Here is a 144179-nt window from a genome sequence, read left to right as displayed (position 1 = left end):
AAACCTCGTGTCAAATTTGGGGGCAACACATTAGAACATGACATGCTTGTAGAGTATGGTATACATGGACAAAATAGATATTGTGTTCCTCAACATAAATCTATACCAAGTGGTCCATATACGCAGCATCACTATAGACCTCCTCCATATGAACATGTGTATGATCAATATCATCCATATATGCAACATGCTCCTCCTCCAATTGGTGCCTCAAGCATGGGGTATGATCCAAAAAGTCAATCTCCATCTAAGAGCAATTTGGAGCAACAAATCAAGGACTAACAAAAGAAAATGGAGGACATAAATACACCAAAGCCAACATACACAATGAGAGACATATGTCCATATCCATTTGACAAGAGCATTCCAATGTCTCCATTTCCTACACACTTTGTGATGCCTAAGTTTGATAAGTATAGAGGAAAAAGGGATCCTAAGGCACACATAAGACAGTTTTCACAGCTTACATTGAGGTAGCAGCAGAAGAGACATATTTGATGAGATTATTCCCACAAAGCTTAGGTGATCAAGCTATGGAGTGTTTCTTCCAACTTCCACCTGGAATTAAGTCATGGGGTGATCTAGCAGAGGCATTTATTCAACATTTCTCCTACAACATAGAGACAAACATATCAGTCACTACTTTGTGCAACACCAAGCAAAAAGAGGGAGAGTCTTTTGCATCATTTTTACAAAGATGGAGGAATCTAGCTAGCAGATGCTCTTGTGAAATTCCACAAAAACAAATGGTAGAAATGTTCACCCAAAATGTTAACAAAGACATTGGCTATGATCTAAGGAAAGCTTGTTTGTCCACCTTTAAGGACGTCATTGAAAAAGGCTTAGTGATAGAAAAGGTCCTAATTGAACAAGGAGTCATTAAGATATTCAAGGAAAACAAACATGACTTTAAAGGAAAAGACAAGCCAAGATTTTGGAATAGAAACAAGAACCCAGTCAGTGATGGTGTTGTTGACGCCAACATAGTGCGACCCAAATTCATTTTTTTCGGATCAATCTCTACAAACAATTAGGTGAATACTCAAACAACTTCTAAATCACGAAGGAAGTACACTCCATTGGGAGAACCACTTGAGTCAGTTTTCAAGAAGCTTGTGGTAAACAAGGTAATCACAGTTCCAGATTTTCCTCCATATGAACCAAAGGTTAAACCAAATTGGTGGAATGATGATGAGTATTGTAAATTTCATAAGAGCACGGGTCACAAGACAGGAAATTGCCATCGACTGAAGAACATCATACAAGATCTCATTGATAGAGGTGACATTGAGATTGAGGGACACTCATCCAATCAAGAACATGAAATGTTTAAGGAACCATTCCCAAAGCATGACAAGGGAAAAGCTAAAGCCACAGATGACCAAACCAACTATACCAGAGCAACCTATAACTATGATTCAACTATTAATCACATTTTGATGGACAATTACGTCTCTACCATTATCATCAAGGACAAAAACCCTGAGAATTCTACCCAGAGACCCAAGATTGTCTTAAAAGGCGTTGGATCTTCTTCCGAACCTACCTCTGAATGTCATGTTACAACCCGTCGAGGTAAAATCACTTTGCAAGGTGCTCCAACCAAGAACACCGCTTCCTCATCTACCAAACCTGAGTATGACCTTGTAGAACAAATAGGGAAGACACCCACGCTCATCTCCATTCTTGAGCTCCTACACATATCCCCCACACATAAAGCCATTCTTGATAAAATCTTGAGAGACACTGTTGTCCCCACTGATCTGAATGTGGACCAGTTTCAAGCCATGGTGGGATACTTTTCCATTCCACACTCCCTTACATTCATAGAAGCTGATGACGCCTCCGTAAGTCAGCCACATAATGCACCATTACACATTGAAGTCTTCATACACAAACATAGAATCAAACGAGTCTTGATAGATGGAGGAGCAGGTCTAAACATTTGTACATTGAACACTATTAAACAATTGGGATATTCCGACAAAGCTGTGAATTCTACAAACAAAATTACTATCAAAGCATATGATGATGAAGAGCATTCATCCAAGGGTACAGTCACCTTACCTCTCAGAGTTGGGCCAGTTACAAAGGATGTGGTGTGTCAAGTCCTAGACCTGGATCTCACATACAACATATTGCTAGGACGTCCTTGGATTCATGAGACGAGCGCAGTACCATCTACATATCATTGATGTATCAAGTTTCCACACAATGGAGTTGAAGTGACCATCAAAGCGGATCCAAATCCATTCATATATTGCAACAATCTACGATCTAGATCAGAAATAACAATCCCAGTCAATCGAGAAGCTATTCCTTCATCATCATATGTAGATCCAGAATCATTGAAAGCTTCTACATGAAAACAAGCAGAGCTAAAAGAAAAATTCAAGATTAAAGACATGGGATGTGGTGAGTATATCTTTCATGTTGATCAATTCCCACTATCTCCTAAGACATTCAGTCAATAGGAACAATCTACAAGCAACTTCCAATACCAAGGAATTGGGTGTGAACCACCTAGTGTTGTGGCTACTAAGTGGTGCAAGCAACTCTTGATATCAATAGTCCTAAGCGTGGTTCCAATAAAGAATCTATTGAGCATATCACCAGCCCTCTTGAGAACTCACGTAGCCTTACTATTTCATCCCCTCCTTCCATTTCCACTCCTCCCCCAGACTTGGATCAACAAGAATTACAAAAGCCCTTACTCATTGGGGATCAAGAATTAAGCTTTGAAAATAAAAATAAAGAAAAGTCCTTCAGTCCAAATCAAAATCAACATCTATTGGACTCCACAAAAATCAAAGTCAAGGATAAAAATCCTATGAAGAAAAAAGAACAAGAGTTGATCTCCCCTAATATCAAAATAACTGGGGGCAAAAGTTCTAAAATTTCAAGTCAAAAAGCATACTTGTTGATCCTAAGTCTCCATCATGTTATCCTACTTTCACTTATTTTCACAATCACAAGCCTTCATTACTCATCCACATGTTCCACACATCTATTCCCTTTTGGTGATACATCATGGACCTTTAATGGAGCTTCCTCAAGGGACTTTGTTATCAAGGATGCCCAAACTTCTTCAGGTGACATGCATATGGGCCTGTGTAGTTCACACACTAGTAATTCTATCTCAATTATTTTATCAAGGAAGACAGACACTCAAGCTACACATCATTCAGTTAAGGAACAATGCACCTACAATCACAAAGTCAAGCCTTGCACATTTGAGGTAGGTGATTTGGTTCTTAGAGAAAATCCTAAAAATCAGCAAGACAGAGAGAAGAAGGGCAAGTTCAAACCAAACTGGCTTGGTCCTTACATCATTACAACAGCATATGGATCTGGTTCATATCAGCTCTCAACTACAGAAGATGAACCTTTGGAGGATCCTATCAACAACATGCACCTTCGTAGGTTCTACACATAGCTCTTTGAAATATCCTAATTCAAAAATACAAAAAAATCAAAAATTTCAACAATACAAAAAAAAACAAAAAATTCAAAAATACAAAAAAAATTATAAAACAAAAAAAATCGTTACTTGGTGAAAACCTGGCAAACAGGTGCCTTGTGACACAAAAAAACATTGAAAAATCGAAAAAAGTAAAGAGAAATAATTTCGTCCAACGGTGAAAACCACTTCGGTGGCGCCCTAGGCAAGTACCATGGTGAAAACTAGGTCACCAGCGCCATGTGTAGAGACATTGCTCCTCCCTCTTTCGGGATTCTCTTTCATCACTTCACTTTGCACACACTCATGACCAATTCATCCATAATAAACTTACCCATTCCCATCATGGCTTGTTATTGATCTACCCAAGATTGGTTAGCTATTCATAATAAACCTCCCTTTTCACCTCCCTTTCCATCCATAATAAATCAGCTCCTATCTGTGGCTAAGGCAAATCCTACGTCTAGTGATGGGTGTGGAACTCAGAACATCACATGTTTCGAGGAGTACAGTTTCTTCCAGCTTTCTTCAGTCTATCCGCGCACAATCCGCAATAACGTAACATTTGCATCACAGATCCGCAATAAAGTTTCATTTTCTCTGCAATAAAGTATCAGTTTCATGGATTCAGTCAGTTCCAGATGAGACACAGTAGCAAAAATGGGCTTCAACAAATCAAATCTTTCAACAGACTCAGACAACGTATGGTTCAGTGCTATCTATCCTTTCTGTGAAAGTAAACATTGTGACCACAATCAAATAAGACTTATACAAGTGACAAGGGACACTAAACTTGACGGCTACAGTGGATGTTGGTGTCGAGTCTTGGTTTTCTTTTGATTTCATCTTTTTTGGTGACATGTCTTTTAGCTTTTCCAGGATGTCTCTGAATAGAGATTTTATCTCTAGGATGTCTTTGACTAGAAAGGCGAGGATGGGGTATCGTCACCTATTTTTCTTTTGTTGTCTGTGGATTGTCTCTTAGTAATGCTATGACTTGTCCTAGGATATGAGGACACTATGAGTCTAGTATGAACTGGGGCATTCCTTGTTTGTGACTGTCTTATCTCCATGCAAACAGGTATAATGACTTTTTGGGTCGAACATATGCCTCGATTGTCATAACCTACTTGCCATAATAAAGCTCAATGATGATAACGCACAAGAAGCTCTTTCACTTTTATATCTTATGTCTTCCATCCCCCTTTCTTGATTGACTTCCATCATCCTTCTCGAGTCTGTGTAGCCTACTATCACATGACTGAGTATAATGACACACCAAAAACATTTGTATTTCATGTAGTTGCACCTGCATTACCACATATAAGCATTTCATACATACATATAGATATCACAACTGCATCACATCCTGCACACAACACCTGTTAGCACAATTTACATATGCATTATCATATTCATTTGCATTACATACATTCACATTTGCATCATGCATACACATATAAAACATTAAAAAACAAAAAATATATATTGCATTGCATCATATACATATTTGCATCCATATCATAAGCATCACATAAGAACATCTCATCACATAGGTATGCATGCATATAGCTACCGCAAAGATGAATCATCTCATATATATATATATATATATATATATATATATATATATATATATATATATATATATATATATATATATATATATATATATAAAGTGTCATGATACAATGATGTCAAAATCATATGGCTACAATCACCCGCAGGTGTCTACATCATCATACAAAAATGGTACAATACTAATACATAGGGAGCCCTCTACGGCTATGATGAAATCTCTCCCTCAGATCCGGCTGGAGCCCTAGAAGGACCCACCCCAAGATCATCTCTCCTGCCCCCTGTGTCCTCTATAGCCACCCCTCGTGTCACCCTATCTGGACAGAGGAACCCACTGATAACTCCTGCCAACACTATTGGTAGTGCTAATCCTGTCCATGTCATGGTATCCCATGCCACATGTCCCACCCTCATCTCCAGTCCCGGATCCTAGAACACTTGTCTAAGGGCATCCATGTCTCTGTATCAATCGTATGGAATCAGCTCCCCATCGATCGGTATCTGCAGAATCTTGTATACATCCTCCAGGGTGACTATCATCTCCCCCATGGGCAAATGAAAAGTGCAAGTCTCAGAGTGCCACCTCTCCGTCAGTGCAGTCAGCAATCCCATGTTCGCCCGAAATGCAGGCACATACATAATGTATCTCAGATCCATAGCCTCAATCGCAGCTCAGTCCTCGGCTGTCAACTCAGGTCGCAACCTCTGAGTCAAAGGGAATCTCTCTTGTGACTCCAGCATAGGCAAGTACTCCTGCAGTCAAACAAATCAATCATCTCAGTCCTAGTGACACTCACTATTCATCACAAAGTGTTGCTTCTATCCTAGTGGTACTCCCCGTTCATCACAAAGTACTATGTGTTTGGCACTCCCTGTTCATCACAAAGTGCTGCTCACATTTGCACTCACTGTTCATCACAAAGTGCTGCTCATATTTTAGTACTCCTTGTTCATCACAAAGTACTATATCTTGGTACTCACTGTTCATCACAAAGTGCCTTGATCTATCCTATCCTAGGGCCTCTGCTTGAGTGAATCCTCTTGAGAAGTTTCCCAATTGGCAATGTATGTTCTATCACAGAAATGTCAATCCTAGCCCTATTTGTTATCCTAGTCTTCCTTAGAGGACTTGCTTGAGTGTATCCTCTCAACAGCTTATCCAATTGACAGAACTGTCGATTTGACCTAGAAGACACAAATTCACATTTTTGGACACAAACGTGCTTTCATGACATAAACGCTCTTTTAGACCGCATAAATGCGCCTGGCACCAACGCTGACGTGCCTACACGTTTTTGACATTTTTTGGACCCTATTCTAAGCGCATTTATTACTCTACCTAGCATGCATTAATGACAACAATAAATGCATCAAAGTACGAGGAGGTTTTGTGGTACTTACTGGCTCTCCTGCCTCTGCTGGCCTCTGAAATTGGCGAATGCTGTCGAATCTGTGAACAAAGGCCATCGCTACTGACTGCTGCTGCTCTATTCTCGCTCTGCACTCTGATCTCTTGGATGTGTGGATGACAATGAGGATGTATTTCCCTCGTGGTCTATCTTATAGACTGCCCTAGCCCTTGTTTCCTGAGTCGGTCTTCATTATCCCGTGACTCTATCACTTTATCCAGTTAGTCCATTCTATCATGTCTTTCTTATCAAGAGATTGTCTACAATCTTTTTAGACATTTTCATCCAATCTCTCAAGGGGGCATATCATTCTCATCTTGGGGCAACTCTGTATCAGTTCATATTATCTTCTTTGAAACAACGCGACAAGCCACATTGTCTCAAAGAGGGGCAAAATGTAGACACCTAAAATTGTCATGTCTAATTAAATAAATATTTTATTTATTTAATTATCTTTAGCCTATTTCCTCTATTAATTAAATAAATCTTTATTTATTTAATTAATTCATTTATCCTCTTCTAGCCTTATTTCTCATTTAAATAAATTCATTTTTTTATTTAAATTATCATTTTCCTAAATTAAATAAATATCTTATTTATTTAATTGATCCCACTTCTTCTATTAATTAAATAAATCTTTATTTATTTAATTAATTCATTAACCTTTTCTACCCATGACACATGTCATTCATCTCTTAATTCATACATTACCTACCCCTTTCATTAATTTATTATTTCTTTTACCTACCCTCTAATCATAGCCGACCTCCTTTTACACCTCTCAATTTTATCCCTCCATTTCATACTGTGTCTTCTATATAAGGAGATGTTTCCTTCATTATCAAACCCTGGCTAATCAATTTATGCACTTGACTACACTACGTTTTTGAGCATATGCGATTGCAACCACATTCCATTCTTTGTTGAGCTCTTGTGCACATAAAATCTGAGAGCAAATATATCAAGCAAGATCAATGGAGATAGGAAGAATGGAGATCCAAACCCTATTGGACATGTGATAGTATAATCTTTGTGATTTCATTTGATTTGCATTGCCTTAAGTAATTTTCATATGTTATGGTGGATCTTTGTTGTTGTTAGGCTAGGGTTTTGTGGTTGAATTAATTTAGCCTTTCAATATCGTTATTATTGTTTATCCATTTTCAGCATATACATCTACCATATCTCTTATGTAGTGATAAGGGATCTCAATATGTTTGGATCGATTGTGAAAAACTAGATTTACTGAGAGCTTGATACAACTCTGATTATCACGGTGAATTATTGTTGAATTTAGAGTTTTTCCAAATAATCCAAATAATAACTTTCTTAGCCATACCGCTTCACAAGCTCCCATGGAGGTTGCCATATATTCTGCTTCGGTGGAGCTTTGTGCAACTGCTAACTATTTTCTATTGAACCAAGATATCATAGCAGAACCAAGACTGAAGCAACACCCTGTAATACTTTTACGGTCAGTGGTACTTCCGGCCCAATCAAAATCAGAATATCCTTCAAGTTGAATCTCAACATTTTCATACTTTAAGCCAAGTCCGATTGTGCCTTGTAAATATCTTAGAATGTGTTTAGCAGCCATTAGATGTATCTTCTTAGGTTCACACATGAAGTGACTTAATGCATTTGTAGCATAGCAGATATCAAGATGAGTATTTACCAAATACATGAGTGAACCGACAATTTGTCTGTAGAGTGTGGGATCTGTAGGTCATTTGTAGCATAGCAAATATCAGGATGAGTATTTACCAAATATATGAGTGAACCGACAATTTGTCTGTAGAGTGTGGGATCTGTAGGTTCTGAATCTTCTACCTCAATTTTCAGCTTTTGCAAATTAGTTTCCATTGGTGTAGCTAATGGCTTACACTCCATCATCTCAAATCTAGTTAGAATATATGTGGTGTACTTTCCTTGATTTAGGAAGATGTAGTTTTTCTTCTACCATACTTCTAATCCCAAAAAATAATATAGAAGACCTAGATCCTTCATATCAAATTCTGCTACCAGATCTTGCTTACATTTCTCAATGAGATTATCCTCTCTTGTTATCAAAAGATCATCCACGTAAAGGACCAATATAATCATATTTCCATTTGAAGCCTTGAAGTAGATGTTGGGATCTGCTAGGTTCTTGGAGTACCCTAGTTTGGAGAGATAGTTGTCTATCCTTGCATACCAGGCCCTATGTGCTTGTTTTAACCCATAGAGAGCTTTCTTTAGTTTACAAACATAGCAATTTTTATCACATATGGTGAATCCTTCTAGTTGTTCTATATATACTTCTTCTTCAATTGAACCATTTGGGAAGGCAGTCTTTACGTCCATTTGGTGAATTTTCCATCCTTTGGATGTTGCAATTGTAATGATTGTTCTTACTGACGTATACCGGGCAACTGGGGCAAATGTCTCTTCATAATCAATTCCTGCTTTCTGAGAGAATTCCTTGGCCACAAAGCGAGCTTTATGTTTTTCAATACTACCATCAGATGCATATTTGATCTTGAATAACCACTTGGATGAGACAACTGATTTGTCTTTTGGTCTAGGCACTATATCCCAAACATCATTCTTTAGTATAGATTGATATTCTTCAACCATAGCATCTTTCCAACCCTGTTTTGATAAGGCTTCTCTGACATTTGTTGGTTTAGAATTTGTGAGTTTGGTTAGAAGTGTAGTATAACATTTTAGAGTTCTTGTTCTCTTATTTTCTTTGGAAATTTCATTTGGTTCTACATTATTCTCTTCAATCATTTTCCTTGCCCATAGAGGTCTTTTCTTGTTATTGACTGTTTCAATATTTTCATCAACAAGAGGTTCAGAAGCTCTTATGATGTCCTCCCTCTTAGTGTCTGAAGGTTTGGAATTTTCTATGATATTCTCCCTCTCAATCTCAGTTATGTGATCTTCTTCTTTAGTAATGTTATCATCCTCGGGTTCTTTGAGTGTAGTGTTTTCTTCAAACTTTACATCTCTACTTATCTCAACAGATTTTTTCCCTGGAATGTAAATGCGATATCCTTTAGTATTTTCACTATAGCTAGTGAAGATACCTCTTATTCTGGATGGTTCTAGTTTTGTCCTCTTTTCTTTAGGAACATGTATATATACGGGACAGCCAAATATCCTTAAATGACTTAAGTCTGGTTTGTTCCCTGTAAAAGCTTCTTCAAGAGTTATGTTTTCTAGAACTAAGTGCGGACATCTGTTTTGAATGTAGACTGTTGTATTTGAAGCTTCTGCCCAGAATGAAGTGTGTAAGTTTTGGTCATGCATCATGGCTTTTGCTGCTTCAATTATGGTTCTGTTCTTTCCTTCTGCTACTCCATTCTGTTGTGGATTATATGGTACAATATACTCCCTCTTAATCCCAACAAAATTACAAAAGTCTTTGAAGTTGTCAGATGTATATTCTCCCCCATTGTCAGATCTTAACACCTTAATTTTCTTCCCTGATTGGTTTTCTACTAGTGCCTTGAATTCTTTGAACTTAGATAGTACTTCATTTGAGTCTTTGCACTTTAGAAAATATATCCATGTTTTTCGAGAGTAGTCATCAACAAAGATTATGTAGTATACGGATCCAGTTAGAGATGGTGTTGCCATGGGACCGCATAGGTCTGAGTGAATTAGTTCTAAAATAACTTTTGATTTGTGCTCGCTTGAGGGAAAAGAAACTTTCACATTCTTTCCCAAGGCACGTCCTTTGCAAATGCCTGTGTGTTTAGATTTTAGTTGGGGTAGTCCTGAAGTAATCTTCTTTATGTTGGATAGAGAACTATATCTTAGGTGTCCTAATCTTTTGTGCCATAATTCATTATTATTTGAAACTTCAAGATTTAGTGCTTCCTTTTGATCACTACATAGTTTGTATAGGCTACCATCTCTTGAACCTACTGTTATGGCATTTTTTATATTTGTATTTTTAGGCCAGAGTAGAACTTTATCTTCATTGAAGGTAACCCGATATCCTTGATCAGCTAGGCCTGAGATTGAGACTAGATTTCTTTTTATTCCAAGTACAAACAGAACACCCTTTAATTGTAGAGATACTCCATTTCTTAGTTTGATAGTACAGGTCCCAATTCCTTTCACAAGATATGTGGAGTTATCTCCAATAGTAACCTCTTCACTTGAGTGCCCATTAAGTGTTTCAAACTGATTTTTGAATCTAGTTATATGCCTTGATGCTCCACTGTCTACGATCCAAATGTTTTTATTTGTATTTATTTCACTTGATAGGGCTAAGAAGAAAAGTGAGTTTTCTCCTTTGACTTTGGCTAGACTAGCTTGTATTTTCTTCCTTTCTGGACAATTCCTGTGAGTGTGCCCATATTTGTCGCATTTGTAACACTAAATTTTAGACATATCTCTTTTCTGATGGTTTTTATTTCCTCTCTTCCATTTGGAGAACTTTTTCTTTTTGTTGAAGGTATTTGTATTAAGTGCTTGGATTTCTCCTTCTTTATTTGTCCCTAATCCTCTTGAGATTAGTCGAGATTCCTCTTGAATGCACTCATTCTTAAGTTGTTCAAATTTGGGTAAGGGGGGTGTTTTGCTAATACATTGAATGTAGGATTCCCATGAAATTGGTAATCCTCTTAGGGCTATGAGAGAGATTTCTTGATCATCTACCTCATTTCCAATAGTTTGTAATTGGTCTTTTACTTCAGATATCCTTGAAAAGTATGTAGATATTGTATCATCTTTATTCATCTTTATGTTTAAATGTTGTTGTTTCAAGGTTAACATTCTGCTCACATTGTTAACTTCATATGTATTTTTAATGGTTTTAAATACTTCATATGCTTTAGGCAGTCTGGCTATAGATGGAAGAATGTGATCTTTGACTGAGTCAATAATTATTTTCTTTGCTTTATTATTACGCCTTTTCCAGGTAGATTTCTCTAGTTCATCATTTGGCATGTCTAGATTTTCTTCTATGTAAGACTCTAATTCTAGTTCTTCAAGAATGGCAATGATTCATATCTTCCAAGAAACGAAGTTGGAGGCTCCTTCGAGTCTATCTTCCACTCTCATATTACTTGACATTTTGAATATTTTCTTAGTTGGATATATCCTCTGCGTATATAGCCTTTGCGTTGATTTGTTATTTACTTCCGATAAATGCTTATGAGTAATATGGCTATCTAATTTATTCTCTTAATATGTTGGCTCTGATACCATGTTGTGAAATATGGATCAAAGAATAATGACAGCGATTCTGGAAGATTGATTGTCGTGAGTTATTGATCATCTCCATCATTGAATCCGGTTTAAATACAAGAGGAAAGGTTGCCTACGTAGGGACATGTCCATACGTGGTAGTTGCCACGTATGGACATGTCCCTACGGAGGCAACCATTCATAACAATTAGTTTGTTTATGTTTAATTTCCAAACTGTAGGCTATGTTAATATATCACTCTCCAGATAATAACTTATTTACCATTAGTTAGATTCATGAGGGCTATATCTTAACATCTATAAGTCTAGCGGTTGTATCGGGCATTAACAGGTCGATCTTTTGGTGCAATGACAACCACACTTGTAACAAGTGGTATCAGAGCTTGGTCACAGGTTTAAACCCGTCGATTGCTCTAGGGGGATTGTTGCAAGGTGTGCACCCTTGGTCTCCTTGTGTTGTGTAGCGCAACGCTTGAGTTTGTGACATGGCTTAATTTCCTCCTATGGATTCTATAAGTCTAGTGGTTGTATCAAGCATTAACAGGTCGATCTTTTGGTGCAATGGCAACCACACTTGTAACACATATGTTATTGAGTGATGTTGTACTATGAACAACAGTTTTGTTGGGTGTATTGGATGATGTTCAACCTTGAGTTACATCGTTATGGGGCCTTGAGGACGATTGCTAGTTTTTAATTGTGTATCATTAATTATCTTGTTTTAAGTATCTCTATGCATGAGTAATGTAATCTTTAAAATAAAAAATCGCATTTTCATTGCTTTTATTGTTTTAGTCCTCTTGGCCTCATAACAGGGCATGACAAATACTGAAGAGATATTCCATTATCATTTTCAAATTTATTTTCCTTAGGAAGCTACGATGTAGAGGAAATTGTCAAGAATATGATGTTACCTTAATTTCTAGCTTTTAAATTCAAATTTGGTTGTCAAATATAGTTTTGTTTTGGCATGTCACTTTTTCTTTTGTGAGTTTCTTGGATGTTTATTAATTTTTTTTCCCTCTATTAATACTTACAAGAAAGTTTTCACTATTAAGGTTTTCTATTAATGCCTTGTTGCTAAAGCCATGACACATTGCCTTAGTCTTGATAGCATACCCACAAATAACTAGCTTAAATTTGTGGCATCTGCTCAATTATTTGTTTGCTTTTTGAAGGAATGAAATTGAAGAATTTAGTCATTTTTTTGTCTTCTATTATACCAAAAATATATGTTCAATTTTTTTTATTTATATATAGCAAGGAAACCAATTTTGTAATGTTTAGCACTTCATATGTAAAATAAGGGAATATAAGGGGATGTCCCTGTAGCACAATGACTGTTGTGAAGCCATGTGGATAGGATGATCCTTGGTTTGAGTCCCTGCTTTCCCATGCTCTTGGTTGGTGATGCGACATGCGTACGGTCTACAGTCAGAAGTGTTGGTCAAAGGGTTGTTGATGCCCGATAAAGTATGTAGACACAATGGAGGTGGCCTCGACTTTGGTCACAGTCAGTCGAGCAATACGGTGGAGAAGCTAACAAAGAACCAACATGGAGAGATAAGGAGACTTACGAAGAGATAAGGTGGCCCGAGCTTCACAGATGGAGAGATAAGGTGGTGTCGCGATTGATGGAGTGATAAGAAGTTCTCACTCATGGGCAACAATGTGGAGAGGTAAGCCGCAAGAGTCAAATCTAGGAGGTTTTAATACCTCGACAATGTAACCACGGGGATGGGATCCCCCAATGCGATCCCACTAGTTCAAATCTCTAGTCAAAAGTGTAAGAGACCCAATTACCGATTGAAAAAAATAAATAAGGGAAGATAAGAAAGAGATGGTCTATTAAAGAAATTCAATACCGTATTTGTGATATATGGTTTTTGAACGTGGAGGGATGCACTCAATACTATTTATGCTATCCAAATGAGCGATAAGATTTTAGCTACTTTTTTTGGGTAGCAATATGGAATTGTTGAGTTCTTTTTCATAATTTTCCTAATGATTTTTCCTCACCATATTGCCAACTGTATGGAGTACAAGTTCCAAATTAGTGTGGGGTCCCATGTAAGTTGTAATGCTTCTATTTTAATTCATAAGGCATTCCCATGTAAACCATTTGTTAGAGTTGTACAAATAAATATAATTTCCATCAACTAAATTAAGTACCAATCTTTTTTACTAGACTTTTAGTGGGTGCAAGAGCTACAAGTTCTTATACTAGTTAAAAATATTTTTGTTAGAGGGTGGCTTAGTATTGGTAAAATTCCTTTAAAAGTTTAATTTGATATAAGTTCTTTCAATATAAGATTTTGTAAACACAAATGTCAAATGCAAGCAAGTTCCCTTACATAAGACCAAATTATTATTTTTTCCGACCTGTGCAGTGCAACAAACCTTCCCACTACATGCAAAAAAAACTAGAGTAGAAATTACCTATAGAAAATGCTAAGGAAAAGAAAAAAGATCAAAAAATTGAACATTATATATAGGCATTTAAACCGTAATAAAATAATTTTGCAGCTTATAGGTTAAGATATTTTACACCTTAAAAATTCTAAATTCTTTAAATCATATATAATTTATAACTTAGTCTCACCGCCTGCCCCTCCTTTCAAGCCCAAGTGTTTGGGTGTCCCATTACATATCATCTCTACCATGTATCCTCATATTCATGCAACCTAAGAAACATTTATAAAGGTGGTGTAAGATGAGTTATAAGGTCAAGTAATATTTTTCTCAAGGAAGAGAACTAAATGCTACTTTAAAAGTTGAATTTTACGAGATTGTTGACATATTTGTTTAGAGATAAGTAATCCCATGATAACCTTGCTAATTGGTTGTTATTAAAGTTATGGGTGTGGCGTATGACCAGTTAAATGAATATTCTTAATAGTAAATTTTTTATTTTATTTTATTTTTTGGAAAAAAGGGGTAAAGATTTATTCAGAAATCAAAGAAATACAAAGTGCAGGCCTTAGGCCCACCAAGACAGCAACAAAAAATAAAATGATCTTTAAAAAACCACCAACACCACTACTACAAAGACTAGTGACCATAGCATTAGATCCGACCGTCGGATTTCCAATGATAGTACCTTTTTGAAAAACCTTCAAAAAGATGACACAATTACACCAAAAATCAGGTTCATCTAGAGCCTCAAAGGGCCTCAAAAATGACAATGAAAAGGAAGCAAACATAAAAGGGAAATTGATCCTACACCACTTGGTGCTCTTGCATCATCCTGTCTTCTAGCATTAACCTGTCTAAGTTTCAAGATAATTAGGAGGTAGACCATCCCTTCCACTAAAATCCAACCATCAACATGCTCTAAAGCCCACTTGGCCAAACAATCAGCCACTCTATTCCACTCCCTGGGAATATGACAAAAGGAGATAAATTCCAATGTATTAGACAATTGTAAAATCTATCTGACCACATAAGCTAATTGCCAACTCACATCATTCAAATTTTGTTTGTTCAACATGTCCACAACAATATGAGAATCCGACTCACAAATAATCTTCCTCCATCCTAAAGAACAACCTTGCTCAACAATAATCTTAATAGCTAGGGTCTCCATAAGATTGTTAGAGTGTTGCCTAATATAAATAGAGAAGAAAAAAACTACACAACCATCATCACCTCTACCTATACCTCCAATACCTACATGTCCACGATTCCCACGAGAAGAGCCATCTGTATTAATTTTTAAGATTTGCATAGGAGGGGGAATCCACCTTCCATCTCTACTTATCCGCTGCTTCACATGTCGAGATCTATTTCCAGCAGCACAGTCCATTTTAATGTTTTCCGATTGCAGATTCCTTACAATAGCATAATCACCCGGATCAACATTTTTAGACAAATTGCACTTAGCCGAGATTGTCTCCTGAAGCCTATTAACTATCTTATGCCACAGTTGATGACTCCCTACATGTGAATCACAAAAGACCCTTCGATTATTTTCCAACCACAGATTCCAGATAATAAGGGCTGGCCCAATGACCTAGGCCACTTGAAGAAAAGAGGTCTTCGTTGGGGGTCTGCCCAAGCTATCCCAAAAGTCAATTATGGAGGTAGCATGAAAACAAGCATGTTGTCAAGCCTCCCACCACTTGTGCCAAATTTCCCTAGAGAAAGGGCATATAAAAAACAAGTGGGAACAATCTTCCTCATTATACATACAAAGATAATAGATAGATGGTCCTTGGAAGCCTCTCTTACGAAGATTATCCCACATGAGGCATTTCCTCTGAGCAACCAACCATAATAAAATATTACATTTTGGCCAAGAGAAGCTATTCCAAACCTTCTTCCACTAGGGAACATCCATCGAGCCATGCAATTGCCTATCAAGATGAGCATAACCTTCAGCAACAGAAAAATTGCCTTTTGGGTTAGGACCCTAAGCCAAAATATCTCTCTCCTTGAGGGAACTACATAACCTACCCTCCAAGATATTAACCAACACCACACAATCTTCATCTGAGCCACCCAAGGGCCATTCAAGAGGATCCTTCTAGGAAGTCAGCTCAACCTATCTAATACACCTAACTGTTTTAAAATTCTCCACCTTAAACCATCCAGCATTAGTGAAAATTTTGCAAAGAGACTGAAGCTATGGATAACTAGACAGAGTCTTGCCAAAAACGAGCTTCAGAGCCTCTATTACAAATCGAGAAAAGACCATCTTTAATAATGTGGGAACCTTTTTTGAGAGTATCCCAGATACAAAAGCCCCTGCCCACTAAACTAAGATGAGGAACCTCATGATCATTAGCACCAGGGAGATACTCATGGGTTAAAATATTGGCCCAATCCTGATCCTAACTGTTACACCACCTCCAATACAACTTAGTCCCAAGGCCTTGCTAACCAAAGCAAAAATCTGAGGCCAAGACCCCCAGCATGTCTCGGTCTAGAAACAGAGTCCCATTTAACTAAACTCCATTTAGAAGAAAGAAAACTACCAGACCAAAGAAATTGACAGGAAAGAGCATCAAACTCTCTCACAAAGCTGGAGGGGGGAGCCTGCACAAAACACCTATAAATGGAAAGCGCTTGCACCACAATCTTCAGAAGAATCACTCTTCCAACAGAGGATAACCACCTATAAGTCCAATGATTAACCTTGCAACAAAATTTATCCAAAATTCCTTGCCAAAAATCTCTGCATTGAACCCCCCAATCTAAAGGAATATCGAGGTACAACAAAGGAGTGAACCCCTTCTGAAATCTGAGGATCCTGGCAGTCCTATTCTGAATAAGCCGAGGAGTATTATAGAAATATATGGATGATTTATCATCATTAATTTTTTTATCAGAGGCTTTGCAACAGATATCCAAAACTCTCTTCAAATTCACTGCCTCATCGATTTTGGCCCTACCCATCAAACTTGTGTCATCCACAAACTGAAGATGAGATTAGGGAGGTAGAGCATTGCTCCAACTCCAGCCCTAAATAAGACCATGTCTCACCTGGGAAGTGAGAAATGTGCCAAGACCTTCAACCATGAGAATATATAAAAAGAAAGATAAAGGGTCCCCTTGCCGAAGCCCCCGCGAAGCGCTAAACAATGTCAAGGGTTCCCCATTAATAATAACTGAGAAGGAGGTAGAAGTCACACAACTAACAAAACCCAATTCACCCACTCTTCTCCAAAACTAAAAGCCAAAAGGATCTTCTGTAAGAAATCCCAACTCATCCTATCATAAGCTTTGGCCATGTCAAGTTTATAAAACGTAGCCTTCTCCTTAGAGGAAGCCATCAAATGAATATCCTTCATTGCTATCACAACTCCATCAAGGGCCTGTCTTCCATCAATGAAACCACCTTGCTCCTTAGAAACCAAAGTGCAGAGGATAGATTTGAGTCGTTCCACAATCCATTTAGAGATTATCTTGTAGATAACATTACATAAAGCAATAGGCATGTATTGATCCAAACCATTATCCCCCTCCTTCTTAGGAATGAGATCCAAGAAGGTAGAATTCATAGATTTGAGCATTTGTTTATTCCTATGAGATTCCTGAACCACACCTAGAAGATCATACTTTATAATCTCCCAAAATTCCTTAAAAAACTCAATAGGAAACCCGTCAAGGCCAGGAGCCTTGCCTTTTTCCATTTGAAACACAACCCCCTCAAGTTCAGACAACAAAATGGGGTGCAAGAGAGCATCATTCATTTCAACAGAGACAAGAGGGGGAATACAGTTCAAGATGATCCTCTCTTCCACCATAGCTTCGAGATCCTCTTTGGTAAACAAATTAGAAAAATAACTAATATCTTCCCTAGCAATTTCTTCTTTAGATGAAAGATGAAACCCTTCTGAAGATATGAGAGAGGTAATAGAGTTACCATACCTCCGAGCCTTAAGAAAATTATGAAAAAAAGTTGTGTTTCTATCATCTTCTAGGAGCCAATCCACGTGAGACTTTTGTTTCCATAAAACCTCCTCACGCAACTCCCACTCTTCTAAGTCCTTAAGAGCAAGGGACTTGACCATACTGAGCTCCACAGTCATCCCTTGATCCCTAATTTGATGCGTAACCTCATCCAGCTTGGATTGAGCTACCATCTTGTGTCTATGCAGATTCCCAAAACATCTTTTATTCCACCTCTTCAGCTTGTATTTCACATGTTGTAATCTCTTCCCAAAGGTGTACATAGCCCGCATGTGGGTAGGCACCCCTTCATACCACCAATCAACCATAATATCCTTCAATGACTGATCACGAAGCCACATCAATTGGAATTTGAAAGAGGCATTTTTGGAGGTTCTAAAAGATGTAATAGAAAGATTAATAGGACAATGATCAGAACCCCTCCAATCAAGAATTTTTGCACTGGTGGACCACCTATCATGCACCCAATAGCAGGAAACCAAAAATCTATCAAGCCTTTTAGATTTAGTCTCAACACCACTCCTCCTATTATTCCATGTAAAGACACCATTAATTGGCTTCGCATAAATGAGATTCAAGAGACCAATATTATCCCTAAGTAAATTTGAGGAAGGATCAAGCTTGAATAACCCACCTCACTTTTCCTCCAAACTAGTAACAACATTAAAATCTCAGCCAAAATCCAATGGAGAAAAGGATCTTGAGCCCGAACAATATTGATGTGAGCCCAAATATGTGGCTTACCCACAAGATTAGTAGGATCATAAATATTAGAGAAGAGGTATCTTTCTCCAGTCTCAAAGCTAGAAGCGACCATAGAAATGGAAGACCTGCTAGAAAACCACCACAAAGGGGAAACTTTTCTTGGGTTCCAGAAACAAGCGAACCCCCATGAATTGCCATGAGAGCCCACTCCCTGCTAAAGGCCCTGGGGCCAGACATGCAAAGCACAACTGGCCAAACCATCCACTGAAAGCTTGGTTTCCTAAATAAAAACAACATTAGGAGACTTAGAGTCGATTAATCTGCAAACAACCTTCTATCTAGGGATGTTGTTCAACCTCCTTACATTCCATGAGAGCACAATCATTTATGTGGTTGAGAGAAGTGGGACTCAATGGGCTTCATAGACCTCGATTCGACCAAAGTACCACCAATAAGCTTAACCTTTTTCTTGATCCGTTTTTCGTCCACTCCTTAAAGGTTTATCTAAAGAACTATTTTTGAGGGTCTTCTGCTACAAGCCTAAAATAGGTGGGGCTTTGTTACTATTGATAGAATCTAAGGCCACTATAGTGGAAGGAGGAGTAGACGCCATGACCACTACACATCCAAAGACCTGTGACCCACTAAGATCTCTGTTGTCCTGAACATGGGAAGGCAAATCCATAACCATTTGAACATCCTATTGATTCTCCAAAGATAAGGCTTGACCCTCTTTCTTGAAATCCCCATCCAACACCTCATGCTGAAATTGGGCACCCAAGGACATTTCAACTGGAACTCCTTCCTCTTGGACCAAATCATCTAGAACATCAAACCTATTTAGGGTGACATCATTTTGCTTATCCAACTAGGTTCTCTTCTTTCCTTTGCCTTTATTCTGAGGTTTGACAAGAATGAAGCCATCTTTATCAACAGGACTTTAGGCATAGGGGCTTTCCCCTTATCTTCCCCCAGAATAAGAGTGAGGAGGATCTGAAATGACCAATTTAGAAGATTTATTTATGGGACATCTCCACTGTAAATGATCGTATTCATGACAAATTTTGCATCTAAATGGTAGGGTCTCATAGTCTAGCTATTGGATCCACGAAGATGTCCCCAAACAAATTTCCATAGAGTCTGGCAAAGGATTATTTAAATCAACTTCTACGCATATACGAGCATAGGAAATTACCTTTCGATCTTGAGTTTGTGAAGCCAAACCCACAAGTTTACCAAGAGGCAATGAGATTGAGTCAAGAATATCTTCTCTCCAGAATTCTAACGGAAGCTTCAGTAATCGGATCCACATGGGCACATGAGAGGGAAACTCCTTAGCAAAATTAAAGCCAATATTCCAAGGTTTGATAAACAGTCCCACCTGCTTGAAAAAATAAGGGCTACCCTCAAAAGCCTTGTTCCTGTCTGCCAAGTTGGAAAAAATAACCAGAAAATAGTTATTGGCTGCCATAAGTAGCTCCATATCTCCTTCAAGATTCCAAACATGGCGTGCCCAAGACTCTAAAATAGGCATAGAGAGGCGAAAACCGATAAATTTGCATATGAGAGCATGATTACACCAATATTCAACATCCTCTGAAATTTGCTCAGGTTGAATAACTAGAACTGGGTGATCTTGGGATCTCTCTAAACAACCATTCACCTTTTTCATATGAAAAGGCTCTTTCGAAGAAGAGACGTCTACCTCTGATTGGGAATTACTAATGTGTTCCTTTCCAGATGCATGCATCAAATGAGACGGATCTATCATATTGAGATCTCCAGAGATCATATGAGAAGAGGATAATCCTCTATTCTCCATGGACCTAGAGAAAATACCAAAAAAAAGAAAAAGATGAGGGGTGGAAAACCCAACCCCACACACCCCACACACCCCCAACAGCAACCTAGAGTAGAAGAAACAGAAAAAGGATTGCAAAAAAAACCCTGCAGTAGCCCAGAAAACCCGACCACAGGCAAGCAAAAATTGACCCCCAGCAAGCAAGAAACCCACCCCCCCCAGAACAAAGCAAGCAGAGCACATGACACAGGCTAGGGTACATTGGCCCTAGCACAACACCCACACAAACACAAATCCATCCTCCATTTATATCCCATTCTTAATAGTAAATATTAACGTGCAATCTAATAGCCTTTACAAAGCTAGTTTGAAAATTATTTTGTATGGCATAGTTTTAGTTCACATGCAACCTTCCATTACAATAACAATTAATGTTTTACTTTCTCTTAAATGTGTATTTATGCACGTGTATTAACTCTTAGCCAATGTTACTGCACTTTTTCTTAACAATGATATTTTCTTTAATATGAACAAATATTTTATTTTTGACAAAAGGCAGGGACTCTAACTGCATCTCTACTCTTGTTAAGATTCATTTTATGATTGAAATACTAAAGGAAAGTACAAAATACAACATCATAGCATTTAATTATTCAAGAATGTTTATTCTCTATACACCTTCCTTGATAAAATATGTACACCAGAATATAGTACAACTTATAAAGGAATGGTAGAACATTCAAAAATCAAAATCAATTTAAAATATAGATAATTATAAAAAAAATGTTTGACAAGTAGAGTCAATCATCAAATTATTTATACAAATATTATTTTATTTAAACCAAAATTTTAAATAAAAAAGTTACATTTTGTATAAAAAACCACATTTGAATTTATAATAAATATATTTATTTTATTATTAAAAAATAGTTTATAAGATTATCAAACAATAAATATACATTATCTTATAGTTTTGGGGAGGAGAATATTATGAATAAATACAAATAATTAATACTTAACTAAAATAAAAGAATTGGTTTACTTAATCAACGGAAAAGTTATAGTATATAAGTAAATATAAACTAGTATACCTATTTTTAGAGAAATATAGGTAAAGTACATCGAAGATATCATATTTTCCCATTATTCCACTTAAAAATTATTATATTATTATATTATTATTAACATTAAATTATTATCATATTATGATATTGTAATCAATATTAAATTGTTATTAAGATATTACTATATTTTTCTATTTTTATTATTTAATATTTCTATAGAACTCTTCACCAAAGCAAAAAAATCTATTAAGACTAATTATTATTATTATATTATCGTATCTTAATATTATTATTATAATATTAGATTGACATAATTATGAAGTTAACTATTAGTATGATTTAGAGTGAGTGGCAATTGAAAGGAAAAAATAAATAGGATATTTTTTTGCTTTTCATGCATTTTAAGTGTCACAAACACGTCAAATTTAATGATTCTAGTTTTTATTAACACATAATTGTGCATCCATTATGTGAGTGTAATAACCTTCGATGTAATTATTTTATATATATTCAATTAAACAAGGATATAAATCTTTATGGTATAAAGGAATAACTATCAAACCTAGAGCCTATTCTTTCTGTTGGAACGATGCCATCCTTCCTAAGGTAGGAGCATTCACATGGTTGGCTCTTAACAACAAAATCCTAACCAATTCAAGGCTTAGCCAACTTGGCAAAGTTCAAGACTTTAATTGTGTTCTATATAATCAACATATTAAAACTATAGAATGTATCCTTCTTGATTGCCCCGTCTCTCAAGCGTGTTGGCAATGGTTACAGAATAAATTAAATTGGTTAGCACCCCAAACCAACTCCATTCATGCTTTAGTGGAAGCATGGTTCCTTCTTCACTGGGATTCTTTAGATGCACTCTTATGGAGAGTGTCCCCTTCAATATTAATGTGGAGCTTGTGGTGGGAGAGAAACAAGCGTATTTTTAGAAATCAGAAATAACCTCTTGAAAGAGTTATAGAACATATTGAAACTTCAATTTTAGAAAACACATTAGAGTCTATACAACCAGACACAAATCTTTATCTTCTCTTTTCACATCAGCAAATTCATAAATATTGAAAATGTGGCCTCAAAAAACCTTACCCTTTAAGGGTAGCCTCTTATTGAATGCTCCTACAAAACCTCCAAAAGAAGATATAAAGTGGGATCCTCCTTACAGTAGTTTCTACAAAATGAACTTTGATGGTTCCTCAAGAGTGAACCCAAGTGAAACAGGAGCAAGATGTGTAATTAGAGATCACAAAGGCAAGTTCATTATAGGATTGGCTTCTAGACTACTAACAAGTACAAATAATTTGGCCGAAGCTCAAGCACTCCTTAAGGGCATTAGATTGGTATTGGTTCACAAGATTAAAAACTTACACATTGAAGGGGACTCGCAATTGACCATCAACTCTTTAATCTCATGAAAGGTATCCAATTGAAAATTGAATTATGTTTTCTCAGAACACTGGAACCTTCTCTTAAAATTTTCAAAATATAAATTGGGTCACTATTATAGAGAGCAAAATCAGTTGGTTGATAGATTGTCTAACATTGCAGTTGATCTCCAGCAAGAAGAGAAACTTTTCTCACTATCAGAATTTTTCAAATATTCGAAAGTAATCAATGAGCTCAATAGCTCCTCCAAATCCCAAATAGCACAAGAATTGTCAATGGCACAAGGGGATAACTTAGTTGAAGCTAAGTAAAACTATTGTTTTTGCTAATGTTTGTGTTTTTGTAGGATTTCATGTTCATACTTGTAAGGTATTCATTATAACTCAAAAGATCGAGTCAATTCACATAAATGGGTTAAAGTATTAATTCTCACACATATTGCCCTTAGAATATGATGTCAGACATCATTCTAAATTGCCTGGATCTTAAATGCTTGCACTGGAATTCGTACTCTCTCCTCCATGATGGCCCTCCAATAGTTCAATCTACATCTTTATTACCTACTTCAAACTTGGCCAAAATGGTATTAGAGAATAGGTGATCCATAACATCAACCATTCACAGGCAATCCAAGTCTTCAACCATTCAAAAATTATAGAAGCATTGGAGATAGTGCAAATAAAACAAATAGATCATTGTAATGTACCAAGAGACATCAATGTTAATGCAAAGAAACTATGACTAAATTTTGTTAATTATGGCAACTTCCATAACCCTTTACTTACCGACAATAGTGTATATGAAGCAAATAGATGCAAAGAAAATTTTGTTTCGTCAAATTTTTTATGTTATATCAATTTTGGGGGATGGGGATGGCAAGGGATGGGTAAACCCATTCCAAGGGTTTGGGGATGGTGGTGGATGACAACAGGGGGTTATTGAAACAAAAATTATATATTAGAATATGAAAATATTAATAAGGCATTCGTTGTATACATTATTTATTCTTAATGCATAATATTAAAGTCAAATTAAGTGTTCACAGATCTAACAAATTAACAAAATTTAATTGTTTTCATAAATCATTGTCAATGTGCACATGATATATACTTTATGTAATGTATGAAAATATGAGCTCACAAGTTTAGCTACATAAACTAGGAATTAGACCTATTTCACACATATTACATTGAAAGGAGACTAAACCCAATAGATTCAACCTCAATTTTATTAGGAAAGGGGTTGAATGCAAATTGAATTTTGTTCCCTTTTGATTGAGTTGATGATGCAATTAAAAGGATGTAATTTGGATGTTAGGTCTAGATGACAAAAATCAACATTTACAAGAAATCTTAGATCATATATGAAGCCATAGATGCAAACATAAAACCAAGATGTAAAAGGGAACCTATAACCAAAGTTGGGACAAGGTTGAAGAGGACCAAGAGGCATTTAGCATCCTAGTCCTCTCTAGGCATCTTGGTCCTCTACAAAAAAGCTAGGTCTATTTGCATTTAACTCCTCTACCTCATTCTTTGTATGTAGCTCCTAGATCTATCACCTACACACAAAAAGAAGGAAATTTGTGTTGTGGATAGGAGTTTGCCTAAGCTAAACCCCAAGTTTGGAATTAATCATATAATTGAATTGAAAATGCTTGATTAAAATCATTGACTAAATTGATTATACCTTTAATTGATAATGCAATATCCCTAGGATAATTCCTCCATGTATTGATGCACAATAACATGATAAGTCACATAAAATCCATCATGAAATAATAATTGAAACATAAATGAAGATGCTTTGAGTAAGATTTTCTCTTGGAGTGTTACTCTTGAATGAAACTTGTAGATGGTGGAATTTGACAATGATAGATTGATATGAATTGAGAGGGATGCCTTATAAAGGGATTTCATAATAAAATTGCCTTTAGCCTGAAAAAGAATCAACATATTTTTGCACAAAGCTAGATTTGAATAAGATAGGACCACCTTATTATCCTTCCAAAATTTGGGGCGAAAAGCATAGGATCATTCCAACATTTAGCAACCTGGTTCTGACAAATTCAGCCCAAAATTTTTAGGAATGTAGGATAATAGGCTTCTAATGCCGAAATTATGTTTCTATAAAAATATATAATGTTTAGGTAGGGGAAATATGTTTTGGGATTTAAAATAGGGTAGGATATATGATAAATAAGGATAATTAAAAGATAAAGGACATACCTAAAATTAAGGGACTAAATGAAAGTGTGATGAGGTATTAAAGGGGAATAAGACTCATAATATTGAATTAAGTATTAATTAATTACAATAAAGGTCATTTTTAATCGATAAAATATGATTTGTATTATTAATAAAAATAAAGGATTACATACTATATTCAAAATCATATCTAGTCCAAGAACCACCATGACTATAACAGAAAACCACCCTACATACCCACCACCCACCAAGACACCCTTGACCCATATCCATTTTAACAATTACATTGTACACAAATAGAGTTATTCACCAAATTCGCCATTAACACCTGACCTTGGAACAAAATGGTCTTTGTATACCAAAAAAAATCAATACACTACCCCTCGAACCTCCCTTCCAAGAAAATATCATGTATTCTTAAAAACTCTACATACATTACAAAATTTAGGCCTAATAAAACCAAGGACAAACAAAAAATATACCAACTTCATCTGCAATTTGGCGCCATTCACCAAGAACCCTCCATCTTTGGCTTACTTGGGTCATTATCCTAGTAATATTTAGGGTTGAATTTCGGGCCATGGTGACCCTATTTGTTTTTCTCCTCCTGAGCCATCTGCCTTTTAATGTACATCCTCCCACTACTCTTCTCTATTCTCACCATCCCTCCATAGAATGAAAGGCCTGAATTCTGCACTTTCTTCACTCACATTTTGTCATAAGCCTTTCCTTGGGATTGCTCTCATGAGAAAAGATTTCAACCCAAGAGATAAACCTTTGGTACACAAGCTCAGAGAACCCACTCCATCTACTCCTTAGTGCCCAAATCTAGACCCCATGCAGTCACCATCAACACTATAGCTACATTGGTGTGGAACATGAATTATAATTTCATAAAATCTTCCCCAAACAATACGTCCAAAATTTGGATAAAAATAGGATCCTCATGCTTGAAAATACCTCACAGCCTCTTCTTAAAAAATTTACCCATAAAGGCCAATTGTTTTTTTATGATGAGAGTGAAAATTAACCTCCATCCTCTTCACTCTGCACCAAGTCTCCAACTCTTTCATTTTTTCACTCAATATTTTCACCTTGCTTTGAAATACTTGATCCAATGCAAGGCGTCCTTTTAATTACTCGCTACCCACTGTGGCCAATGCATTTCATCATCCCTCCTTAAACATCTGTGTACTCTCATCTTCATACACCATCTCAATCCCTCAACAATCCTCCCATATATCTTCTCCTCACATAAAATTTATGATATCCATGCCTTGGAAAGAGTGTCTGCAATGGTATTACCCTCCCACAGGGTGTGTGAAATTTGAAAATTCTTTAATTTCCTTTAATATTATTTTTGTAAATTTATCTCATCTCCATGAGTTTGCATCTCCCTTAATTAAGGCATTAACAATTATTAACGAATACTCTTCAAGATGCAACTTAGGAACTGCTAGTCGTTTGGCCATCCTCACTCCCTGTAGTGTAGCTTGGACCTTGACTTCATTATTTGTCCCTGTTGGAAGCCATCTCGTGCCAAGGGCAAGAATAACACCCTTCCAATTACAAGCCACATATCCAACCCCTAATGGACCTGGATTCCCTTTTGATGTACCATCAAAAGTACTTTTGATCCATCCTCAGTCTAGTTTCCTCCACTCCATTTTGACCATGTCCTAACACTTCGGATCAACCTAATGAAGGCCATTAATGGGTCTATAATAAAGGTCCTGCAATGCATAGAGGAATGAGAAATACTAAAATGGGCATTAGGAGAGTGTGTAATTAGACACCCTAATTAACAGTGTACAATTTACGACAATACACTTTATAAATTTAAAAAACACAAGAAAAGTGCTCAAAGGTTATGAGTTTCAAACATAGAAAACATATTGTTTCCTCTAAGCTTGCAAAGAACGTGTTCATTCAATGAGACTTTTTTTATTTATTTTTCAGTTGAAAGGAAGCTATACTAAAATCATTGCTATTTGAAACTATTGTTGTTGGTTTATTCCCTTTCAGAATGTATTGTTTCATCTCTATTTCTTGAATATTGGTGTACTTCAAATTGATATCAATTAAGGATATTCAAACACTATTTGGAATGAAATTTCACCATTTGGCAATGGTATTGCATTTTGATGAGAATGGTGCCTCTATTTATTTTATACTAAACTTTGATCCCCCTAAAATCTAATTAAAAACTTGGTCTCTTAGGACCAAACTAGCACCCTTTTATGATTGAAATTGATATTTTCCCATTAAAATCTTAATTATTTTATCACTAAAAATTGTTGCCTCATGCTAACAAAAATAAGTTGATTTCTAGATATGTAGAGATCATAAAAGGGAGTTTAAAATGTACATATGAGAATTTGAATATCTATCGTCCTATGATTATAAACTTTGACTTCATACATTACAAACTTATAATTTTGTGATAAAAAAAACAACTACATATTGTTGTTTTTAGTGTTACAAAGCCACCATCTTGAGATTGAAAACAAAACCTTAAGAGGTACAAATGGAACTTTGGGCATTGTTTGCATGATTTTACCTTGAAAACTCTGTTATTTTACTAATTGAAATGATTGAAAATTGCTTTTAAATCTTGTAATAATAACATGTGACTATCATACACCATAAAAGGAGCTTGAAAATATATTGTTTTGTATCTTGACATCACTTATTTAGGGCTGATTGTAGTGTGGGGGCCCACAAAAGAAAACAATAAAATAAATTTTAATTGATTTTTGGTCTTTAATAAAAAATTGACTGTAGTCGCATTTGTCCTTGGGATGATTGATGCCTATAGCCATCTTTGAGATGGTCAACCATCCCCTTGAAGTCCCCATGTTTTTGAGATGTCTTTGGGACATTAGGGACAACATTAAATGATTGAGGATGGCAATGGGACATTTCTAAGGTGTCCCTAGTCAAAATGAGTTGCCCTTAAAAAGTAGGGATTTTTTAGTTTTGCAAACCTAAATTATTTTGATTTCAAGAGAGGAGAGTTTAGAAATACTTTTATTTCTTTTGACTACCTAGCCAATAGTGATCACTCTTGTTGTTTACAAGTGAGATATTTTCAATTCTCTAGAGGTATATGTTTTAGTGTTAGTACGCAACAATAACATGAAATCAAAGTTTTCCGAGCATAATATTGCATGTGTATTTTTGTGAGAAGAGGAATAAAGAGTTTTGGTATTAATTATTTTTAATATTATTTATTTATTTATTTTCTACATTAGAGGTTATAGTTAAAAAAACTATATAAGAAGAATTGTGTGATTTTCGAAATTTACAATGCAATCACTTATGACAATGGTTAGTGAAACCTTAACTAGGAAAGGCACATGGATAGAATGGTATAAAAAAAAGTAAAAAAAAACATGATTATTTTCAATGACTTGTGTAATAACTTTGATGGATACGCCTAAACTATAACATCAATTGCTCTTAAAGAAAGAGAAGCATCATAATATAAGAATTCTAAAACTGAAGCTTTGATAAATGTTTAAATATCAACTAAGATGTATCTCAACACAAATAAAATTGTAAATTGGCTTGGGATTCCCTTAAAAAATTATGAAGATTCCATTTAGGATTGGATTTCACTCAATTATAATTGAAGTTATTCAACTTGAATTGAAGAATGGTGATGTCATGCATTTGGATTTTGAAATTCTAACCATAAAACAAGATATTAATATTGCTTGTGGAATAGTTGTGCTCTATCTTACAACCTTCAAAAGGTCCTTCTTCCACCTCATTCAACTTATTTGGAGTCTTTGTAGGCAAGTAATAAGTTGAAGACCACCACTTTTGATCAATTGGTTGAAAATTTGGTAGAAAGTGAGAAGGCTTCTAGGAGAAACTTAATGGCACTGATGAAAATATTTGTTTTGCTCAACAAAAAGGTAAGCCTTCAAATAAGAACTTCTATTCTATGGGCGGTCATAGTGATTTATGAAGAGATAGAGTAAAATGGAAGAATAGAGGAAGAGAAGGTATTAATTAAAAATGACACTTTTAACGTGACAATCAAAATGATAGACAACACCTGTATTCTAAACAATGTTGTAAAAAAGGTACTTATAAAGCTCATGAATGCAAAATCTTATGGGATAAGAGAATTTTTTTTTTCAAATAAAAGATACAACATATTCTAATGATATATCATCAAGAGTGGCCCAACTTTCATGTGGCAGTGCTCACGATGATTTTGTGTTTTTAGTATCAAATTTTCTCTATTATATATCATTTAATGCATGATGACATGATTACTTACTGTTACATACTAGAACCACACAACACCTAAGATTTTTATGTGGTTATTTTGAAGAGTTTCATGAATAGGTTCGTGGTCCTATCTATTTGGTAGATAAAACAAGTCTCAAGCTTGTTAGAAAAGGAAGCATCTATCTAAGTTGCATAGCCTTCTAGATTTTGCACTTCTTGATCTATCTTCTTCAATTGCGATGTAGATGGTTGTCACTAGTGTTGATTTGGCAACTCCATTTTTTTTAGAAGATGGACAAGTCATAATTAAAAATAAGCTAGATGATCTAATCACATTTTTCAGTTGTGAAGATAGAAATTTATTAAAACTCAAAGGTGCTTCAAAAATTTCTATATGTTTTTCTAACCTTAATGAAGAAGGTAATATTTTATTTGTCTTTTATGACATGCAAGATTTGAGAATGTTGATTATGAAAGCATTCAAATCATGTAAAAATTGTGGTGGAGGTTTTCTCAATTTTCCCATGAAAATTGGAAAATGTAAAGCTTGTATTATACAAAAAACTTAGAGATAATTTCCCTTATTCAACTTTATTTTATGTTGTTCATTAATGATCATAACCAACTACGTTTGCTTTTTTTCTTGCAAATAAAATTTATTGCCTTTGAAAACTTTTAGAATGTTTTCATTTTGATTGAAAATGAATTTTTATCTTGAACTAGTTCTCCCCGAATAGATAGCGATGGAGAGTTTACATAAAAAAAACAAAAAGCAATTAGTTCCGTCAAAATGGGATTCAACATTATTTTACTATTTTAGGTACTTCCCAACAAAACAATGTCATTGAAAGAATAAATAGAATTACCATAAAAAATGATCTAATCAATGTTATAATTCAAAGGAATACAATCACATATTTTTTTAGAAGCAATAAATGGTGATAAATTTTGTGAGGTTGTGGAAGTAATGGCAGCTAGTGAAGATGGAATCTATAAAATTAAGGTGCTAACAATGTGCACAAAAAGGATAAGGGCAGTTTCTTGTGTTGCCATTTTGCTAAACAATCACTAAATCTTCAATTTTTCCTTTTAACCTAATATCTTCGTTGGAATTTTAATATTTTACATTGCTTATTCATCTCTTTCAAAATATGCAATGAAAGGGAAATAAAATATATCCTTTTAAATACACATGGGATGAAGGGATAGCAGATATAATATATGGTAAAAAATGAATGACAAAATTTAATGTAGGGTAAAAATGAAGAATATGATTTTAATGTGTGTTTATTATATATATAGGGTAAAAATGAATGAGGATTAAGATTAAGCTTAAGGGTAATTAATTAGGGTTAAGATTAAATTTAAGGGTAAAAATAATTAGAAAATATTTATACTTTTTAAAATAATTATGATTGAGAATTAGATTTAAGATTAAATTTATTATTATAATTGTAATGTATGGAAATGGGGTATTCACTAGTTTAGCTATGTAAACAATGAATGAGCCTATTTCCATAACTAATGACATCAAGAGAGGTGAATTCATTAGGTTCAACCTCAAAGAGTGAATGTTGATTGAATTTTGTTTGTCCCTTTGTTTGAGTTCAAAATGAGCTATGGAAAGATGTAAATTAAATGCTAGATCTAGGGCTAAAGGTGTAAAATGGACATAAATCAACATGAACAAGTGGTTTTATATTTGATGTGCAGACATGTGTATAGATCTAGAATAAGGAAATTGAGAAGAACCTGTGTCTATAATCTAGGCCAGAAAGTACAAGACAATGGTACTCTAGGCAACCTTGTCCTAGAAATGAAATGCAGACAACAAATGTCTTTTCAGAATCAAAATGCAATCCTCAATGTTCTCCTAAAGTTTTGCCAGAAAGTTGTCAAACATAGATGTGCGGGGCGACCTTGTCCTCCACTTTTCATCTCTATAAAAGCTAGATCTAATTGCCCCTGTCTAATTTGTTTGATTTTGTAATTGTATCTTTTGAACATGTCACCTACACATATAGTAATAGAAATTGTGTTGTTGATAGGGGTTTGCCTAGGTCAATCCAAGGTTTAGAATTAACCCTTGAATTGAATTGAAAATGTTGAAGTAAAATGTTGAATATTATACCTCAAGCTTGTTAAAGTTGATGATGTAATTCTCCTTAAATGTGATCACACGTGTTGATGCAATAACATGACATGACATGACAAAATAGAAATGGCTCAAACATAAACACATGATTGCATAAAGATTGATGTAATTTTTTGTTCTATAATGTCTAGATCTTGAAGAATGCTTGAAAGATGTGGTGGGATGAAATATTGCCTTGATGCTCAATGAATGCTTGCAGATGATAACGAATATGAATGATGGATGTCAAAATGAACTATAAGAATGCTCTTATATAGGATTTTCAAGGGATTTCACCAATTAGGTTGACCTCCAATGATCAAATTGAGGTATCATAATCGGGAATCGACTAGCAAGAAGCAAGTGTTAGACCGATTTGTCATTGATGTCACACTGAAAAATGCAGTTGTCAAACGAAAAGGTTTTATCCCATGTAAACTATGAGTTTATCAAATTAAATATATAATATCAAATTTCTTTTTAGTGATAGTATATATTGTTTCTCTCAAAATGTTTTGGATGTCAATTCAAGCATACACCTATATCAAGGGAACAAAGCAAAATATATGTTACTTGGCAGGTAACTATATTAATTAAAAATATGATAAGGATATTCCTCCTTATTTACAACCTATTTGAAATCATTTGCTTGTGTCAAAATTTCAAGATGCATCCTTGCAGATATATTGTTTCCAAATCTGAAAGGCTTTATCGTGCATATTGTTTGTATTATATGAAGACATAAACTTATAGGTTCAGTTTTGATCAGTTCAAGATTATATTGATTGGCAAATATTTTTTAGTTGATAGTCGATAATAATTGGAAGTAGTTATCAATTATGGGAGATAATTCAAACCAACTTAAAACTAAACAAATAATAGAGAAATTCTTTTAAAAATATAGAATGAAGGACATTTGGAAAGACTTGAAGATAATTAAAAAAAAAACTCATGAAGCAAAAAAGTTTGCTATAAACTTATATGATGGATGTGTATATGGTGAATGCTTATATCAATCAATGAGTGCATATGAAAACATTACAATTTGATTTTGAAGAATGTCAAGTGTGTGCTTCATTAGTGTATTAAATTGAAGAATTTTGTATTACAAATAAAAGGTCATTGATAGAGACAAGTGGCGCGGGTGATTGGGTATTGTAGATTGTGCTTTGTTTCAGATATTCACATATCATAGAACAATAAAAATTATTTTTGTAAACTTATTTTTATGATTGATATCCTCAAAATATTATATAGAGAGTTATATGTTCATCAGTAACACTTTAACAATGACAATTTTTTAAGTTTAACTTTTACAGCATAGCATGTAACAAATAGTAGTAGTGGGAGAAGTTGTTTGTAGATCTTTATCTATTTTCATATATACATAAACACATTGGTTTTTTAGTATTGGTTTCAGTGGATCATTCTGCAGTTTTACAAGGACATTTGACATCAAGACTTATTATATAATTTTAGTACATTTATTTTCTATCTTAATGTTTCAGATTGTTGGAATTGACTTGTATAATTGATCTATAAATGAGCATACTATGTAAATAAATTGATTCTAGAGTTGGTGCTTCAAGGTTCTTGAGTTGGTGCTCAAGTCATTGTATTATGTATTTGGAGGGTTGGTTCTCTCTAAAGGATATTGGTTGAGTTAGTACTCAAAAGATTGTAAGTGGATTTACTGTGAGACTGGATTAGGATGGTAGATCCTACTAGCATTTCTCACTGTGGTTTTCCCAAATTGGGTTTCCACATAAATTATTGTGTATTATCTCTTGTGTGGTTGGGTTGATATTATTTTCCTTACTATTTTCTTTTGAATATTAGGTTTATGGTTAATAACACCCCCCTCTCAGTAGTAGTTTGTGTTCTACAATGGGCTCCATTATATTCAAATTTGGGCCTGAATTTGGGGGACAAGGACGTCCTAGGTGCCCTTGTCTAGGACAAGATCATCCCAAGTGCTCTTGTCGACCCAAAACAAGGTGAACAAGATGATAATGGGGTGCAAGTCTACCATGCAAACAAATGACATCAATTTCGAGGTAAATATATTGAAAATGGGCTTGGCTAAGAGCTAAGATGGGATGTACTAAGGTAGGGGCACAAAAAGTGGTGTAAATTGTACAAGGTTACAAATTACAACGCTACATTTAGTCCCCACTTTAACAAGAGTATAAGCCTACATGCATACTCACCGTAAACTAAAAGTAGAGGAGATGGATATGAGCAACTAGGGGCAAGATTACAAAGAGATAAGACATCACTAATTTTGAGGGAACAAGCCCCCAAGCTTTTGATCCTAACTCACACAATCACATTCAAGGACACACAAAATAAGACAAAAATAAACAAAATGAAAAAATACAAACAAATACAAAAGGCACACAAAAGGAGGTTGGTACTAAAAACAAAGACTCCAAGTCAACTAGTTGAAGAGAGTTTGATAATCAAAATGTCTCAACTGCTACTATCATCTTCAAAATGTTATTGCAATATCACAAATGGTCATATGGAAAGAGAAAGAGCATACATCAAGTGATGAACCATGATCCAATGACTAGCAAGGCATGTTAATTTATGGGTTCATGGGAAGGAGAGAGGAAACATGGATTCCATTGGCTAGAAAGCTATGTTATGCTAGGTGATCCATGAGAGAGAGAGAGAGAGAAGTAACATGGATTTTGTTAGCACATAATTTTTTGAAATTATTTATGCTATTGAGATGCTATTTGCTTATACTTTTCAATAACTATTTTTTATCATGAGAATAGTTACTATTGAAGTTTTATGTGCAAGAATGACCCTACAACATCAATTCCCATCCATCTATGATTTGTCTCTAGAGAGTCAACCATTAGCCGGGAAATTAGGGGGTGGCACTGAGTAAGATAAGGCTTTCACTTTAACAAATTTAGCCAAAGAAGCAAGATCTATGTAATATCTCAAAGAAGCTTTTGTGAGGTTTTGTTCAATTTATATAAAAATCATAAACATGTGTATCTCATTGAGGGGAGCACATTTTGTAGAGAAAAGTAGATTAAAACCATCGGTGTAGCTTACCCCGAAGAAAGCACCTTAGCAAAGCCAAAGGTCATCGGGAAGTGATTAATTATCGCAAGAAGGGGATAGGAGTTATCTCAATACCTGATGGACACATTAGGAGGATATACACCAACTTAGTAATTACTAAAGTATCATCGGTGTAGTTTTCACTATCGGAACATGTGAATTACTGTTTTGTTGATAGTCGATAAGGCTATCGGTAAAACTTACACTGATAGGAAGAGAGACATCAATCTACTCAATTGTAAGCATTTGGTTCTTAATTTGCCTCATATGAGCCATCAATATACTCAATTGTAAGCATTGAATACAGGATGATTTGGTTTCAGTTTTGAATTGCATCTGTACCGGCTCATCGATATATGCTTTCCCGATGAATTACTCCCTTGGCACCATCAACAATGTTTCATTTCTTAAGTTACTTTGTTGTTTATCGGCGTGTGTCTTCCCGATGCCTCCATCGAGTATCGGCATAACCTTGAATAGCTTCTGTCGATAGTCATTTTTTCTTCGATGAACCTCTTGCTTTATTACTTCCATCAAGGATCGAGATAGTTTGAAATGATACATCTCGATCTCTTTAAGTTATGTCGATGACTAATGTCTCTCTTCCTATTAGTGTAATTTTTACTGATAGCCTTATCGGCTATCGACAAAACAATAATTTGCATGTTTCAATAGTGAAAGCTACACCGATGATACTTTGGTAATTGCTAAGTCAATGTATATCCTCCCAATGTGTCCATCGGATATCAAGATAACTCATATCCCCTTCTTGCGATAATTAATCACTTCCCGATGACCTTTGGCTTTGCTAAGGTGCTTTCTTTGGGGTAAGCTACATTGATGGTTTTAATATGCTTTTCTCTACAAAATGTGCTCCCCTCAATGAGATACACATGTTTATGATTTTTATATAAACTGAACAAAACCTCACAAAAGCTCAATCTTTGAGATATTACATAGATCTTGCTTCTTTGGCTAAATTTGTTTAAGTGAGAGCCTTATCTTACTCAGTGCCACCCCCTAATTGCCCAGCTGATGGTTGACTCTCTAGAGACAGATCATGGATGGATGGGAATTGATGTTGTAGGGTCATTCTTGCACATAAAACTTCAGCAGTAACTATTCTCGTGATAAAAATTACTTATTGAAAATCATAAGCAAATAGCATCTCAATAGCATAACTAATTTTAAAAAATTATGTACTAACAAATTCCACAGGATAGGAAGTTGTGTTATGCTAGATGATCAATGGGAGCATGGATTCTTGTAGAACAACAAGTTGTGTTATTTTGTGTGATCCATGTGGAAAGGAAGAGTCAAAATACTCTAGCAAGTTGTGTTATGCTAGTTCCACTCATCCTACAAAGGGATTCCAAGCAATTTTTTCTTATTGCAAGGTGACTAATCCGTACAAATTGAGAGGAAAGCTTTTTCAAAGAAAAGTTTTCTTATCACAAGGAAAACAACTTCAAAGAATGTGTTATTGGGATACTGCAACAAAGATAACCAAACAAAGCATGTTGTTTGTGAGGAAATCCTCCAACAAGGATAACCAAACAAAGTACATTATTTGTGAGAAAATATTACAAAATTAAATTGAAAATAAGAAACAAGGAGGCCACATATATGCCCCACCTTAAGATGTCAACATAGCCTTATATGTAGCCTCCTTGTTGCTTATTTTCAATTTACGGTCCCAAGGAGTTGGGAAAATTTATTGGTCAAAGCCACAGTTGCTTCTATGACACAATGATTTTGGCTTTTTGAATTTAGAGCTCGTTACAAGACTATTGATATTATAGGTGGGGATAGGGTTAGAGTTGAGCCCAACTCTTACTCTGAATTCAAATACAATGAGATTATGTAGCACATATGCTATGAGGGTGGGATTTTTAATTATACTGTGATCATGAATGGATCAATGAAATCTTATCCATCTAATTTCCTACTTCCTAGGAAAACCATCGAGTGAAAGTTGGAGGTATCTCCTTTGAAGTTAATGAGGACATGATTCCCAAAGCCACTGGTCTTCCTGCTAAGGAGAGTAATTGGAGAAAACAAAGCCACATCATGGACAATGAAAGCTTGGCCCTATTCTTCAAGGATGGGGAAAAACATTTCAAACTACACAGTGGCTTCAACCAAGAAATGCTCTCGACCATTTGGGACCATGTATTCCTCATTATCATGAATTTTTTACCCTTTAAGGTAGGTTTAAAGTTTACTATTATTACCATCTTCCTCTATTGAACCACTTCCACCATAATGCCCTAATTTGCTTTTTGTTCTTCCTACTCAATTCCCTTGAGAATTCTATCAAAGATGCTATGGAGCTTGCTAAGAACTTTGATAAGAAACCCATCTTGCTTCACCAAGGTCTTATCTTTATACTTTACCAGTTTCACCTTGGTTTATGCTCTCCTAAAGCCATCTCTATTATGAAAGTCCTTGTGCACTTCGAATGACCTCTGGCTATGACTATCCTTGATTCGTCTAATAAAAGAAACAAGAAATGACTAAGAATCCTAGATGCTTGCAAAGCCATCAGTAAGCCTCCTTTCTCCACCCTGACCTCCATCCCGACCACCCCTTACAATACCAAAGCCACTCCTTCTTCTTCTAGCCTCCACTTTGTGGCCTCTAGAGCCCCAAATTAGTTGGCCACCTCACCTTCTCCTAGTAAAAAAGGTAAAGGGTCAATTTCTACTAAAAAAGTGAAGCTCCAACCCCAGATTGAAGAAATTGAGAGCAAAGGGGAGGATAGAGGTGGGGGAAATACCAATCCTCATAGATCCAATAAGTTGGCGGGTATGTCCAAGGGTAAATCCAAGGATGATATGGACAATAATGACTCAATTGAAGACCTTGATGTGGTTGAAGTGATGGATGAGGATGTGGATGAAAGTTTTGGAAATACTTCTACCTCTAAGAGTCCCCTAGACTTGATTGAAGCTACACATTTATCTAAGGATGAGATCTCAGATGAAAATATTCCCTGGATAAAGAAGGTCACAACTGCATCAAATATGTTGCCACTATGGAGGAACTAGCTAAGCTATATGTGAAAGTGATGGATGTTGAGAAGAAATCGGTTACCATCACAAGGTTCAATTCCAAAGTTATGCATGTCTTCGAAACGACTCTGTGTTTTCTACAAAACAAGGTCTTGGGTGATGATGTTTCTAATGAGGGAAACTACAAGGAGCTCTTTAAATTCATTATTGAAAACTAGGGCAAATTGTTTTCTTAATTTCCCATTGTTGTTGTTTTTTATGGTTTTAGTCATAGTCTTTTAAACTCTAATATTGCTTTAAACTTGATTTGCTATAAGGTTACAATATGTTTTGATATGGGTTATAGATTAGGGTGTTGTTAATGTGTTGTTAATAGCCTATTTATGCCGCCTATGGGCTATCTATTTTAATAGGGTCAACGCCCTTGTTTTGTTGCATAATATATTAAAATATAGCCCTATGTTGATGTCTTAAGGTAGAAAGAAAAGACAAGGATATACACCTTGAACATCAAGGAGGTATCCTTCAAGAAACAATGTACATCACTTCAAGATAAATATGCATAACTCTTTTGAAGCAAGGAAGAGATAGTTGTAAAATAAATATTTGATGAATCCAAGACACGATTGAGAGGAGGGGTGAATCAGTCCAAACAAATACTTGTTGTAGCACATAAACAATTAATAAACAACACATAACCAACACATGAACACCAATATTTTCTACATGGAAAACACAAACAACAAAAATCCATGGTGCGCACTTGCCCACAAAAATATATCCCCTATGAATATCAAAGTACAAAGAAAAGAGCTAACTGCTTTGGACTTGTTATCCAAGGCTAACTGTTGATGGAGAAAGATACAAAAGGGGACTTGCAAAACTTGAAGCTAACTGCACTTAGGGCAAGATGCAGAAAAATGATATCAAAAGAAGGATCTCCTAATCATGAAGTTGTCCTTCAACTCTGCATCAAGCAACCAACATTAGCACACAAATCGGACTTTAAATGTCAACACTCTGTCTCATAACTCTACTACAATCTCAACACAAGTTGCATATCATTCAAACACAACTCTTCTTTACTGTTCACATTTCCTTTGATCTTCACTCTTCACCGCATCATCTACACTCTCTCACATCTCACCACTTACAACTCAAACACACATATGACTTATGTAGTCACACAAATCTGTCCATTTTAATTAAATGAATATTTTGTATTTATTTGATTAAAAATCCACTAGCCATCAGTTAATTAAATTAATATTTAATTAATTCATCTCCAAACATTCTTCTATTAATTGAATAAATTATTCAATTTATTTTAATTAATTCATTAAATCAAATTCCATTCAATTAAATAAATAAAATCAATTTATTTAATTAAATCCCCCTTTTCCTCTTTTAAATAAATTAACATTTATTTAAATCATTTTAAAACCCCCCCCCACTTGCATTTTCCTACAAATGCAACTTGCACACATTTATTGAAATAAATGAATTTTTATTTTAATAAAATCCTATTTTCCCTCACCCACCAAATCCACTTGCAAATCTAATCCTCTTCTAGATTCTTCTAATCGCTTCTAATTAGCCTAAACCATCTTCTAAACTTTGTCACATTCCTAAGCAAATGAGAGGTCACTTCTCAAACCTCAAAGTATTTGATGACCATTAAAGGCTTTCAACCTTCAACCACTTAATTCCTCAAAGTCTCCAATAACCATTAAAAGCTTCAAACCTCCAACCACTTAAATCCCCAAAGTCTCCAATAACCATTAATGGTTAACTCAAACCCTCTTACATGGTTAAAACATTTGTTTTAACTCAACTTTCACCCAACCCAAGGGTCTCATCAAGCCTTTAATGCTTTGACCATGATTATCTCTTAATCATTTGCACAAAGGTTTATCCTTGGATTAACTCTTAATCCAGTGGGTAATCCTAATTTAGGCTTGACCCTTACCTTCTAGATAACCATGAGGTCTCCTCAAGCATTTAATGCCTCCAACCCCTTCTCTCAACCCAACCCTATGTTGACACTTGTCACCATTTCATTGGTGTCAATTGCAAACATGGATCCCCAACTTTCAAACTCAACCCTTGATTGAATCTTTCAATCCTGACCATCCATTGCTCCATTTTTCCTATAAATAGAGCCCATTTCTTCATAATCCAGATCTTGAAAACTTGTATGCATTTAAGCTATATGCATTTTAAGAGAGCATTTTAGCATAGCAATCTAATATCTTGTTATTTTAGTTAAAATATATCATTTTAGCATCAATAGCATAGTATTAGCTTTTCATTTTACATTTAGAGCTATACTACAATCTCAATCCTCCATAAGCATCCATAGTGCAAAAAGCTACTAAGAGCTACACTATTTTGGAACTTGGAGAGGAGAGGAACAAGGGAGAAAGAAACTAAGAGCATGTTAGGAGGCATTTGGAGATGCCTCATCATGTTTGCTTTGATAGTTAAATATGCTTGCATGTTTTTAGTGTCTCTCTTGGTATGCCTTTTTAGATTAGTTTTTGATTGACTAACACTAACGGTTTCATGTCTTTTGTGTTATTTATCATTTGCTAACCTTGTGCCATTTAGGAGGGCATCAACTTATATACAAGATAGATCATAAAAGCTTGAACCAAGTTATCCTAAACTAAAATATATCTTTCAAACCAAGAACACACATGATGATCCGCTTTAGGAGAAAAAGAGGACCAAACACAGATCTTCCAATAATCAATTCACCAATCTGCAATCACTGGAACCTAACCAACAACATATCTACATGCCACATATTCATATTCATATAAGCAATTATCAATCAAAACATACTCTCCAATGCAAACAACTCAAATCTGAACCTCCACACACTACAGTGAGATCCATACATATCAACTAAGCTTCGACAAATCATATCTGAACCTAAAGATAGGTCAAACATAGAATACCACAATCATCAACAATTAATGCCACAACACCCGAAGAACACAAAGATGTTTTTAGACCATATAACTATCATATCCATGATACCAAAACTATAACCAAAGACAATAGCAATAATACTCAACACCAATAACACTTTATGGAGCCGAACACTTCCAAAACAACTACATTAGCAATAGAACAAGATAACTTTGCACCACATATATTTCGGACCATTCTAAAACAACAAGTTTGACATTAATAAAAAGCATAGCAACACATCAACATATACTTCCAACAATCCAACCCTTTGTCATTGATGACAACACTTGAAAACACCTACATCTAACAAAAACTCAATATGCAACCAAAACAATAGTACTCAATATCTCTCCCAACAACTCAAAATAAAACTACTCAAACTCTCCCCCGAAACACTTCTCAATATCTCTCCCTTGAAATATCACAAGAAACACTGCTCTTGATCTCTCCCCCTTTGTCATCGAGGACAAAGGCCTCAGCACCACTGCACACTACACACCATTGCTCCCCCTGAGAGCAGCCACACCATTAATCCAGGAAAAGAAATAGGCATGAAAGCTCCCCTTGGAAAGATGCATCCTTATAATGCATCTAGCTAGAATAAGGAGAGGCAATGACCCCAAGCTTCTCCCAAAGAAACTCAAATGTATCCTTCACCAATGCCTCAATGAAAATGTTTGTAACCCACTCTTTTGTAGAAATATTCTACAATCTAATTTCCTTCTCAACATCTTTCTCCCTTAAATAATGATATTTGATTGAAATGTGTTTTGTTCTTGAATGCATAACATGATTCTTTGAAATGTTTAATGCACTTATATTGTCACACAAAATAGGAATTGCTTCATCATGTGTTACCTCAATGTCCTTAAGAGTTTGTCTCATCCACATCACCTAAGTACAACAAAATGCTACTACAATATACTCTGCTTTAGTTGTAGATAAGGAATTTGAGTCTTGTTTCTTACTGAACCAGGATCTGTCTCCTAAAAAAAAGCTCCATCACTAGTACTCTTCCGGTCATCAACACTTCCAACCCAATCCGCATTAGTATAATCTCTCAACATGAAATCTCCACTTGTCTTGTACCAAATCTCAAAGTCCACAATACCTTTCAAATATCTAAAAATTCTTTTCACAACTTTCTCACGTGTCACCTTCATATTAGCCTGAAATATAGCTACCAGAAAAACTACCTGCATGATATTTGGTCTAGACACAATCAAATACAACAATCCACCAATCATCAACCTATACTTATTCTTTTGAACTTTCGGAGACTCGGCATCTTTTCTTTACATGCATCCAACGGTTAGAGGGGTAGTAACTGGTTTGCAATCATCAAAACCAAACTTCTTCAACATTTCCTTCACATACATTCTCTGATAGATATAAATTCCATCTTCTAATTGAATAACTTGCAACCTAAGAAAGAAAGATAATTCACCAATCATTGAAATCTCAAATTCATTATGCATCTCCTTAGCAAATTCTTTACACAAGCTATCATTTCCTCCAAATATAATGTCATCAACATAAACTATAATAAAAAACAACTAATCTCCATCAATCTTAAAATAAAGATTATTGTATGTTGTACCTTTCCTGAAATTATATTGAAACAAATACTTGTTTAACCTCGCATAGTAGGATCTAGGTGCCTGTTTGAGTTCATACAATGCTTTCTTCAATTTGCATACCATATCTAGATCTTTTGTTAGTCTGAATCCATCTGGTTGCTCAATGTAAACTTCTTCTTTTAGATCTCCATTCAAGAGTGTTCATTTAAAATTCATTGTATAAACTTTAAAGTTCTTGTAAGCAGAAAATGCAAGAAATATGCGTATAGCTTCCATCCTTGCTACATGAGCAAAAGTTTCTTCAAAGTCTATACCTTCTAGTTGAGAATATCCTTTACATACCAGTCTTTCTTTATTCCTTGTCACTTGTCCTTGCTCATTCAACTTGTTTCCAAATACCCACTTAGTTCCTATCACATTCTTGTCTATCGGTCTAGGTACTATCTCCCAAGTCTTATTTTTTTTAAAATCTAATTTAGTTATTCTTCCATTACTTTTACCTAGCTTTCGTCTTTGCTTGCTTCCTCATACGTCTTGGGCTCAACCATAAAAAAAAAAAAAGTATTTGGCTTGATTTTGAGCTTCTGCAATCTTCCTTTTCGTTTGAACACCTTTTTCTTTGTATCCAATTATCTAATTTTCTGAATGATGCTTACGAACATACTTAGAAGGAACTTTCACTGAATCTTCCTCTTCTTCTTCATCTTCATTCGATTCTTTCTCTTTGCATTCTTCCGAATCACTTTTCTTCTCAAAAATTATCAAAATAATATCAATATCGGTCTCCATATCAAGTTTAGTCTAATTCTATTCTTCACATACCTTTACATTTTACTTTCCACTATCTTGTTCAGTGTTTTATTGAAACACTAGTAAGCCTTACTATTTGTAGCATATCCCAAAAAGATCCCTTCATCTGCTCTGGAGTAAAACTTCCCAAGATTGTCCTTATCTCTTCCAATATAACATTTACTTCCAAAGATCTTAAAATATTTCATAGTAGGCAGTCCTCCATTCCACAACTCATAGGGTGTTTTGGTATAATTTACTCTGATCTGCACCCTGTTAAGAAGATATAGTATAGTCCAATACACACTTTCCAGATCAACATCTTTTAAGAAAGTTCTAACCATATCAATAGCAATCATATTCTTTCCCTCCACAAAACCATTCTAATGAGGAGTCCTTGAAGTAGAAATGTGCCTTCTAATCCCATGAATTTAATAAAAAATATCAAATTCCCATGAGGTGAATTCTCCGCCTCTATCTAATCTTAAGCACTTAATCTTAGCATCTACTTGATTCTCAACCATGGATTGGAAAACTTTAAATCTATCAAAAGCCTTAGATTTATCATTTATAAATGTAACCCAAGTCATTCTATAATGGTCATCAATGTGTAACATGAAATACCATTCTCAATTCAATCCTCTTGTCCTTATAGGTCCACACAAATTTGTATGAATCAGGTCTAGTGGTAGAATACTCATTATTCTTGAATCTTCTCTTTGTTTGCTTTCCCAATTGACTTTCTCAGCACACAACAACAATAGGCTTCACAAGTATAGGTAAATCTCTAATTGCTTTAGATCTGCAAATCTTAATCATCTTATCAAAATTGATATGTCCCATTCTTTTGTGCCACAACCAGAATTCATTACACTAAGTTAGAAAACATTAACTCTCCTTTTTACTCTTAATGTAGCATACATTTCCACCTATTTTGACTCCTTTTGCAACTCTTTTATTAGTCATTTCCTTTCTAATCACACATCCGGTGCTACTAAACAAAACTTCATAGCATTTTCTACACATTTGACTAACACTTAACAAACTATGTCTTAATCCTTCAACATAATAAAAAGCATTAGTTTTATGCTTACCATCAATTAAAACTCTTTCAATACCTCGAATAGCTGCACCATCTTCTTCAACAAACTTCATAGATCCTCCATCATATTTCTTGAGATTAATAAACTTGTCTTTATCACCGATCATATGATTTGAACATCCAAAGTCTATAATCCATGTATTCGGTTCTATCTTAGTATGTAATGCAAGCTTAACAACTTTCTCATCTTTAGGTTTCTTCAAAGCATTCTTTTTATCTTCAATTGCTAGAAACAAATATTCATCATTCAATCCATAATCAACTTCATCTTTAGATGCATGTTCTTCAATAAAACATAAGCCCTTCTTCTCCTTTTGGTTGAAATTGTGTCTTCTAAACTTGTTCTTCTTTTCATCATCACTTGGTCTCTTATATTATTCCTTGTAAGTGTAATTAGAAGCATAATATCCAATTTTACCACAAGAAAAATATTTTAGAGGTAACTTACCTTTGTATTTCCCAGTGCCTCACTACAATCTTCTCAAAAAAAATATTCAGCTTCATCTAGGTCTCCATTGCATTCTAAATCATCAAGTCTTGAAACATTAAATGCTGCTTCTTTTTTTCTCTTTTCTCTTCCTCCATTTTTGAAATCTCATAGGCTATTAAGGTACCAATAAGTTGATCAATAGTATACTTAATCAAATCATTTCTCTCATGTATAACACATCTTTGTGGCTTGTAGGATTTAGACAAAGTCAACAAGATCTTATGCACAACATCAAATCCCTCCAAATATCCTTTGACAACTCTAAAGTCATCAACAAGATCAGTCACTCTGTGAATATAGTTCTCAACACTTTCATCTTCAAGCATTCTCATGTACTCATATTTTTGCTTCATGTTCATCAGCCTAGCCTACTTTGTCTTCAAATCTCCTTCACATGCCAAACATAACTTATTGTACACAGCTTTAGCTTCTTTCAACCCTTTTACTCTTCCAAACACAAAAGATAACTTATGCAGTTGAGAATTATAGCTCTAGCCTTTGCATTAGCTTCCTTCAACTTTATCTCATCCGAAGTCCAAGCACCACCCCATGGAGGTGTATATCTGGTCTAAATGATTTCCTAAATTCCATTTTGCAAAGTCTCCAAATGCAACTCCATTCTCTCTTTCTAGTATAAAATTTTTGTACCATCAAAGATCGAAACCTTGTAATGAACATACTATGCCATACCATATCTACCTCAAGTGATCAAGCTTACTCAAGAGGAACCTTACTTTGATACCAATTGTTAAACCCAAGACAAGACTGGGGGAGGGGGGGGGGGGGGTGAATCAATCCAAACAAATGGGAGAGGGAGTCACATTTTTTGGATCTAGACTCTCCAATGGGAGAGGGAGTCATATTTTAATGGATTACACCTTTTTCATTTGTAACTTTTCGAGAGAAGTCGACAAGGTGATACAACAATTAAGGGTAGACATTGACTTTAAAATTTAAATTTGGAGCCTAATTAGGAAAACACTAGCATTGGGTGCTAATGACCAGCCCAACTATGTTGCATAAAAGTCAAGACACATGCATAGGTGATCCACATTGTAGTTTTAGTCCAAGGCCAGACACAATCAAACAAGTTCAATCACAACCACCAAGATAGGTGCTAAAACTGGTGTGAAATTTTCAAGGGCATACAATTTACTATACTATACTATGTTGGCTTCCAATCATCACAATATTTGCCTACAACAATCTATTGCCAATGTTGAGAACTCTCTTCACAAAATGACTACCTATATAGGCCAAGCTACTCAAGTGTAAGCCCAAATCCAATGCCTTAAGGATGGAGATCATGGGACAAACATTTTATTTCAATATCTCCAACATAAGTACAAAATGGAACAAAGTTCTACTATTAATTTTGCAAATGGAACTTTACAAACCAACCATGTTGACATTACCAAACCTTATATGAGCACTTTAAAATTCTTTTTATTCATAATAAACAAAGGATTCCCTTATTTGAATTATTGAAGAAAGTTTTGCTAAATTTGCATCCCCCCCCAAAAAAACCTTGAGTACAACAAATACGTAAGCCACCTTCTTTCCATTGAATAGATTGGTGAAGCCTTATAGTAATATATGGCCTTTGAAAAAATCCTAGAAATTGATAGTTTACTAGTTGATTCCTATAAAGCTTTCTAGCCTCATATTTGAGAGGATTTTTATAATGTCTCCCTTGAGGGAATTGAAACTATTTGTTTAGGTGTAGTTGTATACCAAGGATTAACTAAAATTATTCCCAAAGGTAAAAAAATGAAAACACTATTAGTGGTTAGAGACCTATTACCCTCCTCAATGCATCATGTATAAAATCATTGATAAAGCATGAAGATTAAGAAGAAGAATCAAACCCATCACACAAGAAATTGTTCATAAAAAAAAAGTGATTTCTTGGGAGGAATATTTATTTTATAAAATTTGGTCATTGCTTGGGAAACAACTAAATGGGTACATAATAAGGCTAGGATGCTTTAATTATCAAACTTGGTTTTTATAAAGCCTATGATTTTAATAGTTGACCCTTCATTTTTAATATGTTAAACTTGCTTGAATTTGGACCCAAAATTTTATATCAAATTAGTATGTTTTTTATAAATGCTAATGCCAAGATTGTTGTAACCGGAATCTCCTCACCTCAACTCTCCTTACAAAAATCCATTTTTTGAGGCTACCCCCTTGTGTCATTCCATAATGTGATTGCAGTTGATGCTCTTGGATATCTTTTTTAGTATTTTCTATCTAATAAGCTTATCCAAGGTATCTTTGTTCTTAATGAAGTCGTAATCCAGAGGGTCGTCAAAGAGAATAGTCCAAATCATGTAGAAAGAGTAACACAACATAAGCAACAACAAAACATAAAGAAAATGTTGATTCAAACATCCACAATATCATAGATTCACCATAAACCAACTGAAAACATTTGTGTACATACATGCTAACAGGCCTAGAACAACTTACATTCCAGATTACAATCCATTCGAACCTCCAAGGGGTATCCAAATTACCTAATATGAAATTATTCTCATACAATATTTAGTTGCCCTTTAAGGATCAATTACAACAATATAAATAGCATCCAAAACACATTTGGGTCGACCACAAAAGATCGCTTTCTCCAAAGACAAGAAAATGAAACGTGTAAGATAGGTCGAACCCCAAAGCATGAAGATCACCTCCGCCAAAGAAAATAATGAAGTGCAGACCACCAAGGAAGGTCAGCCAAGGGCCTAGAAACATTGTATGTGGTACAAATTAGATATGCAAGTTGATAAATTGCTCTGCAAGAGAATAAATCTCCAACTAGCCGTTAAGCTCAAAACTGCCCCGAAACCAAGAAACAACCAATCCGGAAGCAATAAATTGTCAGAAAATAGTCCAAATGAACTGGAAATCTAGAACAAGGAATAAGAACACGTCTAGAAGCTAAGAATCTGATCCACAACAAAGAATGAACAACTACCAAAGAACTCCAGAAGTAACACGAAACAAGAACAACTGAAAAGCAAATATATTGTTGGTTGATGCAAGATTGCTCAACGATCGAGGATGCTCTTGCATCAGTTCTTTTATAAAAAAATGTTTTTCATCTATAAAACAATTGATGAAGTGACTTGCGCTATTGACATATTGGAATTTTTTTGTTCTATTTCTGGCTCTGAGTTGGTCATGCATAAAACTAAGTTTTATCCCTTGACCACCTTGGGTTCCTAGTGAACAACGTGAAGCTAGGGATGAAATTATATCTAGATACCTTGGTATTCCCTTTGGTATATGAGCTTCTCTCTTTCTCAAAAAATAATTGATTCTTGTCTAAAATCAAGTATAAACTATTAAATTGGACCAATTGATTTTAATCTTTGGCTAGACAAATACAAATTGCCAACAAAATCCTCTTGGAAAACCATGTGTACATCTCTTTATAACGGATTCCTTCTTAAAAGTGTTACAATGAATTTACATATTTTATTAGGAGTTTCATTTACCACCTACTTCTTCATGCATTCAACCAAAAGATAGAGTGGTTGGGAATCATTTATTATTTTACTCGAGGAAATTTTCATACTAGTAAATGGTAGATGGGGATGCTCCTTGGAAACATTTGGTTCATAATCATATACAAACTACTTTAGTTGGTCACTCTTGGGACTTGGTTAAATGGAAGTACAAGATTCTTCTAGCATCTTTTTCCAAGGCTCATGGTTCTTCCCCATTTAACTCTATTTGTATTAAGATCACTTTCAAAAGATTACATTAGTATGATCGATCTATGAGTTATGGCCTAAGCTTTGCATCATCTTCCATTTAATGGAATCGGTTTTGTTCAAAAAGATAATATTTATCTCATTGAGATCAATACCTTAAAGGAAGACACCTTTTTAAAAAAAAGGCACCCAAGTTTTTTGTGATTTACAAGAACCCAATAATTTTGATTGGAAGTCTTGGCAACATCTCAAAGCACAATACAAACTTTTTCCCTGCTAACAAGGTTTCCATTATGAAAATCTAGCAACTTGTTACCTCTATGTCACCATGTACGTTGTCCATAACTTATGATAATTTCTCAAAGATTGGAAATGACCCTGTGATGGTGTGAAAATGTAAATATAAATAAAACGAACAATGCAATACAAGATCCAAATTCACAATCATACTCACTTACTAAAGTCTACGATCTATGCATAAAATTAAATGATAGACAATAATACCACAACAAAGACTTTAGATTGCTCCATTGTTTACTTAATACTTTCTCAAATGCTTGATGTAGATTACTCTCATATTTTTAGCATACTCTTGATATTGACATGATAAGGTGAAGACTTGATGCTTGATGCTTGATAGATGCTTGATAGGCGCTTGATAATGCTAGTGTTAGGATATGAAAGTGCTCTTGACAATAACGCTACCTAGGTAAAATGAATGAATGAAGGTCTTATTTATATGCCTCACATAACATTTGATCAATGGTAGAGATTAATCAAAAGATCAATGGATGAGAAAATTTGAAAGAGGGTAGGAACTATAATTAACACATGGATTGATGAGGTGGAAGGATAGAAATGGTGCAATGGATAGAAGAAATAAATAAAATATAAATTTTATTTATGCAAAGTGGGAAATTAAATAAATGAATCAATTAATTTTGAAGAAGAGATAATTAAATAATTTTTTTAAGTTATTTAATTAATAGTGGAAGAAAATGATGAATTAATTAAATGATTAAAAATTATTCAATTAATACTAGAAGGAAAATATAATCAATTAAATAATTAAAACATATTTAGCTAACAGAGAAAATGTCAGCTTGATCAAATAATTAAAAAAATATTTAATTAATATGGATGAATTAATGAGAAGGTAGAGACATGATGAGATGAAAACACATTAGTCATTTATAGATTTTATATTTTGCCCCTCTTTGAGACAATGCTTTTTACGGTGTTGTTTCAAAGAAATCGACACTGGTGATATGCCTCAAAAGTAGGATGGAAGGAAGGATGGATGCCCTTCTTGAGAGATTGGCTAGAAAAATATACTTCAAGTCAAAACTGTTGACGAGAAGGATAGGCTAGGTCGAAGGACATGATATGTGATTGTGTGTGCAAGAGACATGTGAAATGAACTATATGCAAATTAGCCCATTGATCAAATGTAGTGTATAAAAAGGTAATAGAATGGATGGGAAACATGTGAAAAATGGATGGGGTATGATAGGATATGAAAGATGGATGGATATGCCTTCTATTTTGTTGTTATGCTTTACATCATCATTGAGCATCTTATGAAGCAAACAACACACACGAAAACAATAATCAAGATCAAGGTTAAGGATAAAATGATAAAGTTATGACTATGCCTTGTTCCTCACTCTCACCATGATAATCAAGCTCAAGGATTCCACGAGCTTCCTTGAAATACATGAAAAATAAAAGGATCCAAAAATATGTACATAAGAAAATATCACGCTCCATTCTTCACTCTCCACCATGATACCAAGATCAAAGAATCCGCGAGCTTCCTCATAATAGGTAAAATAAAAATATAAAGAAAGATACCAAGAAAAATACCAAATGATAAACAAGTCAACAACTATAATATGTCTTTCTAAAAGGATAAGCACAATGTAGATAAATAGCACATAATATAGGAAAGATAAATTTGCCACGGTGTAGATAGCTAGATAAAGGCTTGATATAGGAAGGATACATTTGTCAAGGAACAAATAGTTGTATAGATGGACATGAGATATATTAGGAAAGAATTATACAAGAAGCCGACTTAGTTCAACATTAGTCTCTTGCTTATGGTTTTCATGAAAGTTCAATGCCTTGTCTCATGAAGTGCAAAGGTTTATCTTTGTTGTATTTTTTGCTCAAGTATCAAGTGGATTATTTTTTTATCAAGATAATTATGTATATTCACTCACATAAATAGGTCAAGGAGATGCCCTCGGTTAGGTATGTGGTATGTTGTGATAGGAAAGACAGACAAAGCTTTACTGTGGTTTGACTGAATCTTAAATCAAGCTTGTTGATTCCTTAGTTTGAACTTATGGGTTTTGATCTTCTTGTTGTAACTATAATGATGATAGTTTTGGTAAGCCTGTAAATGGTAGCTAGATATGAATGCTAAGAGATAAAACAAGATCAAAGGTGGGATTAGAAGAATTAGATAGAATGAAGAATATATGATCTAGGATATGGATAGGATAATCAAGGTCAGATAAATGAAGGTAAAATGCATTTGGATAAGATGAGGGATGCATAATGTGTTTTTTTGGTTAGAGATGGATGAGACTTTTGGATGAACAAGTTTGGATGGTTTATATGTATTTCTTGGATAGGTGTAAATGAATCATGAAATAGATTAGGCAAGATGTTAGGATCTTGAGATGGAGATGGAGGAACACTTTGATCTTGATTTGGAAGTGGATCATTGGATGATATAAATGGTATAATTTTTTCTAGAAGATTTATGGTGCATTCACATGGAAAGACAAAATAATTGGCATTGTTGAAGGGGCTACCCGTGTTAGAGGCACCTTCTTTTCTAGGTTTAGGAAGTGGGTCCTTAAATGTATTGATATCATTTTTAATGTAGGAGTGTCTTAAATAATAATATCATCGTTGTCTATAAGATCTTAGACAAGACATTTTAATTTAACACAATATGAAGTTTTTTGTCCTTTTATTATACTATACTCACAAAATTGTTGTCTTCATAACATGGGGGTTTCACCATTAGTTCTTGATTTCTAGCTTTAGGTAATGCGATCATCTTAGCTTGAACAAGGTTTTGGAAGGTTGTTTCAATTGTTTCTTCTATAGGAGAAAATTTTCTTCTTGGAGTGTTCCTTTTTCTAAAGGTTTTGTTTTGTTTAGAAAGGGTGGAACCTTGTGTGTTTGTTAATACGTTGGATGGAGTTTGAATAGATTTTTATTCTACTACACCATCATTGACAAAATTCTTGTTCTTAGCCCAAAGTAAAGGTTTATCACTAGATGTAGAAGGTGTATCCTTATTGTCTTTATAAATCTTCACAAGACCTTTAGCAAAAAGGGCCTCTTCATGATTGAGACACCTTTGTCTATGATTTCATCAAATGTATCAGGACATTAGATTTTCAAGTGTAAGGACATTTTTTATTTTACATTTTTAAACAAATACATTGACAAGTTATTCTTAGGGAGATGATAAGTATATTTACTTGTTATTTTTCTCCATTGGTGTAAGAAGGAAGAAAATGTCTCAACGTTGTTCTATTTTGTGTTGTATAGGTCATTCATAGAAACTTCATGTACAATGTAAAAAAAGTGTGAAATTATTTTTTCATCAACTCATGAAAGGTTTTGATCCATGAGGTAAATGTGAAAACCCCTTAATATCTTGACCTCCTAAGATAAATTGAAAAAACATATGAGATAAATATCATTATAAGCAAACTCCATACAAGCTAGGTGAAATTCCCTTGCACGTTCAATGGATCACTTTTTCCTTTGTACTTGCCAAACTTAGGGATCTCAAAGTTTCAAGGAAAAATGTATCATAGGTATGGATCTATCAAAAGGATAAGGGAATATGTCCTCAAGGGTAGAGCTCTTCTTAGTAGCTCCCATTTGCATATTCATCATTTATTGCTTAAAGCTTTAAATTTTGGATGCCAAGTCACTTATGGGTGTCCAAGGAGGTAGATTGGCAGAGTGGAAACAAGGGGTTGAATTTATGGAATGTATGTGGAAAATAAAGGTTGAATTTGTGGGATGTATGTGGATATGTGAGGTTGTCTAGGTGGGGTTTATGTGGATATAAGTGGGTTGCTTGGTGGAATGTAACTTTTGGATTAGGTACATATACATGAGATGACATTGATTGAATTCATTTATAGGCATAGGCATGAGATGCCATTGGTTGGGTCTATTGGTGAGTGGAGATGCTTTGGGATGTTGTTTGATGTGGGTGGATAAGGAATGAAGTAGGGATGCTACATGGCTTGCTTGAGAAAGATTTGGTGGAGAAGACATGTTTGACACACTATTCATAGGGATATGAGTTGCAATGAGAAAAGATGGATCAGGAGTGAATTGATCACGATGTATTTGAATGCCATTGAATCATGGAGGTGCAATATGGTGCATTCAATATGTTAGATAGTGATATGCTTGGGATGGACACACGTTATTGATATGTTTGGGTAAATGTAGTAAAACATTGAAATCTTGTTCCTTATGGATAGGGATGGTAACACCCAAAGGTAGCTTGACACCCTTAGTAAGTAGCAATTGAAGTTAGTATTTAGGATCCAAATCAAATACCATTTCTATTACTTGCATCCCTTTAGGATCTTGTTCAAATTTTCATGTGTCTTCCAATGTAGAAGCTCGATGAAGATATTTTATTAACACATTTGAAGATGAAGGTGGAATGTTTTGAATTTTCCCTAGAGAGGGTAAATGTGAAGGAATTCCATATTTAAATTTCTCTTGAATTGGCTCCAAGTTTTTCTTATGTTGATCGTGTGGTTTCCATGTGTATGTTTCAAGTTTTCTTTTAGTGTTGTTTCGGGTTTGGGTTGATTGGAGGTTTCCTCTTTTATAGGTGTGAAGATATTATTATGTGTTTTATTTGAATATTTTTTATAAATATTGACTATGAACAAAAGTGTAGCAAGATTGTATCGAAGCAAAAAGATAGTGCCAAAGCATAGTCTCATGTTGTATATGCACAATAGAATTGGATAGAGGTGTAGTTTCAAGTTTCAAGTGAAAGATAAACAATAGGAAGTTGCAAAGCACAACAACATTTTATAGTAGCATAATAGGATTAAAGAAAAGCACAATATAATTGGACAAAAGCACAACATAATTTTATAGTAGCACAATAGGATGAAAGAAGTATATCTTTACTCAATGTTCTTAATTTTGGGTAAACGATATTTGTTTGGAAAGAGATTCAATCCATAAATGACTAAGTTTCCATGCATGAACAAAAATCTTTAATGTATGCAATTTTTTTTATATCTAGGAATGCAAATAAAATTTTGCTTGTTTTGACGTGTTTATGATTTTTAAATGATTTTTTGATTAAATATGCAAGCACACAAAAAAAAAATGAATGCATAAGACACAATTTCCCTATGGCTCAATTTGGATTTTTGCCCCCCTTTTGGTTTCAAGTAGGAAGGATAATCTAAACACTCAAAAACACTAGGGACATGAACAAGCCTACTCAACTTGTGGGTGTATCAAGTCTTGTAGACACAAGGTACCATAAAAGAAGACAGTCAAAAAGTTTTAACTAGGTTGTATATGATTTACTAAGGTTATCCTCGATATACTACAAGGGTATGTTGAGTCTTAATTTTGTAGGTGAAAGGGAACACTTACAAAAATTGGGAGGAGAGGGTTACCCACTTTCCACCTTCACTTCTTTAAGGTATAAAGTTTTTAAAATCTTAGCCCAAATTGCTAATATTCCACTTTCAAGAGGAGTGTCTTTCAATTCACCCTATCTCTTTATACTCCATGAGAACACAAGAGTTGAGGTCATCCCTTAGAGTGATCAATTCTCTATGCATGCCTCCTAAAAAATAAAAGCAAGATCACTTATTTATAGTCCTCAATATCAATTTAGGATGCGTGAGGAGAGCATACGTAAGTAGATCTTGGGGATTAAAATATAACGATTCATTTTAGATCCCAAATCTAAATGTGGAAGGTTTATTATAAGCCTCATTTAAATGTGAGGAGGACACACAAAGACAAATAGTCTAAAGAAAATAATGATTCTATGATGAATAGAAGAAACTATGATAATTTGAAATATAAAAGAGAGGAATTTAAAACAAGTGCACCCAAATTTAATGCTTCCAACTCTATTTGCAAACCCTTTGATCCAATATGAAGAGCTCTAAGCTTGAATCTCAAAATAAGATACCCACACACACATAAAGAGAGTCACCAAGAGAGCTTTAGAAAGATAATGCTAATTCAGGTTAGAGGGTTAGATTCAACTAAAAAATATTAAGGTTTTGTATCAAATTTTTCAATATTTGCAAATTAAAAATCGAATGAAAGTAACATCTAAATGCCTCATAATCCTCCAGCCAAAAGTGTACCTATAAGATGTAGTAGCACATAAACAATGTGCAAAAGCGTTGATACATGATGCAAAAGCATCAATCCAAAGTGTAAAAGCACCAACCAAAGCATTGGTTTAGAGTGTAAAAACATTGTTTCAAGAGACAAAAATGGCATTTTATGATGCAAAAGTATTATTTCATAACTGTGGATGAATTGTTTTAAGATACAAAAGTGTTGCTTCACAATTGCATAAGTGTTGTTTGGGGATGTAAAAACATTGTTTTATAGATGTAGAAGCATTTTTTTCAGGATGCAAAAGTGTTGTTTCACAAATGTAGAAGTCTTTTTTCAAGATGAAAAAAAATCTACTTTAGGACAAAAGCATTGTTTCGAAGTAAAATTGTTGTTTCAAGATAAACATGTCGTTTCAAGACAAAAGTGCAGCTTCAGGATGCAAAGGCATTGAATCACAAAACAAAAGCATCAAAACATAATGTAAAAGCACAAAATCTAAGTGCAAATGCACATGAATAAGTTGCAAAAGCACAAGTATGGCATACAAATGAGCATAATCTCAATGCAAAAGCACAAAAACAGAACATCAACTCACCACGTAAGTGCATCAGATCATTTAATAAATATGAAAGTCGATAAACAAAAGTGCCAAATTGGAACAAATGCACATAATCAATGAACAATAGCATAGAAACTAGACATATACACCAAATCATAACACAAATGCAAGAAATTGAAATGATTGTGCAGATCTAAAAAAGGCTTTGAAAACTAAATATTTGAAAAATGAGTGACGAATGTACTTATATACCAAATGCATTGAATGTCAACCCAAAATCATTGAAAGTTGGCTCAAGGGTACCTTTTTAACCTACAACTTCTTAAAAACACAATTTTCTTGCAAAATATTATTAAGATCAAGGATGTGGGTCCTACCAAGTGTGTCAAAATGTGCTGGTATGAACATGTGAATCTAAATAAACTTAAATAATGCAAATGCAAGATCTGAATTCACACTTATGCTCACTTAATAGAGGCTAAGATCTATGCATAAAATTAAATGATGAACAATAATATCACAACAAACACCTTAGATTGCTCCATTGTTTACTTGTTACTTGCTTAAATGTTTGATGTGGATTGATCACTCTCAGATTTTTAGCATAACCTTGATATCAACATGATAAGATGAAGGCTTGATACTTGATGTTTGATAATGACAATGTTATGATATGAAACTACTCTCGATAATAATGCTAGATAGGGAAAATGGACTAGTGAAGGTCTTATTTATTTGTTTCACATAACATTCGATCAATGATGGAGATTAATTAAAAAGATCAATAGATAAATTTTTTTGAGATAGGGTAGAACCCATAATTAACACATAAATTGATGAGATGAAAAAACAAAAAAAAATAATACATAAAAAAAAATAATAAAAAGAAAAATAAAAAAAATAGATAAATTATTTAATATATATATTAGTATTTTTTTTCCATATCTACAAACTTTTTTAATTGAAAACCAAACATAACATTATATGCTTTCCTCTCAACACTACCTATTAAATCCTTCCTCCTTACTCCCTACATAACCCTAAATGGAAATACAATTTTAAACAATCTTATTTGAAATTGTAACTACAAATGTCCAAGAAGAAGTACCCTAACCTATTCTTATCTATTTTAGCCAACAATTTTTCTTCTATTCTTATCTATTTTAGCCAACAATTTTTCTTGTTGGAAACCATAACCTACTCGTTCCTAGTTGACGCAGCGTCGATGATGAACGCCATGTTATGCCCTAAACTATTTGTTGTTGCCGCAGCTTACATGAGCTCCATTTTTGCCCTGACCTAATTGCTTTTGCAGTGGCTCCTATGAATCCCAATTTATTCTGCAAACTTGGATCTTATTCACAAGAGTGGCGCTGTTAAAGAAAGCAAAACGTTCCAGTTAATTACATGGAGGCCCAGGTTTGGCAGAAATCAAATCCATCAGTGACTTCGACCTTCCTCAACAAAATTTGAACATTTTGCTTTCTTTGTCAGCGCCAATCTTGTCGATCTCAGGTTTGGCAGAAAATCAAATCCTTCAATGACTTCGGCCTTCCTCTTTTGACGATATCGACGGCGGAAGAGGCAAGGTTTGTTAGCTAGATTATAAAAGGGCATTCTGAATCTCTAATACCCCCAACCGCACAAAGAGCTCAACAAAATTCTATTTTTGAATGGAGAAAGTGAGAGGACTCAAAAATCACAAAAAAATTATTGATTGAGTCTGTGCCAGAAGGCAGGCAAGCGCTGCCCATCTAGTAGCTCTTCAATCAAGGTATGCATAAATTTTTTAAGCGAGCTAATTGCTATCGCCGCGGCCATTAGGTGTGATAGAATTGGTGAATATTTAATACATAGAAGTTTTGTTACATCTGAAAGTCATCTCAGAAAGTTTATTGTTATGTGCCAAATTTATTAAGTTAGCTAATTGCTAGTGCTAGGAGTGAACAATTATACATAATATTCAGAGGACAAGTTTTCCAGCTTTAAATGTTTGCAGAATCTGTAATTATGGGTTTGATGTCGCACCATTTAGATTACCGGAGTAGGATCTTAAAAAATATATGAAATTGGTAAACCAAAACAGTAGGCTTTTTCATTTACAGTGGAAGTTCATCAACAATAACATCACAAAATATTATTAGTTCGAAGCCAGTTACTAAACGGTAAACGGTTTAAAGCAGATTTTGGGGCCGAGCCTGACCAGGTCAATTTGAGTCTCTGGCACGACAAATTAAAAAATTTGCATCTCCAGAGAATTAGATTTTTATTGTTTCCAATTCATAATAAAATCAACGACATGTATTTAAAGTGTAACTCCTCTCAATGTAAACTTTGATGAACAGGTTGTTCTGTTACACGTAGCAGATACCCAATTGGAGAAATTGCTAATGTTTCAATGAGCTCGAGGTAATTTATAAACTAAACAATTTTCTGAGGGTTCAAAAATTTGTAGAAGCCACTGCTAAATAAACGGATGCTGGAAATAACGATGAGTGTTTTAAGTTTTAGTATCCTGTTCAGGATTTTTAATAATGTTTTTGATTGATCGAGTGTCAGACAATTTATGCCAAAAACACAAAAATGTAGAAAACTATGCAGGTTTCTGTCAAAATTAGTGAGTTGACTGAGTGAAGGCAGCAAAGCTTGCTGGTGGTGGCTCAGCTCGGGTCTTTGCACGTCTATCACAGATGCACGGTCTCTCAAAATTACGTTTTTAACAGTGTTACTCTAGTTTAGGGGACAGGCCGATGGATTTTTGGAGGTGAATATTTTTTCCAAACTTTGTGGATGGCATAAAAAATAATATACTAGCAATTGCACCTTGGTGTGCAATGGATATGCTGAAGAGGTGTGTGCTAAGGTCAATTAAGAAAAAAATTGGTCTATTTTTTTTTTCATAAATTTGAGTATTACATTAGGTCAAGTGTTAGGCCATGATGTTTTTTGTGCAACAAAGGTCTCAATGGAGTGATAGATTGAAATTAGCTATGCATCCACTTACAAGGATCCAATCATAACTGAAATAAAACCTTTAAATTGAGAAGATTATCAGGTTTCATTACCAACAGGCTCATGCAGGCTTATGTTATGTTCGAGTGAGAGAGAGAGAGATGGGTAAAGAGATAGAGAAGAAGATATCGATATAGATAGAGATGGAGAATGAGTAGATGAAGATGGAAAGGAGAGAGATATGTAGATATAAAGTGCGAGGAGAAAGGAATAGATAGAGATGGAAGATAAAAACAAATATAGGGAGAGAGATGGAAAGATAGAAAGATAAAAGTAGAGATATGAAGTTATATATAGAGATAGGGAGGATATAGTGGTAGAGAGATAGAGATAACTAGATAGATATAGAGGGATAGATGAAAGAAGTGATAGGAAGAGATTTATATGGGGAGGAAAATAGGTAGATATTGAGGTCTAAAAAGAGGGAGAAAGAGATGGATGGATAGAAGAAGGCATGTCTAGAGGTATAGGGGAAAGAGGAAGATATGGGTAGAGATGAAGATCGGGCGAGAGAGGAGGTATAGGGGGAAAGAGGAAGATATAGGTAGAGATGAAGATCGAGCGAGAGAGGAAGAGGGGAAAATAGATAGATAGATAGATAGAGAGAGGTAGAGGGAGAGATAAAGATGGAAAGATAGGAGGATAGAGAGGGAGAGATACTGGAAGAGATTTAGAGATCTATAAAGGAAGAGGGAGAGATAGAGATATAAATATATAGTGAGATAGAGATACAAAAAGGGGGAGAGGGGGAGAAATAAAGAGAATTGGAGGTAGCCACATAGAGATGGAGAGAAGGTGAGAGAAATAGGGGGAGATACACATTGGAAGAGGAAGAGACAGATATAGAGAAATAAATAAATATAAATATATATATATATATATATATAGAGAGAGAGAGAGAGAGAGAGAGAGAGAGAGAGAGAGAGAGAGCACTGATACATATAGTGAGGGAGAAACAAGGAGTGTGTATATACATTAGGGAGAATAGAAGTAGAGAGATATTAAAAGAGGGAGGGAGAGAGGGATACATACAGATAGAAAGAGCTAGAGATAGGGATATAAAAGAAAAAGTGTAGATATAATGTAAAATATAAAAGGGGTAATAGAGAGGTAGAGATGGAAGGAGAGAGAAAGGTGGAGAGGGAGAAACATAGATAGAAAGAGACTGACAATAAGAGGGGGGGAGAGAGAAAAATAGAGATAGAAAGATAAAGATATAGGAAGTGATATATGGAGAGAGGAGAGATGAAGAAAGATGAGTGTATAAGATCTAGAGATAAAGATAGGGAGGGAGAAATAGGGAGTGTGTTTGTGTGAGGGATATATATAGAGAGAGAGAGATAAGGAAGGAGAAATAGGGAATATGTGTGTGAGTGAAAGATCTATGGAGACAGATATAAAGAGGGAAAAAGATTTATAAATAGATATAGGGGGAGAGAGAGGGAGAGATAGATATAGTGAGAAGGATAGAGGGAAAAGAGAGAGATATAGAGATAGATAGGGGAGAGATATGTTGAAATTACCTAGCTAGCTTGGATTATATTAGCTCGGATTATCAAACTTTAATGTTGCTAAAAGCAATTAAAGTTTGATCATTATCTATGCGTTTAAACTCATTAGGACTGAGCCCAAAATAATTGTAATTAAACTGTGATAGGTCTGGACCTATTCTGGGTGGTAAAAGAAAGTCTTGTAATTAATCATGCCCTATATGTAACTTGTGGGGTTTTGGCGCCAAGTTATGGATAAAATTAAGATTATACGTGCTAGCCGACTTAGGTGAATTAAGGAGGCCAAATCTCCTATATATATGCAAGTATCATTCATTGTATCTGCACATCTTCAACGAACTTCTCCATTCAGCAATTTTAATCTTTTATCAGCGAAACACTCCTAGCATCAGTGAATCTCCTTCTAGCATCATCGAACTATTGGAGAAAGTAAACAAACCCTATCCAAAGTCAGCAGACTGTCTGTCTAGGGCAGCAAATTGATTTGCAGGTGTAGTGAAGCTCATCTACAAGACAACAGAGGCAGCGAAATCTTTCCCAGGCACAACGAACATATCCTCAAGTCTGCAATTTGGTGATTAGTGAACTCCTTTGGCATAGCGAACCTCTTCTTACAGTCAACAAACCATCTTGCAGGGTCAGCACACATACCTTCAGGTCTGCAATTTATCAGTGATCAGCAAACTCCATTTGTGGACTGCAGATAAGTTACATGCTTGTTCTATTTGCTGACCTAATACTACTATGTTAAATACTTAATGTGCTGAAGCTAATTGTAAAGAGACCTACTGATCGTTGATTAATAAGATCTGAGAAATTTGGCTGGGTTTTCACCTTCAAGAGGGAGGTTTTCCCAGGATAATTGTTTGTGTTGACATGCTACCTTCAGTATATGTGTGTGTGATCAAGGACACATAATACCCTAAAATTATTGGCATGAAATGAGTGATCAAAAGCTAGTCATTTCTCTCTTGCTCTCTTGCTCTAAAAGTTTAATTTAAGTTTTAAGTTGAAATTTATTTTATTATGTAAATTAAAATATAATTTTTGTAAAATAAATAAAATATTAATAAGACAAAAATACAAATTAAATTAATTCTAATGTCTTTTACTTTTTATTTGTAATTTTGTAAAAAGACATAAATAATTAAAATAACATTTTAACTTAATAAAAATTAATCCTTAAAAGAAGAATTAGAATACATTAAAAAACAAGATAGAATATCTAATTAAAGAAGGTAGCATTAAAAGTATTCTTATCTAAAGAAATTAATTCAAAATATAATTATTCTACAATGATTAAATTTTAATAAGACGACCAATTAGAAATTAAATTAATTTAAGTAATTTTTAATTATTATTTGGAATTTCATGAAAAGATATCAATAATTAAAATAAATATTGAACTTAAAAAAAAATCCTTAAAAAGAAGAAGAAGAAGAATTATTAGAATAAAGCTTATTCTTTCTTTTTTAATAATTTTTTCTTTTTTATTTTTTTAGAAATTTAATAAACAAGATAATAAAAGAAATAACATGAAAATATATTCTTATCAAAAGAATATAGTAAAAGATAGATTTTTCCTTTTATGAATATTCTTTTTCTAATTTATAATATTAAAATATATATTTTTTATTTTTTTATCATTAAAGATTTCTTTTTTAAAATTAATATAAAATTAAGCGTATGGTTGAGATTAGTTTTATAGTCTTGCACCCTTCTCCTCAATTTCAAACCATTGCTTTCAAAAAGTAGGTGGTTCACTTCATATAGGGAATGCCTTTTACGTAAACAATATGAATAAAAGAAGCTGAAATTTGTACAAAGTTGTACTACCATACAAAATTTTGTATCAGAAACAACAAATCTTATTGTGTCTTTACCTCTATCTTTAGCGTCTTGAGTGAAAATTATACCATTAACCAAGACATTTAAGATCGCCACATCTCAGATGTCTTGCATTGGACAATGATCCTGTGATGTCTCGGCCTAAATGGCTGGAACCCACCCTTTGATCAGTCAGCCATGTTTCCACAAGGGAGCCCACCTTTAGGCTCTTTGGTGGGACAAAACCCCCCCTCGTAATGCAGGTGGGTGCCATTCACTATTAGGTATGGCTTTTGGCTTGGTTGTTGTTGTTTGGTATTAGAGCCCGAATCTTGCTAGCCTGTGAATCATCAAAAGTTTATTAGTTTATGGTAGGTTATTTCCATTTCATGTCATTCTTCTATATTTCCATACCAAAATTTAATGTTTGCAGGCCAAGAAGATGAAGACAATGCAAGAATCCATATGAGAAATGTTAGAAAAATTACAGAAATTGCATGAATATCAGAATTTTTATTGCAAGGATGGAGTAGTATTGAGAGGCAAAAATAATGTTTTTGAAGGAAGAAAAATCAGTTTTGAATGAGATGGCTAAGGGAGTAACAAAGATGCAAGAAGAACAACCTATACTCTCACAACAAGAGGATGAATTGGCGAGATACCATGCTGAATATATTGTCCTGAATCTTTTCATCCGTTGTTACATGTCTTTTGAGGAATATTATGATATGAAAATAAGAAATGAGCAGAGGATGAGAAGGTGCAGAGAGTAGGAGCCAAAATAATCATCCTTGAAAGAAGTTGGGATAGTGGAGCAAGAAGAAAAATCGAAATTACAAGCCATCATAAAGCAAGAACAAGAAAAACCCTATAAGCAAGTTGAGGGTGAAGGTTCCTTGTTGATTTCTAATGATTGTGCATACCAACAAAGATTGATGAAGTAAAGGTGGGAAAGATTCTATTTGTGGTGTGCATAGAATTTGAGCTGAAGGAAGAGGTGTCAATAATTTCAAGCAATGTCGAAGCAACACCCACCTAAGCTTCAGGTATGGAAAATGAACTGTAATGATGATTTGCAAGATAGTAGTTATGGTAATTACAAAGGACCTTATTGGTATTATTATCAGTCTAGGGAAGATGGATATTATTCCTATTGGTCCAAGTGCTTGGAGATTGGGATCCAAGATCTTATGGCTGAAATGCCAAAGGTTCTAATGGTGATTTTGGCAGGGGTCTTGGCGGAGATTTAAGGCTTGTCTATGTTTATCCTCCCCCTCCAGCTACCAGTGGACCTTTTGCTTTTAGGCCTTTTTATCCAGGCAATCAGTTTTGACACATTGATGAGTACCCAATGCGGTTTGTACCTGTGATCTATGGATCAAGGTTAGATCCTTTTGAAACACAGTAGGCAAAATCCTCCCATTGTGGGTGTCCGAATCATGTGTGCCAACTTGAGACAAGGGCTATGAAGGGGACTGAAAAGGAAGAGCTAAAGGATGGCAATACTGAAAGGATGTGAAAATGAAAAACATGGAATATATAGGAATTGGTTGGGCCTGTTGTGTATTTTAATCCTTCAGAATGGCATGGCAAAACTCTTGATAATATAAATAGAAATGAAGGGAAAGCGGAGCATCGTATTTACTGGGTTCCTATGAATTGGAAGAGGAATGAGGGAAAATTGCATCCTTTTCTTGTCCTTGAGATTCTTGAAGAGGGTTTAAAGCTAGCAAGCTCTCAAGAAGGGATGACAAATGGATGTCTTGAAAATAGGCTCTCAATTGTGTAGAGATTTGGGGAGGCAAGCAAGGAAACGAAGGCAGGAGATGCTCTTGTGGAATGGATAGGAGAAGGGAATACAAATATGCTGAACCCTGAGGAAGGAACTAAGAATGGAGGTTCTGAAAAAGAATGGGAATCAGGTGCTAGACCTGTAAAATGTAATTATGTAGGAGGTAGGGAAAGTGAATGAAAAACGAAGTCCTGAGGAGGCTAGAAATGAAACCGTTTATAGACAAGCTATGGGAAATGATTCTGAAGATGAAGAGTAACGAACATCGTTGGAATTGATTGAACTCAAGAATCAGTATGAACTGCAGGAGCTCCATCCAAATGTGTCATGTTGTTTAAGAGTTACAGCTGGTGAAGGATTGATTTTATTAGTATCTGGAAATAGAGGGTGTGAAGGAAAAGGTAGATCGGTTAATGGACCTGGCAAACACTTGCAGTAGAAAGGTCCTTGTTCTCAAGTCTTATGATATTCATTTTTCAGTGTGGGAAATTTGCCAACAAAACATTCCTCCAGCACAGAAGTTGGGTGCGATGTACATAATATTGTGGAGATAGATGACTCTCGTAATGCTTTGCAAGGCTCACATTTGAGAACAAACAAACCATCCAAAAAAATTCCTAGAATTCTAAAGAGCAGTATATAGGATTGAGGAGCAACATTGACTTGAAGTGGAGCAAGCTTTTGGAGCTGACATTGCTAGAGGACAAGCAAAATCTGGGAGGTGAGGACTGTCATGTCCCCTCCAGGACAGCTGACCAGGGCATTTCTAATTAATAAATTACAATGTTTATTAACCCTCTCTCTCTCTCTCTCTATATATATATATATATATATATATAAAATTTTTGTAAATAATATAACAAGATTAATATTATAAATATTATTTATATAATAATTTAAAATTAAAATTTGAAATTTTTTCCTTCTTTTTGAGGCTGACCTGTCTTTGTTAATAAGACATTTTAGTATAAAACTATCTTAGGTGCCTTTTGGAGACAGCTTATGAAGAATTTACCTAGTGGATTTGATTCCTATTAGCAATCTGGGATGAAAACCCTAGATTGCAACCTTTCAAGGTAGGACAAAAACCCTCCTTCAACCTTCCTTCCATGCAACTTTCCTTGCATTCAATCTCATTCCTTGGGCGGTTTGCTGGTTTAACTGGCTAATTCACTCGCTTCAATGGTAGTGAACCAATTCAGAGACAACTTGTGGCATTATTAATCACTGGTCACCAATAATGGGGTTCATCTCTCATCTGAGTGCCATGTGGAGGGATTTTATTATCATTCAAAGTACATTCATTGGAGTGTGATTAGGGTGGTTGGTTGGACAGCCATTTCTAGGACAGTGCTTAGGGTTTGCAGGATTCAATTGTACAGGACAGAAAATATTCTTCAAAAAGAGGAAACAAACTTCCAGGAGCCAACATTGGACCCCAGGTCAACATTTACTCTTACACCATCACACACCCTTACTGCCAGGTCCTACAGACTATAGTGGGATGCTATGCTAGGAAAATAGGTCACAAACAATCAGGATGATCACACAGGTCCCATATTGTTGACTCAGTCATATGTGGATTTTATATTGTTGAAATTAAGAGTGTTGATGCCATGCATATCCGTTCTGCATTTGTACTTGTGCATTTTATATTCACTTTTCATGTTTACCAGTAATAAAAGAAAAGGGTACTTCACAGTGTAAGGTGGGTTATTTGACCTTGTAGTTTGGTTGATTAATGCGTGTAAAGTGGGCTGTTGGACCTTGTAGTTTGGTTGACTAATGCAAGATTTATAATATTGCTGCTCATTTGACCTGTTTATAGTTTGTAGCTCAAAATTTAAGCAAGGCAAGCACTACGTCAGAAGCTCAGATTGATAGTGAATTGCACCCACCAGTGTTAAGAGTGGGGTTTTCGTCCCACCAGAGAGCCTGGAGGTGGGCCCCATCGTGGAAACGTGGCTGCCCAATCATGGGTGTGTCCCAAATCTGGTACATGTCCAGCAGGAATCTGCACCACAATGGCATTTGGCTTGGGACATCACAGCTCACCATGCTCCAGAGGGCTCAACCTCAAGACCTCAGTTTTGATACTAGGCAAGGCAACCACTATGTCAAAAGTCCAGACTGATAGTGAATGGTGTCTATCAGCATTAAGAGTAGGATTTTTGTACCACCAGAGAGCTTGTTAGTGGGTTCCCCTGTTTAAATGTCGCTGCCCAATCATGGGTGGGTTCTAGCAGGAATCTACACCACTGCAGCATTTAAGCCAGGACATCAGAAACCCACAAACCCCAGGGATGCAAAATGCTACAATTTTCATAGTTAATGCCTCTTTTAATATACTGATCATGCAATCTACTGCCACGTTTTTATGTCATGTGGGATTCGGCCAACTCCCCTTTGGCCTTTGGCAGTCTCACATCCACCTAACAGTGAAAGCCATTTTCATTTTCTGCTACTGAGTAGTTCTTTACATTTTCAAACACATTGTCTAATCACATTTACTTTTTTTGACTTCTTGTTTATGTCTTACCATCATCAAGGAGTGTAGATATATTTAATCAATCAACACAACAAAAAATAAACTGGTATACTTGAATATGGACATATTAATGCAAAATAAATAGAAACATGCAAAATGGATGTCAGCGCCCAAAAATGGACTTTGTAGTAGCTTACTGTAAGTGTTGAACATGAACTTCTATGCATGTTGTCAACAAAGCTTTGGAAAATATCTTCCTATTAAAGCAATTGATCTAAAATTCAGAGTCACTAAGGAAATTCCTACCTTAAAATGTATCTATAAGCATGGCAACCTTCACAAGTTTCCAAAAGAAAGAAAGAAAGAAGTGCCCGTGGCTTTCCACAAGATTATAATTATGGAGGAGTTGCTTTACCATAACATGATAATGTGGAATCAATGTCTTGAGGAATAGTTTTAGAGAACCGGAGAGAGAAAATGATGTAGCCCTCTGACATTAATGAAATCCACATGTTTTTTCAGATGCTGGTGCTGTTAAGAATCATTACTGCAGATCTCTTCCATGCAATTTACAATGTAGGGAAGCCTTCTCCTACCTGATGTATGACCATACCCTACAGACATTGTTATGTTGATGGATGTGTTTCTGGTTTACTTTAGAGTGTTAATGAATTCCCTGCCTTAGTATGGCCAACATACCTTTTCTCCTAGAATAATATGTGCATCTTGATATGCTCCGATCATTTAAACTCATTGATATTTTTTTGATTTGGTTAAGATGAATATCGAGTAATAATTCTGTATGTTGATTATTGGGTCCTAAATTTGATATGAAAACTCATATCGATCTGTATCTTGTTTGGATATTGAGAAGTAGACAGGAGAAACAAAGCAGTAAATTACTATTGAGGAGCAGGCAGGAGACATGAAGCAGTGAATTCCTGCATTAATTATGAGTTAATCAGTTAAGTTTATCATATCAGGTCAGCTACCATCTTTGTTATTCCAGGGTGTCCTGAATAAGGTGTATTGTGCATCTCATGTAGTACTAACTTCCTCAACTCTCCCCCTTCAGGTATGTACATCCTTCCTTGGTACCTTAAAATACCACCAGGTTCTATTTCATATCCATCATAGCGATGATCTGAAGAATCTTTTCCCAAGGCTTGTTTAACCCTTAGGTAATGCTCATCTTCCGGAAGGTTCTGCAACACTTGTTGTTTCAAGTTTGTTCTAGTTGTCACCATAGTAGATATGTGTCTTTTTTTGCTGAGAGCGCTACCCTATTTTCCTTCCTTAAATAATGCACCTTTTTCTGAAAGAAAGCACACTTAGAAAATTTCCCATAAAGCTTGCAATCTCTCAACTGTTGCAAAACTATCCTTAAGTGCTTCTTATGTTCTTCTTCATTCTTAGCATAGATCAAAATATCGTCAATGAAAATTAGAACAAACTCATCCAGGTATTCTCTAAAAATACTGTTCATGAGGTTCATGAATGTTGTTGGGGCATTGGTTAAACCAAAAGGTACGACTGTGAATTCATAGTGCCCATACCATGTTCGGAATGCAGTCTTAGGAATATCCTCATCTTTAATCCTTAACTGGTGGTATTCTGATCGAAGATCAATCTTGGAGAATACTGTTGCACCTTTCATTTGGTCAAACAATTCATCTATCCTTGGCAAAGGATATCTATTTTTGATAGTCACTTTATTCAACATCCTATAATCAATGCATAACCTTAAAGTGCCATCCTTCTTTTTTATGAAGATCACCGGTGCACCCCACGGGGATACACTTGGTCTAATAAATCCTTGCCTAAGTAATTCTTGCAATTGAGCCTCTAAGCTCATACAATTTTGTTGTTGTCATTCTATATGGAGCCTTAGATTGCGGCCCTGTTCCTAGTAAGAGTTTTATAGAAAAATCAAACTCTCTCTTAGGTGGTAACTTAGTAAGGTCTTCTGGAAAGACATCCAGGAACTCTCTAAGGATAGGACAATCCTTAGGACTCTTTTCAACATTATCCAAATCACTTACCATGACAGCAATTATGGAACATCTTTTCCTTTGGGCCTTCTTGAGTTGCATTGCTGAAATGTGTCTCAATTCAAGAGGCTTTTGAGACCCAAGAATTTCAACTGAATTCCCAAAATCATCTATACAACTAATGACCTTATCCTCACAGTTTACTATGGCTTTATGCTCAGGTAGCTAGTTGATACCTAAGATCACATCATACGATCCTAATGGTGCCACATAAAGGTTAACCTGGGTTTGGAAACTGGAAAGTTCTAGTTCACTGCAAAATAGACAAGAATCTACCCTTCGTTCTGCTCGATTCTCATATTGGATCATCCATGCAAATGACATATAACTAGATCTAACAGATAATCTAGAAACTACTTTAGGATCAACAAAGCATTCAGTAGCTCATGTATATATTAAAATAAAAACTGATTGCCAAAAAAACTTACCCCTCATCTGAATAAGTGAGGCTTGAAAATCAGCCTGATGGTTGTCAATTGCTGCGTGAATCTGGTGTTGTGAGGCTCCTTGTTGATTTGCTCCTCTTTGTGTGGGGGTACGTTGCGGACAATTTGAGGCATAATGACTCCCTCCATAGTTGTAACACCCGTCCCTAGGTTCGGAATTGCCACCTGACCTACCTCTGTCCAAGTTCTATCGGGCATTGTAGTTGGTGTTACTATTTGCTCTCTTATTACCATCTCGATTCACTCTTCCCTTTTCTTGAGTGTTGGGTCCTCTCTTCAGATTCCTTATTTTTTGATTGTTGTTGTTGTTGTTCTTTTGGAAATTCTTATTTCCAAAACTTGGTCTGGTATTCACATTTTTACGAAAATTTCTCATCTGCTGCAACTTCTACTCTTTCTTGGTTGCTTTCTCAAATACTTCTTCCATAGTCAGTGGATTATGAATATCCACTTCTGCTCCAATATGAGTTCTCAAACCCAAGATGAACTTTCGGATGCGAAATCGGTCATCCATCTAATATTGTGGAACATACTTAAGAAGTTTGGTAAACTTCTCCCAGTATTGAGTCACGGACATGCCACCTTGTGTTAAGTTTTGAAATTCAGCCATCTTCTTATCGAAGAATAACTGAGGAAGCCACCTCTTCCTAAAGGATTGTAAAAATAATTCCCAAGTGATATCTCTAGGTTGCAACTTCCTTTCGGACTCACTAGAACTCAATGGGGTATAACCTTCAGACTCATCATCACTGAGTGGGGTATATCCCTTTGACTCATCATCACTGAGCGGGGAATATTCCTCTGACTCGTCAGAGCTAATCACAATTGGTCTAATAGGAGAATAATCTAACTCAAGCTCCTCCTCCTCTATAGGGATAGTCTTTTCATCGAGGGATTCAGTAGGGACTACTCCTATCTCAACATTTTCTTTTTCTTTTGGTTCATCAGTAACTTGTTTTTCTACGAAAGGACCATTTTCCTCCTCACTGGTCCATCCTCCACTTGGATGGTTATCCATAACAGGCATGACATGAGATATAGTGAGCATACCCAGCTACTAACTTACGAGCCGTCTGTTTTGTTCGCACCATCTCTATAAGTTTCAACACAAAACTACTATTCTCAATACTCAACTTGCGAAGTGACTCATAAGTCCTAGTGTTATACAACCTAAGAGCTCTGATACCAAAATCTAAAGACGTAAATTACTCTATATGATATCAGTTAATAAGTCTATTTATGAATAAAGAGTAGATTATGTCATATAGAGTAAATTACGTCTTTACATTTTGGTATCAGAGCTCTTCGGTTGTATAACACTAGGACCTATGAGTCACTTCGCAAGTTGAGTATTGAGAATAGTAGTTTTGTGTTGAAACTTACAGAGATGGTGCGAACAAAATAGACGGCTCGTAAGTCAGTAGCTGGGTATGCTCACTATCTAAGGGTCAAAAAGGAACCCATATCTCCTGTCATGCCTGTTATGGATAACCATCCAAGTGGAGGATGGATCAATGAGGAGGAAAATGGTCCTTCCGTAGAGAAACAAGTTACTGATGAACCAAAAGAAAAAGAAAATGTTGAGATAGGAGCAGTCCCTACTAAATCCCTTGATGAAAAGACTATCCCAAATGAGGAGGAGGAGCTTGAGTTAGATTATTCTTCTATTAGGCCAGTTGTGATTAGCTCTAACGAGTCAGAGGAATATTCCCCGCTCAGTGATGATGAGTCAAGGGGATGTACCCCACTCAGTGATGATGAGTTTGAAGGTTATACTCCACTGAGTTCTAGTGAGTCCGAAAGGAAGTTGCAACCCTAGAGATATCACTTGGGAATTATTTTTACAATCTTTTAGAAAGAGGTGGCTTCCTCAGTTATTCTTCGATAAAAGATGACTGAATTTCAAAACTTAACACAAGGTGGCATGTCAGTGAGACTCAATACTGGGAGAAGTTTACCAACCTTCTTAAGTATGTTCCACAGTATCAGATGGATGAGTGATTTCGAATCCGAAAGTTCATCTTGGGTTTGAGAACTCATATTGGAGCAGAAGTGGATATTCATAATCCACGGACTATGGAAGAAGTATTTGAGAAAGCAACCAAGCAAGAGAAGAAGTTGCAGCAGTTGGGAATTTTCCGTAAAAATGTGAATACCGGACCAAGTTTTGGAAATAGGAATTTCCAAAAGAACAACAACAACAATCGACAAATAAGGAAACTGAAGAGAGGACCCAACACTCAAGAAAAGGGAAGAGTGAATCAGGATGGTAATAAGAGAGCAAATAGTAACACCAACTCCAATGCTTGACAGAACTTGGACAGAGGTAGGTCAGGTGGCAATTCCGGACCTAGGGATAGGTGTTACAACTGTGGAGGGAGTCATTATGCCTCAAATTGTCCGCAACGTACCCCCACACAAAGAGGAGCAAATCAAGGAGCCTAACAACACCAGATTCACGCAGTAGTTGACAACCGTCAGGCTGATTTTCAAGCCTCACCTATACAGATGACGGGTAAGTTTTTTTGGCAATCAATTTTTATTTTAATAGATACAAGAGCTACTGAATGCTTTGTTGATCCTAAAGTAGTTTCTAGATTATTTGTTAGACCTATGTCATTTGCATGGATGGTCCAATATGGGAATCGAGCAGAACAGAGGGTAGATTCTTGTCTATTTTGTAGTGAACTAGAGCTTTCCAGTTCCTAAACCTAGGTTAACCTTTATGTGGCACCATTAGGATCGTATGATGTGATCTTAGGTATCAACTGACTAACTAAGCATAAAACCATAGTAAACTGTGAGGATAAGGTCATTAGTTGTATAGATGATTTTGGGAATTCAGTTGAAATTCTTGGGTCTCAAAAGCCTCTTGAATTGAGACACATTTCAACAATGCAACTCAAGAAGGCCCAAAGGAAAGGATGTTCCATAATTGCTGTCATGGTAAGTGATTTGGATAATGTTGAAAAGAGTCCTAAGGATTATCCTATCCTGTCCTTAGAGAGTTCCTGGATGTCTTTCCAGAAGACCTTACTAAGTTACCACCTAAGAGAGAGTTTGATTTTTCTATAGAACTCTTATCGGGAACGGGGCCGCAATCTAAGGCTCCATATAGAATGACAACAACAAAATTGTATGAGCTTAAGGCTCAATTGCAAGAATTACTTAGGCAATGATTTATTAGACCAAGTGTATCCCCGTGGGGTGCACCGGTGATCTTCGTAAAAAAGAAAGATGGCACTTTAAGGTTATGCATTGATTATAGTATGTTGAATAAAGTGACTATCAAAAATAGATATCCTTTGCCAAGGATAGATGAATTGTTTGACCAAATGAAAGGTGCAACGGTATTCTCCAAGATTGATCTTCGATTAGGATACCACTAGTTAAGGATTAAAGATGATGATATTCCTAAGACTGCATTCCGAACATGGTATGGGCACTATGAATTCACAGTCGTACCTTTTGGTTTAACCAATGCCCCAACAACATTCATGAACCTCATGAACAATATTTTTAGAGAATACCTGGATGAGTTTGTTCTAATTTTCATTGACGATATTTTGATCTATGCTAAGAATGAAGAAGAACATAAGAAGCGCGTAAGGATAGTTTTGCAACGGTTGAGAGATCGCAAGCTTTATGGGAAATTTTATAAGTGTGCTTTCTTTCAGAAAAAAGGTGCATTATTTAGGGAAGGAAAATAGGGTAGTGCTCTCAGCAAAAAAAGACACCTATCTGCTATGGTGACAACTAGAACAAACTTGAAACAACAAGTGTTGCAGAACCTTCCGGAAGATGAGCATTACCTAAGGGTTAAACAAGCCTTGGAAAAAGATTCTTCAGATCATCGCTATGATGGATATGAAATAGAACCTGGTGGCATTTTAAGGTACCAAGGAAGGATGTACATACCTGAAGGGGGAGAGTTGAGGAAGTAAGTACTACATGAGATGCACAATACACCTTATTCAGGACAGCTTGGAATAACAAAGATGGTAGCTGACCTAAGATCTTTGTATTTTTGGCCTAAACTCAGAAAGGAAGTGATCGAGTGTGTGGCACAATGTTTGGAATATCAGCGAGTGAAAGTTGAACATGTTCATCCAGCAGAATTTTTATTCCAACATGTTATACCAGAATACAAGTGGCAAGTAATCAGTATGGATTCTATCCAAGGATTACCGATGAGCATAAATAAACATGACACTATCTTAGTAGTGGTGGATAAGTTGACAAAAGTTGCACATTTCATCCTGGGAATCTCAAGGATGGATCATTTGTTCTTGCTAAGAAATTTGTGCAAGAAATTTTTTGGTTACATGGTGTACCAGAAACCATAATATCAGATAGGGATACCGGGATGACTTCTAGATTCTGGACAACATTAAATGCAACATTGGGAACTAGATTGAATTTTAGTTCAGCATATCATCCTCAAACTGACGACCAAACATAAGGGTTAATCAGGTTGTGGAAGATCTTTTACGGATGTATTGCATGGATCAGTAGTACAAATGGGAGGAGTACCTGCCTTTGGTTGAATTTGCTTATAACAACTCCTTTCATGCATCCTTAGGGATGGCACTTTTTGAAGCACTCTATGGGCGAAAGTGTCGCACACCTATCAGTTGGGATAGACAGGAAGATAGGATCATCATTGGTCCTGATTTACTTAAGGAAATGGATGAGCAAATGGTGTTGATCAAGAGTAGGTTGAAGGAGGCAGCTGACTGACATAAGAGTTATGCAGACCGAATTAGGACTTTCAGACAATTTGCTGTAGGAGATAAAGTTTTTTTGAGAGTCAAACCTCATAAGAGCTCTATCTCGTTTGGAAAATCATCGAAGTTGGCACCAAGATATGTGGGACCCTTTGATGTACTGGAAGTTATTAATCTAGTTGCTTATAGATTAGCTTTACCCCCTGCTCTAGCTCGAATCCACAATGTGTTTCATGTTTCTTTGTTGAAATCTTATTATGCTGATGCAACTCATATTCTTGATTAGCAATCTTTACAGGTATAGGATCCAGGGGTGGTGCTAGTGGAGCCCATCCGAATCCTAGATCAGCATAGTGTGAAGCTACGTAGCAGAGATTTCACTTAGTATAATGGTCCAGTGGGACCAATATTCTGAGGATAGTGCTACATGGGAGGATGCTGAGACGATTGACCGTCATTTTCCTCATTTGCTTTCTTAGGAAATAGTTGCTTATCATATGAGATATCTTTGAAACAATGATTTTGATTTTATGATGTGAACTTGGATAGCATGTATGCTATTGTTATTATTTATATTTGAAACTTGATGTATGGTTAACATTTTATGAAATAGAATTGCTATGTTCTTATTGATGGATAATACGACATCGAGATGATGTCTCTTCCAAGAGGGGAAGGATGTCACGAATCATATTTTCGATAACGAGTTATTAGGAGAAATAATGTAGGTTTTTATTTGTGAATTGAAATTGAAACAAATATGAGCATTCATTTTGATGATAATGCAGTTTGTATGCAAATAATAAGAAATGATGTATGCATTTTACTCATGCAATATGCAATTAGATAGCTAGTATTATCGTAATTGGGGATCGTCATTACTATCGAACTATTGAGTGCAAGTGATGTAGGGATAGGTGAACGAAGATGAAGGCGAGAACAGGACTCAGGTAGAGTTGTTTTTAGCTTATGACTTTGGTAGACTAGAGGAATCTCACACACCACAATAGAAAAATTGTTTGTATTATGATTTTGTCGATGTGTTATTTTAAGTTGAAATGATTTGAGTAAAAAGTAGTTGTTATGTTGATTTCATATATAAAATGACTATTAGTTGAAAAATTAGCAACTTAACATTCCTATTAAATATGATTTAAAATGCAAATTTTATGTTGACATGATTGCAATCGTATGAAGTTGATTATTGTTTTAAAGTTATTTTTCGTTTGAAAATGAGAATAATGGTCTTGTCGATTTAAGTAATAGTTTATGAGTATAAATTTCTTATTTAAATGAAATCGATCAATATATATATATATATATATATCCATATATTATTAGTTTATTAATAACATAGAAGATCAAATTAGAATTTAATTCTATTTAATTTTTAATGATTAAAATGCAAGTGATAATTATAAATATGTTATCGTTTATGTTAACATTAATGCTTGTTTTACCAAAGGTGGCGGTGGCGGTGGTGGTTGATAGGTCGACTACCCCACCAAAGGACAATTACTCCACCAAACTGCAGATCACTCCACCGAACTGCAGAATTACAATCGCTTAATGGCTCGTGACCGATGGGGGAGGGAGTAAATTGGCATGTAGTGCCATGGCGTTAAGAAATTGCAGATCTCTCCATTAACCACGGAGGCAGTTGGAAGACTGCAGTCTCCACGGTGATGGTGGAGGCGTTAAGAAATTGTAGATCTCTCCATTAACCACGGAGGCAGTTGGAAGACTGCAGTCTCCATAGTGATGGTGGAGAAGACCAACCACCTCTTCCACGATCCAAGGCCGATCACTTCAGGAAACATCACTTGGCCTCCCACCACTCCAAAACCTGTCGATAAGAGAGACACATAGACTGGAAATACCTTGGGAAGGAGAAGACGTGGAGTAGTTAAGTAATAAACCTGTTTATAATGCATCCAAGATGACAAAATCATAACAATAACTGAACCATAGATATAGTAGATTACGTAGGAGAAAAATAGTATACATAGAGGCATAGGCTCGATAGAGAGGGTGCAGAAAAGATATAGAGAAAGATAGCAAGTTGAAGTAGAGAGAAATAGAGAGAGAGCCATTTTGAGTAGAGATAGAAGGAAAAATAGGGAGGTGATTCGAGGAAGATCCGATAGAGAACTTTTGAACCATCAATCAAAATAGAAGTAGGCTGATCTAGAGGAGGCACGCAAGAGTTCACTCCAAGCCAGTATCAAAGCGTAAGGAGGTAGGATCTTCATTTCGTTTTGGTTATTTTGCATTAAGAAATGATCGTGAAATAGTGCTATGGTTGTAGCATAAGATTTTATTTATGATATTCCATGTTTATATTGAATTTGTTTTTATTATTCTTTAAATGGTCATAGAGGGAAAACATTAGGTGGTACATGGAATGAAATAGCTAAGAAATGCATTTATATTGTTTAAGAATGGTAAATAATGCTAATGGGTTAGGATAGATATTCATTTAAAGAATGTGTACTCAAATTTAACTCATTTATATGAAAAGAATCATACTTGCGTTACACCACCTTATTTTTGTACTTAGTTGATTTATTTGATGAAATATGTTTGCTTATCAAAATTGCGAAATTGTTATTCTGCAAAAGATTGTTTCCAAATAGGTGAAAGTAATGAAATAGTTCTTTATTTATGAAAGTGTTAGGAAAGATGTTAATCCTTTTAGTCAAAAGATTGTATTCTTTATGGAAATGTATTCTTGTTTTATGGGAACCAAGCTAGATAGGCTTGTGTATGGAAAGTTACTTTCTGGGATGGGTGCCGATTATGGAATCCAAGAGAGAATAGTTGCATTTTCCAAACTATCTATTTTTGCTATGCATGGCATTATACTTGACCGAGTAATGAATTGAATTAACTATTGAAATAGGTGGAATTCTTTTATTTATGCTCTTTACCATATCCTTGATTGATATTGCTTGTTTCTTAAAAGAATTAGAAAAATGAAAATGCTTGTATCATCTAGGCACGCACTAGATTTCATCTTGTCTTTCGAATTCTTTTGCTAAACCAATTCGTGCAGGGTCGGGTATTCTTGATTGACCAAGAATTCCGGGGAAGCGTAAGCGTCAAGGTTGGGCGGAAAAAACGTCTGAATATTGTTCTCGTCTTCATTCAATGGACTGAAAGGAAGCGACTCAAATTGGAGATCAACGGATGTATCTCACTTTCTTTATGTTTGGTTAAAACTTAAGGCATTAGAAAGCCTAAGTATGGTATAATGATATGTAACGAGAAATTTGTACCTTCCATTGTATATGAAAATTTTATTTAACTCCTTGATATCTATGATTGTTATAGCAATTTATTAAACTTGGTTTATATTATGTATGAAATAGACTTATTAACTGATTTATGAGTTTATTTATGAATAAAGGGTAGATTATGTCATATAGTGTAATTTACGTCTTTACATTTATTGACCTAATGGGAGAATAATCTAACTCAAGCTCCTCCTCCTCTATAGGGATGGTCTTTTCATCGAGGGATTCAGTAGGGACTACTCTTATCTCAACACTTTCTTTTTCTTTTGGTTCATCAGTAACTTGTTTTTCTACGGAAGGACCATTTTTTTCCTTACTGATCCATCTTCCACTTGGATGGTTATCCATAACAGGCATGACAAGAGATATAGGATCCTTCTTGACCCTTAGATAGTGAGCATACCCAGCTACTGACTTACGAGCCGTCTATTTTGTTCGCACCATCTCTGTAAGTTTCAACACAAAACTACTATTCTCAATACTCAACTTGCGAAGTGACTCATAGGTCCTAGTACTGGTACAACTAATTTTCAAAAATAGGAGACTGGGGGACTTGGATACGCCAAATTTTTTCTTTAATATAATTTAAAAACATGAATCTCAAAGGCTTGTATGATTTTGCAAAGGAAACACCAATCTACATTATCATAAGCTTTTGATATGTCTAACTTAATTATCATACTTGATCTATTTGTGCTTTGAAGAGTGTGGATTGCTTCTTGCGCCATAATAACCCCATCAAGAATTGAGTGGCCTGGGACAAAACTTGTCTATTCTTTTGATATAATGCTATCCATGAGAGGCTTCATTTTATTTGTCATGACTTTTGAAAGGATTTTGTAAACTGTGTTGCATAGAGAGATGGGTCTAAAATCTCCTAGATTTGTTGCTTTCTCCTTCTTTGGTATGAGAGCAATAAACGTATTACTGATTTCTTCAAGTATTTTCCTTGATCTTCTTGTGCATTCTAAAGCTTTTGTAAGCTCTTGGCCCAATATATGCCAACACTTGTTGAAAAAATCTGCAGGGAAGCCATCCGGGCCAGGAGCCTTTCTAGAAGGAAGCTGGTTTAGGGCTTGAAATACTTCCTCCAGATTGATTTTCTCGTTTAGATTCTGATTCTGCTCATCTGATATAATCTTAGGGATCATTTCCAGAAACTTTTTTTGTTTAGACAATTGAGAGCCTTCAGTGTTGTTTAGGAGGTTGGAGTAATAAGTGATGATCTCCTTCTTTATCTCTTCAAGGTCCTCTGAGATTTGATTTTGATTTGTCTCCAGTTTTGAGATCCAATTCTTGCTCCTTCTAAGCTTTGTAACATTATGGAAAAACTTGGTGTTTTTATCTCCCATTCTAAGCCAGTTCTCTCTAGACTTTTGTTTCCAAAAGATTTCTTCTTTTGAAAGGATATCCTCATACTCCAAAAGGAGGTTCTTTCTTGTTGAAAGGATTCTTGATCCATACCCACTGAGATGATCTTGTCATTTAAAGCTGCCAATCTCTCTTCTAATGATTTTTTGGTTGAAAAAATGTTTTTAAAATTTTGAGAATTCCATTGAAGCAATTTTTGCTTTACTAATTTTAACTTTGAAATAAAGCAAAAGAGTTTTGATCCTTCAAATAATTCTTCCTTCCACCAATTTTCAATCAAAGTTAGAAAATTTGGATCTTTCATCCACATATTCTCGAACCTAAATGGAGATCTGGAAGATTCTTGGTTACCTTGAAGTGTAAGCAAAATGGGAAAGTGATTTGAACCTGAGCAGGGGAGGACAACTTAGTTGAAGGCAAAGGGAAAGGATCTAAAGTCACCCTGCCAGAAGAATCTATCTATTTTTTCTGCAATATTGCTAAAGCCTTTCCTTCTGTTTGTCCATGTGAAGGATTCCCTTGAATCTATTTCTAATAATCCATTCCTTTCAATCCAATCATTAAAATCCTGCTGGGATCCATCTAAGCGGGTGATGCCTCCCCTTTTGTCTGAAGCTTTCCTAATGGCATTGAAGTCACCTCCTATGATGAGCTGTTCCTTAGCCAATAGAGATATGACTCCATCTAAAGAAAGCCATAAGAGTCGTTTTTTGAGTGGGGACATTGGGCCATAAGTGTTAATAACAGAAAAGGAAGAGTTTGACTGAAGGTGAGTAATTTTAGCTAGAAGCCAATTTCTGCCAGAAGCAATGCCCTCAACTTGGACTTGAGAAGGCTTCTAGATTATCATTAAGCCTCTAGAGGCCCCTTCTGAGGCCACTGTCAATTGCAGAGATACGTGGAACAAGGGACTAATTTCGCTACCAAATGAGACTGCTTGCTTACGCTCCAACTTAGTTTCTTGCTCATGATGCCTATGCTAACCAAAAGAATCCTTCTTTTGATCACCCTCTGTTTGTTAGGGGCGTTGAGTCCCCTAACATTCCATGATAGGATTTTCATTGTTGTTCAAGAAGGGGGTTTCCCTTCCATACTTTCCAAAGATCTGATAGTTTTGATTGATTCTTCGCAGCCCCATCCTGGGCTCTAGCTTCCATGAGGGATCTGCGACCCTTTTAAGGAGGGGAAGATCCAAAGTCCAGTTTCTCCATACCCTCTTGGTTCTGTTGCAGCCCTAGTTTCCTTTTCCTTAATCTGAGAATACAATACTGCCAAAGGAGTATCTAAGACCGAGTCCAAGTCTTCATCCTCTATCATGAATTCCTGAAAGATTTTCTGGGCATTCTGATCAATAGACAAATCCAGGCCTTGTGGCAATAATGGCGGTGACAATAGAAGTGGATAAGGGATCTCCGCCGATAGATTAAAATGTTGCTTTGTTGGAAAAAGATCTGGAGCAGGGGAGATCTCTCCTTCAGATAAGTGTGGCTCATCTTCCTCCTCCAAATCAGCTTTAAGGTCCTTTTCAATAACATCCTCTTCCTGTAAGATTTTAGCAAGATGCATAGGTTTACCTTTGCTAGATTTTATTAGTGTTGGAGTTCCCCTTGGTCTCTTTCATCTTAGTTTATACTTCCTTTTGGAAACCTTTGCAGGATGTTGAGAGAATATATTGAAGGCACCTCTGCTCAGAGAGGGAGTTTTCTTTTGATCAAACAAACTCCTAGCTGTCTTTTGTGGTTGGATCTTGACAATCAGAGATAAAATGAGAGGAGGACAACTTAAAGGAGATAGCGGAGAGGATTGAGATCCTTGACCTGAAAAAGATTGAATCAACATACCTGACTTCTCTCTTGGAAGCCGATTTTTTCTTGGGGTGTGAAGGAGCTGTGAGTCTATAGGAGCAGGAGATACAGGCCCAGGAGCTAAGACTCTATCTTGAGACTACAGAGTAGCATCCTTGCTTGCTGGAGCAATTTCCAATACTGGTGGGTCGGATAGATTTTCCATTCCGTTGTCCACCCTCTGAAGATCTAGACCAACTATGCTTGGCTTTGGTGTTAGATGTATTGGGTTTAGAGCTCCCATAGATGTATTGGGTTTAGAGCTCCCACAGAAGCTGCCAATGAGCAGTTTTTAACTATTTGATTTTGGAGGATACATTTGCTAGGGATTTCCTTTCCCAATCTCAGCACTTTCTGTTTCCATGTACCCATTTCTAAAATGATTTCTAATTCACTATAAAAGCCTTGTTTAAGGTCAATCTCAACATATATGTTAGCCACATCCCCTTTTAGGCCATTCAGGAAATCCGCCTCAATCCCCACTAAGGATCCTAATGCATCACCGATCTTCAACAGAGCCTCCGAGCACCAAAACTCAGATGGGAGACCCACTAATGAAAGCCAAACTATAGTTTTCTCAAATCTATGATTCATTGGATCAAAGCCTGGTTTCCAGTCTAGAAAGTGAAAGGTCGAGCCTTGAAAAAACAGTGGGCTGTTGTTTATGATTGCATTCTTCAGTGTTGAGTCCATGCATTCTAGGAAGAAAAATTCATTTTGTAGTTGTCTGGCTGAGATCAAACCTGGAAAGGAAGAAGTCCACCAAGCAATTATTTCTTTGCTATTCCCACCACTACCACACCATTGCGCGAAGAAAGCATTTTCTTTGAATAGAGCAATCGTAGGATTCAAAGAGTCTGAAGGTAGAACAAACAGTTTGCTTCCCATGGATTTCCTGTTCCATTTTTGAACTTTGTGATCAAAGGGAGGTATTTGCCACGGGGGGAAAGGTTTTTTGAAACCCGAAACCCTCTGATCCCTGAAGGGCAGTGTGGAAGAAGCTAGAGGGCAAGCTCGCCAGTTTTGATGCTGAGACTGCTGATGATATGACGAGGCTTGCTTGGGTGGAGCAAATCTCTGTTCCCTAGATGAAATAGGGATGCTATTTGGGCCTGTTGCTACTTTCCTAGCCCAAGATTCTAAGCTTAGGTGCTTAGAAGCATCATTAAACATATGTTTATGTTTGCAAGCTTGTTGGGTAACGACAGACCGACGAGGAGAGACTGAACTTTCTTGTGGAAGGTGTGCATGAAATCCAGTCCAGAAATGACTTTGATTGTTCTGGTTCTTTTGAAGCCCTTGACCTCTGTGATTCTTCTGAAAGCTTGAGGATTTCTGGAAACCCGTCCAGTAGTTCTGACTCCTAAGAGGGCCCTGATTAAAGTATTGATTTTGGAAGCGCACTGATTTCTGAAAGCTCTGATTTCTCTGGATTCTCTGAGGCCTTAAGGAGTAACCCTGAGGTCTTGAGGAGTAACCTTGAAGAGCCCATTTGCTCTGAATCTTCTGATTTGAAAATGCATCTGGCCTCACCCTCTCCATTACAGAAAATCTGGATCCACTTGGGTGGCTTATTTTGCCATAGGTAAAGACAATATTGTCTTTCAAATTTTATACTTGTACAGATTCCTTTAATATCTTCACAATTTATTAGTTGTTCAAAAACAGTCACATTTAATAAAGAATTTTGAAAAACACAAAATAAACACATCAGAAAAAATTCTACTGACACAAAATAAACACATCAGAAAAATTCTACTGACTACATAACCAGTTCCATGATAGTGATACCCATTCTGAAGTCAGCTTCGAAATCTCGCTGTAAAAATAAACTCTTGAATCAGACTGTGCCAAATATCTTCCAAATTAATTAGAGAGGGAGAGACTATGCCGAAAGTCTCTCCCAAAGTAGAAAAAGCAACATCACGCAAACAACGGTGACAAAAATATAGCTTTCGAATACATAAGATTAAAAAAACGTGCTTTTGAGGCAGGTCGACAGTCAAATTTAGACCTTCATTCCTCATCACTAACCCCTCATAAATAGGAAGATAGCATCAGCATAGAGATTTCTAGTATTATTATTATGACATGTGAAAACCTGACAAATTTAATATTGAGATTGATTATGTGGGCTTATTGTACTTTTCTCTTTTACTTAAATATAGCTTACCTAGAACACAAGGTGGCATCTCCTGCTGTTGAACTTGTAGTTCCTTTTTAAAATAGCAGATGAGTGCAACTGCAAATATTTTGTTGCAGGACAGTACAAATAAGATGAACATATCAGATAGGAGCTTTTGACCTATTCAGAATTTCAGAAATGTAAATAATTTCTAATCACTTTGGGCTACATTCCAGAAATACATCGTTAGAATTTACTTAATTTAACAATTTGTTTCACATGGCATTGAATCAGATTCGCAGACTTGCAGGATAACAGATTGTACTTGAATATTTTTTTAATGATGAAGATTTGAACTCAGCACCATTTAGTATTTGATGATGGTACATCAGTTATTGCTGGTATTGTCATTTAGAAGAAGAGCCTCCTTTTTCATTTGAGAGAGAGCATAAGCACAATCCATGCACAGTTTATCCGGCTCTGAAAAAATGTTATCTGCAGCCATTGCTATGAACTTTGCTTTTTCTGCATAGCTCTGGAAATGCACAACTAATCCCTGTCACAACAACATCTACATTAATGAACATCTACATTAATGAAGACAGTTTTCATAATTGATAAGTAAGAGATATCTTTTTCACTGTTCAGTGCATCAAATTATGATATTGTTTTTAAGATTCTACTGTATAGTTTTTGAGTTTAATTGATTGATCAATATTTCATGAGTAAAAAGACTCTATAATGAATGGTTCATAACATGCAACACTTACTGAAATTTTTGAAAATAAGATATAGCAAGTTAGGTGGGCTTGATCTTAGGGGAAACTCCATGGTTAAGTACTTTCAAGTTGATGTGGTAGTAGGATGGATGATCTCTTGTATAGTCTAAATGTTTCACCTTTGTGAACATCAGCTCAACGCAATGTGATAAGCTGACCACTCATTCTCATGAGAGATGGGTTCTTACGAACTATTACTCATGAAATATTGATAGAAAACATACTATACAGTTTTGGTCAAAAGATTGTCAGGGTGACTCGAGATATTGCTGTTGCTACTTTACCTCAATGGGGAGAATCCACATGCCAAATGCATTGCCCCACCTCGCTTTCTTACCACTCATCATCTCTTCCATCTTCTGAGAAACAAAATAAATATAACTTAGCAGATATGGTTCATGAAATTGTATATATAATCTAAGATTTGAAGTTGTTTCATATTCTTACGTGTAGTCCTCCTGATGATCTGATATTCACTGGAACAAGTGCTCGAATCCGTGGAGTTGTGGAACGTGCTCCATCTTTGGCTACAATATTGTCCGATGTACAAAATTATCAAAATTATTATAATAAAATAGGTATTACAATTATTGTTAGTTTGAATATTTCTAGATTAGATTATGTGAGTTTTTTCTTCATCAATGTTTTGGATCACACTTCATGATCTGTTCATCATCAAGATTTTTTTTTTCTCTTGATCACTCATACTAATAATAGATGAATCATAAAGTGTGATCCAAAATATTGATGAAGACAAAAACTCACAATCTAATCCAGAAACATTCAAATCAATATTATAAACTGTCAAAATTTTATGTAATTAATAGTGTTGATCAGCAAAAAGTTACATCATAATATATAAAACTTCATAAAAATGTGTACCTACAATTTTACCACTCACTGATTTTTGTTCCTCATCCTATGATCTAGAAACCTCCTATTTAGCCTTTCACCCTACACATTATCTATTCTTTTGGTATTAAAAACCCAAATAACAATAGTGGGTATCATCAACCGGTTAAACACCCAGCATGATGTTTGTTACATTGTTTGCTATTTCAGCTTGGAGCAGGCACATTGAAACAAACAATTTCAGCTGATTTATCATTTTTCAAAGGGTTTAATGGATTTAATTTTTATGATAACAATATTTCTGAATTTTCTTTTACTGTCATCATGGAATTGGCTCAGAGCACATGGAATCCTCAAGACCTTAGGATTTGAGGTCTAAAGGTCAGAGAACTCAGAAAAATCAGAGCTTTTAGAAATCAATGCGGTTCCAAAATCAATACTCTAATCAGGGCTTCTTTAGGCAGCAGAACACCCGGATAGAGCTCCAGAAACCCTCGAGCTACCAGAAGAGCCACAAATTTCAATGGCTTCATAAGAACCAGAACTATCAAAGACATTCTTGGTTGGGTCCTCAGGCAAGCTTCCCACTAGAGAGAACAATCTTTCCTCGCCGGTCTGGCATTGCTCAGCAAGCAAGTAATCGAAATCATTGGTTTAACGATGCTGCGAAGCACCAAAGCTTAGACTCTTGGGCTAAGAAAGTAGCAACGGGCTCAAATAGCATACGTATTTTAGCTAGGGATCAGAGACTTGCTCCTCCCAAGCAAACCCTATCAAATAATCAGCACCCTCATAGCCAAAATTTACAAGCTCGCCCTTCAACCGCATCTTCCTTGCCCTACAAGGGTCCGAGGGCCTCGGGTTTCAAAAAACCTTTTCCCCGGTGGCCAACTCCTAACTTTGAATGCAAGGATCAGAAATGGAATAGGAAATCCATGGGAAGCAAAGTGTTTGTTCTACCTTCAGACTCTCTGAATCCTATGATTGCTCGACTCACAAAAAATGCTTTCTTTGCGCAATGGTGTGGAAGTGGCGGGAATAGCAAAGATATAATTGCCTGGTGGAAGTCTTCCTTTCCAAGTCTGATTTCAGCCAGACAACTTCAAAATGATTTTTTCTTCTTAGAATGCGTTGACTCGTCTTTGAAGAAAGCAATCACGAAGGGTAGTCCTTTGTTTTTTCAAGGCTCGACCTTTCATTTTCTAGATTGGAAACCAGGCTTCGACCCGATGCACCATAGATTCAAGAAAACTCCAGTTTGGCTATCTTTAGTAGGCCTCCCATCTGAGTTTTGGTGTCCAGAGGCTTTGTTGAAGATTAGCGACGCTTTAGGATCCTTAGTGGGGATTGAGGCGGATTTCCTGAAAGGCCTCAAAGGGGATGTAGCCAACATTTATGTTGAGATTGACCTTAAGAAAGGCTTTTATAGCGATTTAGAAATTATTTCAGAAATGGGTAGATGGAATCAAAAAGTGATGAGAATGGGAAAGGAAACCCCTGGCAAATGTATTCTCCGAAACCAAATAGTCAATAATAGCTCTTTGGCAGCTTCTATGGGAGCTCTCAACCTACCTCATCCGCCTTTAGAGCTAACCACCACTGGTCAAGACTTTCAGAAGATGGTCAAGGGATTGGAAAACCTTTCGAACCCAGTTGCTTTGGGTGCAACCCAGGCAAGCAAGAATGCTTCTCTGCAGTCTCAAGATAGAGCTTTAACTACTCCACTTGCCTCTCCAGCTCCTCCGGATTCTTATCCTTCATACTCCTAGAACTCATCAGTCTTCAAGAGATAAGCCAGGCGAGCTGAATCAATCAAATCCAGGTCAGGTTCCTCAGATCTCTCTGCCTTCTCCTTTAAGTTATCCTCTCATTCTATCCCTGATTGTTAAGATCCAATCTCAAAAGGCTGTTAGGAGTTTGTTTGGTAAAAAAAACTCCTTCCCTGAGTAGAAGAGCTTTCAACATATTCTCCCATCCTCCTGCTAAGGCTTCCAAAAAGGAAGAATAGTTTAAGGTGAAAGAAACTAAGGAGAACCCATCAACTAATAAAATCTAGTAAAAGCAAACCTATGCATCTTGCAAAAATCCTACAGGAAGAGGATGTCATTGAAAATGACCTTAAAGCTGATCTGGAGGAGGAATATGAACCACACTTATCTGAAGGAGAGATCTCTCCTTCTTCAGATCTACCCCCATCAAACCAACATTTTAATCTCTCGGCGGAAATTCCTTACCCACTTCTGTTTTCTCCGCCTATAGTGCCTCAAGGTCTGGATTTGTCTATAGATTAGAATGCCCAGAATCTTCTTCAGGATTTTTTGATAGAGGATGAGGACCCGGACTCAATCTTAGAAACCCCTCTAGTAGTACTGTACTCTTAGATTAAGGAAAAAAGAAAATTAGGGCTGCTACAGAATTAAGAGGGATTGGAGAAACCAGACTTTGGATCTTCCCCTCCTAAGAAGGGTCGCAAATCCCTCATTGAAGCTAGATCCCAGGATGGTGCTGTGGAGAATCAATCAAAACTATAAGATCTCTGGAAAGTAGGGAAGGGAATTCCCCTTCCTGAACAACAATGAAAATCCTTTCATGGAATGTTAGGGGTCTCAATGCCCCTAACAAACAGAGGGTGATCAAAAGAAGGATTCTTTTGGTCAGGGCTGACATCATCCTATTGCAAGAAACTAAATTGGAGTGTAAGCAGGCAGTCTCTTTTGGAAGTGGAATTAGTCCTTTGTTTCAAGCATCTTTGCAATTGACAGTGGCTTCAGAAGGGGCATCTGAAGGCTGAATGATAATCTGGATGCTTTCCCAAGTCAAAGTTGAGGGTATTGCATCTAGCAGGAATTGGCTTCTTGCCAAAATTACTCATCTTCAATTGAATACTTCCTTTTTTGTTATAAATACTTATGGACCAGTGTCCCCACACAAAAAGTGCCTCTTATGGTCCTCTTTAGATGGAGTCTTGCCTTCTTTGACTAAGGATCAACTTTTCATAGGGGGAGACTTCAATGCCATGAGGACTGCTTCCGACAAAAGGGGAGGAATCACCTGCTTAGGTGGATCCCAGCAGGACTTCAACGACTGGATTGAAAGGAATGGTCTACTAGAAATAGATTCAGGGGACACCTTCACATGGACAAATAGAAGGAAAGGATTCAACAATTTAGTAGAAAAAATAGATAGATTCTTCTGGCAAGGTGACTTGAGGCTCTTTCCCTTTTCTCTCTCCTGCGCTATTCTCCCTTGCTCAGGATTCAGACCATTACCCCATTTTGCTCTCTCTGCAAGGTAATCAGGAAATTTACAGAGCCCCATTTAGGTTTGAGAATACGTGGATGAAAGATCCAATTTTTCTTACCTTGATAGAAAATTGGTGGAAGGAAGGATCTTTTGAAGGATCAAAACTCTTTTGCTTTATTGCAAAGCTAAAATTAGTAAAGCAAAAATTGCTCCAATCGAATCTCAGCGCTTCAAAAACATTTCTTCAACAAAAAGATCACTAGAAGAGAGATTGGTAGCTCTAAATGACAAGATCATTACGGTGGGAATGGATCAAGAATCCTTTCATCAAGAAAGGAACCTCCTTTTGGAGTATGAGGATATTCTTTCAAAAGAAGAAATTTTATGGAAACAAAAGTCCAGAGAGAACTGGCTTAGAATGGGGGATAAAAATACCAAGTTTTTCCATAATGTAACAAAGCTTAGAAGGAGCAAGAATTGGATATCAAAATTGGAGACAAAGCATAACCAAATCTCAGAGGACCCTAATGAGATAAAGAAAGAGATCACCTCCTTTTACTTTAATCTCTAAATAACACAAAAGGCTCTCAATTGCCGGAACAAAAAAAGTTTCTGGAAGTAATCCCCAAGATCATTTCAGACGAGCAGAACAAGAAACTAAATGAGAGAATTAAGTTGGAGGAAGTATTCCAAGCTCTTAATCAACTTCCCTCTGGTAAGGCTCTTGGCCCAGATGGCTTCCCTGCGGACTTCTTCAAGAAGTGCTGGCATATATTAGGTCAGGACCTTTCAGAAGCTCTAGAATGTTCAAGGAGATCAAGGAGAATTCTCAAAGAAGTAAATAACACGTTTATAGCGCTCATCCCAAAGAAGGAGAAAGCATCAAATCTAGGTGATTTCAAACCCATTTCCCTATGCAATAAAGTCTACAAAATCCTCTCAAAAGTCATGACAAACAGAATGAAGCCCCTCATGGAAAGTATTATATCAGAAGAACAAACAAGATTTGTTCTAGGCCGCTCAATTCTTGATGGGGTGATAATAGCGCAAGAAGCAATCCGCACCCTTCAAAGCACAAGCAAACCATGTATGATAATAAAATTAGACATATCAAAAGCCTATGATTGTGTAGATTGACGCTTTCTCTACAAAATCATGCAAGCCTTTGGCTTTGCCAAACAATGGATCAACTAGGTGTTTGAATGCATCTCAACTCCTAAATTTTCAATTCCGATAAATGGAAAGCCAGAAGGTTTCGTTTCTTCCACAAGGGGTATCAGACGAGGAGATCCTATATCTCCTTTCCTCTATATTATAATGGGGGAGGCTTTGGGAAGGGCAATCAAAGCAAGTCATTCTAATAACCTTTTAGAGGGAATCAAAGTAACCAATTTTTTTTTTACCCACCAGTAGTTTGTAGATGATAATCTCCTCTTGGGGGCAGCAAAAGTTAAGGAAGCAACCCACCTAAACCAGATATAAGAAACTTATGGAAAGGCCTCAGGTCAAATAAGAAATAAGGATAAAACTAAAGTTTATTTTTTCTCTACTTCAAATCTACTACAGGCCAAGATCCTTAGAATTCTAGATTGCAGAGAAGGATCTCTCCCTTGCATTCATTTGGGCATCCCAATAGACTGAGGTCTAAGGAACACTAAATTTTGGGATCCCTTAAAGTTAAAAGTGGAACAAAATTCAAACTTTTGGAAGGGAAAGTGGCTCTCTTGGGGTGGAAGGCTAGTGATGATTCAAGCAGTGGTCTTGGCCCTTCCTATTTATCTATCATCCATATTATTCCTATCGGCTAGTGCCAACACCTTTATAATTAAGAAGATGAGAAATTTCTTTTGGCAAAACACTAAGGAAAAGCACAAAATTGCCTTAATTGCTTGGGATAAAATAATCAAGCCAAAGACAATGGGGGGATTAGGTATCAAGGATCTTAAATTGCAAAACAAAGCCCTAGGGGCCAAACTAGTCTGGAAGTTCATAAATAATCCTAATATCACATGGGTCAGAATGCTGGCAACCAAGTATCTACCAGATCAGGATCCTCTCAACCTTTTTAGAACAGGCAGTTTTCTCAAGGGATCTAGAACCTGGAACTTTATCATCTCCTGCAGAAAATTTGTCTTAGAATCGATCACATGGGATATTCATGATGGATCATCTAGTCTCTTCTGGGAGGACTCTTGGGGGTGGTTATCCACTTGTTGCAAACTCCCTCAATATTGCTATTACAGAGCACTGGTTTAAACAACATTGGGGTGTTCGAGTTAGAGACTATTTGGAAGAGGATGGCTCGCCGAATACTCAAAGTTGGAGGTGGAAATCAATGGAAGGATTGCCAATCCTAGGGGAAGATCTAGACCAACTCTTAGAACAACTAAAAACAAGAAATATCAATCCTAGAAGAGGAGTAGACTCTTTAATTTGGGCATCCTCCAAAACAGGGCAGTATAACTCAAAAGATGGCTACAGAGTTCTAGTCAGTAATTCAGATCAGGACAAGCAGGATATACCAACGAAGCTGTTTTGGAGTTCCAAGATCATTCCAAAAGCAAGGATTTTCGCGTGGCTAGCCTATAAAAAAGAAATCCTAACCGTAGAAAAGTTTACAAAAATGGGATATGAAGGACCATCAAGGTGCATTATGTGTAAAGCTCAGGCAGAGACAGTGGACCACCTCCTACTGAGCTGCCCCTTTGCTTCCAAATGTTGGCGTTGGCTCTGTGCTAAACTAGGGTTGATCACAACCCTACTGAATGACATAAAATCTCTGTTTCAAAGTTGGCCTTTCCCAATTAAGGAGAGCACCTTGAGTCAAATCATGGAGGTGTCCCCATCATGCTTAGTCTGAGAAATTTGGAAAGAAAGGAACCGCAGACTATTTGAAGACAAAGCCAAAAGGCTAGAATCAATCCTAAATTCAATTGAATCGACAATAGTGGACACAGTAAATTGCAAAATAGCTTTCTCTTTGGAACCACCCAAAGTTTTCTCCTCATGGGATGAGAGCATTAGGAAAAACTGGCAAGGGATCAGGATTCCTCCATCTTTTGGGCAAAAAACTAATTCCAGAAAGGATGCTACCTAGACCCCTCCAAAGCCTGGCTGGCTAAAATTAAACTTTGATGGTGCCTCTAAAGGCAACCCAGGCCCCTCTGGCATAGGATATGTAATCAAAGATCACTCAGGATCGATCATAGGGAAAATGGCAAAGCCGATTCCACCTGACACTAATAATATAGCTACATTCAAAGCACTTCAACTAGGATTGATGGATTGCATCAAGCATGGTCTAAGAAACGTTACAGTGGAGGGAGACTCAGAGATAGCAATAAATGCAATTAAGAGGTAAAAAACCCCAAATTGGAGACTACAGACAATTTTAGACAATATAATAGAAAATTTGGCTAGAATAGAGTATTTTGAAGCGAAGCATATCTATAGAGAAGCAAATTCAGTGGCAGATGCCCTATCAAAATTAGCAGCTCAGGGAACCTTCATTCATTGGTAGGATCAGGGAGCTCGATTTATTGGTCTAGCAGATTAGGTTAATCAGCAGGAATATGCCCCTTAAGTCTTTTAAGTGTAAGACGAATTTCAGAGAGGAGAGTAAAAAACAGTTAAAGTCGCCTCCTAATTCAAAGTAAATGTCTAAATGCCTATCTTTGGCGGACTAGTGGGAAACAACTATTTCTTTTTTTGAATTCAAACTTAACTTCACTTCGGGTAAACAGTGGGCCCGGATGCAACGATGTCATCTAAATGCACTCTCAAATTAAGTCCGTTCCTTTCCTCGCCTCCCGAGATCTAGCTGGCAGTGTTGGTTATAATTAGGGCCCGACGGATTCCAATTGCCTTGGGCAACATTGGAATCCGCCTAAGGGGACCAACCCCTTCTCCAATATGGGGCCAAGTCCTATACACTTCGGCCACTCCAAAAGGACCCCACGCTACACTTAAGGTCCCCACGCTACAAGTCTCCACGCCACTCCTTGATAGGGCCAACCCTATGCATTTCGGTTAAAAGGGATTAAATGAATAATATGTTAAATGCAAGAAGGCCGACATGAATAATATGATTAAACTGCTCTCCTATAAATAAAGCACAAGCTACACACAATGTACATTCATATTTTTCCAGTCTTTTGAATAAGGTGCGAAATATTCTAAGGAAGCGAATCACATTCTAAGGTAGTTAAGTCACAACAAACTATACTAAGAGATGTGCAGATCAATAAAAGAAGGCAGCGAACCTAAGTAAGGCAGCAGATCATCTCCAAAGAAATAAAGAACTTCATCAAAGGGTTGCTGCCACTATTGTTACAATCAACAAGTCATAAGGACTGCAATTCATGACATCCAAAGGCCTCTATGTCATCTCCCTTGTAGCTGCAACATCTAGACTCCAGATAAGTGTGTAATATTCAGTTGGATTCAAATCATAATCAGATCTGAGGATCTTTTGGCTGGGTTTTTCCTCCTAGGAGGTTTTCCCAGGGTAACTGTGTTTTGTTCCTTTTGCATTTCAATTCTTTTATTATGCTTAAATCTGGAAAACAATAAATTAATTAACCTAGCTAAAACTAATTCTGATTTTTCTGAGTTTTATTCAATCTGAAAGTACTAAAGTTAACAGGCAGGAGCCGTCATTTCGGACTCAAGGTATGCGTTGTCCGTAGGGTAGCCATCTTAACTGAGCTAGGGAGATTTGGCTTGTCTGGGACAAATATACTCCGCCACCTTAGCTGGTGAATTTAATGCAAAGCTATTCCTCATAATTAGGCGTTAAAGAGTGCACCTGATGATCTTGCCTTAGTGTATTCTACAAGTCTTTATCATCCCTTTCTTGCCAGAATCATCCCAAAGTTCAATCTGCCCATTCCTTTCTTGTCTAAATTCTCCGCAATTGCCAACCATGTTGACAGAGGCTCCACATGGGTTTATTATGAGCATCTATCCAAGGCCTACTTCCTGCTTTGGAGCAGACACCCCCATTTCCCTCTTGGCTTCGATGCGCCAAGTATCCTTCAGAAGAATTACAGACTTGAGACTGAAGCGCCTCCTCCTCCACTCGAAGTCTCCTGTTATCTTGGCAGTAAAATTAATTCTGGGAAGTGGGCATTTGAATAGGGAGGAGTATCCTTGAGACAACACTAGTATTTCTTCCAAGTTCGTTGCTTCTCTGATGGACCTAAAATTAACTAAGCAAGCTGTATGGAGCCTAACCAAGAAGCTATTTCCAGATGAAATCCTCCAGGAATTCCAAGAGATTCTGAATAAGGCACTCCATGATTCAGGGGCTCCTCGGCCAAGTGAGAGGATTCTGTTCAATGCTCACGGTGAGCTCATTAAGTATTACCCCTTCCTATTAGACTTGAAAGGGAAGGACTTGGAAAGACATAGGATTTTCGCTGGAGTAGGTCTCAGATATCTCAAGTGGCGATTCTTAGGGGAAAACCTGGAAGACCAAGGTAGAGAGGAAGAGCTCCTTCAATTTGCAAGACTTAATGGAATCCTGCCTCTGAAAGCCGAAGATGAGAAGCTCCAGGCCAAATAGGAATGCTGGGGTGGTGCAAGCAGGGGCCGTTGTGGGTCTGGTCGTGGCCGCCCTTCGGGTAGAGGTTGTGGGAGCGCGAGAAATGCTGCTTCTCAATCCGAACTCTTGAATGAAATTGCAAGCTAGATTTCTAAATTTGGTTCTGTTTAAAGACATTTTCGTTGCTTATCTCTAGACTATCGTAATAGTTAATTTTGGCTACATAATTATGTTAAAATCTCTGTTATTTTGGCAGTTGAGAATCTGCTATCCAAACTTTCTACAGTTTTTTAAGATCCTAGACTACATAATCTTGCTAGATTTTGGAATGACAGATTATGATGCTTATGGTTTTCTGCCTGCCTGGAAACCCTCTTTCTCAAAAATGCTGAGAATGGTTTCAAAAGCACTCAATAAGCTTTTTTGATACTTCATCATTTAGCTATGTTAATACTGTAATTATGCATTAATTAATATAAAACTCGGCTCTGCCTTTACTGATAAAAAAAAAAAAAGAGTCAAAGAGTTCAAAACTCACACTACATATTTCATATTAGATTATTATTACATATTAAATTTCAAAAATATTGATAGTTGATGCTGATACACAAACATAAAACAAAAGTCAAATCTATCATCTACTCTTCAACGTTTTGATCATCCATATCAAGCTCCTCATCTATGATGCTCACCACATAATCATCACTCTGAAACTCAAGTTCCTCTGATCGTACTAGAACTAGGGGTAATTCATTAAAGCCATCTGATTTCATTCAACTGCTTCATCCACCATGGCTACTGAATCATAGAAAACAGCATTTTTGTTTTGTTTTTGACCTTTTCATGTGCCTTTGGTCAGAGGAGACGGCCAGAAAACCTGGCAGGAGATGAGGAGACAGCGGAAGACATGGAAGTGAAGTCTCCAGCCAAAAAAAATAACTATTAATAGAAACATAATGATAAATGATAATATTAATAATGTATGATAATATTAATACTTTGTAAGTTACAACTTAAACTGTTTTCAACGTTCAATCTGGAGAGATGATTTTTTCTTTAAAAACTAGAAGGGTTCAGGGAAATATTGTATTGAGTTCTGTAATGCTTCTAAGCAAACATTTGGTTGAAATTATGAGTTAGAGATTTAGAAAACTAAGGACTATACAAGCCTGCAACCCAGAGGTTTACTCTAATATATGTTTCTCCATTTGATTACATAATAAATGACAGGAATTTGATAGTTAAATTGAGGTGAGAGTCTGGATTGATCTATGCTCCTGTCAGCTGGAAGTTGGAAAATTTGCACCACTTGATTGGGGATGATTTCCAAGGACTGCATTCTGTTACATGAATTTTATTTATGTAATAACCCTGGCAAATTATTAATGCAAATATAATTCAAATCAAATATCTCATGGAAATTTACTCAACTTCAGGCACAATTTGTATCCAAGTTATGCAACAGAAATTGGCAGTTTTGTACGCAATCAATCCAAAACTTTTTGTATATATTCCATTGGCTGATAAATATGCATGAAATATGCAGAAATATGCACAACCGCTTGCTAGAAAGTTTTAGGAAGGTAAGCTATAAACATATTGAATAAATCTGAGAATTATTCCCTACAGTCGCAAGCAAATTTGACATTTTTTTCACCAAACAAAGATTATTTTCCCAAAAACTGCTGTAGATCCAAGTTGTGCCCTGTCAATAGTAGAACCAATTGTAGCAGTCAGTAGTATTCATTTGGTTGCCAAGATGAGACCTTCTGTGAAAGCATAAGACTTATCAGAGTTTCATTCGACTCATTGGAGTCAATGGGGAGATTCTTCAAGAACAAGTTTGGTCTAAAACATATTGCATCTGATTAAAAAGCATCATTCTTATTTTAGTCTAGAAAATATTTTATTATTGAGTCATGTATGATTATGGTTTCAGATGTTTATTATGTTGATAAATAACCAACAGTCAGTGTTTCTTTTATGTTACTGTCTTCATGTGTTTAGATTATAAAATTATGCTGGCTATATATAAAAGATGCCCGAATCTTTGCTTCATTGTATATTGTTTAATACAAAGATTGTGGGATGGGCCTTGCCCTACAATTATATGAGCAGAAAATGTGACCTTGTTTGGCTTACTTCCAGCCACTATGATTGCACAGAAAATCTCTAAAGCTTTTCTGGCAGGCACATTTTGTGCATATCTTGCATTCATAGAATTCCAAGAAACTAGTCTTACAATCCATTATTTCAGAGACTCTCCCTGCATACCCCAGAGCCTCAGACCTGACATATATGGCAACAGGGAATTTTCCCCAATAACAGTATTAAATTCAAGTCCATTTGAATAAATTGAATGTGAACATGTTTGCCTTGTTTCAGAGCTTTCATGCTTATGTAAAACTAAATTCCAATCAACCCAGCCAAAGTAAATAAATCGCAAGATTTTTGACCAACAGTTGTTTAACTAGTGCTAAGAAATATTCATTTTAATAATTTTTGCCTTTTATTCTGATTTATTCCTAATACTTGTGCTTGAATGAAAAATGCATGCAGATTTCGAGAGAGAGATACCACTTATTGCATCTATAAACAGCATGAAGAACTATAGTATGGTTTTAATATTCTTATTTTTGGCTGTATATTTCACTGCTACTTGTGTATAATGAATTTGATAGCTATTAAAGACTATGGAAAGCAATATTTCATAAGTATATGAGTACTATTACTATGGAAACAGGTTACAAACAACATTTATTTAGTCTATGGTAAAGACGCGTGAAAATTAGTGAGATTAGCAGCATTGTATGATTATCTAATCATTATTTCGAGTCATTCAAGTATACAGTTCACTATTATCTCTGAAAAGTATTTTAGATTTATCACAAGGGTGGTTTATTAGTATGATCAACATTGTTGCAGGAATATATAGTAGTATGGGTGTGGAATTTATAGTAACTTTCTTGAATACTCTTGAAAATGTGTGAATTCACTAATGATGTTGATTATGACTATTATATAATATATTCTAGATGAACTAATTAATTAACCATTGGGGTAAGAATAAATCTTAAAGACCTCCTGATATATGAATTATCAATTAATTAGTATGGTTATTTTATGTGAATTTGCATATATATATTTAATAGTAAATATTTAGTGTATGAATAGTAAACTATCATGATTCTTACAAATAGGTTGTACATTTATTATATTCATTGATAGGACTTGGTCAACATCCATTTACCCTCAATGATGAAGTTGTTTGCGTATTTGTGTATGTAGAGTACAATTTGGATGAGTTAAGATTGTCATTTTTGCTAAATTGCTGTGTTGAGAGAGAAATAGTGAGTTGAGTTGTAGAACAAACTGTAGTGTCGTAAATTGTTACCACTCACAATTTCACGCTAGGTTTGACACTCATTTTAGCCTAAGTTCTTGATTATTTTTAAATTTGCCTATTTGGGTCTTGTTTGGAAACCTAGGTCAAATCCTTTAGTGTATGGCCCTTTGGAGAGTGAATTAGGCTAGGACACCAGCACCCAACACTAGTGTCCGTAACTAAATACACAAAAGGATTTGAATTCAAATGTCGATCTCAATCTCTTAACAAACATGACCACGATGTTGGCTTCTTCAAATGGTTATTTGTGAAAAGGTATTAGTTGCATATAAAGGTAACTCCCTTCACTTGAAAAAGAGAGATGAATTCAATTAGAGAGCTTAATGATTATCAACTAGCACTAGCACGAGCAATCTTTAAAAAAACAATTATTAAGAGAGCAACTATCAAGCACACTATGATCTTGCAATCAAGTATTGTTATTATCATGTTATGCAGTAACGCTTGCATGACTTGAAAGAGCATTACATTGTCACCTTGTGTAGGATCCAAGTAAGATCATTACAATATTTATATTATATGTTTTGTAGTGAATTTTTTTTTTTTGGAGGTGTACCTTCCTAAGGAGATCCCCTTCTATTCTTTATTCCTTAAAATATCAATATAGCAATATGCCGATATTTTAAGGGGAGGGCACATGGCATCCTAAATTTTGGACTCATTGATATGACTCCCCTTGTGGTTGTATTTTCCATGATGCCCCTTGAGGCATAGTTATCAATTTGTCCCCTGAGGCATTGGTGATTTATGAGTCGCCCATTATAACACAAGTTGCTGACTAGTGGAATTCATACGACTTAAGTTGATCACTTAGCATACCATAACTTATTAGTTTGTGATCCATCTTTTGTACACTTCTTGAGGTGTTGGTGGTCTATGAATCATCGAACATAAACCAACTTGTTGGTTGGTGAAATTCATGACTTACCTCGATCACTTAGCATAGCACAACTTGCAAGTTTGTGATTGACGATTTGTACACTCCTTGGAGCATTGGTGATCTACAAATCACCCAACATAACTCAACTCGTTGGCTAGTGGAATTCATGACTTATCTTGATCACCGAGCATAACACAATGTAATGGTGATTATGTAATGTGCATGACACCTAGTGACAAGGCAAGCTAGTGCACAAGTCATGTATCCTATGTGTTTGTACTCTATATATTTGTTATATTATTGGTGTTGAGGCAACACTTCATACCGAGGTATCTTTACCTCCGTAACTTGTAAATTTTGTTTGCTTTGGTGCTAACATTATTGTTATGTATTTTTTGTGTATGTTCCTTGTATGCATCATGTTTGCGTCATGTATGCTTCGTGTTTGCCTCCTGCATGCCTCATGTTTGCATCATGTATGCTTCGTGTTTGCCACTTGTATGCCTCATGTTTGCGTCATGTATGCTTCGTGTTTGCCTCCTGTATGCCTTATGTTTGCATCCTGTATGTTGTGTGTTTGGTTTGTGTTTATGTTTAATGTATATTTTTTGTTTTCTTAGTGCATGCCTTGTGTGTGTTTTCTTTATGATGTGTGAATGACATTTTGGATTTAAAAGTGCCTTAACCTTGTCCGCTCTATTTTGTCATGGGTATGGGCATAACTTCATAAATGTAGCATTGTAATTTGTTGCTCCTCAAAATTTGACATTAGGTTTGGCCCTCATTTTAACACAAGTGCTTGATTATGTCTAAATCTGCTTGTTTTTGGTCATGTTTGGCAACTTAGATCAAATCCTTAAATGTAAATTAGGCTAGGACAGTGGCACCCATCATTATTGTCTTGGACAAAATGCATGAGAAGTTTTGAATTCAAATGTAGGCATCAGGTTCTTAGTAGACACGACCTTGTTGTAGGCTTTTCCTAAATGGTTATTTGTGAAAAGGTATTAGTTGCATATAAAGGTAACTCCCTTCTCACATACAAAAGAGAGATGAAATCAACTAGAGAACCCAATGATTATCAATTAGCACACAAAATCTTATTGAAAGTAATAACAAAGAGAGTAACTATGAAGCACACTATGATGTGCAATCTATTGTTTTTGATTTATTATTATTATGCACTATTGCTTGTATGACTTTAAAAACCACTACATTATCACCTTATGCAAGATCCAAGCAAGGGTTTCATATCTAAGGTAACTTTGTCATTACAACATCTATGTTATTTACTTTGCCGTTAATTTTTTGAGAGCATATACTCGTCGTCTTCATCATCATCATCGTCGTCACCATCGTCATCGTCATCATCATCATCAACATCATCATCATCATAATCTCTATTGTGGCGGCGGGAACACCAACATGAGGTTTGACCAAAGCAAGCTTGTGTATAGGCATTGACCTGAGATGTTTTGATTGTGACCAGAGGATAAAAGGACAAAGTGGACTATGACAAAGGTTTTCAAACTTTAGATTTTGCAAAATCTAAAGACACTAGTGGCTAGCACCACTATCCTGCCACATTTGCCCTCAATTTTAGTGATAGATGCTCAAACATCTATTAGATCTATTATTGCTTATAGTTTTGGTTTTCAAAACACCATGACACTAGCACCTAGCATTGGAGTCCTACTTAGTAAGCTTCAATTGCAGGCTCCAAGTTCTCTATATCACATTCTCAAATCTGCTTTATATTTTTGCCTTTGTTTTATATCATCTACATTTTGTCAAAGTTCATTCAATTTGGTTACCATTAACATAGTTCATTACATGCACTCAACAATCCTTATCACTTGCAACAAAGTAATGTGAACCTAGGCTAATAGTTGAGCCCCTTCATATTTTAATGTTGTATGGGAGAAGGATTGATCTAGGTTATTGCATTGATTATTCTAGGATCTCTTTTCCCATTCAACACAAACAACTCACACACGTTTGGGATTTTAGCAAAATGTTTTTTTGGGTTTTGGAATAAAAGATTAGGGTTTAAATTCTCCTTTTGTAGAATGATTCAGAAAGGTTTATTTATTATTATTTTCAATGATAATAAGTCACAAGTGGAGGTCCTCAAAAAACAATTTTGGGTTGTTGGTAAAACCACTTTCAGGGCCTTTAAATGGTCCTTTGATGCGATTAATGAAGAGATTTTGGCTATCTCTTGCCCTCGCTGGCTCCTGATTAAGAATTTGCCTCCCATCTTCTGGAACTTTATTCCCCAGATTTTGGAATCCATCGGTAGAGTGATTAGGGTTGATCACTCATCGAATCTTGTCCCCAACCTAGATGCCAGAGTCCTAGTCTCCATTAACCTTGGCATTGATATTTTGAGATTTATTGAGATAAAGGCGACACATTGACATGTGTTATCGAAACCCTAGGAGGCTTGAACTCTTGCCTTCTCCGTAGACGGGAAGGCTACATCAGAAGATTATGCACTATCCTTTCGGCCAAGAAAAGAAATGGTGTAAACCCTTTTGAAACCGTTCTAAGTCAGGTGATGTTGCTCCCCCCAATTTAGCCGCTAAGACGCAAGGAACCCCTCCTATTTTGGATAAATTGGATTCTCTTAGAAAGGTCATTAATAGTGTTGTGACTAGATTTTCGAAAGAACAACTTGTGAACCCCCCTATTATTGAAAAGACTTTGCCTTTGGCTCCTTTAATGCCGCCCCGCCCCCCCCCCCCCATTCGACTGTTTCTGCTGCCATCTCTCAAATGGAGGGAGTCAAGGGCTCTAGCTTCTAGGTGGTTTCTAGAAAGAATAAGAGGAAAAATGCCCAACAATTAGCATTGGAAAAAAATAGGGCTAGAGGGCAACAAAAGCCATGCTCTGTTGAGGCCCCCATGGATGACGATGCTGGTAGGCCCCCGCCTGAGGTCTTATTAATGAATGATTCTGATAAGGATTCTCATGTTAAATCTATTATTAAGTCTTTTGAAGGGATTGATTGAGGAAGTTGTGATTTTAGAAGAAGGTATGTAACCTCCTCTCCCCTCAGTGATCCTCCTTTTGCTCCTAACTCTAATCAATTCCAGGTCTTGTCTGATTTGTCCCACTCAACCATAGTGCAAATTGGTTTTAGGGATCCTCGGGGGGACGGAGATTGCTCCCCTCCCTCTCAAACCATTGCCTCTTCGGGCTCTGCCCCTATGAAATCTAACTCCCTAGTTGATGATGACAGTGTCTTCTATGAGGTTATCTCGGCTGCTCCAATGATTGACAATACTAAACCTAATTGCCCTTCTGAGTTATGTCTATCTGAGGGTGATACCCTTGAGGAAGCTTCCTAAATAGACATTCAAGAGTATGAGATTGAGATTGAGTTGAGATCCAACTTTTCGGTCCCTAGTTGTGAAGGGAGTAGGGACAAAGATAATCCAGATGAGGAGATTTATGAGGATGAAGCCATCACTAGGAGGAAAAGAGGCAGTCCATTAGGCTCTAAGAATAAGCACTCTTCGCTGCATAAAAAGTCCAACCGAAAGTCTAGCTTCCCTAAGTGTTTTAGCAGCTTTAAAGTTGACAAGAATGATAATTAATTGTCTAGTTACCATGAAGTGCTTATCTTGGAATATCTAGGGGTTGGAGCCCCTCGATAGAAAATATGTGGTGAGAAGGATGTTTAACCAGCATAAGGATCTGGACTTTGCCTTGTTGCAGGAAGTTAAAGCCATGAGTTTCACATTGGAGATCAATCTTAATTTTGTGTAGAGAGATGCCCTCAAATTTTGCACTAAACATGAGAAAGGCAAAGGGGGGGCTGCTATTCTTATTAACCCTAAGTGGAGAAACTCTATCCTTTGCTCAGGGGTGTCCCCCTACAATAGGGTTGTATGGGCCATCTTTGAGCATGGTGACTCTACCTTTGGGCTTTGTTCAATAAATGGAATTCTCAAGATATCTCTAATATTGCAGGTGGAATACCTCGGTGTCTAGTTGGCAGAAGGTTCTTAGTACCATTGGCAAGAAGAAGGCCAAGGATTCTAGACATGTGGATCTTATTCTCTCCTCTAATCTGCATAAGGCAGAGTAGGACATTCAAAAAGATCCCAACAATTCACATCTTACTCACTTGGTGGTGGTGGCTAGAGATAAGCCTAGAAACATACAACATGTAAGAGCCATTGGAGCTAGGACTAGGGCTAGGATGCAGTGGTTGTCTCAAGGAGATAAAGGGTCTAAATTCTTCTTCAACCTACTAAAGTAGAAGCAGTTCAAGGAGAAGATAGACAAGCTGTGGGTGGACGACAGGGAAGTCTCTGAAGAAGAAGAGATCATGGCTGAATTCTTCAACTTCTACAAGATGTTTTTTTCTTCAGAGGATTCTCTTGCATCCATGCTTGCTAGAGACAAGTGTTGGTCTCTTGTCCCCAAGATTCTGTCTCTTGAAGAAGGTCAAACTCTTAGTAGACCTTTCTCGTTTGAGAAGATCAAAGGAGCCATCAATTCTCTGCATAATGATAAAGCCCCTGGGTCAGATGGGCTTACCATTGAATTCTATAAAGCTAACATTAGCTAGATTGCGGATGACTTGCTAGAGGTCTACAAGGAAGCTACTAAGACATGGTCTCTGGGTGCTGACATTAATAGAGGCCTTATCAAACTTATCCCTAAAGAAGGGGACATAGTTCTTATAAAAAATTGGCATCCTATTACACTATTTAATGTATCCTATAAGATCCTTGCGAAGATGCTTGCTATTAGACTAGAAAATATCCTACCTAAGTTTATTTGTACTACACAGACCAGATTTATTAAATGGAGATACATCCTGGAGAACCTCATTACTAGTTGGGAGGCTATGGAGTGGGCTAGACTTTCAGATCAAAAGGTGGCCATGTTTTTGTTGGACTTTGAGAAGTCTTACGACAAGATTGAATGAAACTTTATTTCCATGATGCTTAAAGCTTTTGGTTTCCCTGAGATTTTCTGCCCATATGTTCAGGTACTCCTTAGGGATGCTCATGCCCAGGTGGAAGTTAATGGCTCTATCTCTCAACCTTTCAAGCTTAGTAGGTCTATTAGGCAATGGTGCCCTCTAGCCCCTGCCCTCTTTGTAATAGCCTTAGATGCTCTGTTTTACTTGCTCAAGGATAACTCTCTCTCCCCTAAGGTTAGAGGGATCTCCCTTCCAAATAAATCTAAATTTCTTAACATTCAGTTTGCAGATGACACTGCACTATTCTTTGAACTATCCAATGAGAACATGAGTGCTTTATGTGCCAAGCTCACCTTGTTCTGTGACACTTTAGGGGAAAAGATTTCCCAAGCCAAATCTACTTTGCTCAATTGGTCTGAGCGGCCACCAGATTGTCTTACTACCTATGGGTTTCAATGGGGAGGACCTAACACAATTGTCAGATACCTAGGGATTCCTTTCGCAATCTCTCCTTGTCTCAAATATATGTGGTTATGGATTAAGGGCAAGATTGATAACAAGCTTAGCAAATGGAATAAACACTACCTCTCACTGGCTGGGAGAGTACAAGTTTGTTAGAAGATTCTGTCATCCTACAATATCTACTATGCCTCTGTATGGATGTTTAGTAATTATCAAATCAATGAGTTGCAGAAGATCGTTAGGCATTTTTTGTGGCCAGATGGTAGAGGTCACTGAAAAACACACTTAGTCAAATGGAAGTGGTGTTGTATGGACAAGACTATTGGAGGACTAGGCCTTAAGGATCTTAAAGTGCAAGGGATTGCACTTGTAGCTAAATGGATCTTCCATGCATTGGAAGGCAATGAACCTTGGAAAGTGCTCATTCGAAACAACATCAGACTGGGTGTTCCCAAGAAGGCTAAATCCTGGAGATCCCTTCGTATCAGTGACCTTATAGCCCAAAACTTCTCAGTCTCTATCGCAAGCTTTGCTATCTTCAAGTCTATTTGGAAGGCGTGGGAGAGCGTTAGGCTTAGTATTGACAATAATTGGATCAATCGAGATAACCAAGTTTGTGGGGAAAGATCAATCTGGTGGAGCTTAACCCACAATGGTAAACCCCCCGCTCTCACTCGAGGATGTTCGGCCAAGAAAAGGGCCAACAAAGGTATATGTTGTCTTAAATATATTATTATTAATGGTGCTCCCATCTCATGGGACAATCTTTCTAGTAAATATTAGCTTCCCTTGTCTAATAAAAGAACATATAACATTATGTGCAATGCAGTGGTATCTTGCAGCTTCCTAAAGGATGCGATGTGAATGATGACAGGTTTGTATCCTTTTCATGGGTTGATGGCAACGCACTTTGTAATGTGAAATCAATCTCTATCTATAAAACTTTGTGGTATAATGTTAATATTCTTAATCATGTTAATGCTAACTAGTATTCAGATCTATCACCTGCCCAATGGGGCAAAATGTTTAAGGCTCTTTGGAGCTCTCCTTTGGCTCCTCAAAAGAAAACTTTTAGATGCTTGTTAATGCTTGATAAACTGCCTATCAGATTTGATTATAGTAAAGATGATCTTTGTAATATTTGTAAAGTGAAGGACTCCATTAGACATATCTTATTTGATTGTATTATTGCTAAGGAAGTTTGACTTATTTTTGGGCTGATTATATCGATGCATATTAACATACTTGATGTTGTTACTGGATTTATTAGAAGCATTAAGAAAGACACTAATCTTTTCTGGAATTTGTTATCTTGTGAAATTCTTTGGTATCTATGGAGAATTAGGAATATATAAAAATGTCAAGGGGAAGAAAGGACCCTTACTGAGTCTTTTCGTAGACTCACCTTTCATTTTACCTTCTCGCAGGTTACTATGGTTATCAGGCTGAACAAGGAGAAATTTCAAAGGTTCCTTACTGACGGGCATACAAGATTATTTATCTTTGAGCTCTCTCATGGCTATACCTGGGGGAGAATGAATGCAAAAAGAACTCCCTTTGTCAACGTCCTGGATGCTCTTATGGAGGAAATCAAAGGAAGTGGGGAGTTGGTTTGCCATCAAATGGTACACTCTACCAGATTGATGGATGATCGGAGGTTGGTCTGGATGTAAGGCCCCCTAGGATGGATTGCTTGTATCTAGCTCAGAGTTATCTCATGGTGGATGTATATGCCTTTTATAGCTGGATGACTTTTTGTATATGCCTCTTTAGATGTTTAGGACTGTATATGCTTTTTGTATATCTCAGTTTAGGACTGTAGCACCAGACTGGTATTTTGTATAAACCCATATATCAATGGTCTGATCTATACATACTTTCTGATGTGGATACCTACTTAGAAGGATGACATGAATTGTTGATGCAGTTCTAACTGTTTTGTAAATCAATTTATTTTCTATAATCAATACAAAAAATTCTGTTAATTTTAAAAATTGATCAAAGGGTGTGAGAGTTATGAATATTTTTATATGATCTTATTTTGTTGTGACTAGCATGTGTATATGAACCTAGTGGGTTAAGTGTTGATAAAACTATTTATAGTTTGTTAGGTATTTGGAAGCATGTCTTTGCATTTTAACCTTCATTCTTCCACCTTTATGAAAAAGGTTTGAATTTTTAAAATTGTTTTAGTAACCTAAGAGCTATAATCATTTAAATTTGGCCCCGTTTTGTTGCAAATCATCTTGAAAATTGATAGATGATTTTATAATGAAAATATGGGATTTGACCCTTATTACGTTATTTTTTGGTGTTGAGTATATTTTAGGATTTTTTTTTTGTTAAATAAAAGTGAATGATGAACTAAAATGCCTATGATCTTGTTATGTAGGCAAGACTATCTTGGATGAGCCTCCAATGCATAGGTCTAACCTTTAGGTCCCGTCCCTTATAATTTGCTAACCATGACAATTTAGATCATTTGTTTAGTTGCAAATAAATTTAGTAACGTGAATTGATGATTGTATGTTTAATTGTTGATATAATCTTACAATATGCATCTAGTTGTATAGACATTTGGTAGGTAAGGTTATTGGAGATGAGGCAAAAACTTTATGAGGTAATGCAAGGTGAACTATGGTAAGAAATCTTACATTATGCTTTGTTAATTGAAATGATATATTAAGTTATTTTTTTTTTTAAATGGATCCATTGTGAAACAAGTTACTAGTTAAATGATCTAATAAATAATTATTAACAAAAAAATGGTTAATCAAGTTTGTGGATGGTAATTGTGTATTATGTGTTGCGTACTTGATTGAGTGTTTTGTGGGCATTATAGTATGCGATTTGCTTATTTCCATGTGAGCAATTTAAGAATTATTGAGGATATTGAAATTGCAAGGGATAAAGTTTTTGCAAGAGGCTCATAAATTCTAAATCATAGGACATTTCTATGTTTGTTTCTCTCCGGAACTATATTCTTAAATATTATTATTTGCTCGTGTTAAACCCTTGTAAATCCCTCTAATATTTAGGAAAACCTTAAATATTTAAATGATCTCAAACAAAGGTCCCACCTAGGACATTCATGAAATCATCCCTTGAGCCATGATGAGATTTAAGAGATCCATAGTTAAGAGAGCCTTGACATGTTAGTTTGAAGACATTTAGGGTGGAATCAAAGATGCAAAAACATAATGACCTAGTAGAAGTTTAGTTAAGTCATTTATGGAAAAGTGTTCAAATCTAGACCATTGATCAATGTGTGGACTATTAGAGTCACTAACGAATTCAAGACTCTAGGATCACTTGTAAAACCAAAATATGCATTTTACAAGAGAACAACAAGAGAAAAATATTGATTGATTGCGGGCACAATGGATTAGATTGATAGTGGACTCTTACGTCACAATACATACATATGATGTGTTGCTTATAAACCCAAGGTTGTGACATATGACTAGGAAAAAATATGACAAGTGTCTTAATCCTATGCAATTAGATAGCTAGTGATAAGATATGATAAACTCACATGACAATTAATACTTCTAGAAAGATTCCTAGCTCCTTCAGTAAACCTAACATGTGAACTTTTGTGAAAAGTACCTAACTAGGAACAAGTTAGATAATGTGCCTTGTTTACACTACAAAGGGGTAAATTGAATGGGAAAAGCCCTTGTTCACATCAACACCCCCTCCCCCCCTTAAGTGTAACCCATGAAGAATGCAAACAAATGCAAGTGATGCAGAGATGATGATTATGGGTCTCAACTACTAGGCCATGTGAGGCACCCATTTACAATTGCAATCTCTCACCATGAAAAGGAGAAAAACCTAGTGAGACAAAACTCCTCTCTAAAAGAGAGAAAAGATGCAAACAAACATGAACACACAATGGATGGAGAACTCAAGACCACCTAGGGACGAGATCCATCACTAGTGTACAACCAATTTCTCCCCATAGGAAGGAAAGAGAGACTATATAGACCCACCCTGCCCTACACCCCCAAAAGAGGAGTAATATAGACTAGAAATGATGAATTCTTGAAAACAAAACATGATCCAACTCCTACAAACAATATTTAGCTTCCAAACCTGATGAACTCTTGCAGCGCAAATAAAACAATGTGCTAGAGTTTCACAAAACATAGTTCTTCCATTAAAACACACTCTTCTAACTACAGAGATCCTGTATGTCTCACCAAAATTAGGGATACTTAAGGGTTTCAATCCTCAAGCCAAGATGCAGTAACAATAAATAGATATCTTCTTCACATAATAATCTCAAAATGAGCCCTTATGGTGTTCTATAACAACTTGTAAAAAGATGAATCAATCTTCACCCTTGATAATCCACCTCTTAATCCAATGCTCTAAAATAAAAACTTTAAATGTGCACCAATAAGAACTCTTGAAGCTAGGCACCTATTAAGAGTTTCAATCCACCAATAAGAACTCTTGAAGCTGGACACCTACCTTGGCTTTTGTCACGTGTTTTAATCAAGTCACTTAAGTACATAAAAGAGGGGACAAATTAAGTCCCTTGCTCAGGAATCACTTATAATTGCCTAAAAAGGCATGCCCAACTCAAAAAAACTTAAGTTCACTTAAGTTGCATCAAAAGACGTGCACTCAACTCAAAATTAAAAATTAGAAGAAGCCAATGACTCCCTATCTTACCCAATGATGTTGTACGCCCTCTTCGTCTTGGGTAATCTAAGGAAAAGACCACCAAACTTTTTCTAAGCATCTTGATTTAAGTTGGGGACATTACACTTTCCCCTTCCCAAATTGAATGCACATTAAAATGAGTTATTCTTTCTATTACATTAATGAATGTCTAAAAATGATGTAATATTTTCACACTCCTCTTTCCAAAACTTTACCCCTAATGTCTAAAGCTCTAGACCATATTTTAATGGTTTGATAAATATTAACATGTTTATTGAAATATGATAGTATGTTATGATAAATTGTGGTAATTATAGCATATGATTCTATTTGAAGAACTCATATTTCATGTAGCCAAAGAAGAAAACAACATGAATTTGAGGAGCTATTAGTTAAGTATTTATGAATATTAAATATTTTAAAATTTGAAATTAGATTAATCAAGAAGTTTTTATGTTACTATGTGATTTGGTATTCAATTGACGATATCAAATGGATTAATTTTGCCACCTAAGATGTATATGAAAATAAAATAATCACAATCAATTTGATCTCTCCGCATATTTTACATAGATTTTATAAAATATAGTTATGCTAGTTATTTGTTACGAGCTCCTTCCATATACAATATTTGGTTCAAAATATCTAAACTTGAAAATCCTAAGCAACCACAATTAAGTCAATAAACTAAAGCTGCTCTCCTTCAATGTGGTACATTTAATTTTAGAGTTATAACATATGTAAAATATAATTAACTTATTAATATTTTAATATTTAAAATAATTATAAAATAACTATACATAATTTTAATCAATTATATTATAACTCTAATCTTAAATAATAATATTTTAAATGTTTTAATTGAAAAATTATTAATTAAGGTTGTTACAACTAAAACAATTAATTATAGTCATAATTTCATATTATTAATTTAATAAAATTTTAATCTTAATTATTATAATTCTAAAATCATTATAATTAAGGTTAGGATTAGAATTAGGCTTAGAATAAGGGTTGAAAATAGGGTTAAAGTAGAATTAAAATAACCATTAGAGTTAGGAAAATATTTTGAATTAGGATTGGAATGAGTTTGATTAGGATTATTAAAATGTAAATAATGTTCCCTTAATCACACTTCATAAATTGGTTAAAATTAGATTTTGGTTTGTCTATGTTTAGAAATAAATAAGGTTGGAGTTAGGAATAGTGTTAGGATTAGAATCAGGATCTAGTTATGGTTAGGATTATGTTTAAGATTAAACATACTATTAAGATTAGGATTATGATTATGATTATGTTTACGTTTACAATAAAATTAGAATTAGAATTTGAGCTATAGTTAGGGTTATCAAAATTATAGTTAGGATAAGAATTAAAATTGAGGATATAATTACCATCATGGTTAGTTAAGATTAGAATCAAGATTAAGAGGAGGTTAAACATAAGATTAAGGTTAGGACAAGAATAATAATTACAATTAAAATTAAATAAAATTGTTGTTTACGTAAAATAAAAAAAAAAAAAAAAATTATTCTAAAAGATAATATTCTTAAATTTATTTTTTAATTTAAAATTTATTCTATTTAATTTTAAAATTATATGAAAACTATTATATTTAATAAATTTAAAGAATTACTCAAATTCAGCTATGCACTCAACGACGATAATCTTCATTATCCATTAACATTGGAATCGACTAGACTTGTCTACTGAAAATAAATATTCACCGAAAGATAATGAAGGAAGTACAAATAAATTATCTGCTAAACCTCAAACCCTAACCTATTCCGTATTTACATTAGCATTCACTTTTCTCAGAGGAAACCCTAATTTAGTCTTTTGTTGTTGCCGCAGCTTCCGTGTTCAACACCATGATGTGTCGCAAACTATTTGTTGTTGCAGCAGCTGCCATGAACTCCAATTTATGCTGCAAACTGTTTTGTATACACCCATTCCATTTTCGCAATGTTTTCTCAACGGAAGCTCAATCGCAGACCCTCTTTTCACACTTCGCCTCCTCCAAACTTAACATGTCTGAGGCCGACATCACTCGGATTTTCAAGTTGGCCCCCAAATTGCAGAATCTTCAAACTCTTAACAACGTAGAGCAGTACGTTCATTCGTTTAGAAAGCGCGGCTTCACTGAAGACCAAATTGCCAACATAATAAGGCTACAGCCCCGGCTTGTGGGAATTGCAGAAGGAATATTGGAACCTAGGATTAAATTACTGGAAGATTTGGGTTTTGCGGATCGAAATCTGGCCAAATTTTTGAGGAACAATCCCAGCATCTTGAGCTTAAGCCTCAAGAACGATCTTCTTCCCAAGATGGAGTTTCTGAAGAATGTATTTCAGTCCCAGGATATACTCATCAAAGCCCTGTTAAGAGCACCACGACTTCTCAGTGCTAGCCTGGAGAAGACCCTGAAGCCCTCGCTTGCTTTCTGGGAAGGATGGGGCTTTTCTGGGACGAAGCTATTGAGTTTCTTACAGGTAAACCCTGCCGCTCTCACACGCACGTCTCTGACACCTGCTCAAGTGGATATCATTCACAAGATTGGCGGTGACAAAGAAAGCTTAATGTTCAAATATATTGTAAGTACGGTGGCTATTCACCGCGCGGAAACGCTAGAGGTCAAGATAGAGAACCTCAAACTCTGCGGGTTCTCGGCTGAAGAAATCTGGCAACTATTTGGAGCTTACCCTCTAGTATTTAATCTCTCCAAGGAAAATGTAATGAAAAAAATGAACTTTCTAGTTAATAACGTGGAACTCCCTGCAAATTATGTAGTGAAGCACCCTAGGATATTAACAGTCAGTTTGGAGAAGACTTTGAGACCCAGGTTTCTGGTTTGGCAGAAAATCAAATCCAGCAATGACTTCAATTTTGCTTTTTTCACGGTATTGTTGATGACAGAGGCAAGGTTTGTTAGCAAGATTATAAGAGGGCATCCTGAATCTAAAACATTGTGGACAATTTATGAAAATGCCATCTCTAGTGCCTCCAAGCGCACAAAGAGCTCAACAAAAACATAATTGTGGATGGAGAAAGTGAGAGTCAGGGTTCAAAAACCACAACAAATTAACTGATCGAGTTCTTGGCAGAACGGAGGCGAGCGCTACCAATCTAGTCGCTCTTCAAGCAAGGTATGCAATTTAGATATTCTCACCACAGCTATTAAGTGTGATGTAATTGGTGAATATTTAATACAATAGAAGTTTTGTTACATCTGAAAGTTATCTCAGATGTTTTATTGTTATGTTCCAAATGGGTACCATGCTAGTGCAAGGAATGAACAATTATACATAATGTTCACAAAACAAGTTTTCCAGGCCCTAAATGTTTGCAGCAGTTGTTATTAGGGGTTTGATGTATTATCATTTGGAACATCGTAGTCAGTTCTTCAAGAATACATGAAACCAGTAAACCAAAAGAGTAGCTTTTCCATTTATAGTGGAAGTTCATCAACAGTAACATCACAAAACATTATTAGTTGGAAGTCAACTAATAAGTGGTTAAAAGCAGAATTTTGGGACTTGGTCAGGCTCTGGCACGACAAATTAAAAAAATTGTATTTCTAGAGAAATTAGAGTTGTATTGTTTCCAATTCAGAATAATATCAATGACATTTATCGAAAGTGCAACTCCTCTCAAATTAAACTAAAATGAACAGGTTGCTGTGATACACGTAGCAGATACCCAATTGGAGAAATTGCTTACGATTTAATGAATTTGATATAATTCATAAATTAAATAAATTGCTGAGGGTTTAAAAATTTAAAGAAGGTCCTGCTGAAAATGACGATGAGTGTTTTAAGTTTTAGTGTTTAGGATTTTTTATAATGTTATCAACTTTTTAAAACAAGGTGATCTGAGATTGATTTGAGCAACTTCTATCAAAAACACAGAAATGTAGAAGACTCGGCAGCTTTCTGTCAAAATTTATGAGTTGACTCAGTGAAGGCAACAAATGCATAATGTTGGGTCTTTTCAAGTTCATCTCAGGTTTTTGCAATTCTACGACAGATGTATGATCTCTCAAAATTATGTTGAGTTTTGGGGACAGGTTGATGGGTTTCAGAGGTGAATTATATTTTTCCAGACTTTGTGGACGGCAGTAAAAATATTACATAAAAAATAAAATATTAATATTGAAACATGAATCAATAACAGTAAAAGAAGTTGCAATCTATTATTTATGCTGAAATTTATACAAAACTGTACTGCTGTTCAGCATTTTCAATCGGAGACAATAAATCTTACTGTCTGAACCCCGTCTTTAGCACCTTGAATGAAAATTGTACCATTCACCAGGGCGTTTCATATCAACACATCCCAGATATCCTGCACTTGTGAATGACCCACAAATCACAGGGATGCAAATTGCTACAATCTTCACAGTTAATGCATCAATTAATCTAGTGATCATACAATCTATTGCTACTTTTTTCATGTCATGTGGTGGGATTCTGCCAATTCTCCTCTGGTCTATATACAAGTTTGTAATGCAGTCTCACGCGCACCTAACAGTTAAATCCATTTCATTTTCTGTTATCGAAGAGTTCTTTACATTTGGGTAAACAGGGCCTAATCACAGTTACTTTTTTTTGACTTCTTGTTTATGTCTCATCATCATCAAGGAGTGTAGATACATTGAATCCATCAACACACAAGAAAAAATAAACTGCTATACTTTTTTGATGACAGCACCCAAAACCAAAATTTGTACTAGCTTACTGCAAGTGTTGAACATGAACTTATATGCACGTTGTCAAGAAAGCTTTGGAAAATCAAAATATCTTCCTATGGAGACGATCTAAAATTCAGTCATGTAGGGAATTTCTATTTTTAAATAAACCTATAAGCATGCTTTCTGCAAGATGGAGGAGTTGCTTTACCATAACAAAATATTGGGAAATCAATGTATCAAGGAATAGTTTTAGAGAACGTAAAAGAGAAAGTGATGTAGCCTGTGTAAAGTAATGAAATCTACACATTTTTTCAGATGCTAGTCAAGAATCATTGCTGCATTACTGCAATTTACAATGTAGGGAAGTTTTCTGCTACCTGATGTATAATCTTAATTTTGCATTTGCATGGATAAAATTATAATGCAATGATACCAGAAAGGATTGAAGATATTGAGTCATGTACCTAATGATACTCCAGATTCAAGCTCCATTGGACATCGTAATCTATGAAACAACCATTCAGTTATGTCTTAATGAGTATGCTTAAAGCTTCTCGTCTGGATGATAATCAAACAATGAAATCATGATTTTAATTTGAATGAAGTGTGATTTTTGATTTGGAAATCATGATAATCATATAACACATCATTAAATTGATAAAATAATCGACCATTGTAACTAAATTAAATTTGAAGCTATATTACTAATTAACAATCAATTGACTAAGAACATATTTTAATATGTACTCATTAATGCAAGTGTAACTCCACATGTTAAAACAATTAATAAAAAGAACGGAAAATAATATGTGAGAGAAGGAAAGTAGGTTTACGATGCATACATACAACGGATGCTTTCAACCCAGTTACAAGGGAACACAATGGATATCTTTGGGACCTTAATTGAAAGAGATAACTTATTCCACATAATTTTGATTGTAATACACAATGTATGATGTTAAGAACTCTGCTACCATACCTCTACAGACATTGTTGTGTTGATGGATATGTTTCTGGTTTACATTAGTGTGTTTATGAATTCACTGCCTTTTTATGGCCGACGTACCTTTTCTTTTGGAATAATATGCATCTGGATATGTTGTGGTCTTTTTGGCTCATTGATATTTTTGTTGATTTGGTAAAGATGAAGATGGAACACTAGTGTATCTTTCTGAATCAAAATGCAATAAACAGGAGAGAAATCCAAATGAAAATAAACTCACATAATTCTGTACGTTGATTAGGTCCTATTTTTTATATGAAAAATTATATCTTTGGATATTGTGAAGTAGGCAGGATACGTGAAGCAGTCAATTGCTGTTGATGAGTATAGGCAGGAGACATGAAGCTGTTAATTGCTGCACAATATTATAATTTAATCAGTTGAGTTGATCATATCAAGCATTGAAATATAAGCCATTGCCGAAAGCAACAATGTCTGTGTGGCTGATCCAAAATGTATGAAGTTATGAACAATACAAATACCTAAGGAACATATGACTGTCTCAATGATTGCTAGATTTGTCAGGCTATCTTTAGTAACAGCACTCAAATAAATTTGAATGGATTAACACTCGCAAACACACAACAGAATTCAGAGATTAAAATGCCTTGCTGGAAACAATAGTATTTGTAACTGCTGCTAGTAATTATTCATATTTGAATTGTTTATGTCGTACAACTCATTGATATACTTCCATTTAGGTGGGTCAGATTACACTAGGAGTCCTTGCTGGCATTGTAAGATCAGCCTAGGGCAGAAATATGACACTCAGCAATCAAAAATGAAATTATGTCTGGTCTGACCTTGGCAGAGCTGTATGTAGAGATCAGGTCGAAATTCAGACACCTGCGGCTGCTAACTGTCTGTGGCTCTCCCCGTTTTAGTCTTCCATTGGGCCTGCACCAAGGCTGGAGCAACAGATCTCACTTGTTTGGCCAAATTGCTTGGAAGAGCACCTCCGGGTGACACTAGATTTGTCACTGTTGGACGGGTTCCTCCAGGGGGCTGATCATTGAACTGGCAAATGCCCTAGCTGCTGTGATGTCTGCAAAAGATTTGCTGTTGATCTCAAACTGTTGGAGGAGGTATGAATTTCCAAGATGGCGTCACAGTATGATGATCCCGCAAATAAAGATTGTTGTTCAATCTTTACTCTGCCCTGTATTAGGCAGAATACTCAATTCACTACATCCAGTGAAAAAGGTAATTAAGAGAGGGTAAGGTTTTAATGATTAATGTTACTATCCTTGGGGATAAAATTAAATTTGTGATAATCTTGCACCTTTTCTTGATGTTCAGTATTCTAATGTCATACTGAATATATGCAATAGAAAGTGAAGGTGGTCTTCTTTCTTGTTTACATGATGAAGGTTAATAGATCTATATCATTAATAGTATCATATTAAATAATATCGAATAATAAAATAAATTATATAGGATTACTTATGATTATTAATTTGTTAATTTGTTGGAGAAGGAAAATTTGTGAGGTATTCAAAATTTATGTTTCAATGATGAATTAATCACATAAAGTGATATTAATTTTTAAGTTTTACAATTTTTTGAATTAAGTCAAGTTACGATTCAAAATGTACCTTACAAACTTTTAGCTGAATATCAATGTTGTACAAACTATCTAAAATAAATAGATGAGGAAATTTATAAAGCTATGCAATTGTAATTGTGAAACTTGCATGCCCATGCCATTTACCCTTTACCTTTGGGCTTATTTTTATTTGAGTGGCTTAAAATAACAATTACATATTGACAAATGACAGTCTTGTGCAAAGTTGACTCATTTCTTGATCTACTACACATTTCCATTTATGACTTCTTATACATCTAAAAATAATCATATCTATATCTGCACATATTTTCGTAACTTGACATTTATTATATCTAGTATTCCTCCCACTTGACATTAAATCCCCACAATAAAATTACTATTTGTTTGTCCTAAGTAAATCTTACCTCACATAAAATTGGGCCTTAACAATACAAAATTTGGACTCAAATTTTGTTCTCTTACCCGTTTCATTTCCACGTTGAGTTGACTTGCGACACATTTCTTGTGATCTATTACTATTTTTTGATGTTTAAATTTTCTCAATGTGTATTCATTATAATCAATTATTAAGGGTAAATCATATGCTATGCAAAGAAGAATCATTATAAACACTAAAAGAAATCTAGCATGCATCAAAGTCATTTTGATCATTTGTATTGTTTGAGATTGTTGTTCTTGATCATTTCAAATGACTTTTAAGGTTGACCCAATCAATGGGCCCAACTTAGAGAACTCGGCCCATGCAATTTTGATGATTTCCCCAAGGCATTTTTAAATATTGGCAATCTATAACATTTGATGGAAGATGCACATCAAGGGGAATTAGTTAGTAAATGTGTACATTTAGGGAAATAAAAGTTACATAGTAGATTTGAAAGTCTATATTGTGCCTAACTAGCCCAAAATCATAAGATTGACCTAGAATAAGTTATAGACCTAAATAGAATCTCAAGTACTTTGCATATTTGTGTTGTATATGATTAGCTCAAAATTGCAAGATTCACTTATAATAAGTTATAGAAATAGAATCTCAAGTACTTTGCATATTAGGGTGTTGATTTTATGGTAGTGATTAGACTGAAAATAAATAGCAAAGACAAGAATTACAACACATATCAGCATAACACACAAGAACACAACAGTACCTTGGGAAAACCCAACAAGAAATCTTTGATTATATTAGATTAATCACAGTCAACAAATAATTACAATGCCAGGCGCTTAGGACAACTTATCTTGCACAGTATGATAACAGATCTGTCCTTAGCAGGTTCGATAGTCTGAAACACAAGATTGCCAGCTCAATACTCAGTAAAAAGAAGAGATTCGCTTCTCCTTAATCAGGCTCGCTGACTTCAGGGTCTCATTCTACTGTTTTAGGCTAATGTCCTAATGCAAATATACTTTGCTGAAGATAAGGACAAATTTGCTAATGTATTGCAGAGATAGTTCACTGAAAGGATGATATGAACAATGATAAGTGCTTTGTACTTATAGGCGACTTAACCTTTAATCCTTCAAGTCGGCTAGCATATATTAAGTTACAATCAAATGTATTAGAGGTGGTGCCAAACTGAATTAGGTCCACATGCTATACATTAATATAGGTCATGCCCTATATGCAAGACACATTTGGGTTGGCCCTTATAACACGTTACATTTGTAAATAACCCAAGTTGCACAAGTAGGGCTTGACCCAAATCATATTACAAGTTACATTAATATCCCAAATAACACAATAAAATTTAAGGCCGAAGGCCACATTAAAATTTACCAAGCCGGGTCGGCCCAATCAAGGGATACGACCTAGCTACATTTTCAACATAGGGAACCTTTTTTCTCTACCTAATCACTCAAATTTGAGTCACATCAAAATTATTCATTTTTGCTACCAAAGCTAAGTGCCCTAAACCATCACATATAATTTCTACAAATAGTCTCAAGTAGTTTGCATATTTACGTTGTGTATACTTGGTTAAAAATTGTAGGATTGTCTTACAATAAGTTATAGACCTAAATAGAATCTCAAGTAGTTTGTATGTTAGGGGCACCTTTTTTCTAGACCTTGCCACTCAAATTTGAGTGCATCAAAATTATTCATTGTTGATCCTAGAGCTAAGTGCCCCAATCCATCACATTAAATTTCTAAAATAACTTATTATTTAATCATCTATTCTTCTTTGCCAATTGATTTAATCTAAGTTATTTAATTACCTAGATTAACATTAGGGATATTCTTCTCTATATTTTTGTTAACTTGTATTTCACATCACCCAAGAAAAACAATACTATTTCCTTTCATCACTTTTGTTTTTATCAATAACTTTATCCCTATTCCTTTATCATTTCATCGACATACCCTTTCTACTAGGTTTTGTTCTTTATTGTGTAATGCAACTTTTGTGCACCTTACCTACTCTTGAATACCTTTTTAAGGATATATTTTAGGCATGGTTTTTAATGATATTTTAATCTATAATATATTGTACATTCATTTTTTTAATGAATAAGTTGTGGGATAAGGGCCTATTCCCTTTTATAGCTTTAGACCTTAAAAATTGAGAAACAAGAAGAATAATGACAACAATCTAGCACTTGAGAAATCAAAGTAAATAAATAGAAAGGTAGAGATAATGTAACCACATATTGAAATCTATCCTCGAATGAAATCAAGGAGAAAGACCATAAACTTCATTTTTCTTTTGTTCAATCCTAGTTCGAGTGAGAAGAGCATCCATAGTCCATTGTGTTCCCACTCCCATAGCATCTTGGGGTTCCAATTTGAGTTTTTCGGCCTTAGTCTTTCTTAACCTTTGCTTACACAAGTCGCCATAGATAGGCTTAGATTTTTTGCTTGATGTAAAGTGAGGAGAAACCAATCTGTTAACAAGAAAATCTTCAAGGGCCTCATCCTCATATGTGGACTCTTGAATCGAAGGCTCTTGTATTGGAAGCATATGATATTTGAAAAATTTTAGTGTCAACAATTTGAATATTCTTAGGTGGAGCCAGCAAAGGATGCTTGTCTGGTGCAGGAGCACCTGATGTTTCTTGATGAAATTTTGGAGTGAATGATCCTCATAGGGTCAATGATTGAATAAAGGAATATTGAAGAGTCCAAAAGAGTGTTTTGAGGTTGTTTGTAGTTTGATTGTCTTTAGGCTTGATGAATAATGATGACCAGTAAAAACTCAATAGATACTGAGAGGGGGGGTGAATTAGTATAGACAAAAACTTCCTTAAACCACTTTGATTGCAAAGACTGCACTTAACTAGTAAACAGTATCACCGATCTAAAACAGGGCACTACCAGTAAAATACAGTATGACTGTGAAAGACATAAACTGGTAACACTTACATCTTCACCACACCTAATATCTCCTTTCCACTTCACCCATATGTATAAACAAGTAATACATCAGAAATATAAAGACCACTGGATCAACATCCATTACCACTTAACATAAAACACTAATCATCACATGAAAAAGCATCACACATGACACACAGATTTTTCACGTGGAAACCCAACTGGGAAAAACCACAGTGGGGATGAATACCCACAAGTTGTTCTTTGAACTCTTCTAAAGTTCGCTCTGTTAGGAGCCTAATCCAGTTAAGGACTTTACAATAGGTTATGTTAGGAACCGATCATGCTAGGGATCACCCGGTTAAGGGATGGCTAAATACCTGGTTAAAGGTTAGAACCCTGTTAAAGGTTACCTCACAAGAGGATTTGAAGAACTCAATGATTTTGAGTCACCCTATTAAAGGATTTACACAAAGCCTGTTAAATCTACCCAGTTAAGGGATTTTCCAACTGCTGAAATGGTTAGAAGTCAACAGGTAATACACTGATCTGATAACAACACTAAATGCCAAGGCAGATCCACTTTAGTTCCTTTACTTCTGCAATCACACTCTGCAGGTATCAACACACTTCTTCGGTCTGGCAAGAATCAAGTATCTCTTCACGTGGATACACACATAACATTTGCCAACAACTTCACAATGCAAATCATCATCGACCTTATAGGAAACAGATAGGTCAGTAGCATAAACCTTAAACCCTAATCATTTAGGTTATCAATACAGTCGGTCCAATCTTGACTGTTCAAACACATTGCATTGAATAAAATAGTCTTGAACAAATCTCAAGACGTTCTCCATCGTTCGTTCTTTGCCGCTTCTGGAAGTTGATAACCCATCACGTGTTCTCCACCGTTTAGTGAAACTTCACACATTCCCGAGGTAGATATGATCAATCTTCTTCATGCAAGATCCTCAAGGAAATTCTTCATGTGCACAAGGTTAACGTGGCAACACGGTCTGATCTTCATTTTAATGCTAACCCATCACAGTATGTCGTCGGTCGAATCATACAGACTTGAAATGCATCAACTGAAAACCCTGAAGTTGAGACTACCAACCGGTAGTCATACCAAATGAAACCCCGATACAAAAATTTCCATCTATCGGTTCACATTCCAACATACCGCTTCACTTTTTCACATATACCGGTTCACATCATCATACTGCTTCACTTTTCACATCATACCGGTTCACTTACTTCAATATACCGGTTCATACTTCAGCATATTGACATCAATGACAACATACAATATCATCATGTCATCAAACTTTGCATATATGCCAACAATCTCCCCCTTTGGCATTGATGACAATATACAAAGATATCTCTCTGCTTCACATCTTCTCCCCAATCTCTTCCATGTTATGTCTTCAAAACTGCAGATATCTTCTCTGCTTCACATCTTCTCCCCCTTTGACAACAATGCTAAAGTGGAGGCACAGACATCCATGTTCCACTATGCTGCTCCCCTTGAAGAGTAACATCCTTCAACACATCAATCCTGAAAAGATTTGTCAATGCAATACTTGATTGATGTGGAGCACATACCTTTAGTTCACCTCTTGAAGGGGCAACACCCCTAATTCACCTCTTAAATAGGTAAATGTAGCCTTCAGTAGAGGCTTGATGAATATATATGCTAACTGCTTCTTACTGGAAACATGTTCCAATACAACTTCTTTGTTTTGAACCTTCTCCCTCAAGAAATGATACTTGAGCTCAAAGTGCTTGGTTCTAGCATGCAAAACTGGATTCTTGGAAATATTAATTGCACTTGTGTTGTCACAAATGATACTTACCGGTTTAGATACAGGGACTTTGAAACCACTTAATACATGCTTCATTCAAATTGTCTGAGTGCAGTTCATAAATGCTTCTACATATTCTGTTTCTGCTATAGACTGAGAGATACAACTCTGCTTCTTACTCATCCATGAGACTAGTCTACCACCAAGAAAGAATGCACCACCGGTTGTGCTCTTCCGGTCGTCCACATTACCAGCCCAATCGGCATCTGTAAACACTTTGAGATTGAAATCATTACTGTATGGATACCACAATCCATAGTCAATAGTTCCCTTCAGATATCTAAGAATCCACTTGACTGCTACCAAGTGGGATTCTCTTGGACTTTTCTAGAAACGTGCAGTAATGCCCACTGCATGTGCAATGTCCGGTCTGCTGTGTACTACATAGTGCAACTTACCAATCATTGATCGGCATTCCTTCTCGTTCACCAATGCTGAGTCATCTTCTTTTGACAATTTACAACTGACCATCCGTGTACCAACTAGTTTGCTATCTTCCATGCCAAAGGTCTTCAACACCTCTTTGACATACTTGGACTGAGTGATAAAGATATCATCTTTCATTTGTTGAATCTGTAGTCCAATGAATAACTTAATCTCTCCAATTAGTGACATCTCAAATTCCTTCTTCATCTCATCTGCAAATGTATGACTCATCTTGTCATCTCCACCAAAAATTATGTCATCAACAAACACTTCACAGATTAGAATTTGATCTCCTTCTGACTTCAGATAGATATTGCTATCTTCACTTGTTCTTTCAAATCCAATCTTCACGAGATGGGAGTGTAAACGTTCATACCATGTTCTAGGTGCTTTCTTCAATCCATACAAGGCTTTATGTAGCCTACACACCATATTACTGTCTTCTGATAGGGTAAACCCATATGGTTGCTCTATATACACTTTCTCTTCAAATATTCCATTCAGGAATGCAGATTTTACATCCATCTGATACCCTTTGAATCCCTTGAAAGCTGCATATGCAAGAAGCATTCAAACTCATTCCAATCTAGCTACTGGAGCAAAGGTTTCGCCATAGTCTTCTCCTTCTTCTTGAGCATATCCCTTACATACCAGTCTGGCTTTATTTCTTACCACTGTGCCATCTTCATTCAGCTTGTTTTTGAAAACCCATTTGGTGCCAATAACATTTTTATGCTCAAGTCTGGGTACCAAATACCATGTACCATTCTTTTCTATTTGGCCAAGTTCCCCTTCCATAACCTTGATCCAATCTTCATCTTTATGTGCCTCTTTAAATGTTTTAGGCTCAAATTCAACGATCATGCAAGAGTTTTCTCTGACCTTTCTTCTTGTAAGAATTCCTGCATCCTTATCTCCCATGATCTACTTTGGATCATGATTTAGCTTTACATACCTAGGAATGATCTTAACAGATTCCTCTTGCTTTTCTTCTTCATCCTCATCTTCATCAGCATCAACATCTATCGGTGTAGGAGCACTGTTACTGGTACTTGGTTGTTTTGCAACCGGTTCCCAGAAGGTTACAATTGGTTCATCTACCACTTTCTCACTGCCGGTTTCTTAAGGTTTCTCAGAGGTTTCATCAAGTCTAACATTGATACTTTCAACAATTCTCTGAGTCCTATTGTTAAAACACTTGAGAGCTTTTCTCTTGGTGGAATACCCTAGGAATATTCCTTCATCACATTTTGCATCAAACTTGCTTTTGATATACCACTTGCTACCAAACACTCTAAAGTAGCTTACTACAGGAGTCTTACCGGTCTAATGCTCATAAGGTGTTTTATCCTTACCTTTCTTGATGAGTACCCGGTTCATTGTGTAGACTGCAGTGCTCACCACTTCTCTTCAAAAGGTGTGAGCAACCTTCCCTTGAATCAACGTCGTTCTGGCTGCTTCAATTATAGTCCGGTTGTTCCTTTCTGCTAGGCCTTTTTGCTATGGTGTTCGGGGGGCAGACAATTGCCTCTTGATGCCGTTTTCTTCATAGTACTTATTGAACTCTCTAGAGGTGAACTCACCTCCTTGATCGGTTCTAAGGCATTTGATCCTCTTACCACTTTCCTTTTCAACTAGTGCTCTAAAGGCTTTGAACTTTCCAAAAGCTTCAGACTTGTCTTTCAAGAATGTGACCCACATCATTCTTGAGCAATCATCAGTAAGAATCATAAAGTACCTATCTCCTTGAATACTCCTAGTTTTCATATGGCCACACAAATCAGTATGCACAAGATCAAGTAAATTTTTTGCTGTGAAAGATTTACCTTTGAAGGTTTAGGAAGACATTTTCCCCAGTTGACATTCTCTGCACAGAGGATTCTCTGGTTTGTTCAGCACAGACAATCCTCTAATTGCCTTGATCTTACTGGCTTTCACAATGTTATCAAAGTTAACATGGCAGAGTCCCCTATGCCATATCCAACTGTCATCAAACTTAGCCATTAGACATTGACTGATATTTGCATTCAACTGAAATAAGTTACCTTTGGTCTACATACTGGTGGCCATCAGTTCACCACTCTTTCCTTTTATTTTGCACACTCCATCTTTGAATTCCAGAGTGAGTCCATTATCATTCAGCTGAGCAACACTCAGAAGGTTATGCCTAAGACCTTCTACCTAATACACATTATCAACACTGCTTTTTTCATTTAGAGAAATGGACCCTTTTCCTTTTACCATATAAGGTGCATCATTACCAAATCAGACTACACCTCCATCATACTCTTTCAGAGATAGAAACTTTCTTCGGTCACCAGTCATGTGGTGAGAACAACCACTGTCAATAATCCATTCATTAGAATTATCAAAGCGGGAGACAAGAGCCTTCTTGTCTGACAAATCTTCCTTGACAACTACAAATACTATGTCTTCACTTTCTTCATCTTCTGATTCATCATCAGTGACACCTTTATCAACTGCAACAAGACAGTTTCTCCTATTTCCTCCTTTGAACTTTTTGAACCTCTTCAGTTTGTCCTTATTATCACCATTAGGACAGTTTACAACAATGTGTCCAATCTTATTGCAAGAAAAACATTTCAAAGGGAGCTTACCTCTGTATTTGCCAGTTCCCTTAGGAAGCCTCTTGGCCAAAAGAGCTTCAAATTCCATTAGGATCTCCTCATCATCCATATCTCTGCTTTGTCTGGGTTCACAACTGGTACTAGCTTCTTTACCCTTTCTAGATAGTGCATCAGATGCTTTAAAGGCTGAATTAGTCTTCTGAACACTGCCATCATAACTGTTTAGCTCATAAGCGGTCAACTTAGCAATGATAGAATCAAGGGACACCTTTGTCTTGTCAATAAATCTCAACTCCTGAATAGCGGCAACCCTTATTGTTTAGACAGGTAATAAGGAAAACTTTGCTAACAATGGTGGAATCATCCATTGTACCTCCTGCACTCTTGATGTCTCCAACAACAGTTTTAATCCTTATCCCATATTGTTGAATGGTCTCTCCTTCAACCATCCGCATATCTTCAAACTTTCCTCTAAGGCTTTCTTCCTTAGCCTGCTTCACATGCTCATCATCGCCATAGATAGACTCCAGAGTATCCCATACATCTTTGGGATTGTCTTTTTCCTGAACATCTATAAACTCAACATTAGATAGACTGCTGATAAGAGCTTCCATCACTTGCCCATTCTCCTGAATTTCTCTTCTTTGATCATCGGTGAGAGTACCGGTAGGGACAACATAAGTATTCTCAACATAGCTCCAGTGTTGAGCACCCATGCTTTTAATGTATATCTTCATTCTGTCCTTCCATATCTTAAAGTTGTCTCTGTTGAACTTAGGACCTTCCCTCTTCATCATTAGAATATGATCTTTTCCTCAAGCGGTTAAGCTTACAACACAGAGGACCTGAAGGGCGCTCTGATACCAATTGATGAATAATGATGATTAGTAAAAACTCAACAGATACTGAGGGGGGGGGGGGGTGAATCAGTATAGACAAAAACTTCCTTAAACCACTTTGACTGCAAAGACTGCACTTAACTAGTAAACAATATCACCAATCTAAAACAAGGCACTACCGGTAAAACACAGTATAACTGTGAAAGACATAAACCGGTAACACTTAGATCTTCACCACACCTAATATCTCATTTCCACTTCACCCATATGCATAAACAAGTAATACATCAGAAATATAAAGACCACTGGATCAACATCCATTACCACTTAACATAAAACACTAATCATCACATGAAAAAACATCACACATGACACACAAATTTTTCATGTGGAAACCCAACTGCGAAAAACCATAGTGGGGATGAATACCCACAAGTTGTTCTTTGAACTCTTCTGAAGTCCGCTCTGTTAGGAGCCTAATCCGGTTAAGGACTTTACAATAGGTTCTACTAGGAACCAATCCTATTAAGGATCACCCGGTTAAGGGATGGCTAAATACCCGGTTAAAGGTTAGAACCCTGTTAAAGGTTACCTCGCAAGAGGATTTGAAGAACTCAATGATTTTGAGTCACCCTGTTAAAGGATTTACATAAAGCCTGTTAAAGCTACCCGGTTAAGGGATTTTCCAACTGCTGAAATGGTTAGAAGTCAACAGGTAATACACTGATCTGATAACAACACTAAATGCTAAGGCAGATCCACTTTAGTTCCTTTACTTCTGCAATCACACTCTGTAGGTATCAACACATTTCTTTGGTCTAGCAAGAATCAAGTATCTCTTCACTTAGATACACACATAACATTTGCCAACAACTTCACAATGCAAATCATCATCGACCTTATAGGAAACAGATAGGTCGGTATCATAAACCCTAAACTCTAAACATTTAGGTTATCAATACAGTCGGTTCAATCCTGACCGTTCAAACACATTGCATTGAATAAAACAGTCTTGAACAAATCTCAAGACTTTCTCCATCATTCGTTCTTTGCTGCTTCTGGAAGCTGATAACCCATCACGCGTTCTCCACCATTTACTGAAACTTCGCATATTCCCGAGGTAGATAGGATCAATCTTCTTCATGCAAGATCCTCAAGGAAATTTTTCACGCACACCAGACTGACGTGGCAACACAGTCTGATCTTCATTTCAATGCTAACCCATCACAGGATGTCATCGGTCGAATCATACAGACTTGAAATGCATCAACTGGAAACCCTGAAGCTGAGACTACCAACTGGTAGTCATACCAAATGAAACCCCAATACAAAACTTTCCATATACCGATTCACATTCCAACATATTGCTTCACTTTTTCACATATATCAGTTCACATCATTATACCACTTCATTTTTCACATCATACCGGTTCACTTGCCAGTTCACTTACTTCAATATACCGGTTCATACTTCATCATATTGACATCAATGACAACATACAATATAATCATGTCATCAAACTCTGCACATATGCCAATAGTCTTAGCTTGTTTACTCAGTTTTGGCCTATGTGCTTTTGTAAGCCTAAAATGACATCATATAGCAAAATTGTGTAAAACTCCTTGTAAGGCCTCATAAGGCTTTTGTAAATGTTAATTTGATGTTAGGAAACCATCCTAGGGGGTCAAGAGTGTGTAGATATGCAAAAATTGTAAAAATGCATTATGAAGGAAAAGTTGTCATGTTTGCTTGACAACATTTTGCAACAATGTGAGCAATTTTTGGAAAAATGCTGAAACCGGTAGTTAGAGGACTGATTGGTGGTTGGTTTTGATTGAGTAGGCATATATAAGGCCTCTCAAAACATTGTAGAGGAGTTGGAAGATCCAAAGATTGAATTTTGAATAGCAACTTGAGACAATTTCCTAATTTCTTCAATAAATTTGCAAAATTGTTTATTGCAGTTCGTACCGGATGGATTGATTTTCGTACTGTACCTTCATGGATGCTTAGTCTGTGTTTTTGTGGTGCTTAGAAAGTATTTGTGTTCACTCATTGTGTAGGTCTAGTTGGTGTAAAGAAATTCTTTCTAGTTTACACTGTTCTCGGCCTGAGTAAGGGGTTAAAGCCCTAAAAATGGATCCAAATTGAAATGCCTTTGTGGTTTCTCTATGCCCTTTGGGATTTGAGTAATGGAGTTTGTATATAATGTAAATATTTCATTTTGTGCCCTAGAAGTTGCTTTGGATCATTTTAGCATCATGTCCTAGGCGAGCTCTGCCATAGCCCGGCTAGGGAACATGACTGCTATTTTTACTATTTCTTGCAGGGGTGGTCAAATGTGATTGAGGCAAGTGATTGGAAAGGAAGATGGTTGTCTTGCAGAGTCTCAGTGTGAGTGTAGAGATTGGATAGGGTGTAGAGACCTATAAAACCCATTGGTGAGGGCATATAAGCCTAAAACCCTTCAAAAGAGCCATTTTGGGGGCTGTACTTGTACAGACAACTCAGACCACCTCATCCCATGAATCCTGAAGAGTGTCCAAATGGGTATCCAGATCACAAAAGCTTCTGGGGGGTCGTTTGGAAGTTTTTAGCACAAAAGAGCAAAAACCATGAAGATAGGGCTAAAAGGGGCTCATAGGGCTACTAGGCCTTGAAAATAGGAATCTATGAAAGCGATAGAAAAATGAAGGGAACTAAACTTCAAAACCACATGGTAGTAGTTGTCAAACCATCTTAGACTCCTCCTAGTCCCCTGCAAGTGACGAATAAAGAATTAGACATGTTGGTGGTTAGACTTACTCCTATGAGTCCTAACCTTGATTGAGTAACTGGAGCAAACACACTGGTAGAGAGTTATCCAAAGGAGTTTGGGGGTTGGTGTTGAATCAAACAAGGAAAGAAGGGCATAGGACAAATAAGGAAGCCCACAATGAGACCTATTCCTAGTTTATGAGCCAAATTGCACTTCTTTGTGAGTCTCCCTATCAAAGTGGTATCAGAGCAAGTTAAGACTTGGGAATGAACTAGTTGATGTCAGAGACTGAGTCAGTGGGTGAAAGCAGTTTTAGAATGGTGACTAATGCACAGTTAGCCAAAAGGGTAGAAGACCAAGAGGAAGAGAATAGACTCCTCAGGGAAAAGTTGCAACGATTGGAGAACAAACTAGGTGAAGTAGAAGACAAAACTGAGAAGGTGACTATCAAAGTCAATGAGGAAAAGGGTAAAGAAGTGGTAGAGGAGGATGACACACCTGAACCAGATCCTATTTTTCCAGAAGAACCTTTCCTTAGAGTCATCAAAGCCTTAGGAGGTAAGTCCCTAGAAGGAGTGCCACTTTTTTGTGGAAAAATAGAACCATAATTGGTTATGGAATGGATTGAAGGGTTAGAGAATCACTTTGAATGTGATGGATTAGTGAAGCACTAAAGGTGAAGGTAGCCAAATCTAGATTGAGAGGAGCAGCCTTGACTTGGTGGAAGATCATCCAAGAGGAGAGAAAAAATGAAGGTAAGAACCCAATTGCCACTTGGAAAAGAATGCTAGCCAAGGTGAGAGAAGCCTATATCCCTGAAGACTATGAGATCCAACTACACAAGAGGAGACAAACTTTGAGACAAAGAGAACTAGATGTGAGCAGCTACACTGAAGAATTTCAGAAGTTGTGTTTGAGATCCAAGGTGGTAGAAGATGAAAGCATCAAGGTTGCTAGGTACTTGAATGGTTTGTGGTGGAATATCCAAGAAGAGTTAATTTTGTTGTGTCCTAGTACTATCCACAAGTGCTATCAATTGGCACTCAAGGTGGAAGAGAAGAGTAAAAAGAAACAAGAGAAAAGTAATAGAGGCAGAGGTCATAGAGACAACTATGGTGGAAGAGGTGTAGACCAAAGATCCCAAGGGGAATCCAAGTCGGTAGAGAAAAGTGGGGATTTCAGGAGCAAGAACAACTATAGAGGAAGGGGATCTAGTAACTATAGTAGAGGAAGGTCTAGTGGATTAGGAAGAAGGTCCTATTTCTCCACAATGAAGTGCTACAACTGTCATCAACTTGGACACATGACCTATAGATTCGCTAAGAAGTCTTCTTCATCCCAAGGAGGTGAAAGGAGAGTGAGTTATATCCAAGAAGATGCAACAAATGTGAATACACCTGAGGTGAGCTTAGATTTCGAAGTTGGAGAGAACCTCATGATAAGAAGAGTTTTGATCAAAGAACCGGTAAAGGAGGAACCTAGTCAAAGAAGATCCTTGTTTAGGATAAAATGCAAGATCATGGGCAAGGTGTGTAGAGTGGTGGTGGATCCAGGATCCACTAATAACATAGTGTCAGAAGAAGCAGTCAGCAAACTCAAACAACAAAGAATCCCACATTGTGATCCTTATAGGGTTACTTGGCTCAACAAGGGGCAACATGTTTTGGTGAATGAGCAAACTTGGGTAGAGTTCACCATAGGAGGATACAAAGACAAGATTTTGTGTGATATCTTGCCAATGGATGCATGCCACCTAATCCTAGGTAGGCCTTGGCAATTTGATAGAAAATCAATACATCATGGAGAAAATAATTCCTACACCTTTCAAAAAGATGGAGTTACCTATAAAATTTAGTCCATAGGAGATGAAGAAGAGAGCATATCTAAAGATTCAAATGTGCTATTAGTTGGTGAGAAGGAGTTAATACACACTCTAAAAGGAGGAGTGGGGTTTGCACTTGTTGTGAAACCAAAAGAGGAAAGGAAGGACAAGAAAGTTTGTATTCCCGATGAAGTGCAACAAATACTCAATCAATTTAAGGAAATCATAAGTGATGGAACACCTACTACTTTCCTCCTCAACGAGCCATAAGCCATCAGATTGACTTTATACCTGGAGCCTCATTGCCTAATAAAGCAGCCTACAAAATGACACCAGAGTAGAGTAAAGAAGTGGCTAAGAAAATCCAAAAACTTTTGGATAATGGTCTGATAAGAAAGAGCATCAACCCATGTGCAATTCCCACCATTTTGGCACCTAAGAAGGGAGGTACTTGGAGACTTTGTATTGATTCAAGAGCCATCAACCGGATTACAATCATATATAGATTTCCTATTCCAAGAATTGAAGATTTGATGGATTTTTTAGGGGGTGCTAAGTATTTCACCAAGATAGACCTTAAGAGTGGCTACCACCAAATCATAATCAAGGAGGGAGATGAGTGGAAGACAACATTCAAAACCACAAAAGGTCTTTATGAATGACTTGTTATGCCATTTGGACTCACAAATGCCCCTAGCACATTCATGAGACTCATGAATGAAGTGCTCAAAGATTACATTGGTAAATTTGTTGTTGTTTATCTAGATGACATTTTGATTTTTAGTAAATTTAAAGAAGAACATCTTAGCCATATAGAGATTGTATTGAAGAAATTATGTGATGAGCAACTAACTATCAATTTGGAGAAATGTGAGTTCATGAAACAGGAGTTGGTATATCTTGGGTTTGTAATCTCAAGTGGTGATTTGAAGATGGATAACTCAAAGGTGAAGGAAATAATCAGTTGGGCTACACCTAAAACAACAAGTGAAGTGAGACGTTTTCATGGTTTGGCTCAGTTTTAAAAGAAGTTCATTAGAGGGTTCAGTGAGATATGTGTACCTATGCTTGATACAATCAAAGGAAGTGTAAAGACTATTTCAATGGACAAAAGAGACACATAAAGGATTTGAACTCTTGAAGACAAAGGTGGCTACTCAACCTGTCCTTGTTCTCCCAAGATTTGTGTAAAGTGGAAAATCGAACCCTAGGTGTTCCCCCCACTCCAAGGAGAGAGAAAGGAGGTCACTAGGATTGACAGTTTTCACTTAGGAGAGACTTTACATTCAAAAGAGGGGTTGAAACTCACAAGATCCAATCCCACACAATGCAAGATTGAATTCTAAATGAGTTTCAAGGGTTGAGATAGCAAGGATACCCTCTTTTGTAAAGAATGTAGATAGAAAGCATTGAACTAGGAGTGCATGTAAAAGTAGAAAAGATTCTCTTATAGACGGAGATAGAGACACGGGATGAAGCTACGGACCTGGAATTAGCAGTGAAATGTCGAGACGATGCTGTCCTACAAGTTTGAGCGAAAGTTGACAGGACGATGGCACCCGGAGTGCACACGGTCCTCCGAAAAATCCGCGAAACGAAGGGGGATCTGTTCGTCTCTGCACAAGGATTCCATATCTTCAATTACAGCCGCATACCTACAACCTACACACAGAAAAGAGAGGACGATTGGGGGGTTAGGGATTAGGGGTTTGCCTTCAGGTCAAACCCCGGTTTTGGAATTAACCAAGAAATGAGAATGCTGTAAATGTAAATGCTTGTAATGTAATCAAGTACTGATACCTTGTAAGAATGTTTGTATTCTTACATGCAAAGGTGTAATGATGTTGTATGTTGTATGTTGTAGGTGATCTCCTCTTCAATGGTTGAATCCTTGTCTTGAATGCAACACCTAGCCTTGAATGGAGACCTAGAATGCTCAATTGCTTGAAGGAATGCTTGAATGTTTGAATGTTTGCTTATCGCTTCCACCTCTTGTACGCATATGTTTTTCCTCCCTAAAATGGGAGAGGAAATGTAGTTTATATACTTGTCAATTAGGGTTAGGAGACTGATTTTTCAGACCTTAGGTTGACCTAGGAACATTATTTTCCAAATTGCAAACTTGAAGACCCAATGCCCAACAAGAGACCGGGCCCAAAATAGGGCCAGGGACCAGGGCGCTGGGCACCATGGTCCTGAGGGACCAGGGCACTAGGTGCCATGGTCCTAAAGGACCAGGGTGCTGGGCGCCATGGTCCCACCTCCCGGGACAGCAGGGTGCAAGGAGGATCAGGCCAAGGTGCAGAAAGATGCAATTTTTGATGTCGCAAATAGGTTTCGGGGTCTCCATTTAGGTTCAATGTTGCGCCGCCATCGTGAAGACCCAAATGCAGTCGAAATTGCAAGTGTTGCAATTTTACGATGCTACATTTATCCCCCACTTTAGCAGGAGTATAAGCGTACGCCCATACTTCTGGTAAAGTACAAGGAAACAACATTGAAAGACTTTCACCACGTCAAGGAGGCAAGATACACCAAGCCCCCAGTGGACTAAGGATCTTACGACTTCGATTGATAAAGTAAAAGGGAAGATCACGAGGGAGAACCATGACTGTCAGTAGTAAGGTTCCCTCACTATGAGTCATGCAAGAAAAATACCAAAAATTTTCAAGGCAAAGCTAAGTTCGCCAAGAAATTTTTAAGTATCCTAAAGAGATATGGACGGAGTGTATGCCCCCTACATTAAAGCGATCGCACATGCCTCATCGGGGGTGATTGCTTTAAGGTAGTGATACACATAAGAAATGAGAAGGGAAAGGAGCACGTTATCACAAAGATTTAGCCCCCAAGTGTGAGATAAACCCAAGGATAATAGACACAAAACACAAATCACAAGGTGACTTCGCTTTCCTTGAGGTCAGTATGCTATATGATAATTCATGTATATCATATGTATATATGCATAATTATTCTTCATTCCCCAATCAAGGAAGGTCACCTAGAAGAAGGGAACACATGTGTCTTTTGAGTCAACATGAGAGAGACCAAAAGAGATCTCAATGCTTTGCATCGTCCTCAAGTAGACAACACTAAGGACAACAAATAGAAGAATGAGAATAACACATAGAAGAAGTAACAAAAGATATCAAGAGAGGAGGAGAGAATCTGCTATGCTAATGAACTAGTCTAGCACGTCATCCACCCCCCGATCTTGTTGATCAATATTTCGGGAAGGCAGGAAACATGCTAGAGGAGGAACATCCAACACAGCAGATGGAGCTATCACAAGATCCAAACAAGGGCTATGTTCATGTTCCAAGCCACGTTGTTCTTGTCTAGGAGCTAGGATAAGTGCTTTAGAAAATTTGTTAGATAAATGGTTATCAATATCAACATATTCATATTCACTATCAGAAGCAATAGAAGTAACATTTTCATCATGAATAACATTTTTATCTATATCATCATCAAGATTTATAAAAATAGGATCTTTAACTCGCATAGGATCAAAACCATCATGCATCTTATGCTTAGGAGATTTTGGCTCAATTTTCGGCTGAGGAAAAAATGGAATAATACTAGCTGAAGGTGTTTTTGGGGATTGCAAAGTTTGAGAAGCAGCTGCACGAGCTCTAAGACGACGCTTTCGTCGGCGTTCACGCGCAGAATGATTTCGTCTAGTCTTAGTAGGAAGTTGAGAAGATTGAGGAGGAGGAATGTTCTCATCCTTATCACTTGGGTGTTTAGGTTGTGGTCTCTTAGGTTGGATAATAGGAGAAGAGGAAGGTCTCTTCTCTTTATAAGAGGAAGGAGGAGGAATTGCTCCATATAAAGGAGGAATATCTAGTTTAGGAAGGAGACCAAGTCCATCATGACGAGGAGGTATAGGTCTACTTTTAGAAAGTTTATTAGACATAGACATAGTTACATCCATAGGAATGGGTTGGGAATCTTCTTGAGGAAAGACATTAGTTTTATCTTTTAAAGGAAGAACTTCCTTCTCAAGAATGATGGGAATATCAAGTTTGGGTGTTCGAGGTTCACTTAGAGATAGGATCATATCTTTTTTCCACTTTTGATAAGATTTGAAAAGATGATCACTTCGCGGTGGAAGAGATTGGAATTGTTTAGGCCAAAAATAATCAATAGGAACGCTAGAAGTTCTGACAGTAACAACTTCACCATTATGGGGAAATTTCAAACACTTGTGAATAGGAGAAGCAATAGCTTTCATGGAAGATAGCCAAGGATAGCCTAGCTTCACACGAAATTGTTCGAATGATGGAATAATAGCAAAACTCACATTAAGGGATTTATTATGGACCTCAATAAGCAATGTAATAGAACTGTAAAGCGGAAAATCGTGAGCAAACCCCAAGTGTTCCCCCCACCACTCCGAGGAGAGGGGAAGGACGTCACTAGGGTTGACGGTTTTCACTTAGGGGAGACTTTACATTCAAAAGAGGGGTTGAAACCCACAAGATCCAATCCCACACAATGCAAGATTGGATTCTGAATGAGTTTCAAGGGTTAAGACAGCAAGGCTACCCTCTTTTGTAAAGAATGTAGATAGAAGGATTGAACTAGGAATGCATGTAAAGTGAGAAAGATTCGCTTATAAACAGAGACAGGAATATGGGGTGAAGCTGCGGACCTGGAATTAGTAGTAAAATGTTGAGATGACGCTGTCCTGCAAATTTGAGCGAAAGTTGACGGGACAATGGCGCCCGACATACACACGGTCCTCCGAAAAATCCGCGAAACGAAGGGGGATCTGTTCGTCTCTGCACAAGGATTCCAGATCTTCAATTACAGTCGCGTACCTGCAACCTACACACAAAAAAGCGAAGACGATTGGGGGGTTAGGGATTAGGGGGCTTGCCCTTAGGTCAAACCCCGGTTTTGGAATTAACCAAGAAATGAGAAATGCTGTAAATGTAAATGATTGTAATGTCAAACAAGTACTAGTACCTTGTTGTAAGAATGTTTGTATTCTTACATGTGAAGGTGTAGATGTTGTTGTATGTTGTATGTTGTATGTGATCTCCTCTTCAATGGTTGAATCCTTGTCTTGAATGCAACACTTAGCCTTGAATGGAGACTTAGAATGCTCAATTGCTTGAAGGAATGCTTGAATGCTTGAATATTTGAGTATCGCTTCCGCCTTTTTTTTCACCCTTCAAAATGGGAGAGGAAATGTAGTTTATATACTTTCCAATTAGGGTTAAAAGACTAATTTTTCTGACCTTAGGCCGACCAGGAAAGGTTATTTTCCAATTTGCAAACTTAAAGACCCGGAGCCCCAAAAGAGATCGGGCCCAAAATAGGGCCAGGGACTAGGGCACTGGGCGCCATGGTCCTGGGGGACCAGGGCACTGGGCGCCCTAGTCCTGAAGGACCAGGGCGTTGGGCGCCATGGTCCCACCTCCAGGGACAGCAGGGTGCAAGGAGGATCAGGCCAGGGTGCTGAAAAATGCAGTTTTTGGTGTCATAAACAGGTTTCAGGGTCTCCATTTAGGTTTCGTGTTGCATCGCCATCGTGAAGACCCAAATGCGGTCGAAATTGCAAGTGTTGCAATTTTAGGATGCTACATTTAGCCCCCACTTTAGCGGGAGTATAAGCGTACACTCATACTTTTGGTAAAGTACAAGGAAACAACATTGACAGACTTTCACCACGTCAAGGAGGCAAGATACACCAAGCCCCCGGTGGACTAAGGATCTTACGACTTCGATTGACAAAGTAAAAGGGAAGATCACGAGGGAGAACCATGACTATCAGTATTAAGGTTCCCTCACTATGAGTCATGCAAGATAAATACCAAAAATTTTCAAGGCAAAGCCAAGTTCGCCAAGAAATTTTCAAGTATCCTGAAGGGATAGACAGGGTGTATGCTCCCCTATGTTAAAGCAATCACACATGCCTCAACGGGGGTGATTGCTTTAAGGTAGTGATACACATGAGAAGGGAAAGGAGAACGTCATCACAAAGATTTAGCCCCCAAGTATGAGATAAACCCAAGGATAATAGACACAAAACACAAAGCACAAGGTGACTTTGCTTTCCTTGGGGTCAGTATGCTGTATGATAAGTCATGTATATCATATGTATGTATGCATAATTGTTCTTCATTCCCCAATCAAGGAAGGTCACCTAGAAGAAGGGAACACATGTGTCTTTTGAGTCAACATGAGAGAGACCAAAAGAGATCTCAATGCTTTGCATCGTCCTCAAGTAGACAACACTAAGGACAACAAAATAGAAGAGTGAGAATAACACATAGAAGCAGTAACAAAAGAAAGAGAGGAGGAGAGAATCTGCTATGCTAATGAACTAGTCTAGCATGTCATCCACCCCCCGATCTTGCTGATCAATATTTCGGGAAGGCAGGAAACACGCTAGAGGAGGAACATCCAACACAGCAGATGGAGCTATCACAAGATCCAAACAAGGGCTATGTTCATGTTCCAAGCCACGTTGTTCTTGTCTAGGAGCTAGGATAAGTGCTTTAGAAAATTCGTTAGATAAATAGTTATCAACATCAACATATTCATGTTGACTATCAGAAGCAAGAGAAGTAACATTTTCATCATGAATAACATTTTCATCTGTATCATCAACAAGATTTATAAAAATAGGATCTTTAACTTGCACAGGATCAAAACCATCATGTATCTTATGTTTAGGAGATTTTGGAGAAAATGGAATAATGCTTGTTGAAGGTGTTTTTGGGGATTGCAAAGTTTGAGAAGCAACTGCCTGAGCTCTAAGACGACGCTTTCGTCGACATTCATGCGCAGAACGATTTCGTCTAGTCTTAGTAGGAAGTTGAGAAGATTGAGGAGGAGGAATGTTCTCATCCTTATCACTTGGGTGTTTAGGTTGTGGTCTCTTAGGCTGGGTAATAGGAGAAGAGGAAGGTCTCTTTTCTCTATAAAAGAAAGGAGGAGGAACTGCTCCATATAAATGAGGAATATTTGGTTTAGGAAGGAGACCAAGTCCATCATGACGAGGAGGTATAGGTCTACTTTTAGAAAGTTTATTAGATATAGACATAGTCACATCCATAGGGATGGGTTGGGAATCTTCTTGAGGAAAGACATTAGTTTTATCTTTCAAAGGAAGAACTTCCTTCTCAAGAATGATAGGAATATCAAGTTTGGGTGTTCTAGGTTCACTTAGAGATAGGATCATATCTATTTTCCACTTTTGATAAGATTTGAAAAGATGACCACTTCGCGGAGGAAGAGATTGGAATTGTTTAGGCCAAAAATAATCAATAGGAACACTAGAAGTTCTTTCAGCTGGTTTAAAGAGACTATGATTGACAGTAACAACTTCACCACTATGGGGAAATTTCAAACACTTGTGAATAGGAGAAGCAATAGCTTTCATGGAAGATAGCCAAGGATAGCCTAGCTTCACACGAAATTGTTCCGATGAAGGAATAATAGCAAAGTTCACATCAAGGGATTTGTTATGGACTTCAATAGGTAATGTAATAGAACCAATTGCAGGAGAAGAAAATGCATCAAATAATTTCACAGTCACATCTGTTTTGTCATAGATCACTTGATTCAATTGCAAAGTAAAAAGAAATTCTTCAGTAATAACATTAACCATGCAAGAAGGGTCAATAAGAACTGCACGGCAAGGTGTATTCTTGACTTTTGCAACTATGTATAAAGGACCATCAGGTTCTCTGATAGTTTCACTAGAATTAAATGTGATGGAAGGTTCTTTAGGGTTTTCTTGTTGCTCGACAAAGTTAATCACATTCGGAGTCATAGACACAAGACCATTAGATGAGAAAGAGGAATCATTAGTCTCAATCGCATTAGAGGTATGAGAAGGTAATGGATTAGTAAAAATCTTAAGATTTTGGTTAGGAGGAGCTACAGATGTGTTGCCTTTATCATTCACTCTTGAAACAGAGATAGTATTATTATCAATCAAATCTTGAATTTTACCCTTTAAAGCAAAACATTTTTCAGTATCATGCCCAGGTTGACGATGAAATTGACAAAAAGATTTGTTATCAAAATAGGGTGAATTAATCTTTGCAGGATCTATTTGCCTTATAGGAGGAAGAGTAAGCACATTTTGTTCCAATAATTTATTCATAATACTATGTAATGATTCATTCAAAGGAGTAAACTTTCTTTCTTTCTTGAAAAACTTAGAAATAGGAGGCACACCCGATGCTGCATTCACATTGTTGTTGATGATGTTTTCATTGAATTTAATGGACTCTCTGTTCGGTTTAAACTTCCCAAATGGTTGTTGACTACTATCACCCTTATTACTCGGAGCCATAGGATTTGCTTGTTCCATTTGACTCACAGTCAGTTGATAATTGTGAAGAGTTGCACACAACTGTTGGAAAGAAGTAAACTCAGAAAACAGAAGTTTGTCTCGAATATCTTTTTGTAAATTAGAAATAAAGATTCTTTGAATATCATTGTCAGGCACTGGAAAAGAGATTTGAGCATACAAATTCTTATATCTACCAATGAAATCAGTCACTTTTTCTTTAACACCTTGTTTACAATGCATTAAATTAATCAAAGTAACTTTAGGACTTATATTGTTTTGAAATTGTTGAATAAAAGCATTTGCAAGTTGTTCAAAAGAAGTAATAGAATAAGAAGGCAACGAGCAATACCATTGTAGGGCTTTATCTCTTAATGTTCTAGTAAACAGTTTTGCAAGCAACCTTTGGTCATAAGCAAAATCGGTACATATTGTTTGAAAAGTCTTAACATGTGTTAGAGGATCACCTTTACCATTATAAAGCTCCAAATGCGGGATTTCAACATGTTTAGGAGGGATAGCTCGAACAATGTCAAGAGAAAGTGGGCTCACAACATCAAATGTGGGCACACTAAACTTAGATTGATTCATAGAGGCAATTTGTTGCTGTAAAGAAGAGACAGTTTGTGCAAGATTGTTAATGGTTGCTTTAGTCGAAGAGTTCATATTAGACGTGTTGGATTGAGATGGAGGTATTATGTTATTGAAAGAAGGTATTGATTGAGAGTAAGGTGGCGGGACACTATGATAGTTAGTCATAGGAGATGATTGGAAAAGAGGAGCACTACAAGGAGGAATGGAATGGTTAAATGAATTGCCCCCTTGCGTCATGTTCATTTGTGGAGATGTAATAGGAACACTCATTGAAGGAATGAATGAAGAAGTCGAATTGAATGAAGAAAGAGGGTTAATTGAAGAGGGAGGATTGCCCCCATGACTGGTGATCATAGGCGGAATATCTTGTATAGAAGTAGTCATTATGTTTGATGTAAAGGTAGGTATGCTAGCAATAGAAGTTGTCAACGGAATAGAATGATTAACTTGAGTGGGAGGTCGCGTATAACCTAAAGTTTCGGCACAACTCTTCACAAACATCACATTCGAATCCACAATGTGTGCAATACCACGCAAAATATCAATTCCATTCTTATCACTTTGAACCATACGTTTTAGACCCTCAATTAATGAAAGAGCTTGACTATCGGGATACTCTTGAGACATCCATTGCTGAAAATCATGAAATTGGTTATCCAATTTCGAAAGTTGTTCTACAGAAACCTCATGGAGAGCTTCTTCATCATTAAGAGGATTAGAGGAATTACCCATGTCTTCGTTAAAAAGGCCATTCAAATTAGGTTCTATCTCCTCAGTAATTAAACCTTGGAAAGACTTAATTCTAAGGCTTTGTCTAACGGGAATAGTGTAAGTAGGGCTTATTGTTGTAAAACTCATGCACTAGAGAGGGAGAGAAGATTTTGAATTTAGAGGTAGCAAATTTCAGTAAAATCAGCCAATCTCCTAGATTTAGGCTGTTAAATGCAATCACGAAAATCTTCCAAAATTTCGAAAAAAATGTCAGGGACTGTGGCGCTCGGGGTGCACATGGTCCTCGCAACTTTTTTCAAAATTTTCAGGGATGAAAGTTATGATGATTTTAAAGCTAATCTGAAAAAATTGAGTGATTTTACGATCTGTAGATAGGCCAAATTAAAGTTGCAATCTCAAAATTGAATCCTACCAAGATTGTTGAAAAATGCAAAATTTGAATTTTGAAAAAGAGAGGGAAACTGAAATTTTGAATTTTATGATTTTAGAGGGAATACTAAGAGCAATGCAAGCTTTGAAATTTAAAAGTTGACTCAATTTCACGCAAAATTCAATTTTGAAAGTGGAAATCAAGATTGTTGTAATTAAACACTTAATTTCAAAAGTCACAAATTGCAAGAATTTGAATAAAGCACTGAAATTTCTAATGAATGCCGACACACTTTTCAGATTTAGGACAGTAAGAACACAATTTTGACACAAAATTTCAATTTCAACAAATTTTGAATGATTAGAAGCCTTAATCCAAGCAATCACTAGACCAACTTTGACTTTAATTTTGAAAGTGTTAGAATTGATAAAATCAGCCAAAATTCTGGATTTTAGCAGAAAAAAACAGTAAGACCTAGCTCCCGAAATTTCAGAAAAAATGTCGGGGACGATGGCGCCCGGAGTGCACACGGTCCTCGTAACTTTTTTCCAAATTTTCAGGGATGAAAGATATTATGATTTTGTTGCGGAATCCAAAGTTACAGCTGATTTGGAGATGTTTTGATCAGTGAAATTGTCAATCAAAGGTTGAACAAAGAGGATTTTAAAAATTAGGGTTTTGACACTTAACCACTTAATTTTCAAAATTAAAGCACAAATATGAATTGATAATTTGCAATAGAAGGGTAGATCTGAAAAAAGTATTAACAATTAGACATTTCACAAGCTTAATTACTAAAAAGAAAATTTAGGGTTTTTATGCAATTAACCTCTAAAATTTGCAAAAGATCAAACATGGAAATGTAATCAAGACATCCAATTTTCAGATCTAGTCATGAATAATCAAAAAGGATGTTCACATCGGATTCACCAAAATGTAAAGCGGAAAATCACGAGCGAACCCCAAGTGTTCCCCCCACCACTCCGAGGAGAGGGGAAGGAGGTCACTAGGGTTGACGATTTTCACTTAGGGGAGACTTTACATTCAAAGGAGGGGTTGAAACCCACAATATCCAATCCCACACAATGCAAGATTGGATTCTGAATGAGTTTCAAGGGTTAAGACAGCAAGACTACCCTCTTTTGTAAAGAATGTAGATAGAAGGATTGAACTAGGAATGCATGTAAAGAGAGAAAGATTCACTTATAAACAGAGATAGGAATATGGGGTGACGTTGTGGACCTGGAATTAGCAGTAAAATGTCGAGACGACGCTGTCCTACAAATTTGAGCGAAAGTTGACGGGACAATGGCGCCCGACGTACACACGGTCCTCCGAAAAATCTGCGAAACGAAGGGGAATCTGTTCATCTCTGGACAAGGATTCCAGATCTTCAATTACAGCCGTGTACCTGCAACCTACACACAGAAAAGCAAAGATGATTGGGGGGTTAGGGATTAGGGGTTTTCTCTTAGGTCAAACCCCGGTTTTGGAATTAACCAAGAAATGAGAAATGCTGTAAATGTAAATGATTGTAATGTCAAACAAGTACTAGTACCTTGTTGTAAGAATGTTTGTATTCTTACATGCGAAGGTGTAGATGTTGTTGTATGTTGTATGTGATCTCCTCTTCAATGGTTGAATCCTTGTCTTGAATGCAACACTTAGCCTTGAATGGAGACTTAGAATGCTCAATTGCTTGAAGGAATGCTTGAATGCTTGAATGCTTGAATGTTTGAGTATCGCTTCCGCCTTTTTTTTCACCCTTCAAAATGGGAGAGGAAATGTAGTTTATATACTTGCCAATTAGGGTTAAAAGATTGATTTTTCTGACCTTAGGCCGACCAGGAAAGGTTATTTTCCAATTTGCAAACTTAAAGACCCGAAGCCCCAAAAGAGACCGGGCCTAAAATAGGGCTAGGGACCAGGGCGCTGGGTGCCATGGTCCTGGGGGACTAGGGCGCTGGCGCCCTAGTCCTGAAGGACCAGGGCGTTGGGCGCCATGGTCCCACCTCCAGGGACAGCAGGGTGCAAGGAGGATCAGGCCAGGGTGCTGAAAAATGCAGTTTTTGGTGTCATAAACAGGTTTCGGGGTCTCCATTCAGGTTCCGTGTTGCATCGCCATCATGAAGAACCAAATGCGGTCAAAATTGCAAGTGTCGCAATTTTAGGACGCTATAAGAACCAATTGCAGGAGAAGAAAATGCATCAAATAATTTCACAACCACATTTGTTTTGTCATAGATCACTTGATTCAATTGCAAAGTAAAAAGAAATTCTTCAGTAATGACATTAACCATGCAAGAAGGATCAATAAGCACTCCACAGCAAGGTGTATTCTTGACTTTTGCAACTATATATAAAGGACCATCAGGTGCCCTGATAGTTTGATTGGAATCAAATGTGATGGAAGGTTCTTTAGGGATTTTCTGCTGCTCTACAAAGTTAATCACATTCGAAGTCATAGACACAAGACCATCAGGTGAGAAAGAGGAATCATTAGTCTCAATCACATTAGAGGTATGAGAAGGTAATGGATCAGTAAAAATCTTAAGATTTTGGTTAGGAAGAGCTACAGATGTGTTGCCTTTATCATTCACACCTGAAACAGAGATAGTATTATTATCAATCAAATCTTGAATTTTACCCTTTAAAGCAAAACATTTTTCAGTATCATGCCCAGGTTGACGATGAAATTGACAAAAAGATTTGTTATCAAAATAGGGTGAATTAATCTTTGCAGGATCTATTTGCTTTATAGGAGGGAGAGTAAGCACATTTTGTTCCAATAACTTATTCATAATACTATGTAATGATTCATTCAAAGGAGTAAACTTTCTTTCTTTCTTGAAAAACTTAGAAATGGGAGGCACACCTGATGCTGCATTCACATTGTTGTTGATGATGTTTTCATTGAACTTAACGAACCTTCTGTTCGGTTTAAACTTCCCAATTGGTTGTTGACTACTATCACCTTTATCACTCGGAGCCATAGGATTTACTTGTTCCATTTGACTCACAACTAGTTGATAATTGTGAAGAGTTGCGCACAATTGTTGGAAAGAAGTAAACTCAGAAAACAGAAGTTTTTCTCTAATATCTTTTTGTAAATTAGAAATAAAGATTCTTTGAATATCATTGTCAGGCACTGGAAAATAAATTTGAGCACACAAATGCTTATATCTACCAATGAAATCAGTCACTTTTTCTTTAACACCTTGTTTACAATGCATTAAATCAATCAAAGTAACTTTAGGACTTATATTGTTTTGAAATTGTTGAATAAAAGCATTTGCAAGTTGTTGGAAAAAAGTAATAGAATAGGAAGGCAATGAGCAATACCATTGTAGAGCCTTATCTCTTAATGTTCTAGTAAACAGTTTTGCAAGCAACCTTTGGTCATGAGCAAAATCGGTACATATTGTTTGAAAGGTCTTAACATGTGTTAGAGGATCACCTTTACCATTATAAAGCTCCAACTGCGGGATTTCAACATGCTTAGGGGGGATAGCTCGAACAATGTCAAGAGAAAGTGGGCTCGCAACATCAAATGTGGGCACACTAAACTTAGATTGATTCATAGAGGCAATTTGTTGTTGTAAAGAAGAGACAGTTTGCGCAAGATTGTTAATGGTCACTTCAGTCGAAGAGTTCATATTAGACATGTTAGATTGTGATGGAGGTATTATGTTATTGAAAGAAGGTATTGATTGAGAGTAAGGTGGCGGAACACTATGATGGTTAGTCATAGGAGATGATTGGAAAAAAGGAGCACTACAAGGAGGAATGGAATGGTTGAATGAATTGCCCCCTTGCGTCATGTTCATTTGTGGAGATGTAATAGGGACACTCATTGAAGGGATGAATGAAGAAGTCGGATTGAATGAAGGAAGAGGGTTGATTGAAGAGGAAGGATTGCCCCCATGACTGGTGATCATAGGTGGAATGTTTTGTATTGAAGTAGTCATTATGTTTGATGTAAAAGTAGGTATACTAGTAATAGAAGTTGTCAAAGGAATAGAATGATTGACTTGAGTAGGAGGTTGTGTATAACCTAAAGTTTCGGCACAAATATTCATAGGCATCACATTCGAATTCACAATGTGTGCAATACTATGCAAAATATCAATTCCATTCTTATCACTTTGAACCATACGTTTTAGACCCTCAATTAATGAAAGAGCTTGACTATCGGGGTATTCATGAGACATCCATTGCTGAAAATCATCAAATTGGTTATCCAATTTTGAAAGTTGTTCTACGAAAACCTCATGGAGAGCTTCTTCATCATTAAGAGGATTAGAGGAATTACCCGTGTCCTCGTTAAAAAGGCCATTCAAATTAGGTTCCATCTCCTCGGTAATTAAACCTTGGAAAGACTTAATTCTAAGGCTTCGTCTAATGGGAATATTGTAAGTAGGGCTTATTGTTGTGAAACTCATGCACTAGAGAGGGAGAGAAGATTTTGAATTTTGAAAAACAAGGTTGGCAAAATTGAACAATGAGATAATGATTATCCAATTTGAACTTTGTGAAAGAAGAGGGAAACACAACTTCCAAGAAAGGTAGGGACAATTGAAAATTAGGGCCAAAGGGGTAGCACTTAATTTTAATTGTTATCTTGAAAATTGAAATCTTGAATTTTGAATTTATTTTTGAATTTAGAGGTAGCAAATTTCAATAAAATCAGTCAATCTCCTAGATTTAAGCTGTTAAATGCAATCATGACAATCTCTCGAAATTTCAGAAAAAATGTCAGGGATCGTGGCGAACGGAGTGCACATGGTCCTTGCAACTTTTTTCAAAATTTTCAGAGATGAAAGTTATGATGATTTTAAAGCTAATCTGAAAAAATTGAGTGATTTTACGATCTGTAGATAGGCCAAATTAAAGTTGCAATCTCAAAATTGAACCCTACCAAGATTGTTGAAAAATGCAAAATTTGAATTTTGAAAAAGAGAGGGAAACTGAAATTTTGCATTTTATGATTTTAGAGGGAATATTAAAAGCAATGCAAGCTTTGAAATTTAAAAGTTGACTCAATTTCATGCAAGATTCAATTTTGAAATCAGAAATCAAAGTTGTTGCAATTAAACACTTAATTTCAAAAGTCACAAATTGCAAAAATTTGAATAAAGCACTAAAAGTTTGAATGAATGCCCACACACTTTTCAGATTTAGGACAATAAGAAACACAATTTTGACACAAAATTTCAATTTCCACAATTTTTGAATGATTAGAAGCCTTAATCCAAGCAATCACTAGACCAACTTTGAATTTAATTTTGAATGTGTTAGAATTGGTGAAATCAACCAAGATTCTGGATTTTAGCAGAAAAATACAGTAAGATCTAGCTCCCGAAATTTCAAAAAAAATGTTGGGGACAATGGTGCTCGGGGTGCACATAGTCCTCGCAGCTTTTTTCAAAATTTTCAGGGATGAAAGATATTATGATTTTGTTGCGGAATCCAAAGTTACAGCCGATTTGGAGGTGTTTTGATCAGTGAAATCGTCAGTCAAAGGTTGAATCAAGAGGGTTTTAAAAATTAGGGTTTTGACACTTAACCACTTAATTTTCAGAATTAAAGCACAAATATGAATTGATAATTTGCAATAGAAGGGTAGATCTGAAACAAGCATTAACAATTAAACATTTCACAAGCTCAATTACTAAAAAGAAAATTTAGGGTTTTTATGCAATTAACCTCTAAAATTTGCAAAAGATCAACCATGGAAATGTAATTAAGGAAGCAAAAATTTTCAGATCTAACCATGAATAATCAGAATTAGGATGTTCACGTCGGGTTCACCAAAATGTAAAGCAGAAAATCGAACCCTAGGTGTTCCCCCCACTCCAAGGAGAGAGAAAGGATGTCACTAGGATTGACGGTTTTCACTTAGGAGAGACTTTACAATCAAAAGAGGGGTTGAAACTCACAAGATCCAACCCCACACAATGCAAGATTGAATTCTAAATGAGTTTCGAGGGTTGAGATAGCAAGGATACCCTCTTTTGTAAAGAATGTAGATAGAAAGCATTGAACTAGGAGTGCATGTAAAAGTAGGAAAGATTCACTTGTAGACGGAGATAGAGACACGGGATGAAGCTACGGACCTGGAATTAGCAGTGAAATGTCGAGACGATGCTGTCTTGCAAGTTTGAGTGAAAGTTGACGGGACGATGGCACCTGGAGTGCACACGGTCCTCCAAAAAATCCGCGAAACGAAGGGGGATCTGTTCGTCTCTGTACAAGGATTCCAGATCTTCAATTACAGCCGCGTACCTACAACCTACACACAGAAAAGAGGGGACGATTGGGGGGTTAGGGATTAGGTGTTTGCCTTCAGGTCAAACCTCGGTTTTGGAATTAACCAAGAAATGAGAATGCTGTAAATGTACATGCTTGTAATGTAATCAAGTACTGATACCTTGTTGTAAGAATGTTTGTATTCTTACATGCAAAGGTGTAATGATGTTGTATGTTGTATGTTGTAGGTGATCTCCTCTTCAATGGTTGAATCCTTGTCTTGAATGCAACACCTAGCCTTGAATGGAGACCTAGAATGCTCAATTACTTGAAGGAATGCTTGAATGTTTGAATGTTTTCTTATCGCTTCCGCCTCTTGTACGCATATGTTTTTCCTCCCTAAAATGGGAGAGGAAATGTAGTTTATATACTTGTCAATTAGGGTTA

The 144179-nt window shown here is 36.3% G+C and overlaps 1 protein-coding gene and 2 long non-coding RNA genes across 6 annotated transcripts; 2 read left to right on the top strand and 1 right to left on the bottom strand.

The window, feature by feature from the left end:
* The first annotated feature begins 64470 nt into the window (after positions 1-64470).
* LOC131035701 (uncharacterized) lies at positions 64471-95034 on the top strand. The gene is made up of 2 exons (XR_009103995.1): positions 64471-64909; positions 94794-95034. It is a non-coding gene; the product is annotated as an uncharacterized LOC131035701 (long non-coding RNA).
* A 13301-nt stretch (positions 95035-108335) lies between these two features.
* Positions 108336-113651, top strand: LOC131035669 (transcription termination factor MTERF5, chloroplastic). Of its 4 annotated transcripts, none has more exons than XM_057967393.1 (2): positions 108336-109744; positions 113103-113651. In XM_057967393.1, the coding sequence occupies exon 1, from the start codon at positions 108470-108472 to the stop codon at positions 109631-109633; it is 1164 nt and encodes a 387-aa protein (XP_057823376.1). In that variant the 5' UTR covers positions 108336-108469; the 3' UTR covers positions 109634-109744; positions 113103-113651. The 4 variants fall into 4 exon arrangements, with proteins under 4 accessions (XP_057823376.1, XP_057823375.1, XP_057823374.1 ...); XM_057967392.1 differs by having other exon boundaries at positions 113002-113625; XM_057967391.1 differs by having other exon boundaries at positions 112993-113625.
* On the bottom strand, positions 110849-113232 carry LOC131035671 (uncharacterized). Its single transcript, XR_009103992.1, has 3 exons — positions 113095-113232; positions 111753-111793; positions 110849-110942 (listed from the first exon to the last, which is right to left on the bottom strand). It is a non-coding gene; the product is annotated as an uncharacterized LOC131035671 (long non-coding RNA).
* Positions 113652-144179: the final 30528 nt, after the last annotated feature.

This window comes from Cryptomeria japonica, chromosome 6, assembly GCF_030272615.1.
Source record: "Cryptomeria japonica chromosome 6, Sugi_1.0, whole genome shotgun sequence".
In the NCBI taxonomy this organism is placed as follows: domain Eukaryota; kingdom Viridiplantae; phylum Streptophyta; class Pinopsida; order Cupressales; family Cupressaceae; genus Cryptomeria; species Cryptomeria japonica.
This window is presented reverse-complemented; position numbering and strand designations above follow the sequence as displayed.

Coding starts and splice junctions, on each gene's coding strand:
- LOC131035669 (XM_057967393.1), top strand. CDS start 108,470: ATGATGTGTCGCAAACTATTTGTTGTTGCAGCAGCTGCCATGAACTCC.